Source organism: Neltuma alba, unplaced genomic scaffold (assembly GCF_004799145.2).
Source record: "Neltuma alba isolate B1F8T4 unplaced genomic scaffold, ASM479914v2 tig00011850_pilon, whole genome shotgun sequence".
In the NCBI taxonomy this organism is placed as follows: domain Eukaryota; kingdom Viridiplantae; phylum Streptophyta; class Magnoliopsida; order Fabales; family Fabaceae; genus Neltuma; species Neltuma alba.
The window spans coordinates 1-112,454 of record NW_021636455.1 but is presented as its reverse complement, the minus strand read 5'-3'; the positions used below and the strand labels follow the sequence as shown (position 1 = coordinate 112,454).

The 112,454-nt window shown below is 35.0% G+C and overlaps 12 protein-coding genes across 22 annotated transcripts; 6 read left to right on the top strand and 6 right to left on the bottom strand.

The window, feature by feature from the left end:
* Positions 1 to 9,985: 9,985 nt before the first annotated feature.
* On the bottom strand, positions 9,986 to 14,211 carry LOC114718548 (uncharacterized). 3 transcript variants are annotated; one of them, XM_028903901.1, is made up of 3 exons: positions 13,976 to 14,211; positions 13,137 to 13,659; positions 9,986 to 10,344 (listed from the first exon to the last, which is right to left on the bottom strand). In XM_028903901.1, exon 2 carries the CDS (start codon positions 13,450 to 13,452, stop codon positions 13,168 to 13,170), a length of 285 nt encoding a protein of 94 aa, XP_028759734.1. In that variant the 5' UTR covers positions 13,453 to 13,659; positions 13,976 to 14,211; the 3' UTR covers positions 9,986 to 10,344; positions 13,137 to 13,167. The 3 variants fall into 3 exon arrangements, with proteins under 3 accessions (XP_028759734.1, XP_028759735.1, XP_028759737.1); XM_028903902.1 differs by lacking the exon at positions 13,976 to 14,211 and having other exon boundaries at positions 9,986 to 10,330; positions 13,137 to 13,795; XM_028903904.1 differs by lacking the exons at positions 9,986 to 10,344; positions 13,976 to 14,211 and adding an exon at positions 10,890 to 11,490 and having other exon boundaries at positions 13,137 to 13,796.
* A 528-nt stretch (positions 14,212 to 14,739) lies between these two features.
* On the top strand, positions 14,740 to 17,386 carry LOC114718503 (beta-amyrin 28-monooxygenase). Its single transcript, XM_028903838.1, has 4 exons — positions 14,740 to 15,511; positions 16,084 to 16,539; positions 16,640 to 16,827; positions 16,925 to 17,386. Exons 1-4 carry the CDS (start codon positions 15,004 to 15,006, stop codon positions 17,219 to 17,221), a joined length of 1,449 nt encoding a protein of 482 aa, XP_028759671.1. The 5' UTR covers positions 14,740 to 15,003; the 3' UTR covers positions 17,222 to 17,386.
* Positions 17,387 to 17,498: 112 nt separating this feature from the next.
* Positions 17,499 to 21,130, bottom strand: LOC114718504 (protein MET1, chloroplastic). The gene is made up of 7 exons (XM_028903839.1): positions 20,644 to 21,130; positions 19,504 to 19,610; positions 19,283 to 19,377; positions 19,062 to 19,138; positions 18,405 to 18,525; positions 18,009 to 18,068; positions 17,499 to 17,921 (listed from the first exon to the last, which is right to left on the bottom strand). The coding sequence occupies exons 1-7, from the start codon at positions 21,072 to 21,074 to the stop codon at positions 17,781 to 17,783; spliced, it is 1,032 nt and encodes a 343-aa protein (XP_028759672.1). The 5' UTR covers positions 21,075 to 21,130; the 3' UTR covers positions 17,499 to 17,780.
* Positions 21,131 to 26,141: 5,011 nt separating this feature from the next.
* On the bottom strand, positions 26,142 to 45,094 carry LOC114718438 (ruBisCO large subunit-binding protein subunit beta, chloroplastic). Of its 3 annotated transcripts, none has more exons than XM_028903743.1 (15): positions 31,040 to 31,172; positions 29,867 to 30,097; positions 29,635 to 29,760; positions 29,237 to 29,374; positions 28,964 to 29,059; positions 28,595 to 28,837; positions 28,283 to 28,517; positions 27,990 to 28,159; positions 27,558 to 27,635; positions 27,399 to 27,470; positions 27,223 to 27,327; positions 26,967 to 27,059; positions 26,795 to 26,887; positions 26,577 to 26,700; positions 26,142 to 26,358 (listed from the first exon to the last, which is right to left on the bottom strand). In XM_028903743.1, exons 2-15 carry the CDS (start codon positions 30,083 to 30,085, stop codon positions 26,345 to 26,347), a joined length of 1,806 nt encoding a protein of 601 aa, XP_028759576.1. In that variant the 5' UTR covers positions 30,086 to 30,097; positions 31,040 to 31,172; the 3' UTR covers positions 26,142 to 26,344. The 3 variants fall into 3 exon arrangements, with proteins under 3 accessions (XP_028759576.1, XP_028759577.1, XP_028759579.1); XM_028903744.1 differs by having other exon boundaries at positions 29,867 to 30,090; positions 31,040 to 31,168; XM_028903746.1 differs by lacking the exons at positions 29,867 to 30,097; positions 31,040 to 31,172 and adding an exon at positions 45,087 to 45,094.
* On the bottom strand, positions 33,327 to 38,209 carry LOC114718439 (probable serine/threonine-protein kinase PBL16). Its single transcript, XM_028903747.1, has 6 exons — positions 37,999 to 38,209; positions 36,699 to 37,006; positions 36,475 to 36,610; positions 35,089 to 35,225; positions 34,128 to 34,251; positions 33,327 to 34,051 (listed from the first exon to the last, which is right to left on the bottom strand). Exons 1-6 carry the CDS (start codon positions 38,060 to 38,062, stop codon positions 33,666 to 33,668), a joined length of 1,155 nt encoding a protein of 384 aa, XP_028759580.1. The 5' UTR covers positions 38,063 to 38,209; the 3' UTR covers positions 33,327 to 33,665.
* A 1,332-nt stretch (positions 45,095 to 46,426) lies between the features above and the next one.
* On the top strand, positions 46,427 to 57,647 carry LOC114718510 (2-oxoisovalerate dehydrogenase subunit beta 1, mitochondrial). 5 transcript variants are annotated; one of them, XM_028903851.1, is made up of 14 exons: positions 46,427 to 46,926; positions 47,630 to 47,805; positions 50,212 to 50,323; positions 50,646 to 50,681; positions 50,798 to 50,857; positions 50,933 to 50,990; positions 51,081 to 51,178; positions 52,795 to 52,884; positions 52,966 to 53,034; positions 53,146 to 53,232; positions 56,135 to 56,230; positions 56,308 to 56,385; positions 57,121 to 57,207; positions 57,313 to 57,647. In XM_028903851.1, the coding sequence occupies exons 2-14, from the start codon at positions 47,639 to 47,641 to the stop codon at positions 57,346 to 57,348; spliced, it is 1,074 nt and encodes a 357-aa protein (XP_028759684.1). In that variant the 5' UTR covers positions 46,427 to 46,926; positions 47,630 to 47,638; the 3' UTR covers positions 57,349 to 57,647. The 5 variants fall into 5 exon arrangements, 4 of the variants coding, with proteins under 4 accessions (XP_028759684.1, XP_028759683.1, XP_028759682.1 ...); XM_028903850.1 differs by having other exon boundaries at positions 46,427 to 46,944; XM_028903849.1 differs by lacking the exon at positions 46,427 to 46,926 and adding an exon at positions 47,115 to 47,504.
* A 2,337-nt stretch (positions 57,648 to 59,984) lies between these two features.
* Positions 59,985 to 66,738, bottom strand: LOC114718471 (TATA-box-binding protein). Its single transcript, XM_028903789.1, has 10 exons — positions 66,525 to 66,738; positions 65,556 to 65,687; positions 63,016 to 63,103; positions 62,723 to 62,794; positions 62,025 to 62,075; positions 61,710 to 61,754; positions 61,506 to 61,598; positions 60,844 to 60,945; positions 60,683 to 60,756; positions 59,985 to 60,434 (listed from the first exon to the last, which is right to left on the bottom strand). Coding segments are annotated over exons 2-10 (603 nt in total). The 5' UTR covers positions 65,633 to 65,687; positions 66,525 to 66,738; the 3' UTR covers positions 59,985 to 60,433.
* Positions 66,739 to 71,997: 5,259 nt separating this feature from the next.
* Positions 71,998 to 79,519, top strand: LOC114718469 (uncharacterized). The gene is made up of 7 exons (XM_028903788.1): positions 71,998 to 72,496; positions 72,619 to 72,695; positions 72,847 to 72,981; positions 73,906 to 73,960; positions 74,076 to 74,163; positions 75,802 to 75,900; positions 79,218 to 79,519. Exons 1-7 carry the CDS (start codon positions 72,150 to 72,152, stop codon positions 79,353 to 79,355), a joined length of 939 nt encoding a protein of 312 aa, XP_028759621.1. The 5' UTR covers positions 71,998 to 72,149; the 3' UTR covers positions 79,356 to 79,519.
* A 1,650-nt stretch (positions 79,520 to 81,169) lies between these two features.
* LOC114718407 (Golgi SNAP receptor complex member 1-2) lies at positions 81,170 to 86,832 on the top strand. Its single transcript, XM_028903701.1, has 6 exons — positions 81,170 to 81,562; positions 82,990 to 83,186; positions 84,459 to 84,548; positions 84,629 to 84,700; positions 86,215 to 86,344; positions 86,446 to 86,832. Exons 1-6 carry the CDS (start codon positions 81,445 to 81,447, stop codon positions 86,541 to 86,543), a joined length of 705 nt encoding a protein of 234 aa, XP_028759534.1. The 5' UTR covers positions 81,170 to 81,444; the 3' UTR covers positions 86,544 to 86,832.
* Positions 86,833 to 88,088: 1,256 nt separating this feature from the next.
* LOC114718542 (glucosidase 2 subunit beta) lies at positions 88,089 to 98,138 on the top strand. The gene is made up of 15 exons (XM_028903896.1): positions 88,089 to 88,345; positions 88,437 to 88,553; positions 88,770 to 88,865; positions 90,986 to 91,225; positions 91,899 to 92,128; positions 92,444 to 92,545; positions 94,725 to 95,049; positions 95,148 to 95,240; positions 95,316 to 95,417; positions 95,521 to 95,578; positions 95,701 to 95,769; positions 96,877 to 96,964; positions 97,302 to 97,363; positions 97,485 to 97,536; positions 97,634 to 98,138. The coding sequence occupies exons 1-15, from the start codon at positions 88,240 to 88,242 to the stop codon at positions 97,694 to 97,696; spliced, it is 1,803 nt and encodes a 600-aa protein (XP_028759729.1). The 5' UTR covers positions 88,089 to 88,239; the 3' UTR covers positions 97,697 to 98,138.
* Positions 98,139 to 100,832: 2,694 nt separating this feature from the next.
* LOC114718411 (protein FAR1-RELATED SEQUENCE 6-like) lies at positions 100,833 to 106,415 on the top strand. The gene is made up of 2 exons (XM_028903706.1): positions 100,833 to 100,983; positions 104,368 to 106,415. Exon 2 carries the CDS (start codon positions 104,368 to 104,370, stop codon positions 106,369 to 106,371), a length of 2,004 nt encoding a protein of 667 aa, XP_028759539.1. The 5' UTR covers positions 100,833 to 100,983; the 3' UTR covers positions 106,372 to 106,415.
* A 2,021-nt stretch (positions 106,416 to 108,436) lies between these two features.
* On the bottom strand, positions 108,437 to 112,031 carry LOC114718562 (RGS1-HXK1-interacting protein 1). 3 transcript variants are annotated; one of them, XM_028903919.1, is made up of 8 exons: positions 111,758 to 112,031; positions 111,001 to 111,079; positions 110,763 to 110,837; positions 109,500 to 109,552; positions 109,151 to 109,281; positions 108,999 to 109,063; positions 108,850 to 108,908; positions 108,437 to 108,751 (listed from the first exon to the last, which is right to left on the bottom strand). In XM_028903919.1, exons 1-8 carry the CDS (start codon positions 111,944 to 111,946, stop codon positions 108,662 to 108,664), a joined length of 741 nt encoding a protein of 246 aa, XP_028759752.1. In that variant the 5' UTR covers positions 111,947 to 112,031; the 3' UTR covers positions 108,437 to 108,661. The 3 variants fall into 3 exon arrangements, with proteins under 3 accessions (XP_028759752.1, XP_028759751.1, XP_028759753.1); XM_028903918.1 differs by having other exon boundaries at positions 109,151 to 109,287; positions 111,758 to 112,028; XM_028903920.1 differs by having other exon boundaries at positions 109,151 to 109,287; positions 111,001 to 111,067; positions 111,758 to 112,028.
* Between the last annotated feature and the right edge of the window lie 423 nt (positions 112,032 to 112,454).

Genomic DNA, 112,454 nt, shown 5'->3' with positions numbered 1-112,454 from the left:
CTTATAAAAAGAGCATGAGGAAGTATAACACCCCTGTCTATTCTATCTCCCATATTTATATTTTTTTAAAAATAATCCTTATAGTAGTTGCACATGTTAAATGTTATATTAAATAATAATTCTAGTTAATACATATAATTAACAACGATATTATAAAAAAACACATATTTATTATAAATAACTAATTTAATAAAAAATTTTAATATATTCAAATTACTCAACTACCTTAACAAATATTAAAAATCAGGTATAATAATTTAAGCGAGTCGCCTTTACATATAGATATAGGCCATGTTTGCTATCACGATTGAAATTATTTATAAGTATTTTATATAAATTGAGACAAAATCTTCTCACATATTTATCTCATATTTCATTAATCATGATTAAAAATTTACAAGCTATTCCTATAGGTTGCGGCCAGGTAAAGCCGAGGGAGTTAAACAAGTCTCTCTCTGCCTCACTTGACTGCTACGAAATTAATACACAAAAATCTTATAACCCAGTGATATTAAAGTTCGTGCGGAAGATCGAGAGTTCAATTCTTCTTTTAATCACAAGGATTATATGCTCTTAGCAAAAATTCTCTAGAACGTGGTTCATACTTAATAGCCCGGGCGAAAACTATATGTCCACAAAATTTTAATCCTGGCACCCGCCAATTTTGGACGTCTGCCTTATAGGATGAAAGCAGAATCTTTTTTTTAATCTCATTTTTATCCTCAGATAAAAAATAAATAGCTAACATTTAATGTTTTATAAAATCATTATTATAACATTTTATACATTAAAATGTATTTTTCTGCTAGGTGTGTCAACTTTTATTATTTCTTTTTTTATTAAACCAGCTTTTGGTCAAGACTCTAAGGAAGTGTTTGGAGAAGTTTATTTCGATTTGTGAAAAAATACTTTTAAAAAACACTTATCCTAATTCCCAAACACCTTTTAACTCATATATATATATATAAGACTTATTTTTTATATTTATTAAATTTTTTAAATCATCCTTATAAACGTTCTTTCAACTATAATTAAATGGATTAATATACTACGGTCCTTAATGAATACAGCTAATATATTAATCAACTTTTATTTTGAGACCAGAAAAATTTTAAAATCATGTTAAGAATTTTTGGTTAATAATTATAATGATATAATAATTTTTTCCCAAATCATTCCTGCCCCTAAAATTTTTCAAGTTAAATATTTAAAAAATTAGCTACAAAATATTTCTAAAGTAAAGATTCAATTTGATTCTCAATATATAACCTTAATTCATTTTATTTTTTATATTTATTTATTTTTCTGAAACTACTAGTCTTTATGGTGATTACAAATTTTAAAAAATTTTCATTCTAAGTACATATTATTAACATAAATATTTTAAAAAATAATACTTATTTAATTTTTATATGAATAATAAGAGGTAGTATATAGCAATTAGCAAGTAATAAATTACGACGAGAAATGGCCGGGGGGGAATTACGACGAGAACAATTTGACGCTGTCTTTTCGACATTTAACAGTGACGTACATGAGAAACTGAAATTAATGTGCTCCAATTTTTAATGCGTAAAAAAATCCCTAAATAATTCATATAGGTACAAGGATTGTACACCAAAATTTCAAAATATGATATTGATATACGAAAAGTTTGGTTTAAACTTTTAAAGTTAATGTCATTTTCATTTTCAAAAGTTTATCTTATTTGAGTTTGGTCCATAAAATTTGAAATAAATAATTTTTTTCAAAATTTGATTTTATTTTAATCCATCTAAAAAATTTTAATTTTCAAAATAATGGTTTTAGTACCCAAAACAATATTTTAAGAAATCAAACTATTCATTTCAAGATTTAGGAATTGAAAGTAACATCAATCTAAACTTTTGATACGAATAACTACAAAGACTTATAAAGATCTAAAGTATATTTTTGATGGTTGCTCTTACTAAATTTAGTGTGAAATAATTTCTTAAAAAGTAATTATTTAACTGCATAATAATATTCTTATTACGGGATAAAGGTGTTTTGCTGAAAGTCTAAAATTAAAAAAAATATCTGAAATAGAAATTAAATTAAAGTAAGGTATTAATCCTAAAATATCCGTATGCTGTAAGAAATAGAGCGGCGATTGGTAAATGGGGAGGGGAGGAACGAGGGACGAGGAAAGCAGAATGACGCGAAGCAGAAGCATGGGAGCAGGAAGGGAGGTCCACGTGTACGAAATCGCCCGTGATTGAAGCACGACACACGAGGAAAGCAGAGCATTTTTTCAAAAAAAAAAAAAGAGGACTAAGCAACGGTCAAAATCTCAAACCAGGAGGAATCCAATGCCCCCAACCTTTGCATAGAAAGCCTCGGCACTCGGCTTCTCCACTCGCCTCACGACAGGACCTGCTTCCATGATGGGCAATCATAAATTTTGACCGTTACATTTATATCCACCCAATATTATTTTATTTGGTTTCCAGCTTAATAAATATGGAGTATACGTTCTGGTCAAAAAAAAAAAAATGGAGTATACGTGAAAAGCTGTTTCTGACTATTAGTTTTATAAAAAAGAAATTGACTAATCGTTTAAAACTTTGAAGTGTTTAAATTCAATTTATATGGCTTCAATTTTTACGAAACACTAAAACCATCAGCTTAATGCGGTTAAAAAAAAAAACCATAAGCTTAAATATCTGGACGAAATTAATAAGTTGTTAGATTTGAAAAGGAATTAATGTGGATGAGGGGGGCTCCTGCAGGGAGAGGTGAACAGAACCAGTGCCGCCTCTAATGTGTGATACTGTCTCTTGAGTAAGCAAAGAAATTTGAGACGGAGAGGGAGAGAGGACGGCGTCTTTTTTAAAAAAAAACTGCCTTACTACTATTTGATATTTTGTCCATTTCTCATGTTGATTTATTTGATACTACCTTCTATCTTTAATGTAAGGCCTCATTTGATATTTATTTTGGTCATAAATATAAGATCTCAATCTACCTTATTTTTCATATTTATCCATTTTTTCTCAAGATAGTCCTTCTAATAATGATAGTTCTAGCTTATAAATTTGATTGGTAAGGATATTTTAGGAAATACAGTATATATTTATTACAAATAACTAACATAACTTATTTCTTAATCTATTCAAATTAATCAATTAGTTTTTATATTTAGGACCGGAGATAGCATGTTGGAACAGAGAAAATAAGCGTAAGATAGCAGAGGGCATGGAGGCGGATGAAGATGAAGTATCTTGTGCTGAGCATAAACAGAAATTAAAAGTTAGCTTTTGCTCTCTATTTTCCTCAAACACTGCATGTACATATGGCAATGCGTAGCTTTTAGGCATAGTGATTTTATATGACAAAAAAGAATGGATGCGTATAGATGAACTTTTTTAAGGCGTAAAGAGCCTTCGTTATTTGCTGGGGGGAAGAAAAGCCTTCATTATCTTCCCTGGAATAAATGTACAAATTTGTCGGTTTTCATCCAGAAGCAATGGAGATTCGAAAGTTTTTTGAGCATAAATTTGTTATGAAAATATAAAATTATAATAATATTATCTCTTATTATTAAAAAACTATTATTAACCGTTAATATTTTTAAGAATAGAAACAATATTATTACAATTTTAAATTTCTGAAACAAATTTGTACTAAAAAAATTGAGTGCTCTTCACTCATAAGTGACAAATTGAGTTTAGAGCTTAATCCTTTCCTTGCTCTTTCAATGTGCTCTCAGCGAATAAGCCCTGATATTTGTTTTCTTTTTCTTCCAGTTAATAGAAGTCATGATTTTTAATTATTTAATCTCACAGGTCTGCATACACAGAGATGGCCTTGCGTCGGTGTCGGTGACCAACTAGATGCTGCATTCTCCAGGTCAATTATTCAACATTATATTCACACACACGCACTCGAGCATGGCTATGAAGAGTTTGCCCTTCCTTTTAAATTTAAAAAGAAAAAAGAAAAAAGGAAATGAAAAGCAAAGGAAGGGGGAATCGATCCAACAGAGCTTTATTAAATTGGTCCTGCCGCTTCAGGGCCGAGAACGGTGTGCAAGTTGAAATTCAGTCGTGGCATATTCCGCAGTGGAGGAAAAATGAAATCCCATCCCGTGCCAATCTCAAGTCCGTAACTGAAGATGGCAAAACATGACCTTATAAACATGGGAATGAAGACTGGCTAAGCTACCACAGCCAAATGAAGCGGAGATTCAACAAATCTGAGGGAGAAAGTAATGCTAGAGGCATACCAAATAATCTTCAACGAATATATTGGCTGAAAGCGGTTGGGGTTGGGACGAGGGGGCATAATGCGAGGCTCGAGAATAGGATACAAAAGTCAGAAAAGCTTCGCCCCACAGTGAAAAGTTGGGAAGAAAGCCATCACTTTCAGTCTCTGATGCGCATCTTGATCAACTTCGTCCTTTTCAAGCTTGGATTCAGGCACAATTACGCTGCCTGATTAGTCTTCCCTAATTGTTAGGATTAGCTTACACCTTTTATTATTACTACTTCTGCTCCTTAATATAAAGCCTTGTTTGATTTTTATTTTAGTTCTAAATATAAAATCTCAATCTACTTTGTCTCTCATATTTATGTATGTTTTTTCAAAATAATCTTTTTAACAATAGTAGTTTTAGCCAATATACTTGATTAGCAAGGATATTTTAAGAAAAGTAACATATATTTATTACAAGTAAATAATTTAATTTTTTTTCTTAATCTCTTTAAATTAGTCAACTAACTATTATAATTAGGACTGGAGATAGTATGTGTATTGCCAGCGGCTTCCGGTTGATAGGAATGCTGAGAGACATCAAAACTTTCCGAAGGCCAAAGGACCCACGTGCTTCTATGATCGGAGAGAAGAGTCAAACCCTTTCTACCAAAGTTTGTTAGATTTTTAGGTTTGGATTTATCCTTGATTAGCTGAATTATTTGATTAGATATTAAAAAAATATTCCAATTAAATATCTAAACAAGATTATGATATTTTGACTCAACAAAATTTTTGAAACAAATCCAATTTGTTACGATATAAGTTAAATTAATTTATATTGCACATATTAAATATATATATTAGAGATATATAGATTGAGAATTAATTGAGATTAATTATGTATTTAAATTCAAATTCATAATCTTACCAGTTAAGAGTTATTTGAATATTTGAATTCAAATTCAAATTGATGGATTTAGTGAATATTTTGCCTTTCCAAAATATTCCTAGCCAAAGCTATAAATAGAGGCCTCCATCCATCAGCACAACTCATCCCAATAGTTGAGTTTTCCTACTCGCTCCCCTCTCTCTCTAATATTCCCACTTATCTGGCACTCTGTCGTGCCATGCTATACTAGACAAAAGTCACATTGATATACTAGACAAAAGTTACATTGATAAAAAGAAAATGATCAAACAAGCAAAAGAGGATTTGCTGAGCAATACGTCCAAAAAGGAAACATGCCTCTATGTAAACATAGCCCACTAGGACATTCAAAAAACCTTTTTGAAAAGTAATCGAGTTTGAACATCCTCTGCAATTAGTTCACTCTAGTGTTTATAGTCTCATAAGTGTGAGAAAAAGACACAGAACATAGTATTGTATTATCTTTATCACTAATTCACACAAATGTGCGGCATGTTTATATGACTTTACATAAAATTGAAGCTCTGAAAATGCTTCAGAAAATTTCTTAACTTAATTGAAAATCAGTTAAACCAGAAGGTCAAAAGACATGAAATTCGACAAAGGTTGTGAAATACTAATCTAATCAAATTTTAGATGTTCTGTGAATAAAATGGATTGTCAAGCAATTAATAGTCAAAGGCACTAGAAAATAAGATAGAATTGCTAGAAGGAGAAAATGAATTCTCCTTAACATGGTTGGATCAATAATAGCACAAGTACAACTACTAGTTTTGCATTTGAGGAATAAGCTAGTAACTGTAGTTTTCATGACCAACCAAGTTCCCCCAGAATCAATTATAACCCCTTTTTTAAAAAAACAATCATGGAAATGCTATAAATATGACTTAAGTGTCATACGACCACGAGGGCCAACAACATGCATCCATGATTCCTTCCGTAGTATAAAGAATTAGAGTTAGAAGATAAAATAATGTATCGTTATCAAATACTCCAAACATCTTATTAGGGTATGTCTTCATTAGTGAAAATGATGACGTCTTAGTGACTGAGACAAACTCAAAGAGGCATAACGTTCGTAGGAACCAAATTCTTTAGAAAAGAGAACTATTTACACCAAATCTCTTTATAAGAACAATGATAAAGAGGAACTGGTAAGTATTTTTTAGGTCACTGATTCGAGTGAGAGGGTTGAGCTATTTTCACAATAAGAAGATACAGGAGATAAGTAATAAGAGGTAAGATATTACAAAATGATACCAGGAGCCACAATTACAAAAAGAAGATATTAGAAGACCTCACCTAAATATAGAAAGAGAGTTCTGTGCAACAAACCCTACTATGGAAAAGTAAAATAATCAAAGCCTTTAAGAAAATGGGCAGTTTCATCACTAATCCAAAAGACAACATCCAAAGCATTGGAATTATCCAAAAGGCTCTAAGAGGATATGCTAAAGAAAAATGGCAGAATGCCCTGTAAGAGGAAATTGATTCCAATCGACTAAGAAAATTATTTGACCAAACACCTAGCCGAAAGGCAATTGGAACAAATGTGTTTGTGAATAAAAGATGATAATATCAATTGATAAGATGTAAAGGCCACTTCTCTAAATAAGAACTGGATGATATACTTTATATGAAGTAACTTGAGAGCTTCATTAGAAAGAGGAAAGGATAAAAGGGATTCTCAAAATAATCATCTATATGGTCATACATAAAATTTCACATAACGATAACCTCATATAACTTCAAAGTGATTGAAGAAAAGTGATAGCATGCACACCATATAATTTAGGATTTGTTTTTGTGACATTATCTCCTCATTGTGACGACATGTCTCTGGTCAAAAGAGACTTAAAAGATGGTTAAGACAAATGATCCTTAAATTTTGATACAAAGAACACAGACGGAGTAGAAAATATTTTGAGAGAAAGGATAAGTAGAGATTGTATAAGAGGACTACTGCCTTTATTACACAAGACCTGCATAAATAGAACCCTTTAGTGTCTCAACATAATATACTACAAACCCATGGACACCCTTGAAGTTAAAAGATATAGCCTAAGCGAGGTTGTCTATCCTATAAAGGAATTTGACATAGAACACAGGAAAGAGTCTCGTACTCAAGCTATGTTGATAGCTCAATTTACATGACATTGTAATAAAAGTGAAGTTATGAGTCAATCTTTAGTCAATTCCAGTAAACAAGTACATAAGATGCCTAAAAAGTACCATTGATCATAAGTTGTACATCAAGGTAACATCTTACAATGCTATTGGGCTAAAAACCTATATAAGCAACATTTAGTTTAGGAAAAGTGTTCCTGCTAAGTAATGTGGCTGGAGAACTAGATACAAGTATGATCACCATACCATAAGAACAATGATCAATAAGTATCATCACACATATGTCTCCTTAGATAAGTCTGAGATGAGATTCATAACGGACCAAATACTAGATCCACACAAAGATTAAATCGAGTCATGGATAAATGCAATCCATGAAGCTTGTAACCAAACACAAAACTCCATCTCTTATGAGACGTCAGTGGATTTGTATTGAAGAGGTTTCAGTTTAGATATTATTATACGTAAAACTTAAGTCTGTATGGTGTCAATAAATCAAAATCGACATATCCTCTTAACAAAGTTAAGACAAACACCGTAGCATATAATTCATATTTCATGTGCTTATAAGAGCTATAACAAGGAATGTGAGTGGAAAATTCCTGTTCCATCACAGTATGAGTCTTAAAAAGGAGAAAAATCCTTTCGTAATGCCTCTAAGACTAAGACAACATCATGAGGGGCTGATTTGGTGATAGCTACTTTAGCTTACACTTTATAGTCATGAGTGATTCGATCCAAAAGGTCAACAATAGGAAAACGACTGGATTAGGCCTAATTATGACTAGTCAGAAGGAAGTTTTACTCCGAAGTACACAATTATGCTAGTGTCTGTGACCGGTCTTTTACTAAGTTGTCTGAGCAACTTGTAAGCGTAGATACTAAGTGCATGAAAAGACAATCCGAGTTAATCAATAATTAACTCGAGAAGGAATAGACATGCCAAGAAAAATGTGTATGGGTAAATCTAGTACATTCGAGGCAATATGTAGACTTGTAGGTACATCCAAGATATTCTTGTGTGTTCGTCCTGTATAAAAAACTTCTAGTACACACGCATCTAAAATTGAAGATGTCATGCCCACACAGTCATGGTAGACACCAAGTATGAAGCAAAAAAGATGTGATAATCGCACAATAGTCAGCCTATCAAGTGCGAGTGGGAGATATTGGATTTTTGGGTTTGGATCTGCCTTTGATGGGCCAAATTATTTGATTATCTATTAAGAGAAGATTTTAGTCAAATATCCAAACAAGGTTATGATATTTTGATTCAACCAAAAATCTTGAATCAAATCCAATCGGTTATGATATAAGCTAAATTAATTTATATTGTACAAATTAAATATATATTAGAGATATATATATTTAGAATTAATTGAGATTAATTCTAAATTTAAATTCAAATTCATCATCTTATTATTTAAGAGATATTTGAATATTCGAATTCAAATTCAAACTGATATATTTAGTTGATATTTTGCATTCCCAAAATACCTCTGGCTAAGGTTACGAATAGAGGCATCCATCTATCAGTTCAACTCACTCTAATAATTAAGTTTGCTTGCTCTCTCTACACTCTCTACCATTCTTTCTTATGTGGTGTTCTATTGCACCACTTAAGTTTAGACTTTAGTAGTATAAACTCTACGTGAGTATTGGTAGATCAATTTGGGAAGCTCCGGAGGAGTAACTCAGATTTGAATATGAATCGACCTGTTACATTTGTTTATATTTTAACATTTCTGACATCATATAAACTGCGGTTTACGAAGTAAATATAGATAGAAACCAAACCATGGTTTCAGTAATGCTTTTACAGATTACGAAGTAAATATGTGGATAGGGTTACCTCGTTTTGCGGAAAAGTGCTTCTGAAACCGCGATTTTGAGAATGCCAAACACCCCCTAACTTGATTTTATCACTCACCCTCAAGAACGTTACTAGTCGCACACAACTGCTTCCCGCCCTTGTTACATGCGCCACTATTCTGTGCAGCACCTTGATAAATGAACACAGCCAATAACTTATACCAACATCAAATTGAGAAATTACTCTTGTGTTTTGCTTTGTTTAGACAGGTCACTGGACTTGGTAGCACATATGGATGTCTATGTATCCGACAACACAACTGTTTCGTTTGCGCAAGGGAATACGACTCCTTGTGTGGGAACTCCATCACCGGACTAACAGCCCTTCATTTTAGTCCCTTCATTTCACGATGACAGCCAAAGAAGAAGGACATGGAGCTTCTCCTTTAGAATCCACATACGGTTTTAGCTGGCAAAGTCATGAAACGAAGGCAGACAATAAGCAACGGCCACAGATGGCATCAACACTGTCTCTACTGGCACATTTATTCTAGAGGCCGTGAACTTATTAGTTGTTCTAATGTTAATATTTTTTTTATTATGCCATAATCAATTCATTAAACTATTTATTATTATAGACTACAAACAATGTCTTATATTTAAAAGTGGAGATAACATATTTTCTTATCTACAAACAAACTCTCGTATTTAAAAGTGGAGATAGTATATTTTCTTATATATAGCACACTATATACATAACTTCTAACTTTTTTTTTTGATAAATCATTTCTATATGGAGATGTCAATGATTATGCAGCTTCATTGAATTGAAGTACCGAACAAGGATTCTGATTTAGGATTTTGAAGTACGCAAATCAGACTCCCAACCGCTTACATGTGAAATATTAGCAAAAAATATGATAAAAACATTATGAAGAATAACACTTGCTTGATTAAAGCTCTGTACTATACTACTATGGTAACTTTTGTAAAATGTTGAGGGGCGAAAAGAGAGGTGTGTAGCACAATACTCTTCACAAAGCCACAAAGTATTGAGAGGTCAATTAATCGTGTGTGTGTGTACATGGAGATATGGCTATCAGGAGATAATGTATACAATGGCTGCAGCCTAAACTCAACTGAGAGTCCTCAGTACCGCCAAAAGAACCTCTGTTGTCTGTTAGGAACCACTGTGCGGCAGAGATTAATGATTTGGAAACCAACGCCGGCCAAACATGATCTCTTCTCCTATCAGCCAAATTCTACCACCATCAGGCAAAGTAAAAGGCATTATGGAAAGATTTAGACAACTTCCGTAGGCTTCACAATAAGGACTATGGATAAAAGTCTGATAACAAGTATTGGAGGGAGGACATTATAATGAGACAGTTTAGTTGACAAAAATATTTGGCATGTGGATGTATGAAATAAGACAAGTCTAGATACTAGCTAGGTAATAAAATACTACCTTCGGTCCTAATTATAGTATTTTATTTATAAAAAAAAAAAAGAGAAGAAGGCAAGCAAGCAAAGAAGGTAAATGTCGGACTAGGTTCTTGTAAGGTTATAAACTCCTTTGCGGACAAACATTTAACTGTGGAAAATAGCATGTTCAAGAGTGCCAAAATAGTGTGATGCCAGCCGGTGGGAAAAGAGAAACTAACAAGAGTATGATACTATCCAACAATCATTCCGGTATAAGGCATCACGTATTTGTCAGCTATAGGAACTGCAGCTTAACTTGGTTATTCTGTTAACTACAAAATTAACTAAGAGAAACTAACTTCTATTCAATACTTATCCCTAATTTTCATAATCCTACCCTTTATACCGCTTCATTCACATCAACTGCATGATTTCTAATGTTTCTTAAAATCAAACCAAAATGCTTCATCCTGATGACGATGTCATGAGGATTGACTGATTGTCGTCATTAGGATTGACTGAAGCTGTGACAATCAGTCAGTATTATTAGAAAATATGTTATAAATGATAGTTAGTTTATTACCCTGTTAGATTCTGCATTTCTGTTATGAAGAGTGTCAGTCTATGCCTATATATAACTAAACAATACAGAATAACAATACAAGGTGGGTTTTTCTACATACATCTTTCTGATCTCTAGCTTCTATATGGTATCAAAGCATACATAATCCTTTAGAAGTCAATCTGATCAGTGTTTCTGGCTCTGATGAACAGATCCACTAGCCAGTTTAGGGCATTCTATGAAATCATTGAGAACATGGGATATCAAGGAAGTAAGCAATGGTCCCTGTGCTTCTGAACATCACACCTCCTCAAAAATCTACCATCGCAAAAGAGCCCTTTCCTGAAAGAACCCCAGAGTGAGCCGGTTTCCTCAACAGCTACAAGATTCTTGGCATTAAACTTTCACCATATTCTGAATCCTGTTGAATGAATGACGAACAGAGGGAAACAGTCGAGGGTTGAAATTTGCAATGAAGGAGGAAGATGAGGAGGAGAAGCAAGGCAATCCATGTTTGGGCATTTCATCAAACATTTAGTTAGCATTTAGCAATGGGAATTGAAACTGAGGGAGCTTCAAGAAACAGTTACTTAACAGAAGACTCTGGCAAAAAAAGTAAAACAAAGAAAGAAACGTAGAGAGGTTAAGGAATGTGCTTACATACTAGCTCGTTTAGTTCATAAGTTAGATGTTCATTTCATCTCCTTTGATCCCTCCACCTTCCCATCAGAAGACGGTGAATGATGATAGGCAGGGTGTTTTGTATCCTAGGTACTGGTAAAACTTGTATGTTGTAATCTTTTTTTCAATTAAAAAAGAGGTGAGTGAAGGATATTTTATACGCATATGAAGGGTTTGAGCAGGATCATCAGAGTAGGAAGGCAGTATATCATGGCAAACACAACGCAACGACAAGCGTAGCAACTGCAGTTGGAAAGGAATCTTGCAATGGTGTTTACAAGGCAGAAAAGTTTGAAAAGCCTCAGTTGTATTACCTTTGGCATTTAGATTTGGGCATGTCTCCTGTAGAATGGAAACCAATGTATTAAGGCCTTATCATGATGGAAGGAAAAAAGTTCTTTATCTCTTACACCGGCTGCTTCTTATACAGTCCCTAATGCTTGCCATGTATGTACCTCAAGGAAAGCTCATAGTTTCTCTATGCTGTGTCTCAAAGTCATCACATTGAACACCTTCAATTGAATTTTACAAATTTTTGGGGTCCAACATCTGCTATGTCCATGACTGCTGATAAATAATTACATTTCATTCATTGATGCCTTTTCAAAATACAGATGGATTTATATACTGAAGAGTAAGTCAGATGCATTGACTGTTCTTCAGAAATTCAAGGCTTTAGTGGAACAGCAACTTAACAGAAGGACTAAAACTGTTCAGAGTGATTCTGGCAGAAAATTTTGGGTTTACAGAATTTCTAGAAAAAGGAGGGATTCAGCACAGGTTTAACTGTCCATATGCTCATGAACCGAATGGAAACAGGGAGAGAAGACACGGGCATATCACTGAAATGGACCTGACATTGTCCTCTTAAGCTTCTTTGCCTCTGAGCCTGTGAACAGAGGCTTTTCCTACAGCAGGGTTTATTATTAATCAGCTCCCAACTCGTACATTGGCCAATAAAGATATATTTTTTTTTGCATGAGTTTTGTACTTTAGGCAAGATTTTGCAGATGGTCCAGTAGTTTTGTATGTTTAGGGATATGATGAATTAAGGTATCTTTGACATTGCCACCGATGTTTTGCAAAATCAACACCAGAAGGAAATCACACTCTAGGACTGGGCTTTCGTCTCCAGGGGTGAAACTACAGAGGGGCCAGTGATCGAGCGATGACAACCAGGAGGTGGGCAAATAAGTAGTCACCCAACATGCAACAGAAGTAATCCTAAACAACCGGTATCACCAAATTATTAAAAACAATCCTAAACAACCGGTATCACCAAATTATTAAAAACAAGTCAACTACAGTCTACAGCTACAGTCATACGATCGGCAAACAAAAACCTATAGAAAAACAGAGGAAGAATGAGAAAGAAAAACACTTTACAGGAAGGAAGAAAGGGCGAATGGGCGAGGAATCAATCGGAATGGGAATGATGATAGTACTCATCCAAATCGAGGGTAGTAGAAGAGTCATCGGAGTCCGAGGAGGAGTAGTAATAAGAGTAATACGAATCGGGTTGAGGAAGGCAGAGGAAGTTCCAGAGGCAGAGAGCGAGACGACCCAGCTGTTGCAAAGGGAAGCAGCACACGAGATCTAAGAGCTGATCACTGCTGAGACGCTCAGGAATGCATGCCACCGATTGCCATACGTCCGCTGATGCGTGTGCCACCGAAACCACTGCCAGGCTGTTGAATACCATTTCCCTCTCTGGACGCTGTTTTCTGAGATTTCGGGATTGATTGGAAATTTTGGTTGTTCCCCGGCTCTGTTTTAATGTGATTTCTTCAGTTTGACTTTTGACAACTCCGTTCTTAATTCCAAAGACTTTATCTTCGTCTTCCTGCTCACCCCTGTCGATTCCCCCAAGTAACCTCTGATTTTCTAATCTCCAGTGCCCATCCGCAAACTTCCAATTGATTTAAAAAAAAAAAAACCAAGAAGCTGACGTCATGATTCACCCCAAATCTTTTTTACCAGCATGATTCACCCCAAATCTGACACTATGAATATTAGTAAATTTAATAAAATAATATGAATAGTAGTATCAATGTTGATATTGATAACATAACGACCAGAACTGTACAACGGGTTTTTCCTCAAGAGAGAGAACAAGAACTGGGCACCAGATATTTCATATCAAAAGAAAAGCTATAATGAGAATTATTAAATTGATTAATAGATACGTAAGGAAGATGAGTTATTTGATTCAATCAAGTAGTTACCCAGTCCACCACGTCAATAAGATTCGGAGGAACGGGTCAAAGAATTCACTTTTGACTGCATCCAAAACTGATTGGGCGATCCAAATCTCAACATGTTACCCTCAAATCTTTATCCCCATTTTAGTTTGATAAATCTGAATGTTCCGCTCTCTCACTTGCATAAAAAATCTCTGGATCCCGAGCCGCTGTCCCTCACATGCCTCAGACGTCATATCAAGAAGAAAAATTTTGAAAACCAATGTATTATGTGAAACTGTTAATTATCCGTAGGGTGAGAGATGGCCAAAATTAATTACCTACAGGGGCTTGTCAGTCTGCCTAATCGGTGAGGCAAACGGTGTCCTAGAACTGCTTTCACAGAGAAAAGAAAAAGAAAAACAACAATCAGTCTAGCGCGTCAAAAGGATTTATGGCCCTGAAAATAGCCCGATTACAGACGAAAGCCCATGGTGAATTGAGTTTGAACGCCAACAGAATGGCTTGCCTATAAAGCATGGTTAAGTTGAGTTTTACGGAGGGGAACCAATAAACATTGGGGGGGGGGGGGTTTGACATTGAGCAATTTGTATTTGTCTGTTGCTCATGATCTGACATGAAAATATCTACAATTGGGACAAGGGTTGTCATCATCTGTCTTGTTTGTCTGCGTGTGGCATGCTGAAGGAAAACGTAAGCCATTAACGAATAGTTGAAACTAAAAATCTGGTCACACTGATTCGTAAGGAAGAAAGAATTCACAAAAGATGTAGATTTTGATTGCAAATTCATAATCAATACATCATTCACTAACGCCATTACATGCTCTATATATGGACGAGCGTTTGGATAAAGAGAGACAATGGGGGACAGAATCATCACACATTGCAAAGCAGACCATGCAATGGGAACAGTATCCCTCCACTTCATAGCATCAAGAGTTCACGTCAGTTCCTTGTTATTTGATGCCGGAGCTTTCCAGCCGCTTCCGCAGCTCACTTTCTTCTTCTTTCCTCTCTTTTCACTACTGAATGCTCAAAATCTCTTAAATTATGGAGGTGACCGAGCTTCTAACCCTCCCAGCAGCTTTGACACTACTAGTCTTTTTCCTGTCTCTTCCTTTCATTACTAAATTTGTCAAAACTAGGAAACATCCGAACCTGAATCTTCCTCCAGGAAACTTAGGATGGCCGGTTATTGGGGAAACCTTTGAGTTTTTGAGATCAGGTTATGACGGCAAGCCGGAATCGTTCATAAGGGAGAGAATGGAGAAATACGACTCGAGGGTGTTCAAGACTTCAGTGTTGGGAGAGCCCATGGTTGTGTTCTGTGGGGCAGCTGGGAACAAGTTCTTATTCAGCAATGAGAACAAGGATGTTCAAGTATGGTGGCCCACCTCTGTAAGGAAGCTCTTGCGCTCTTCTTTGGTAACCAAGGTTGGTTATGAAGCTAAAACCATGAGAAAGCTGCTCATGAGTTTCCTCAATCCAGAAGCGCTCAAAAATTACTTGGCAAAAATGGACACCATTGCCTGCTGCCATATTACAACTCATTGGCAAGGTAGGTAATGAAGTCGGTGCTTATCTTCTTTTTGTTCTTCCCTTCTATCCACCATCATTTGCTTGCCAGGAACTAACGCTTAGTTCGTGGGACGTAGACTATAACTGCAAAATCCGGTACAATGGAAGCTCCACAACACCCCCCCCCCCCGGGGGGGGGTTTAGGCCCGGAATCTCCAGTTCTATTTTTCCCTTCTCTATATAGGAGAATTCGGCTGCAATCGTGATAGTCCATCTCATGTAATTTCATTGCTTGATCATTGACAAACTTAGAAAGGAAGCAACAGAATGATAAGGAGTAAAAGTTGAAGCATGACACAGCATGCAACTGAATTCTTATTTTAATCGTGCATTCTATGAATTCTCTAATTCACATGTTCCGTCGAAAATAGAAATCATCAGACATTAGATATCTTAAATCTGCCTTTATTTTAATAGCTAGCTTCCTGTTTTAGGAGTCTGCTGATTGTACCACAATTTTCTCACTTTTTTTTCCCCATTAATTCATTCTTAAGAAACTGAAAGGAGAAAAATATCAATTTCACTGACCTTTCCTAACTCGGATTTGTGAAGGGAAAGAAGTAGTGCTTGCGTATCCCACGGTGAAACAATATGCGCTTGAACTGGCTTGTTGCTTATTTGCAAGCATTGAAGATCCGATCCAGGTATCTAAACTTTCACCACAATTTGATGAATTCCTCAAAGGGGTGATAAGCTTCCCCATCAACTTGCCCGGGACAAGGTTTCACTGTGCAACGAAAGCGACAAATGCAATAAGGGAAGAACTAAAGCTGATCATAAAGAAAAGGAGACTTGATTTGGAAGAGAAGAGGGCCTCACCTACCCAAGACCTTCTCTCACATTTGCTAGTCACATCTGACGGCAACGGGAGGTTTTTGAACGAAATGGAGATTATAGATAACATACTACTACTGCTATTTGCAGGTCATGATACTTCTAGATCAGTCATAACATCGGTCATCCAGTATCTTGGCCAGATGCCTCATGTTTATGAGAAAGTGTTGGAAGGTTAGTGATAAAATCCTCGCCGTCGCTGGATAAATTAGTTTTGTATCAACGATACCTTTAAGTTTCTAGTATCAGAAGCCTGATGTTGTGTTCATGACAGAACAGCTAGAAATTTCCAAGGGGAAAGAGGCGGGGCAATTGTTGCAATGGGAGGACATTCAAAAAATGAAGCACTTATGGAATGTTGCATCCGAAGTCCTAAGACTATCTCCTCCCGTGACTGGTTCTTACAGAGAAGCTTTGAACAATATCACCTATGCTGATTATACCATCCCTAAAGGATGGAAGGTACACGCATTCTTGCTTCTGCAGCACAGCTTGTTTTAAAATTTGATGATACGCATTTCACTATGTCTTGATCTCGTCATTTTTTCCCCTTTGGCAGTTGTCGTGGAGCACCGGTTCATCGCACAAGGACCCCACATTCTTCCCAGATCCCGACACTTTTGATGCTTCAAGGTTCGAAGGAACAGGGCCTACCCCGTTTTCATATGCTCCTTTCGGAGGAGGACCTCGAATGTGCTTGGGGCAAGAGTTTGCACGGCTTGAGATTCTCGTGTTCATGCATAACATTGTGAAAAGATTCAAGTGGGAGTTATTGATTCCCGCTGAGAAATTCCTGTACGATCCCCTGCTAAAACCTTCAAAAGGACTTCCAATCCGTCTTCAACCTCAAGTTTAGCCAACTTCTTTCGTCCATTACGCATAACATGGATTACGAGTTACTTACATGTCAGCTTATATTGTCCATATTGGAATTCTAGCCACTACTCTGTCATGCTAAGGGTATCAATAATAGACATGGCCTTGATCCTATGCGGAATGCAGGAGCGTTTCTTTTGTCGTATCTTAAAGATTTTTCTTTTTTGTTACAAGTACTTTAAAGATTTTTGGTAACTTTGCTACTTCATCCCCTGCTCCTCTACCAAGTTTCCTCTCGTTTTTATTTTAGCACGTCATAGTCAAGAGAGTTGTATTGTCGTAGAAATGAACAATCTTACAGCCCATCAATTTCTTACAAGCGAGGCTAGCTATAGAAGTATATAAACTAAGATCCGAGTGATTGAAGCGAAGAGAGGAACAATCTGAACAGCAGTCAATGAGGGAGACCTATTGTTCCGAAATCATACAAGCGAACGGCAATTTCTCGGAATTATATTACTTAGACAACTCCTTAGCTCCATTGAGACATGCTTCCACGTATTGAGGTCCTTTGATTGGTATGGCAAGACTCTTTGATTTCATTTCTTATTAAAGCCGAAGAGAGACTTAATGGCATTGATGGCATTTTCATTGATAAATGATTCGTCAAATCTTTTCACTAGAGGATCAAATTCCTGTGATGCTCTTGCATTGGCCAGGTCAGGATCTGTCTTGATTCTCTGTTGACAGAATAACAATTTTTTAGACAGCTTAGCTTTTTTGCTAAGTGAAGTGATCAAATATTTTACAGTAGGCTTGCAAGTCACCTTAAAGTCTTCAAACCCTGCTTCCATAGCATCTTCAAGTGCAGAAAGCGAAGCCTGAATCTGTTTGAGAAACCATCCAGTTATTTTATAAACAAAGCTATATGCAACGACTTGATTCATTGTAGACAAGAATAATGAACTGAGCAAGAATATTATCATATATCTCAGTCGAACAATGTGTGGAAGTAAATTTGAGCGACTCATAATTCATCTATCTGTCAATGGGATGTTATTGTTTTAACGGGTTAGCCAAGCAAGCTTAAAAATAAATGTGAAGATATCCTAGGTTAATGCTGGCCAGCTTCGACAATTCCATGTTTAATCAGGATTAAACAAAAAATTAAATAGCATGAGCAATGATTGCAACATATATTTTAAACGGAAACAAATGTATACCTGATTTAGCTTGGAGTAACAACAGGCAACATTGTAACTCGCAACCGCAGCTTCCTCAGGTTCTGGCTTTGACCCCAAAACAGACTCGAACTTCTCCAATGCTTCCTCATATTTGGCATTTCTTCATTATTTATTCCAGGCAGACAAAAAAATTAGTTCTTTAGTTTATATAAATTTATTTTAGTGTGCTTGAGAAACAAGGAAATTCTAACAATGCGATTTTGGCCACGGGCACAGAAGGTTTCAAATAGAAAATGGCAGATGAGAAAGGAAATAACCTAAGATTCAAGATGAGAAGTCCCTCTTATTCTGCTAGTAAAAGACCAGAATCATGTCTGAAGCACGTAATTACCCAAAAATAAAAATACAATGCAAACTACAGGAAGAAATTGCCACTAATACACTGTTTCAAGCCATGAATAGTGAAACGAATTTCAAAGTACAGGAAAAAATTACCACTAATACACTGTTTCAGGCCATGAATAGTGAAACGAATTCAATTCATAGTAAGATCCAAATGTAACATGAGTGCATAATTTTGATATGGTAAGCAGCAGATCCTGATTTTCATCTCAAAGATCAGAATTGTAAGAAAGGCAAAACCAAATAAGACAAAGAGGGTCAGAAAGAAGATGATTTTGAGTTTCCAAGTCTTACTTGTATAGTTGTAATCCTTCTCTCAGGTCCTTTTCCCTGCGCTCTTTCTGTTCCCTTTTCCTCAAGACATTTTGCATCTGAAATTTTTGAAAGTTTGAGGAATGATATTGATTGTTCCCCAATCAGAAGTACAGTTGTGGTGCCTTTCTATGAGAAATACAATATCTCATACAGAACAACTAAGGAGTGCTAGTTTGCAGTTCTAACATCAAGACACATACTTGGATTTCCCGCACTCTGTTACTGACTACACCAGAGTTCCTCTCAGCTCGGATAATCTCCTTTTCCGTTAACTCACCTGTGTTGTCTAGCTTTCCTGTCAAAAAGAAAAATGGTGACCTAAAGGTTAAAAAATCAGAGCTCACTAGATCAGACATGTAGTGTTAATGCATCACAAGATCACTTTCCATCATGGTTATAAAAAATATGAACCGAAACTAACCATATCTCTTCTGCATTTTCATAAGTAAAGGACCAACTCTCTGGCGAATTGTGTACATCGTCCTGCCATATTCTGCAGCTGGCCAAATTTCTGTGCCAAAAACTGCACTGCATGCATTGAAACTTTTCCTCACATCTCAACCATATAAACATTAAAAATCAAACATGAAGCATTGAGTTTTCATCTTGAGATATCTTTCAAATTAATAAACGGAGACAGACAAACCATAAATGTGATAATTTCTTGTCCATCAAGAACTTCATGTGTCTAAATCTAAGGTGCTTTAGTAACAGAGTAAAAGTTCAGTCAGAACTAATATTCACCACAAAAATTAAACCATGACTAAACAAGGCATTCAATAGATTATCTTGGCCAAAATATCCTAGCACTGCACCCTTTATTTGGCTCATCGCACCCTATAGACCTAATCCGAATATAACTTTATAGAGGGGAGGGGCTTTTCGCTTCCTCGTGCAGCCTGCAGACCGATTTGACATATCATCCAGCAACTGCTGATATCGTGTCAACAATCAGAGCTTTCATTGGTTGCACTAAAAACTCGTCCACAATGACTGGAAGGAAGACTAGTCAACTTGATTCACAGAAGCTGATTCCTAGGTTCTCTCAGTCCATCCTATGGCATTCTAGTATTATAAACTAAGGTTGTGTTTGGTAGGAAGCAATAGAAATCAGGGATAGGGATTGGGATTAAGATTGAAAAAATTCATTAAAAGTGTTTAGCATAAAAGATTGCTTGTTATATGGGATTAACTAAACCCATGTATGTGGGATTGGGAAATACCATTACATCTATGGGTTTTCCTAATCCCATATAATAAGCAATTACTCATACTAAATACCATTACCATGATTTTTTTCAATTACAATCTCAATCCCTATATCTTATTTTCAATGTTTCCTGCCAATCGGACCTAAGAGTTTCTTATATCATATTTTTAAAGCTTGTGTGTGTGTCCCAAAAAGATCTCAAGTGCATGATCTCTCAAGTGCATGATTTTAGTCCTGATTTAGCCACCCCACCATTAAATTCCACCAAACCGATTAACCATCATGGACAACTAAGGATTCTGGCATCAGTCGAAGGAACAAAATTGAAAAGAAAAAGAATATGAAGAACACCTGGTGGCAATTACTTTATCCCCAACAGTGAACTTTCCAGTCCTGTCAGCTGATCCTCCCTGCGCAATCGCATCAATATAAGTTCCACCATCCCGACCCTTTGCGAATTTGAGGCCATAAGGCTGCTCTATTTCGACCTCATACTCTTCGTATCTCTCTTCTTCTCCTTCCCCAGATTCGCTCTTTTCACTCTCCTGTTTTGATGTTTGAGAACCGAGCTCGGAAGATGCTTTAACAGCAAAAAGGAACGATTTTGAGAGAAGGGTGTTAGAGAAGCAAGAAGAAGCAGTGAGATAGGGGGTGTTTCTGGAAGAAAAGAGCTTGATAGTTGGAGGATACTGAGTTGAGCTTTGGATAGTTCTTGGCAATGTAGGTGAAGTGTAGAGATATGAATGACCACTGGTAGTGGTAGACAAAGACATGATTATCATACCTTTGGCTCTAACAGTTGAAGTGCGGAGTTCTGGACAAGAGGAAGCCCATCCTTTATCTTGCCTTACGCTTGCTTATACGATGGGGACCCTCTTGAGGGAATGAGAGGCTCGGATCACAGATTGTTAGTGGCTGTAGTCTTCGGAGACGCGGGCGCGCTCTCATTTGGATACACTCATCTGATGCCACGTGTATATTGGGTGCTTTGGCATTGAAAAATGAAAAATAAAGTTGCGCTTCCGCGCGGCCGGGAAGGCTCAAGAGAGGCCGTCTCGTTGAGTGAAAAGGAGGAATAGATGCTAACTTGTGCGTTGGCCAGGAAAAAGATGCTAGCTCCTACACAAGTTTATTCACAAATATATATATTTATACACACACACACACAAAAATTTGAGTAGCTAGCACAAAAAATTATGCAAATTTACTTGTAAGAGAATTGAGTTATAAATATAAACAATTTTAAACAATTTTTTGTAGTATAAAAAATAACACAATCTTACAATATTTATTTCTAATGAGCTCCTCATTTGAAACTTATTCACAACCGTCATAATTTTGACTCTATTTCACAAGAAATATTTTGAAAGGTTTATCAATTATTTGATTTCAGTTAAAAAGATATAAATATGACACGGATAATATAGCATAGCTTTTTCTCTCATTATTAACATAAAATTTATATTTATAATAAACTACATTTTACATCCCACTTTATGGTGCGCATGATAGAAATGGTATTCTCTTGGAAAGCAGTAAAAATAGCTTTAAAAAAGAGAAAATCTTTATAAAAAAAAGTACTTCTAAAATTTCAAAATCTCATATTATTAATGACTATAAAAAAGAGTTATTATTTACTTTTTAAATGTTATCAATTATTACCAAAGTATAGTAGACAAGATTAATTTAAAATTTTGAAATTCAAAAGTTTTTTTTTTTTTGGATTCTCCCTTTAAAAAATACAAATAAATTTTTGTTTGTTGTTTTTAATAATATAATAATGTCAGAAATTTACTTACATTCTAAACTTATTTGGAAAAATTTCAATAAAATAACACTTGAATCTGCAAAATCCTAAATGGGCACTTAAACTTGCAAAATCCCAAATTAGTAATAATGACTAGATTGGAATTTTGAAATATTCGTGAATTTACAATGTTGCCTTTTAATTTTTTATAAAAACTATTAAGCCACTCTCATCAGCCAGCTGTTTGCAAGAGCTTTGGCACCAATGGCCAGGATTGCCGATGACTAATCACTAGAGGTCTAATGACAAATAACTATTTATAAGGATTTTTTTAAATCCAGTAATATGATTAATAAATTCCTTTACACTATTAACAAGTTTGGCAGCACTGTTAACAATATAGTTTTCTAAAAATTCAAAAAATGATATTTTTATAACTTGAATAATACAATATTAAAAATTCTCATAATGTTATATATTATTTGAGAGCTAATCATTAGAGCTCTAGTGGCCGGTCAACGAGACAAATGGCAATTATTTTTTGGGAATTTTTTCAAGTCTAGTAATGTCATTAACAAATTTTTTAACACTATTAACAAATATGGTATTGCTGTTAATAACAGATTTTTTAGAAAATTTAGAAAGTGGTATTTTTTAAATTAAATAACACAATTAACAAGTCATGTAATAATATTAACAACTCTTATAACACCATTAACCACGTGATCTGAGAGTTTTTTATATTTGAGAGATTAGTCATAAGTGGGAAATTTTTCAAATCCTGTAATGTGGTTAAGAACTTTTTTTTTTAAACACAATTAACAAGTTTGGTATTACTATTAATAACATGTTTTTCAAAAAATTTAAAAAGTGGCATATTTAAAACTTTAGTAATGCAATTAATAGGTCATATAATGATATTAATAACTCTTATAACCATATTGATTGCCTAATAAATGAAAAAATTTTGCTGCCCAACTTTTAGAACGAGCTGACATTATAAAAATTGTTAATATCATTATATGACTTGTTAACCACATTACTAAAATTATAAAAATACTAATTTTTAAATTTATTGAAAAACTTATTATTACCAGTGATATCAAACTTGTTAACAATATTAAAGAATTGACTAATCTCGTTACAAAACTTAAAAAATTCCCCATTTATGATGCCATCACTAATCTCCCAAACTATAAAAAACTCTAAAATCACATAGTTAATAGCTTTATGAAAATTGCTAGTATTAATATATGACTTGTTAATTATAACATTCAAGTTGTAAAAATACTACTTTTATTATTAACGGCGGTGATATGAAACTTCAGTTAAAAAACTTGTTGATTGAGCTGCTGCAATTGAAAACACCTCCCAAAAAAAAAATAGTTACTACAAAACTCCAGTAATTAACTCTGAAATCATATGGTTATGAAAACTGTTACGTGATTTATTAATAATATTACTCAAGTTATAAAAATACTATGCCATTTTTTGAAATCCTTAAAATACTTGTTAAAAACAATACCAAGCTTCAAGTCAGAAACATAAGACAATACCAAACTTAATAACATTAAAAAAATTATTAATCACATTAGACTTAAAAATACTTCTTAAAAAATAACCGCCACTGGCTAAAGCTCCAACATTCAAAAATAAAGAACAATTCTGTCACTTTTTATCAACTACTACTTTCGGTACTTCCAGTCCTAAATATAAAAACTAATTGACTAATTTAATATATTTAAAAAATAAAATAAATTAATTATTTGCAATAAATAGGTGTTATCTTTCCTAAAATATCCCCACTAATTAAATTTATCAGTTAGAACTATCGTTATTAAAAGGACTATTTAAAAAAATGATAAACAAAATGAATTAAATTTTAGGGTGAAAGAGCAAATTTACCTATTGGAATATCGAAAAGAAGTATCAAGCACCATAATAAAATGTTGAGAGCAAAAATGCACATGAGCTTTTGAGAAGGGAACAAAAATGTCCATGCTGTCAACTCTTATAAACGGGCGTTACTTTTTTTTTTTTGTGGGTACCACTAAGTGTCCACATAATTTATACTCTATCCAATAGAAACATGCCAGTTCAGACCATATTAATTCTATTTGTCATATTCTCTCTCTTCTTATAATTACCTCACTTTAAATTATTTTTTTTTTTAATTACTGCCTAATCTAACTAAACCCAGTCCCATCAAAATTGATGGAACTCAATTCCATCCTTATACCCATGGAGCTCAGTTCTTGCCTCTGTTCTTTCTTCACTCGCCATCTATACCCTCAGCTCTTCTGACCGTGGTCAACCCATCTTACATAGTCATCTCTTCCACTAGTCACCCCACCCTTGTCCTCGCCGACACTGACACCATCATTGTTGCTGTCTTCGACACCCATCACCATCGCTATCTTGGGCATCCCAAGCTTCTTCATCTCACATGACAGGTGCATCTTAAATCTCAAATCGTTCTCCTGCCTTTGGCATCCACTTGTAGAAGACGATCTCCGCGATCATCTACAATAAGTGCATCTGAAATCATTTTCCTGTTTGATGGGTTTTTGTGTTCTGCAAGTTGAACAAGTTCTGAAGCTACACAGAGGCCATGCTACAATTTATATCTTCTCCATTGGAATTTTTTCCATCTTCTTTTCCTCCGTTGTGATTTTTGCCTGTAATTTTATTGCTCCATCTTCTCCCCCATCCTTGCGAATTTTACTTGCAATTTTCTAGTGTTAATGTTAACTTTCTGCAAGAATTTGGTGTTAATGGCTACCATTAATAGTAGTGAAGCTTTAAAACCCATAGATGCCATTGTAACCGTCATTGTTGGGGATTGTGAAAGTACCTAATGTGAATGCTAAACTAGTTTCTTTCTTTGGTTTTTTTTTTTTTAAATTTCATGGGCGATTCACTCTTTTATGCACTTTTTGAGTCCAAATATTCTCTTTAAATAGTTAACATTAGAGTAATTAACGGCATGGACATTTTCGCTTCATTTTCAAAAGTTCATTTGCATTTTTACTTTTCACATTATATTATGAAGTCTAGTACTCATTTTTAATATCACCACAAGTAATTTTCCAACTAAATATTCGATCTCCTAAATTCACCTATTTATCTCTCGGTCTCAGCCGATTCTCACTAGGGGTGGAAACAGGCCAGGCCAGGTCAGGCTTTGCTCTTAACAGGCCAGGCCTGTTTTGGAGCCTATTGGCCTGAGCCTGGCCTGTGGCCTGTTACAGGCTTACTTTTCAACCTGAGCCTGGCCTGTATAAAGGCCTGGCCTGCCTGAAGCCTGTTAAAAAGCCTGTATTTTTAAAAAATTCAAATTATAATAATTAATTTTTTAAAAAAAGCTAAGATAAAAAAAACGTACATAATAATTTAATTTTTAGTCTTGTCTTTTATTTAAATTTTAGTATCATAAGTACTATTTTAAATCTTAATTATAATTTACAAGAATATTATTGAAAACTAATTGTAATTATATGTTAAAATTTAGAATAAGACTACGTTTAAGTACACACAAAAAATTAAAATTAAGACAAATAAATAAAGAGGAAAAAAATACTAATTTTATAATGAATAAAGAGGGTATCATACTTAAATTAACATAATACGTAAGTTAGTTAATTTATCATTCTTGGAACAAAATTTTTCTTTCCTATTTTCTTTATATTTTTAAGATTTAAAAATCACATTATTTATTGATATTATTATTTTAAATTATATTTTTATCTTCACTTGTCATCTAAACTTCAAAATCTAAAAAAAGATTAAACTATTAACTATATATTAAAATTAAAAAATAATTAAAAGAATACATTAACAATAATAGCATTAATTAATTTTTTCATATATTATGATTATAAATTCCTGACAGGACCAGGCCGGCCTAACAGGCTTAACAGGCTTTTTAAAAAGCCTAAGCCTGGCCAGTTTAACTAAACAGGCCTTCAAACAGGCCTGAGCCTGTCTTTTTTGGGAAACAGACCAGGCCAGGCCATAGGCCCCTGACAGGCCGCCTGGCCTGTTTCCACCCCTGATTCTCACGGAGTCACGGGGACATTGGGAGTCATGGAAAACCGGAATCTAACGTTTAATGATTTCCGGCAGAACACGTCCACCCGAAAAATAAGCAAAAACTAGTAATCAACTCCGGAAAAAATTCCAAGACATCGTTCCATCCATACGCACCACCCTAAGCAGCCGCTGTACCAAAAGTGATTACAAAATTTTCTTTTTCAAAAAAAAAAAAAAGGTGCTCTCGTCCCCAGGTTGCGGCCACATTGCTCCTCAGATGCCGTACCCTAAGAGAACAGCGGAAAACAGTGTCAGTTGACAGATGGGGGAAAAAACAAAACAAAACAAACAACAAACAAACAATGACCAATAAAAAGTCTGCCAAGTCAAATGTTAAACTGAAAAATGTTGACATTCTAACATGCAGGATGCTTTGGAGTATTCTCAATCAGGGTTTGAAAAGGCCCACGAATCCTGGTCATCTGCCCTTTATTCATCTACGTACCTGAATTGTCCATAGGGTTGCCAGCAGGTACAGGCTCGGGCTCTTTAATCTCAACAACCACACAGTCCGACATTAAGAAAGTTTTGGCCACAGAGGCTGCATGTTCCAGGCAACATCTGACCACCTGCGGAACAAAAGCAGTAGCAAGTCCCGGATCATGAACCAAAAGCAGATGAGCTAAAAACAAAAAAAATATGCACTAATTGACTGTAAATCACCTTTGTTGGGTCAATGATCCCAGCAGCCATTAAATCTTCATATTTTCCGGTAGCAGCATTATATCCATATCGTGGATTATCACTGGACAAAACCTGTGCACAATACACATTTCAATCATACCACAAGTAAAAATTAAACGAATACCAAATTCGAGCTCTAACAAATGAGTACCTTTTCACTGACCACGCTACCATTTACACCAGCATTCTTGGCGATTAATTTTAGGGGGTAACTAAGAGCTCTTTTCACAATATCTGCGCCAACCTACAACAAATAAAAATTATGTTGTATGCATATTCAGTTAAGTAATAGGAAACTTCCGTTATCAAATAGAAACACCGGCTGTCATGAACATTTCTCACAGCACAAGCACAAAAACACATCCACATTTAGGAAAACTACTTTCCCAATCGTTTAAGTGGCTTACTTTTTCCTCATCATTGTGAAGGCCCTCCTTGATAGCATCCACCTTAGATGCAAGTCTTAACAGCGTGCATCCACCACCAACTACAATACCTTCCTCAACAGCAGCCTGTATGCCTACACAATAGTTAACTCACGTCCAAAATAACCCAAGGAGGAAGTTGGAAAATAAAACGTCACCTTTGTAGCATTTAGAGCATCTTCAACTCTCAATTTCTTTTCTTTGAGCTCAGTCTCTGTCTGTGCTCCAACCTAAACATAACAGAAATATTGCATTACTAGAACCGATATAACAGCACAGCGAACACTGGTCAATACAAAAGGCTCTAGTGCATTTACCTGTATCACAGCCACCCCACCAGACAATTTCGCAATTCTTTCATTAAGCTTCTCCTTTTCATACTCCTGCTCCGCAGCCTACAGCAACATGCAGAAACCTAGTTAAAATCATGTGTATCTCTCTCTTCTATTCACCATTTCAACATTCACAACTGTTTTGTGCGTGTATGTAGGTGTGAGCGCATGCACCTATGCTTCCATGTTTGTATATATGACAATTTTCTTTCATACAGTCCCGGGGGGCGGGGGGGATCTCTTGCTTGTACCCCATGCCTTTAGTTACACACATATTCGGTGCTAACATAACATTTACATGTGGGTCTGCACATGCAATATCCATCGACACAAGGTTGTTGTATGCAGAGTGTCTTGCTATGCACACACATATATGAACGTATACCGAAAGAGAGGAAGGGAGAGATGCACTCAAACCTCAATTAGGTTTCTAATCTGTGCAACCCTCTTGTTTACAGCTTCCTGGGTGCTCCCGTCACCAACAATTGTTGTAGTATCTTTAGTAAGAACCACCTTGGAGGCTAGACCCAAAACTTCCTTTCCAGCTTTGTCTAAAGTAAGGCCAACCTCATCTCTGACTACAGTACCTGCCAAATGGAAATAAACACATGCTTGTGAGCAACCGGGAACTTGGGAAAGAAAGCAACACCCATGCACTTCCTAATTAGACGCTCAAAACAGAGGACAATAAATTAGCGAATTTTAAAGACCTCCGGTCAAGATGGCAATATCATCAAGGTACTGGCTCTTTCGCTCTCCAAATCCAGGGGCCTTAAGGGCTGCAATCTTCAATGCTCCTCTAAGTTTGTTCACAACAAGAGTTGCTAAAGCCTCTTGTTCAATGTCCTCTGCTATAATCAAAATTGGGAATCCATTTCTAATAGCCTCTTCCAGAATGTTAATCAGATCCCTTGCATTTGTTATCTTTTTATCAACTAATAGCAACTGCATAAAACAATTGTCGCATAAGGGATAAATATAGATTGTTGACAATACAGATGTAGAAAAGTCCAATGCCACACCTTGCAGTTTTCATATTCAACGGCCATTTTCTCGCTATCAGTAACAAAGTAAGGTGAGATATATCCACGGTCGAATTGCATCCCCTCAACAACATAAAGACTGTTATCTGCACTTTTTCCTTCCTCAAGTGTCACAACACCCTTCCTACCAACCTTACTCATTGCTTCGGCTATCATATTACCTACTTCATAGTTATTTCCTGCACTTACTGCTGCCACATCTGCCAATTCACTATCCTCAACCTGCATTCCATTCAATCATGACATCTTGAATAGAAACAATAATGAAATTACAGAATTTATACAGAAATAAAAATTGCCCGTTATATGATGATAATGCTGAATAAAAGAAAACATAAAAGGCATCACCTCTTTGGACATCTGTTTTAGCTCAGTTACAAGAGCCTTTGTTGTCTTCTCAATGCCACGAGTGATTAGTACAGGGTTGGCACCAGCTGCTACAACCTGCAAATTTAACTTATGTGTCAACTCATAACTGCTTTATCAATCTTACATGATACCAACTTAGAGATACCACATAAAAAGAACCACTTTTCAACTTGCTGACAAAATTTTAATTGCACGAAGCAGAACAAGGTGAGATGTGTTAAAATTTTTAAACGTAGAAACTAAAGAACAAACCTTGACACCTTCTGCAATAAGACCCTGGGCAAGAACAACAGACGTAGTGGTTCCATCACCAGCCAAGTCATTTGTCTTGGCAGCCGCTTGTCTCACCAACTTGGCACCAATGTTTTCCACTGGATCCTCCAATTCAACCTTTGAGAGGAGGTGGAAAAAAGGGCGAGGTAGTTACAGTATGTCTCATATATTTGATTGATAACAATGCCAAATGTAATTTGAAGCATCCAGAAAATCTCATGTCATCCGAGAATTAAAATGAACTAAAACTTGTGGCATGAGAAGAACAGAATGCCGAGACATTATACTGAATTCATAAATTGTAAGTTAATCGCACACACCATATTAGTGACATAAATCAAAAGCAAATTAGAGGGGGGGAGGGGAGGAGGGCAAACCTCTTTGGCCACAGTCACTCCGTCATTAACAATTTTGGGGGAGCCATACTTGCTCTCCAGTACAACATTCCTCCCCTTAGGGCCAAGTGTGACTCCAACAAGATCTGCAAGCTTGTTAACACCACTCTGGAATAAAATAAGATGTCACGGTATTAGGAATTAAGTTACATCAACGGAGGATCATCAGTCAAGCTTTAAATGAGTGAGAAAAGGGTCCTTATCAAAGGCTCACTTGCAATCTTTTAATAGCTGACCCATCTTTATTGAAGTGCAACTCCTTTGCCATGGCAGAAATCATGGGAGATCGATTTCTCCTTATAAGTAAATTACGCCTCCTACCAAAGGAAAATGAAGAAATAGAGGCAGATGAGGAAAGCTTCCTATCTGTCACTCGGCACCCAGGGGCCGCAAAAGAGCCAATTGAAGACATTGCTGTGAAAGTTGATGCCATCACTTCTGAAAACTGAATGTCAAGTAAGACACCCTTAATCAGTAAACCCAAATATGTGGTGCTAAAGTAAAGAGAAGAAGTAACGGGCAACTATATGCTCGCATCCACAAAAAAACACTCAGTTATGGAGGGAAGGTGGATCTTTCAAATGGTAATAAAACTGACCACTGGTTCAAATATTAAAAACCCGCACCACTCTTTGTAATTCTTGCATTTCATTAACCCAGAATATAAAGCGCAAAATCTCTTTCACGCAGCATAATCATTTCAATTTTTAAATGGAATCATAAAACCAACTCAAATATAAGCTATATTTGAACTTTCCAAGCTAGCGTAGCTATGCTCACAGGAAAACACGCACGTTATTACTCAATAACCAGTGAATGAGATAGTCGTTTACGGAAGCTTTCAGGAGAATAAGTCAAGATTTTAAGAATCAGACTCCGTAAAGAAAGGCCACACAGATTAGACGAACGTAAGAACAACGCAGTAGGGGAGAAATGGGGTAAAATGTCATACACGCACACGTAACAACCGCTGTCATCACATGGTAACAAATTCAGCTTTGTAGAGTTCAATTTTTGTACGGTAAGTAAGAAAAAAATTGAGCACTTTGCAACCAGTGTCAACCAACACTGACCAATTCTCATCGACAAACAGCTTTTCAGCAATACAGCCAGGGGTAAAAACTTGCATTAAGTTTTTAAACGTGCACAACACTTCTTGACCCAGAAAATTACCCAACCAAGGAAAGGATAGCGGACAGAAAGTCAGTCTCCCATTATACTTTTTAACGGCCGAAATAAACAATAATATTGCCATTAGTAATTCAACAGCAATACAAAGGGACGACAACATCACCCAAAAACATCAACAAAGAAAATGGACCGGAGTAAAGAACGGAAACTTGACGTCGAAATGCTGAGAAAATGAATCAAGATGAGTTAGTAATACCAGTAGACGGCTCGGAGCGTCGGAGCTGATTAGGGTTTAAAGGGATGGGTAAGGATAGGAAGGGTTTTGGATAACACTCAGCAAGAAGGAAGCAGGGCAAGCTGGGCAGGGAGCACAGTATGCTCTACGGTGAAGCGCGAGCAGTCGAAGGATTAGGTTTACTTGTAAGGAATAAATAAAAGGCCAGGGATGCACCTCTTGAACCTTCTGTTTCATCCGGGCCGTTAGATCCCATTTGCTGCTCCTGCGCTTCTATTTGTCTTGCTTCCGAATAATCTAGAACCTCTTCTCTTCTGCTCCAGTGGCACCCAATTGTTACACTAACCCCTGTTTCTACTCAACTTGATTAAATAGATTAAAAAAATTAGCTAATTTAATTACTTATAATAAATAAATATTATATTTTTTGAGATATATTTAATAATCAAGTATATTGGTTAGAACTCTCATTGAATTACTTTAAAAAAAGAGATACATATGTAAGACAAAGTAAATTGGGGTCTTATATTTAGAACTAAGTGAAAAGTCAAACAAATTCTTATATTATAGAACGAAGGTAGTACTTAATATAGTACCTAATTATTGAGTTAATTTTGATCCTAAATATAAGTCATATTTCTCATAATTATTAAATTTTTAAATTATCATCAATCGTAATTAAATAGGAGAGGAAGAGAAGACACTAAAGAAAATGATTATAATATTTTAGAAAAAACATATCATATTTCTCATAATTAATTAACTTATTTAAATTTCTTAATTTAATCAAATTAGTTAAATATGTCCTATATTAAGTACAATGTACTACTTTCAGTTTTTAATATAAGAGCTAGTTGACTAATTTAAATATATTAAGAAAATTAGTTAGATTAGTTATTTGTAATAAATACGTACTCCTCCGATCCTAATTATAAGACCCAATTGACTTATTTGAGGAGATTAAGGAAGTAAGTTAAGTTGGTTTATAATAAATAAGTATTGTCATTCCTAAAATATCCTTGCTAATTAAGTATATTGGCTAAAACTATCATTATTAGAAGGATTATCTTGGAAAAAAATACATAAATATAAGAGACAAAATGGATTGGGTCTTATAATTAGGACCAAATAAAAAGTCAAATTGGGTCTTATAATAAGGACCGGAGGAGTATTAGATTAGTTATTTATAATAAATATGTATTGTTTTTTTTCTAAAATATCATTACTTATCAAGTATGTTAGTTAGAACTATCATTATTATAAAAATTATTTTAAAATAAAATAAATTGAAATTTTATATTTAATACCAAAATAAAAATTAAATAAAGTCTTATATTAATATTAACAATCGGGGAAAATAATACTTGACCGATTCCGTCTCACCTTCATACTTCATGGTTCATAGCCTGTCGGCCACTCTAGTTGTGTTTTTTTTTTTTAAACCTTTTTTAACCACCATTGTGGCTCGTAGTTTTTTTTCTGCCCAATTTATGTTTCATAGTTTTTTTTAACAATATTTACATTAAGTTTCTTAGGCTATCAAGTTTTCACATGTCCTATTTTTAAAATATCAGTAGAAAAATACATAAAATTATGTATGACTAGAGAACTTAATATAATACATATAAAAAACTTCACATCAGTTTTTGTACTTTTTTTTTTAACCTGAAATTATGGCTCATAGTTTGAAGAATCAACTTAATGATGTGATTTTTACGGAGAAAATATAGTTTTTATATGACTAGAGTTCTGATGAGCTTAATCTTTGTAACCTGTTAATAGAATTATCCCTAAATTTGTGGTTAAATTTAGTCAAGACTTTTCAAGATGATAGATGACTAATGTGATGATGATATTTAGTAATAATATAATTTTAACCAAAATTAAATATAACTCCAATAATTGATTTCTTAATTGAAAAACTAAAAGGACGTTAATTTAAGTTAACCATATTTACAGTTGTGGATGTCAAAAACCATGTTTTCTGATTTTTGTATTATAGATGGATACATCAATTAACAACCATCCTATTTTCTGCCAAAATTTCCATTAAATAGATCACTGATCAGTTAAAAATTATAAACCAGCAATTTTAAAATTATTAAAGCAATACTTTCTCTCTTCAATTTTTTCAACGTTTTACCTTCAAACTATTATTTTAAACATCTGTTAGTTGTTATTAAAAATGTTGATATCAACTAATAATTTCTTGCATCCATACACGAGGGTATATTACCCTTTTGATTAAATTAAATTCAAATTATTTAAAAATAAATGCACAACAAGAAGAAAACACCGAAAGTCCAACTTTGCCATATCCAGTAACCGATTTTATGATGATAAGATACACGTGTGCCCTCTTTGACGGGATTCAAATCCGAAATGGTAACAAGCACGCGACAAAATTTCTACTACCCTTGGTGGTTTTACTTTTAGATGGTCAATAAAAGGGTGTCAGCGGTCAAACGTGAAACTTCATAATATACAACTATGTATGTACCAGTTTAGATTGAGGTTGGCTTATACAGAACTCAAATTGCATATGAAAACAAATAGCCTATTTTCCATGCAAAACCTCTCTCCCTTCAAACCACAGAAAAACAAATGTGACGAGAAAAGAAGAAACCTCACTGACAGCCTTGAGGGATTATTCTGCATCTTTCCTTTTTAATTCGGGTTGAGGAACCTCACTGATGATGGTCAATGTTTTTCCAATAGAAACCTCATCGTGAAGCTGCAAAGGTTCCAATGAATCTACTATATCTCGCATCAAAGGCCTTGCTTTTGGATTGCGGTTCAAGCAATGATAAGCTAGCATCGCCGCCTTGTGAACTCCTTTTATAGGATAATCGCCTTCCAGTCTTGGATCAATTATATTCAACAACTTCTTCTTTTCCTTCAGCAAGGGAAGAGCCCAATCTGCAAGGTTCTGCTCCCGAGCAGGCAGCGACTTGTCTAGAGATTTTCTTCCGGTCAGAAGTTCAAGAAGAACAACGCCAAAGCTGTACACATCACTTCTAGGGGTCAGATGACCTGCACAGTTGATACTTTCAGTGTCAATATATAAAGGCAAACCACAATCACTCTTTCGCTTGAAAACTAACTTTACCGGTCAATATGTATTCGGGTGCAGCATATCCATAAGTTCCCATTATGCGAGTAGAGACGTGAGATTTGTCGCCAACAGGCCCATCCTTAGCAAGGCCAAAGTCAGAAAGTTTTGCATTGTAGTCCTGCTCTTGATGAAGCACGTCATACGATCAAGATTGTTAAATAGTTGAAACATGGCTTGCTCTGCTAAGAGTGCAGCCATTGCTATACAAGAGAAGCAGCTAAAGTATTTCTGTACAATGTCAGGCATGTTCTGTACTTCATGCAAATATTATGTCCTCTGTATCCTCAGTTGAACATAAAAAGAGATGGCAACAGCCTTTCCTGCCTTTTCTTATCGCATTGCTTGCTCGATAGTTATATATTTTCACCTTCGTGTTAGAACATGAAGGCATTAGAACACAAGGACTACTAAACTAGCCATGCACACCAAATTTGTTACTCGAGAGATGCTTCGAACTTTTGCTTCAAGTCATTCCGTTATTAAGTACTCATATGTTCATCTTAAGATGCTGGAACTTACCCAACCTGGATTCAATTCAAAACAATGAGTCGTGCTGATTAATTATTTAGCCTGCTAACCTCTGCTCATCTTCTGTCTCTATCTGTTTTATGGTGACAGACAATATTTGACAACGCTAGTATAATGATTCAAGTGTTCAGATGAACAAAAGACATCAAGCATATACAGGCATACAGGATCTTAGGTTCCTCCCATTACACTTCACAAAGATTAAATATCATTTGCTGCCATGAGCGATCAAACTAATTCCAGGCAGAAGACCAGACCATGGATGTCAACATATTATCACCTTCTAATAGATGCTTTTATTTTTTGAAAAATGCGCCTCTATCTAATTAGCTTCACTATGTAATTATGCATATACTCACCCAAAAAGAAAATTGACTTTCCTCTTTACATTTAATTGAAGAAAAATAAACCCTTTAAATTTACTGACCAGGTCCAACAATATATTTGATGTCTTAAAGTCACGATAGATAACAGGCTTTTCTGCTTCGTGAAGAAATGCAAGTCCCTTGGCAGCGCCAAATGCGATCTTCATTCTTATGGACCATGGCAGGGGAAGCAATACTCCTTCAATATTTTAGTGAAGAAATGCATTAGTTAGGAAAATAAAAATCATACAGGCAACTGAAAACACCAAGGAAACATATGACTTAAATCACTTGACGTCTTCGGTGGGAAAAAAAAAAATCACTTGACGTCTAATTACCATGACGTGGAAATCAAAGCTTTATCAAAAAAGCTTCCTGTTCTGGTTCTAACTTTTTGTATCAAATAATGCGAAGAAAACATAAAAAGTAGGTTTCCGAGTACAATGCTCTTTTCCATCCCATAGACACTGACGGTGTATAGGATCTAAGTGACAAGTTACATTCAGAAGTCTCTAAATTGGTTATGAGGGTAATCCGTTCTAGATTTGTTCTTTTAGCCAAACAGAAAATGATATAGAAATTCTATCTGGGTTATTTAAAGATGGGTTAAGGTGTATCTAGAGCCTTTCAACACCCAAAAGTATTTTGTAGTGCACCCAGCACCCTGAAATATTCTTTCAGATACATCCAGTGTCTTGAAATATTTTGTGATGCGTCTAGCACCCTAAAGTATTTTTTCATGAGCACCCAGGACCCTAAAAAATATTGAAAAAAAAACGTTATGGTGCTTAATATACATTCATTTAATGAAGCTTTTGAGAAGTTAATAATGAAATTAAAACTGCTCATGAGATAACACTTTTAAAGCACAACTGCTTCTGAAAAAAATTAATATTTTAAGAGTAAAATTACACCACAAAATATTTGAGGATACTTGATGCATCTAAAAAAAATATTTGAGGGCGCTGGGTACACCTGACAAAATAGTTTGGGGGGTTAGACGTATCTTAACCCTATAAGGATTTTAATATAACTGCAGCATAGTTGTTTTTTGCCCCACATCCATATGATTAGATGTCTTGATGCAGCAACAAAAAACCAGTTGTTTTAATACTTGAGCAAGAAACTACGAAGCACACAGGCTTAAGCCCTCCAACATCAAAGGTTGCTGCCATTTCACAAAGCTATAAAACTACGTGTGATGAGATGCAATGCAGAGGAAAATTTATTGGTGAGGGAAATGTGAGGTAAGAAACATCAACAGAATTATATTAACAGGTTTCTAAATGATTAATGTCTTGATAGCTATGAATGACGCCTATGCACTCCCACCCCATGACCTCGGATAACTCACGACCCTAGCATCCAATAAAAACACGAGTTTCTTTGAAGATATGTATTGTGACCCAATACTGAGAGGAAAGGGAGAAGTGGAATGAAACTCTTACTGGAAAAGAGATTATTTTCCACACTTCCTCGGGCCATATACTCGTATATGAGCACCCTGTGTTCGTCTTCGCAGCAGTATCCAATTAACTGGACCAAATTTGGATGAGAAAGCTGACCAAGAAATATGACTTCCGCCTAGAGAACAACGAAGGTTCAGATTGTGAACGAAAACCCAAAGATCCAGATCATGTATTTTCATAATACAACATAACAAACAGATTACCAGCCATTCTCTGTGCCCTTGATGACTATTATCACCATCATGGACCTTGACAGCTACAGTAAGATGAGGAAGGCCCTCTCTGACGTCCTCAGAAATAAAACCCTTGTAAACACTTCCAAATCCTCCTCCACCCAAAAGACGGTCTTGCCTAAAATTTCCAGTGATTACCTTTAGTTCATCGTACGTGAAGGCAATCAAAGGCTTTGCACCTGAATCACGGCGTAGGACTTCTACTTCTTCGGGATTGGAAGGTAACTTACTGTCATCATTCCGAGGTTTGATGGCATGAATTTGGTCCTTGGGTGAGTCTACAAGAAAAATGGGAGGGAACGATTTTACACTGCTATCCCGTATTCCAATATGTTCCCAACGACACTAAGAAAAAGTAAGACAAGACCATGAATTATCACCATAACAATCAATGAACTCCACTAGACTGGTATGATACGAGGATGGTAGCAAAAAATAAGCACGGTTTAAGTTTAAAAATAAAATATTCCATTCCGTGTTTGTTCATGTTTTAAAATGAGCTTAGATTGCTGGTCCAAAAAAGAAAAAAATGAGCTTAGATTCAAAGAAACCTGCTTGAATTCAATTTTGCCACTAAGGAGAACTACATCGTAAAAGTTAGGCTTTTAAAAGCATGCGCATGGAATTTTTGTAAGGGAAAATCGCAAAAAAAATAAAAAAAGCAATAGAAATATATTTAATTTTAAAAGCCTCCGCAGGGAAAGTGTATCCAAGATAAGACTCAACGCACTATTGTGAGGTATTCACTGTCCACTATATACGGACAAAAGAAGGACAAAAGCACCCACTTTGAAGGCGGACGCGAGGAAAAGGTCAACTGGGCTCAATCCGCAAAATTTACATTCGAAAACTAATCTTTTACCCAAAAGAAATAATAAAAAATAAATTTGGAGAAAACGTGCAACTTCTAAATCATTTTTGGCTCTCTCTTGGTTGCTAGGTGTTAATGTGTTATGAAGATCTGCAAAATATAAGCGTGACTTGCGCACATTAAACCCCTGGATTCATAAGCTGTAATAAATTCATTGATCTCGAGGTCAAAAAATAAATAAATAAATAAATTCATTGATCTAACCAAACCAACGGAAAAACAACACACAAACGAGAGAAGGTACGGAAACTCTGTTTATGGGGATGACAGAAGGAAAGGAGAGAGATGGTACCTAAGAAATTTGGTTTGTATCTAATGAAATCAAGGAACAGAGGAATCGGCGAGAAATAAGGAAGAATGAGCCAAGCTTAGAAAAGCAGGAGGAAGAGATAATCATACCTGACTTAGCATTGGATGACACTCTGTAAACTGAGGATTCCCTGGAAAACCAGCAGTTGCCCATTATAACCAAGATCAGACAGAGGCTGCCACCCGCTCCTTCACGAACAACAACCCATCACAAGAACCAAAAATATTCTGAGAATGTGAGAGGGTTTGATGATGGGAAGAGGGGAAGAGAATTCCGCGATGGCAATGATGGGATGAGTATTAAGGTGGAAGGAGAGATGGGGCCCAGAGAGCAGAGAGGGGATTCGTAGTGATTCAAATGTGGCTTTGTGCGCTTTCTGTGTTAGTGCGCATAGAAGGTGCACTCGCCTTCCCCCACCAATCACCTTCCGTCACTTCCCAACTCACAGCCCTCTCTCTACGCCCCTTTCTCACGACTCCAACCTTGAAACTTGGCAACCACCTCCATACCTAACACCTTTTCTTTTCTTCTATTTTTATTCATTTTATTCATCCAACCAATCCAGATGCTCGGGCCAATAAAGTGTTTTATTTTATAATTCCGCTTCCATAGAAGGTTTCACTTACCCCACTCAGACAATCCCAAAAAAAAACACCTTCAAATTCGTTTTCTTTCCCTAGGCAAAATTCGATTGACCTTCCAATAAACTCCCACTGCGAATTCAGGCCGAATATTTAATGACAATGAATAACCGTCAAGAAGTCAATTCATTGATTGTCATTCTTGCTTGTTTAGGATAGTTCTAAGCGGGTAGCCATGCATGCAATAATGCCCAACCCTACATTTCTTTTTTTAAAAAGATGGAGTGTCAGAATCTGTACACTTCTCACTCCTCACCCCCACCCCATTAAGAACATCCAAACATTTGTAATCACATACAAAGATATATCCGGATCTTTAGCTAAATCCTAATTATACTAGTGGTCCTATTAATCAATAGGCAATATAAGCGTTAGTGCCTAACATATTTATGGAGTAGTGATATTTTCAAATCACTTCAATGTGCAGAGACAAGTGGATTGTCGTTGCTCGTGTTCACCAGAGAAGCAGCACTGGGTGTGAGAGCGATTTCTGTACAACTAATGTTTGATAACATATATGAATATGATGAGTCACTGGAAAAACAGAGAAGAGCAGTGACAAAGTATTGCCCTCTATTCTTGACAATTGAAGTGTTAGATTAAGCCAAGTCGTCGGTTGAAAACCGCCAACGATCGATGGTTGTTGAATACGAGTTTGTGAGAATGCCATAAATATCGAGTTATCCCGCCCCTCCCGTGGGGTTGGACCGATCATCCACGCCAACATGGTTATCCCAATCTAGAAAGAGATCTCCTTACACAATGATGCAGATGGTAGATAGATGCCACTCAGTTTAGTGGTCGTGTTCTCTGTCTTCTTGTGGAACACCACGTGATGCGAGTAGCTTCTTTTAATTAGGGAAGGAAAAAATCTCTCTACTTCTGTTCTCTACTTCCCTCCATCTTAGCCGTGACTAAATTTCGAAGAAAACTTCCAAAAAAAAAAAGAGTTGTTTTGTTCGAATATTTGGCTGAAGTGATGTAATTTTTCAAAATAAAGCATTAAGTTTTCATGAGATTTTTATCGAAATATTCGAATAGTACAGTTTAGCTTTGATATCATTGGAGAAGAAAATTTTTGTACTTATCTATAATTGTCTTCATTGTTTCTTTGACAATCTGTGAAGAATTTCGGACATACCTGGAGCGTATAGCGAATTTAGATAGCCACTTGCAGAAATCCAGTCACTGAGATGGAGTCAGACTATGTTTCACAACAAATACACAGTGGGAGGAAGAGACAAAGGAAGCAAGCGAAGCGGAGGCAAAGAAAACTAGTTACTAAAAATTTTTTCCTTCGGGTTTCTTAACTCCCCCCACGATCAGGAGAAAAAAAAAACACCTCTATGGTTATTGCAACCGTTCCCACTCCCCTTTTTTATTTTAAATTTAAATGCAAAAAAGTGAAAACTATAATTTTCAACCCAGATGTATTGTAATTTGCATCAAAACCTCAATTAGTAAATGGGTTTAGGCCCAATCTATCAAGGGTGGATTGACCCATTTTCCTATAATCTGCAAGTACCTTAAACAACTTGTGAAACGTAAGAATAGTTGAGAGTCATGATAGCTAATATTTAAATAAAATTGTCAGTTGTTTTTAAAAAAAGTACAAATAAAATTGTCACTTTTTACTGGGTCAGCCCTTTTTATTCTGAAAAATGTTCTCACCATCTGTAAAAATTATGTAATGAATAATATTATTAAATAAAATTTAAGCGTAATCCTAAAAAATTAAGCATGCTGCCTGAAGGTTCCAATTTTTTTTATCCTTAAAAATTATGATCCCATAAAATAGGTTTAATACAAATAGAAATTTTAATTTCTCAAATTCGCTTTCATTTCGATTTTGATTATCAAGTTTCAAACCATAAGTTTCTTTTTATTTATAATATTGATTCTTATAATCTAATAAAAATTTTGACTGTTTTACTCTTTGAGGAACTAAAATCCATGGTTTGAAACATAAAAAACCAAAACCAAAAAAAAAATATTTACTTTGAGCATCAGTCCTTTTGCTTAAATAACCCACGCTACATTTAGTAAGAAGAACTTGGAGCGGATGGCTCCCCATGTTTGGCTCCATAAAATTTTTAGAAGGGACCCTCTCCTCTCCTTCCCTCCTAATCCTCTTTTTCGCAGGGAGGGGTAATATTTTATTATGTTTGGATTACCGTTGCCTTCATCCTCACCCACTTGGCTTCTGAGTTTCCTGTTGAAATGGCATAAAACAATGAAACCGTTAAAAAATGAGAATTTCAAAATAAATTCTTTCTATAAAATTTCAATCAATTTTGTAAAAATTTTCTGATGAAAAGGAAAAAAAAATCTAAATAATACTACGAATGGGGAACATCAATTGTAGGCATCATGTGCCACTATTTAGTAATGCCCATATAGATTCCAGATGGTTTTTGCATCTCCCAACAAATACATTTTTCAGGAACTTGTATTTTTTTCCTTACAGGATAAATCCATTTAATAGTTGATTTTTTAGCTACTAGATATCAACAGTTATTTATATAAAAAAAATCAATGGGTATAATTATTTTTTACTAGAATTATATTTATAATTATACAACATAGTTTTGAATATATTTATACATAAAAGTATAACATATGAGTAAAATACTCTAATTACTTTTTTAGTTTGGAACAATTACACAGACTTTCCTTTTATTATAAAAACATACAGTTTAGTCTAATTAATTAACACCATTGGAAATATCCTAAAAATATTATTTTTAATTGAAATTTATATTAAAACAAATTTTATTTACTATTTTACTCCCGTTCTAATAAATTTATAAATTCTATTTTTGCAGTTACATGAATTTTATTTAGTTAAGACATGCATAAAAGACTTGACTAAAAATTTAACTAATTTTTTTAATAAATATATATACTTAACTAAATATGTTTATAAATTTTTACAATAAAGATGTGTTTAAAAGTTTTGAATTACAAATTTAAATATTTTATAAAATCTTTCAAACTTATAATATTTAAAACTTTACGGTAAACAAAAACTATATATTTGAAATATATTTTTATAATTTAAAAGAAATCAAAGTAAACAACTTCCAGTGAATGTGATAAAATATTAAAATTATAAATTTTATGATTTGGATCAAAGTTAATAAATCTTATAACATATTAGAAAATTTTAAAATATATGTATTATAATTTTTTTGATTTTATCAAAATATTTTTTAAAAAATATAAATGTCTAAATAATTATTAAGTTAAAAAGGAGCATTTTGGTAAAAAAATAATTTAAAGTCAAACTAACTAATGATTTGGGCGAATAAAAATAAAATTTTAAATATAAGAAGGAGGTTTGTATAACATACGTTTTAATTTTAAAAAACGTTTATATATATTTTCAAAATAGATGGAAGGTTTCTGTAATTGAACTAAAATAAAAGCGTACTTTGTGTATTTTACTCATAATATAATTATTCAATATATGTTAGCTATTAATTATGCATTATAATTTAATATAATAAATGTCATTTATAATTATATTTTATTCAATTTTAAAAAATAACTTAAATAAATAAGAGTAAAATTGTTCATCTAAGAATATGTTTTCTAGTATATCTTTTAAACCAAAGAAAATAACATTAAAATTTCATTGCTTTCCTCTCTTTTGATCAATCCCAAAAAAAATATTTGTCCCCCCCCCCTTTCCCTGTGCCAAATAGGCTTGGGGAGTATTTGGTTCAACCAAAACCATTTATAAAAAATTCTTTTTAAAATTATAATTTAGTTTTTACGTAACTTCGATTCATTTGATATTTTTAACCCCATTTTTCCAAAGATTCCATTGATGACCCCACCATCATGCGCACCTCGAGACAAGCCAAATCTGAGACTGGCAAGCGGCTACAAGACGAGGCTTCAACGCGGCAGGCGCCCGCTCAACTCTGACTTTTAAACCGTGATGTATGTTCACTGTTAATGGGAGCTTCAAATGCCAGTGAGTGGTTAATAGGAGCACAGGCTCAACTTTTATTGGATTTCTTTTTTTTTTTTTGGTTATTTAAATCATAATTCTCGAAGTGATGCAACAATGTACTTCTTCACATGAAACGCTTGCATTTCAGTGGTCCATATTGGGTTTTTCATTTGTTTCTCAACTCGGCAATTTTTCCCCCCGAAGATAATTAAGGCAACCTTATTGGATATATTGTTAGCATCTCTCCAATTGAAAATTCGAGCACTACGTTGTAAGAATAAACTCTTATGTTATACCCAACCCTGATCGGTTCAACCTGACCATTTTGATAGCCTGATAGCCATGTAATTTTAGAGACTGGGTTGGAGCCCATGGCCCAAATAAGATGAAATGGGATCTGGTTCAGTTTTAAATGAGAAAAAAGCTTCTTTTTTTTTTCACTAGACAATCTTCCTAAAAATATTTTTGTGCACGCTAAGGTTGATGAATCGTGAATGTGAATGGGATTGGGTGTGGAAGTGGGATTAGGAGTAAGATTGAGCTTTAAAATTGTATTTGGTATGAGTAATATTTGAAGAGAATAATTACATTAATTTTATTTTTAAATTAATTATAAATTGTCACGAGGCCATAATAATCTATTATTAAAAAGGGCCCTTGATGTTTGGTGGGAAGGGGATACGTTTTAATATGAAAAATCCTAATCCAGGATTAAATTTTTAACATCACCTCCTTCTAGGGTATTATTTAATCTCCGTTTATCCGATCCCAAATAACAAATAATCATTTATATCAAATATTTTTTTAGTCTCAATCTCAATTTCTATCTCTCATTCTCAATGCTTATACCAAATGAGACTTAAATATTTGTATTAGCTCAATGAATATGCGAAGTCAGGATAAATTATGTTATCATGAAGACGTTTAACTAGTTCCAATCAAAATCAGTTTTATTATGGCCTACCAACTCTAATAGGTTAAAAATGTCGATTACGTTAAATATGTTTGTTTTCTTCTTTGTGTAATGTTCTTTTTTTTTTCTTTTTGTTTTAGTTGCTAATCTTATGTAAATAGACTTATTTAGTGGGGTAACATTTTATTTTCTTTAATAAAATTTGTCTTCTATAAAAGAAAAGTTAAAGATGTCAGATTTATGAGCAACCAGTGTCGGTTATAAACTCATGATCGTAGCTTGGGCCCAAAAAAAAAGGAAAAAGGCTCATGATCGTAGAGGCAATCGGGTGATGTGCGTTGAATCCGGAGCGCGCCGATTTTGTGGAAGCCTCTTGTTTACCAGCCATGCCTTCAGTCCTCAGAATCGAGAGTACGTTACGTCTATAAGCCTCCCGTATGTCTTGTTTCTGTACAGGTGCAGAAGATGATGAGATGTAATTGGGAGATCATGAAAACGCGCATTTCTAGGAGCCAAATTGACTGGCTGATGCTTTGGGCTAATGAGGGGATTTCGCATACCTCTCTTCTACATGATCGTCCTTCTTATCTTAGGACTTTTGAGTAGCAAAGATTGGATGGGAGCTAATCCCCAATTAAACTAGTTTCTTTAATGTTGGGTGAAAAACCCCCTCTTTTGCCAAGAGCCCAAAAAAAAAAAAAACACATGTGTTTTTCATTTTAAAAAATATGCAGAGAAATTCAAACAGCGTATATGGTCAATTTATAAAATGTTAATACCATTTTTAATTTTTAAAATTTGATCTTGTTTCGGTTTTAGTCATTGAGATTTGAAATAAATGGTTTTAATACCTAAAATTTGTTTTCATTTTGATCAACTTAAAGATTTTTAGTCTCTAAAATAATATTTTTGATCTCTAAAACAATGATTTCAAATTTTAGATATGAAAATCATAATCAGGTTAAATTTCAAAAACTGATGTTAACTTATTTACAAATGAGAAAAATGCATTAATCTCCCCTCTATTAATAACAGAGGCCTCCATTTTATTTTGAAAATTAACATAAACATCCTATGAAATTAAAATACATGTTTTAGAAATCTCCTTTATAACTTTGAGATTTAATTTTCATTCACCAAACTAGTTGAGTACCAAATCATAATGTTAACATGTTACTTTGACTAAAATGTCTCTTCTTTACATGAACATTACTTAATGATTATCATTTAATCATATATGACACATCTTTAGCTGAAATTAAAAAACAGTTTAAATACATATTTTAATATTTTTTGCACTATACAAATTTAATTATTTTTATAAATATAATTATTTTTATTAATAAATTTAAATTTTCAATCTCATCTATTTATTAAAATTTATTTGTGATGTGATCTTTTAAATTTAAATGTATATGTTGGCTGAAAATGTTTTACAATCAACCGGATGTCTATACATATATTTTAATTAAATTATAAAGTTATAAAATATGATTTTGAGATTCTCATGTTAACATGTTGTAATTCAAAATTTTTAAATATTTTTCGTAATGCATATCTATGTCCAAAAAATTACACAAAATTTTCATCAAGTTGTTAATATTTTAAGTTACTTAATTTTTGTTTAAATTTAGTAAAAATATTAAAAGATCATTTTTTTACCAGCATTAAAAGATCATTAATAAATATTTAATGTTAAGAGATAAAACTAGATATTTAGTACAATATACTGAAAATTAATAAGCGAAACTTATTCTAATATGACTTTTAATTAAAAATATATTTTAGAAATCTTTTCACAATATTCTTTAACTTTGTTAAGGATTGGATCATACAAACCCTGATAGATTAGTTCGTTGAGGCTGTTCTAGCTTAACCATGAGTTTCGAGTTTGAGACGTGGGAATGCAGCATCTTAGGGGGTAGGGGCACCAACTTTAATGGTTCTTGTCATGTCTGATTAGTCTGAATTTGTTATTGTGTGTGAAAGATATCGGCTGCTTACAAAAATAAAAAAAAAGGATTGGATCAAACAAGTACATCATGTTAACAGGGATGAGAACAAGTAGGTTGATTTCCTTGTGAAAAAAAAATCCCTTTCCATGGGTGATGGCATCCAAATTCTCCTGGGTTAGCTGTTGTTAATTTGTTTTTAAAATTTCCCTTTCATAAAAAAATAATGTTAATAATCTGAATTAAAATGTATGAACGATTTAATGATATGAACTAAAGCATATGTTTTTAAATTTTTTTGCTGAACTTAAATGTAGGTTTTAAAATAAAGGAGAAATTTTTATAAAAAATTTGTTAAAATTAATTGATGTCTAAAAGTTGATTTCATCTCTCCACTCTTGTCTAGCTCATACAACGGTAGTAAAACAAATTGAAAAAAAGTAATTTATAATAGGAAAAATTGTAATTAGGTCCCACTCATGAGAATTAAATATAAAAAAGTCTCTTGAAATTATCAAATTATTCTAAAGTCTCAAGAGACCTCATTACAAAAATTTTATTTATTAATTATTAAATTGTCTTTTTTTTTTTAAAATTTTGTATTGACAATTGAAAAAGCAGTAATTAACAACTTAGGTATAAAAACTAATAACTATGCTGCAGTTTTTGGGGGAGACTTTATAGCAATTTTCCCATTATAATAACAGGCTTTAGTTTTTTTTTACCAGAGAATAGTCTTTAGTTATGAACTGCTTAAATTTAAATTTTAACTGTTTAAATTTATTTATATATTTTAAAGCAAAATTATAAATATATTGTTATTAAATATGAATCATTAGATTTTTAATTTAATGATAACGATAGGAAAGCAAGCGCAGAGGAGAGAGCTTCTATCTCCCCGTGGTTCTGTCTCGGCTTCCATCGGTCAACTGAAACGCTTAAAGTGTCGGCAGAATCCCGCGACAGTTCTTACACCAAGAGGCATGATCTTCATGCCTTGACGTAGCGATTTAAATAGGCATGAGATGCATGTAGAGGGAGGGGGGGGGGGGAAGTCAAGCATGAGATGACTTGACAAAGATAAGCATGAGATGAGCTCCCTATTTAGCGGGGGTTTGATGTTGGTGATAAAACACTTTTTACGTGTTTATCATTATTCAATACACCAAGAGACATGATCTTCATGCGTTGACGTAGCGATTTAGATAAGCATGAGATGCGTGTAAAAGGAGGGAAAAAAAAAAGGTAAGTATGAGATGACTTGAGAAAGCCAGGGATGAGATAAGCTCCCTATTTAGCGGGGGTTTGATGGTGGTGATAAAACACGTCTTACATGTTTATCATTATGCAATAACCTATTTGCTACCAACCTGCAGCTTATTTTAATGGTGGATTTCTCGCCAAGGAGTGGTCTAAATATTCTTTTGTCCCATTCCTCATTCCCTTCGTCCTCGTCCTCCTCTGGCCCCCATCCTCCTCTTCACTGTAATCCTTGTTTCTGGGTCTCTTCGTCCTTCTCGTGGTCTCGTGGACAGGACTAGAACGAAAACGTCAGCATCCACCTTTGTGTAATTACTAGCGTATTTGCTGCTGTTCTCGGCTTTACCCTCCCCTAGCTGTCTGATTCCCATGTTATTTTTGATACATAAAGGGGAGGCAAAAGCCTTGGAATGTCTACCCAGTATCAATGGGGTAGTTACAGTCCCGCTCCATAAGGAGTTCAACGTCTGATTCCCTCGTTATTCTAACTCTAGAACTTTACAAACAACATATTCTGGAAGTTTTCATGACTTGCAGAAACATATTTGCTTGTTATCTCTTGTTGTTTTAAACTGGAATTATTATTATTATTATTATTTTTTTACTTGTGTTCCAACTTCCAAATCAATTTTGTTTTTTGTTATCTTGAACTCGTTGCTGATGGAGCATGCTTCCAAGCCCTATATTATCCTTCTATTTTATTTAAAATTACTTTTTGTTTCCGATGGAACGAAATTAGAACGATGACGTTAGTTGTGTATGAGTGTCTCGTTGGAACTTGAAGTCAGTATCTTCAGTTCTGTGATTCACGCGCAAGCCCGAAGTTTGTTAATCACGTAGTCCGGACATTGCGGGCAAATTATATCAAGTATACTTGTTCCGGCAAAATTTGTCTAAACTTTATTATCCAAAAATGTCATTTCGTGTAAATAAAACTGCAACCACTGTGACTTATCTTGCCCATAAGATGAGCTTAAATTGCTTCTTTTGTAGTCAATAAACATGTTCGCCAGCATGAGGAGATTCGGAAGGTGGGTCTCCTTTGTTTCCAAGAGGGAGTTTTCGAATTCCTCTTGTTTTGAAAAGGGTGCTGAACGAAGCCCGAAATCATTAAACCTTTATTCGGCCATCAACCAAGCTCTTCACATTGCGTTGGAAACTGATCCACGGTGGGTTTCTTAGGCTTGTAAATATTTTGTACGTTTGTGTTCTTGATGTTCTATTTTTTCGTTCAACTATCCGCTGTGATATGATGAGGCATGCAATTGCATTCTTTTCCTCGCACAAGATAATAAATCTTACTGGGGGCTATAAGCCACACAACGAAATTGCATATTTTTGTTTGGTATCTGAATGAGTTTGTGTTCAATTGATTTCCTTGATTGTTATGACAGTCACTCCCAATCTCAAACGGTTACTATCTTTTGCAAAGCATGTGATGGAGGGGAGGGGGGTAGGGTTCGAGGTCATGTTAAGAGATGATGAAGCTTTGTCAGCTTCTAGATAATGTCATCGTGCGAGTTCTAATGATTATTTGATGGTAGTTCTATTGACTCACGGATTTCTGCAAGACTGATTAATTGTTACTTCTACTGGCAACTTACGAATGTTCAACATAGATTCAGTTGCTCATATCCAATAACTTGAGGAGATTTTTGAGTTGACAGGGATGTTAACTGAGCATCTATTTTGTCAACCATCTCACTTTTGTCCCCAAATGTCTCAGCTTGGACCGAAATTGTGACTGCAATAACAGTATCTCGATAATATGTGTGACAGTAGCGACACTTAAATATTCTTTTAGTGAATTTAAAGTTTTCCTGTAGGAGATCTAGGACAGTACACCTAGTTCTTGGTCAATGATGATAGGCTAGCTTATCCCCATAAATGCGAACCGCCTGCAACTGAGCTAAACACCAGCCAAGGTCTGTGTCTGCATAGGAGGAAATTGCTAATGGCTATTATCCAAATTAATTAGGCAAGAAATTGAGGGTTAATAATTCTCTTAACTTATTTGTTTAAAGACAATAAGCGTGTACTCTTTCTCCGACTACCCTACTCCTACTAAGTGACCTAACTCCTGAAATAAGAAAGTGAGAACCACAGTAAAGTTAGAAATTATTTATTTCTTCAGAGACCTTAAAGAGAAGCAGAGGCCTCAGTTTCTCTGTCAGGATGGTTGAGCCAAACTTCTGGTCAAACACCATGTATCTTGCTAGGCTTGAAGAAATGCCAATCTTCGCTCTCCAGAATAACCAATAACCAGATCAAAAGACACAATCAAAACCAACTCTTTTTTGCTTCTTTCTTGAATCCAATCTCCAAAAGACCTAAACAATTTCAGCTATTAAGAATAATACCACAGCCTTTGGGGGAAAAAAAGAGTCATCAGCATTAACAAGATTATATTTAATCACCACCACTTACCCTGACCAAAAAAGTGAAGCAGCTGTGCAAGAACGAGATTGAGAGGGGAAGGAAGGGTTTATGTTACTGGTGCCTAAAGATTGAATTGGGAGGGCCCTGTGGAAAGCCCAAGTATGTCAACACATAGGAATTCTGTTAATTTTGTCAGGAATGAATTGCGTCTGAAGGAAGTTAAATGACAAGTATTCCTATGAACATGTAAAGAATGCATAGATATAAATGTATGTGCGCTGAGTAAAGAATTTTAATCTCTTGTTCTGTCCGCCTCAAGTAAATGCTATTTTTCAGTGTTCTCTATATTTGTGCCATTGGAGTATCTAGTGGTACTAATTCTCCTACTGAAATCACTTCACAACAACCTCAGTTGTCTGGTAATTCATCAATATTGATGTTTTCATCGCCACAAACTATAGTGGTCTCTCCCATGAACCCTACAAAGCGTCCCTTACTGCACTCTTCGCTTACTGTGAGTGAGGATTTTGTTTCTCTTGTGTTCTAGAATTTAGTCTACAGAAAGGAATTGCTTAGTACGAACTTGGCTGTTATCCAATCTTCATTAGCGACAAGTGTGCCTTTTAAAGCTATTAATGTTAGTACTTGATTTCATCATGCTCAGGTTCCACCTCATCCATCTCCTATGCCACTTATTGTGGACATTGTTGTAAATTTGGAGGGGCAAGTTTTTATCTGACTATCCTCGCTACTAGTACCTTGTTTGTCAGAAAGGCTTTCTAGATTTGAATGCTGTTTGGAACGCTGAGAATAGGTTTTTCAAGCAAGATTTTCCTTTATCAATGTTCATTCCACCACCTATTGCTACATTCCGAGATGCTCAGATTGGTTGGTCTTCATTTGATACCATCCACCATAATCTTGTTTGCTAGAAGGGTTTTCCTGATTCAGGCATTACTTGGAGTTTCCCGCTCACATCTTGCCCTGTTGGTGTCGTATTGATTGTTTTACTCTCTAGAGGAGAATTCCTTGAGGCTGGGGAGAAATGGTGGGAGACATAATTTTTATTCTTTTAACGTCTGTACGTGCAATTTTATCTAAGCATGGCTTAATGGTCTTTATGTTCATCTTGTTATATTTCTTGTGACCGCACATTTTTTAAATATGGCTACTCATTCTCTTTTATTTGATTCCAGTGCTTATGTTTTTGGAGAAGATGTAAGCTTTGGTGGGGTATTCCGTTGCACAACAGGATTAGCTGACCGGTTTGGTAAAAACAGGGTTTTTAATACTCCACTGTGCGAACAGGTATCTATGTTCCGTATTCCTCTGCAAATGCTGTGTTCCCCCCCCCCCAAAAAAAAAAAAAAAAAATTTCTCCTTTCCTCTCCTGTAATTGTGCATAGTCCAGACGTATAGAAACAAGAGTACAAAGGAGTCTTTTTTGAACATAGTGTAATGGAATCCTATCCTATCTTGACTTTGTATACGGAGACTGTGTTAGCAACCGGTACATAACTCAATGTCTCCTTTTTTTTCCTCTCAAGTTTGTTTTTAATTCTTTCCTCATTTAGTATCTACTTGATACGCCAAGTTTAGAAATTATATACTGATGTTTTATTGCACACAGGGCATTGTTGGATTTGGCATTGGTCTGGCAGCATTGGTGAGTGTAAGAAGTTCTTTCTTGTTTGTTTCACAATCAAACAACTACAATCTGCTATGATTATTCTGTTTTGACTCGCTGATAGTGTAAGTTCTTGGTCTTGATTCATGTGACAGGGCAATAGAGCCATTGCAGAAATCCAGTTTGCAGATTATATTTATCCTGCTTTTGATCAGGCATGCACCCTTTCTGTGGCTGTGACTAGCTAAAGCCATGTCTGACCTGTAATTAACCCATTTTCGGTATTCTAGATTGTCAATGAAGCCTCTAAATTCAGATATCGTAGTGGGAATCAATTTAATTGCGGTGGTAAATTTCTTTTACCCTTTTCTTTTTGAAGTTTCTGGCCTGTTTCTTTCTTTGAGTTGTTGTATCACAAAAGTTTACTTATTACCATAGGGTTAACAGTTCGAGCTCCTTATGGAGCTGTGGGCCATGGCGGACATTACCATTCTCAGTCCCCTGAAGCATTCTTTTGCCATGTTCCTGGTATCAAAGTATGGCGCTTTCTTTGGGATTCTGTTTGCTATTCAGAAACCTGCTTTTTCTATACTTTTGTTCATTTCTCCGTTGTTTAATATGGGTTGGTTACAATGTGGTGCTTGTCACTGTAGAAGTGCTAGAACTTATGTGTATGAAATTGCAGGGTTATCCTCATGCTGGGCTGTCTAATCAAAAAGAGTATTAATGTTTAGACGGGGTCTTAAATGCAGATAATTGGATAAGCCTGAGCTTGAAAATAGTCTGCAAACACAGAAGGCTTGTGTGTGATTGCGGAGGTTATGCATTACGTGAATTCTAACATGTTCGCAGTAAAGTTCCAGAGTACTTGAGACCCCTTTAAGCTAGGGTACTTGAGACTTTTATGATTAAATAAATGATTTACCTGCCCCTCACTGAACAAGTATAGAAACTGATAGTGATTCAAGAAGCTGTTCCTTTTTTCAGTCAACAAAAACTGTGCCTTGATTTACATAAATCAGGGCTTTTAGAAATTGGTCTTTTGTCAGAATTCAGTGTTTGAGAAGAATATATTGATCTGAATTATATAGAAGGACCTGAATTAGAAAGGACGACATTCATGCCTATTTATAATGAATATCTAATGAATGAAGTTAATTACCAATCATGTGTTATTACAATATACCACCTACCTACCGCCATGTAACATCATTTCACCTTTCAACTACTACCTACTTATGTTTTGAGATTGATTCTCCAACATAAAGGAAAGGGATCTATGATAACCACTAACACCCCCTCGATCTCCAATGACCGGATCATTGGGACTTGGGGGGTTTTTTCTCTACTGACTATTTTTTCTTCCTGTTATTTTGAATAAAGATTCTATATCTTGATGGCGGGAGGATGGTTTGGTTAGCAGATTCAGGGTAGTTTGCAGTTTGAATTAGATTCTATTGGATTTGACCTAGCAAGGATTGTGTTTTCAGCAGTCCTTAATTGCTTGTACACAGTACTTTGATCGAATGACAGAAAAAATGACCAGTAAATGTTTTTCGCCCGGCCAACTCTTCAGATTTATCAATATTAAATTATTACTTGAGATAATATGCACTGCTTTTAAAAATTACCAGTCGATCTTAATATCTGTAAAATTCCAATGGGACCCATAGCAAAGATAATGTCGCAGATTAACCAAAATAAAGAAATATAAATACATAACATTCAGCATCATACTCTTCTGGCTGGATAATCCTTGCCACTTATTAATTAAGTAATATAGCACCTTGTGTCTTGGGTTCTTGGGGCGTGTCCTTGGACACAAAACTTTGAGCTTGATGCTGCAAAGTGGGTGCATCTAGATTTAAAAGATCTACTGCATTTAATAACAGGACAAGAGTCTTATTTAAATTTTTTAGAAGTCATATGAGACATGTAAAGGAATACAGTAATTATACTCAAATATATCGAATTAGGATGCTTCTAAAAATGTGCACTGTAAATTATAATGAAATTTGTGATTGCTATGGGGTAAAAATAAGAATGTTTATGTGTCACGCTGACACTGTTCTTGCAGAGAAGTAGGTCTCTTCTTTTTGTCCTATTGACCTGGTTGATGCATTGTTCCCCTTCCCCTCTAATTCTTGTATAGGTGGTCATTCCTCGAAGTCCACAACAAGCAAAAGGGTTGTTGCTATCCTGCATTCGAGATCCAAATCCTGTTGTATTTTTTGAACCAAAGGTTTGAGTTCTTCCGAAATAACTTCGCTCAAATTGTGTTTGGCAAATTCTGAAATTCAAAAGTTGGAATTCTTGGTTTCAGTGGCTTTACCGTTTAGCTGTTGAAGATGTGCCAGAAGATGATTATATGTTGCCTCTATCTGAAGCTGAGGTACGCAACAATTCATGCTAGATAAAAGAAGTAAAAGAAGCTCTTTATCAAAAACTTTTAAATTCTGGATTCTGGAACATTTATCTGTTGAATACTGGGATGTGTAATCAGGTGCTGCGAGACGGTAGGGATATCACACTTGTTGGATGGGGAGCTCAGTTGTCTATAATGGAACAAGCTTGTCTGGATGCTGAAAAAGTACGTGATTGTTTTATTAGAAACTGAAGCACTAGCACTTAAAACGTGCATTTGTTTAACACTATTTGTGCTTTTTTTTTTTTTTTTCCTTCCTTGGATATGCTCACTGAATCATCATTGGGTATTCTCTTTATGCAACCTGAAGCATTAATATAGAGGGGTGGTGGTCAAGGTAAGGTGAATAATTTGTGTCCAGGAATGTTCTGTTTTGGAATGTTAGGGATCTGGAATGACTGTAGGAAGCATAGAAAGGTTAAACATGTCAAATATATCGTTGGGAAAATGTAGGAGCCGAAGAAAAACATTCTAGCTTTCTTTATAATTATTAGGAGTAAATTCTTAATTATTTACGTGCTCCCACATGCTGGCGTGTGACATGCATGGAAAGCTTTTCTGGCAGCTACTCAACCAGAGAACATCACCAACAACCATAGAGACTAGCTACAGTGTTTTTGTGCTGTTTTATGCTCCGCTGGTGGGGTTCTTGTAAAGTGCAATTTGTGTTTGTCTAAACTGTCTACATTGGTGTTCTGGTCATTTTTGGTTTACCTAGCCTCTGTCCAGGGCCTTTATTATTGCCTCACCCATTCTTGTGGTCTATTGAGCCACTTGTTACGCTTTGCTGCCTGAAGAGCCCTTTCTATATCCTAACCTTCGCTCTTGTTCATTACAGATTATACGTTTTAGCCTGCATTCATTTCAAATCTTCACTCTTGTTCATTTTGCCACTTCCTTGCTGCTGTAGTCTTAACTTTCCATCCATCCAATTATGTCTGAGACCGCAGCAATAGGTGATGTATCTAGTATTGGCAGTGATTCCACTTAAACGAATGACTTGCCACATATTCAAGCAGCATCTGGATTGAGTTGAAAAATTACTTAAAATGGGCTCAAATGGTTCGGATATTTCTCAAAGGACGAGGTAAGTTGGATCTCTCGTTGGGTACCACTGTGCCATTCCCAAACCAGGGGATCCCAAAGTTTGATGCTTAGAATGAAGAGGATTGGTCAGTAATGTCCTGGTTAGGGAATTCTGTGTCATTGGAAATTAGTGACACATGCATATCCGCTAAGGGGATTTGGGATGTTGGGGCAGCAATTCTATTCTAAGGTTTGAGATACCGCATGAATCTGAGCTCAAAACCAGAATCGCCAAAGCTAAATTGGGAAGTCTGTCAGTCACCAACTACTCTAATATGCTGAAATGTTCATGGCAAGGAACCAATCAATTATCAATGCACTCAAGTGATGTGTACTATAGATGCAACCATTCTTAAGCGGCTTATGGAAAAAGACAAAAACGAGTTTCTTGCTGGATGGAACATTGGGTTTGATACTGTGAGAGTCCAAATACTCGATAAGGAGTATTACTATCCTTAAATGAGTCATTCACCCTGGTATTGGCTGAAGAAGGAAGGAGTGTGATGAATAAAGAACAACCAGTGGAAAGTGTCTGCTCTAGTTTCTAAAGATGTTGAAGTTTAAGAAAGCTGAAAACTCGTATGTCGATCAACACAAGATGATCACAATATATATAGTGCTGTAAAAGAGATCCGAGCACAAACTATGCCATGCTTCCTGACCGGAGTCAAATCTCAGTAATTTCTCCCCAAGATAAGCTATGTGTTTGACTAGAATCAACCTAAAAATTAATAAATACATTTAACTATTTTACAAGATAATTAAACACGCATTACAGATTTAACCACACTCTTCCTTAAGTTGGATCATATGTATTAATTATGCCCAAATTGCTCATGAGACTTCAAACATTTCTGTTGAAAGCCCTTTAGTGAACATATCAGCTATTTGCTCCCTGGTTGGAATAAATGTCAAAAGCAAGATCCTTTCTTCCATCTTACTTCCTCTTGTCCTTGTTATGGGGCATCTTCTAGAAGCAATTTCTGTCCTAAATATAAGTGAACAACTAATTCATTAATTGCTAACCAATTTTACCGATGTCACTAATTAAGGTTTAATGTTAGTAAGCTCATCAAATTCTGTGTTTTTCTGTCTGCATCATTTATATTTGGGGGTAAACTTGGAAAAAAAAAATCAATGTAGGGCAAATTTAATGTTTTAACTATCATTCTTCAGTATGTGAGAATTAGCTGAGAATTCTCTATAAGGACCAGGGGGAGTATCTTTTAAGAAAATGCCCATCCACCTCAATATATTTATTTCTATCATGTTGAACTAGATTAGGGGATTTGTTTATGATAGGATTGTTGTCGCGATAAAGCTTCATACATGACTCCGTGTCAATCTGTAGCTCTCACAACAATCTCTGTAGCCATAGCCCTTCACAAATTCCTTAAGCAGCCGCCCTAATCACTCTACATTGCTTCTGGCTACCACATCTCTTCTTTTGCTTCTCCAAGTGATTAGATTGCTCCATACACAGGTAATATCTTGAAGTTGCTCTTCTGTCCTTGATAGATTTAGCCCAGTGGCGAATACCTCCACACTACCTTATTTTCTCTTTTCCAATAGCAAGCCTCTTCCTGGGATGCATTTTATATGCTTCGGGATCTCATGAATCGCTTCAAGGTGAGCACCTGAAGGCCAACTCACCAAAACTTTGTCGGAAAAAATGGACAAAAAATGGTATGAGATCATGTAATCTGTTTCACAATTCTAATGCTTACATTTAAGCATTGTGGCTGACTTGCTTAAGTGAGAAGTATCATATTGAGTCAATTCGTTTTTTCTTCCACTTAAAAACACTAGGCATTGTACGCCATAAAAGAATTAAAAAAAAAAAAAGGTCAACTGACTCTTGCTGCATATGTATCGAATTTTAGATGTCCATGTGATCAGAGATTGAGATATTTATTATGTATTAATAAGTCTAAGCTTTCATCTTTTATTGAAATTGTAATATGAATTTGGGATTCTGCAGGATGGAATTTCGTGTGAGCTGATAGATCTGAGGACACTTACACCTTGGGATAAAGACACAATAGAAGCCTCTGTCAAGAAGACTGGAAGACTACTCGTGAGTAAATATTTTGTGGAATTTGACATTTGTCTCTGGGTGGTATTGCATATCGATGTGTTGAAGTTCCTTTGTAGATTAGTCATGAAGCTCCGGTAACAGGTGGTTTTGGTGCTGAAATCTCAGCTTCCATTGTTGAACGCTGCTTCTCACGGGTATACTCAAATCCTCACTTCATATAACTGTTATTCTAGTAGCTATCCTCTGTGGCAGAAAACTCTTAAGGCAAGTGGGGCATAGTTGGGTAAAAAAAAAAAAGCAGATCTATGCGCCAAATATGTTTTGATTTATTTGAGGAATTTTAACATTGGACAAGATTATCTTGTTCTGCTTTTCATCTCAACCTCCTATTAAATTAGTGAAAATAAACACACTTACAAATCGACATAGTTGTATGTTTGTTGTGATATATAGCAGGAACGTTATGAAAAGCCTAATTGGGGTAGTCCATATCGCATATCGCATATTGTGATTGACTATCCTTTTTCTGTCATTTCTTCATCCAAATTGATACTTGTAATTTCTTATCATTACATCAGTCACGTACGCAGTTTGCGTTTGTTTATATTCCTACGAAGTTATGACACAGTTAGCTCCTTTTACATACCGTTAGCACTTGTAGCTCGTATGGTTGTCTATGGTCTATGGCTCAGTGCTTAATGAATTATGCAGGTGCTTGGGATTGCACGCCATGATGCGTGCTTGCTGATGTTTTCTTTTTTGTATGAAACTATCTTTCGAAAAGTTGATGTACAACTTGGATGCAGGACATTATGCATACTTCTAAGTTGATGGAATCTTCTGGAAATTTTTATCTGCTTTCTAGATTATCTTGCACTCTGATAGACATTTGACGAAAACCTGCCTTTATCTTTTTATATTTTGTGCAGCTAGAGGCCCCTATAACAAGAATTTGCGGTCTGGACACCCCTTTCCCTCTAGTTTTTGAACCCTTTTACATGCCCACCAAGAATAAGGTAATTTCGCAGCGCTTCCTTAATTTTCTGTGCTTCTTTAGTGATTCTTGTCCTAAGTAACGAAAGCTGTCTTTGATACTAGTTTTTGCCACCCCTTTGATGCAGATATTGGATGCAATCAAATCGACGGTAGGTTACTAAGTATATTGATCCACTTTGTTTTGGCTGTTGTGTATAATCTAATAGCAGTTGCGTGCTGGATCATGGTCAACTTAATGAGCTTGACACTATTAGAATAATACTACTCATTCTGTTATAGAATTAGTATCATTTGTATGGTACAATTAGATTTATCTATTTGTGGAACTAGCACAGCAAGCACAAGATGAAACTAGTTGCACTCCGCAGCACGAATGATGTGACATCATCATCCTGTTAAACTACCGTTACTTTTATGTTGGATTTATGACGTAGCATTGCACATTTGCACTTACCAGTTACACCTATGATTTCTCGCTGAGGCCTTTGTCTTATCTATCATGATGTTACTTTCCATTCATAGCTATAATCTGAGTTTTTTAATCCCCAACGACAAAAAGGATACAAAATTCTTGAGCTATGTCGCAATTGTTAACATCCATATATTGCGACAAAGGCAGGGCAGATAATTACCTTAAATAATGATCGCAGGGCGCATTGACGTTGAACCCGGGGTTTAATGGTAAATGTGCCATTACTTATTTAAAAGCTGAAGTATATGTTTGGTTATTTAACTTTGTATAAGGTTTTAATTTGATCTCTTAACTTTAAAAACATACATTTGGTCCTTTAATCCTAAAATCATTAGACTTTAATGATGATTTTCTGTAATAATCATAAATATTTTGAAAATTAAACTTAATATGTTAGCATTTGAGAATATTTTATTAATATTTAAAATTTTAATGTCATCATTTTTTTTAAAAACTTTATAGTTAAAGAACTAAAAGTATATTTTTTAAAGTTAAGAGATCGGATTCAAAAAATTATAGGACCAAATGTATATTTTGGTCTATTTAAAATGATATTTTGGGATCATGAATGCACGAAAATCCAAAATATGGGAAAAGATATTGAAGCAGCTAGGTTTATATTTTATATTGAAAAAAGGAGTTTTGTGACTTGAAACGAAGTTATTTATGGAAAGTGATTCCCACTCCCGAGCTTCATTAATCATAATCAAAGTTGCTGGAACATGTCAAAGATCTAGTGTAATTTCAAATTATGGGGAATATAGTAATTTAACAAAAAGAAAAAAGAAAAGAACTCCAACAAAATTAGCTTTTTTAGCAAAATTTATATGTCAACGTCTTATTTTAGTAGTCCTCACAGGTCATTCATTTTCTTTTTTTTTTCCTAAAAAAAGAAGTAAATTTTGCAAGACAACTTGAAAACGATACGAGATCCCATGCTCACATTCATTCATGATTTACTTGTAAATTACTAAAGGTCACTTGTGATTGTTTCAGAGTTGTAAATTACTCCATCATTCTAAATAGATTTTATATTTAAGACCTATATTGAGGACCGGTAGAGCCGAAAATACGGGTTAGAACCATGAGTCGGGCCGCCAACCTGTTATAAAAGAGTAGGTTAGATTGGTATTTTGTCAGCTCGCCGCACCTAGCAGCACCGCATAACCTGCCGGCTACGACGGGCTAGCCCACGAGTTGGTGGCTTGGCCCGCCTAACCTGTCACTTTTTTTATATAAAATTTTTTTCATATAAATAATATATTATATTTGAAAATTTTCTTCTTTTATTTACATTTTAATTTTCATGTTATATAATACATATGTAAACAAAAAATATTTTTTAAAAATAAGCATACTATATTTATAGCAAAACTTTGATAACTACAATCAAATATAAGACAATATTTATAATGAAAAAAAAAAGTGTTTCAGAAGCACATGGTAAACAAACTTTTAAAAAAAATTAGATAAATACACTTCTAATTTATTAAGAGATAGTGTTTTGTATCAAACATGACATTTGCATGAAAAAAATTATAAAATTAATCACTTGATGAGTTGATATTGAACGTTAATCATGTGAAATATTTATAATGCATTATTTTACATTTGTATTGACTATTCTAAATGTGGTTAAACATCATTTATACTTATGATTGCTTTTTAACTTTTAAATAACCATTTATTATTTAAAAAAATTAAATAAAAATAAAATTTAAAAATCGAGAATTAAAAAAAATTGGCGGGCTGGCCCGGCGGGTTAGAGTTGGGAATTTTCCAGCCCTCCAAAATGCAGACTGCTCCAACCCGCACTGCATAACCCGCAGATTGTGACAAACTGACCCGTATTCACAGCTATATGGACCGGAATAGTATATGTTGCAAGGCAGAAATCTCACATATCAGTATTTAAGATGAAATAAAATTTCAATCTAACGTTCACAATCAACATTTGCCAACTCATTTGAAGCTTTTTTCTGAAGTTCGGAGACGAAATAACATTATAATAATTTAAGATGCCTCTAAATCCTCACAAAAAATACCCCATCACACAACAAATCGGATGCATTCCTCACCTTCACAGACATTTGGGCTGTAGTAGGGGATTTACAACAAAATATCCTCTGCAAGGATACAATTGCAGGTGTGAAGTTTGCAGCAAACAAGTCATTAAAGGCGACGTTAAAAACAGCTAGACGTCGTAGCAAAACATGTTTTTAGGCAGATGTGTAGAAGCATTCTAAATCATAAACAACTTAATAACCAGACACTAGGATCACTAGATCCATCCCCTTCCGAGACGTCATTTCAACCAGTCGGCAATTGATCGGGGTAATATTTGTTGATTAAATTAAGTAACCATGTCAATTCAAGTGACCAAGGTTTATAAACATCACATTTAAATTTAAATCTCACTAAACATCTGAGAGTATGTATTTAAATGCCCCCACCAAAACAACATATTATAGAACAGCACAAGACCCGACAACTCTTACAAGGAAAAAGAAAAAAGCTGTGCCATTTCAAGTATGTTTTGTTACAATTTTTCCTGCCTCATCCAAATCATTTTCTTCTCTAATGTGCTTCTCACTTCACTACATCAAAACCCATCGACAAACTGACGGAACAAGATACATGATTATTCCCGAGTTACCTCGTTCAGGGATCTCCTTTCTTAGTATTTACAGCTCAACCAAGTTCCACCATCCATTCCAATAAATTCATGACTTTTGCACATCCACAATTCATCTCATTGCTGCTCTTGACAGTAATCTGCCATGAATAGCAAGCAGGAAACATAAAAATAAATGCATCAGAGCTTAGCAGCATCCTTTGAAACTCACCCCCCGCCCCACTCGTTTTTCCACAATTTCTATTGAAATAAATAGCAAAAAGTCAGGTTGGGACCCAAATCACCTAGAGTTGTAGATAATAAATATAGATAATATGAGAACTCCATTGTAAATTGTAATAGCACTCATAGATCGCCAAATGGAAAGTGAATGAAACCATTTCCATACCATTGCTGGTTTTTCCTGTACTCAGTGAGCACAGGATATATGTTCTCAAAGGCTGTGTAAGTTTCATCCCTCACCTGTAGAGATGGAATTAAGACAGTCAATTCCACAAAGGCAGAAACACACAATGTAGCACAATACGAGAATACCTTAAAATATGTTACCTTTGCCCCTGTTAGAACAATTTTTCCAGAGACGAATATAAGCAGGACTATCTTTGGTTGCTTCATCCGATAAATTAGTCCTGGAAACAGCTCTGGTTCATACTAAACACCAGGGAAAAGGAAGTTCAACAAATATCCAATGCTTCCTAAACTTTCTAGCGGATCACAGGAGACAAGAAAAATCGTCATCCATTGAAAGAACTGAAGATGACCCTTTTAATCTATGCACACCCTCTACAAGACTCAAAGCATCGTGACATGCAGGGCCCCTCTAGAATATGAAACTGTTCCCTTCAGTTTTAATATATAATTTTGAAAAATATCCATTCATAAACATCAACAAAGTATGTTTGGCAAAGCATTTAATAAAGCCAAAGCAGCATTCAATCGTATTATATTTTGGGTTTTTTTTACTGCAGGTGGGAGTGTTGGCCGCAGAATATTTTGGCTGCAAATTGCTTTTCACCATTTGCATGAGTCAGATCCAGTCTTCCAAAATTGCAACTTGGCCTTTTGACATGACCCTCTCAAGAATTTTCCATATAATCACCCATAGAGGCCAATGATTAAGAATTATATCATTTAACGAATTTATGGATTAACACTTACATATACGAATCACCAACTAAACACTATGGAAAGAAAACAATTTCTAGACTTACACTAGAGAAAGCACCATGAGAATATGCAAGGCCCTCAAGCCGTATCGGGAACTTGACATCACAAGAGCCAACGATATTCTGAATCTTAAAATCCTGAAACATGATCCCCAGAATTCAAAATAAAGTACCACTTGCAGTGCATGGAAAGACAATTTGCCAGAAAACCAGTTCAATGAAGATAGTAGAGAGAAGTTTAAATGATACCTTGAATTTAGCTGGGAAACCAAGTTTTTGGATAATTCGAGCATACTGAACGGGAAATAACACAATTAGAAAGGACTTCCAATTCCAATTCAAAGATAACATGATTCCCAAATCCCAATTGAGAAAATAGTTTGCTTCACGCTTGGTACAAGAAATCAGAACATTCAACCATTTCACCTCCGTTAAATACATGAAGTTGCTATTACCAATACAAATATAACACAATCAAGCTCGTGTTATAACAAGTCGACTTCCACTTGGAAAATGTCAGTAATTCATACATGACAAGTGAGAATAAAAATGACAGATTCACACCTTCCGTGCTGCCAATTTAGACTGTTGCTCACTCTTAGCTCCAGTACAAACCTAATCACACCATTTAAATTTAGATTATATAAGAAACATGCACACTCAAGCTACAATCAGAAAAGGCAAAACTTATGAGAACTCAAAAGGCATATTACAACCATCAAAATAAATAATGCAAACAAGTGGCCCATCCTCTAATCTTATTCATTTATATAGTTAAGAATTAGACTAGTACAACACAATGTGATGGGTCTAAATGGGAACGAGAACCCTCCCCCAAAAGCTAACTGTTTAGGTGGGAGAACCAACCCATTCACATATACCATTGGGCATCCTATGCTACTCAATATGGGGCTAGCTACTACCAAATCTCCATTGTCTCAAAACAGCTAAACTCCATGACGCTTCACCCAGCCACCTGCCAATCTGAAAGACCTATCCACAAACCCATTCAGCCGCCAACAACCTGGTTTTAACACCAATCAATGGATAACTAAGTGTGATGGAAACCCCATCCCAAAAGCTAGCGGAGAACCGCTTCACTTAAATATTAAGCATCCCATGGACTTAGTATCTCATACCACCAAATCTCCATCACAATGACATCCTAAAACTCAAATCCCATTATCATGTAAATAAGATGTTAAAAATTAAGACAATTCTATAATAATATAAATGGAGCCAAATTCCAGATAAAACAATACCATCTTGCCAGACGCAAAGATGAGCGCAGTAGTTTTAGGTTCCCTTATCCGCATAATCACAGCAGCAAAACGCTGCAAAAGATCACATCTCAAAAACATGAGCAATATGGGCATTACAAATGATAGCCTACAAGTGAAGGCGATTTTAATGAAAGAACTTGCATAAAACAATTTTTGCTGCCCCATATAAAATCACTGCAATTTATGGGACGTAACAAGCAAATCATTAAAGAAGAAGAAAAGAGAGCATAGCTTGCGCAGCTCCAATTTTGCCCCAAAAAAACAGTGCTTACTTTGGGATTGTATTCCGCATTTCTAGCCTGAAGTGCGATTTTTTTCAGGTCCAACTTACACTCCAAATTGACTGTTGAAACAATATTCCTGGAAGTAAAAAGCATATGCATTGTTAAGATTTTCCAATGAAAGTAGAAGCAAAACTTCTCATATAATTGAAATAAATATAGAACTTTCACTAAAAAAATCTTTTAGCATGCGTTGAGTCCATCCAAAAAAGAGCCTGGCATGGGGATATAAATCCTATTTGATGCTTGAAATTGCTTAATTGGGCAAAGAACAAGTGGATAAGGAATAACAATAAACATCACATACACCAGCAACAACCGAAAAGGAAGCTCTGAAATTTGATCAACTTATGCATTACATTCAAGAAGTCATAAGATACCATAATTAGGCATCATGCGATGTACCAGAGATGTACATAAGGATCACCTTTTCTATTTTGGTGGTAGGAAATAAGGATTATTTAATTAAGAAATTTGGCGATAACAATTATCTAATAAAGAAATGTTCTGTCACTCAGATTACCAACTTGTTCTTAGGCATCTCAGTTATGCCTGCCTCTTCGTTGTTATAAAGATTATATCTCTATTTAGTTGTAACTCTAGGACAGAGAATATGAGAACACCAGAGATAGCTCTCTCTCTCTCTCTCTCTCTCTGGGTCTTTCAATCTAAGTGATCGTCAGATACCACGGTCTATTACATAATATGAAATTAAGAATTCAGGCACAGACAAGGAATCCTTGTAACTTTCAATGAACATAAAATCAGACTTTTCCATTAAAATAAGCTTTTGATGAAATCAATTCTTTCAATATGCAAGGAAGACCAGCTCATAAGTTGCACTACGTTGCCTTTGCTGAAAATCAAGTTGATATCCAAATGTAGCAGAAAGAATATGTAGTAACAAAATGGAAGTTTTTTCAACAAAATCATAGAGTAAACTGTTCTGTGGTTGGATAGGAAATAGTAGGAAAGAATTAGGAGAGAATTCTGAATAATACTTTTGATTAACTTCCAAAACTGATCTGCAATTACAATCAGGCTTCCTTATATAACCTCTAACATAGTCCTATAACGGCTATAAACTAACTCCTGTCATTACTAAATATCATTCCCTTTATTATTAATTCGAGAATGTCATAACAGAAGACCAATGTCATGCTAGATACGAAACAGTCAAAAATATCTAGAAAAAGATAAATTGTGAGAGAAAGGGGAGACAGAAAATACTTGGGATCCATTCGGTACAATTCTTCCAGGCCCATGGAAAGAAAAAAAGATAGGAATGGAATGGAATGTTCATTGCTGCGTATATGCTTGGTACGATATTGAGAATTTAAAAAAAAATTATTTTTTATATTCAATTAGAAATTAAATAATTAAATAAATATTATAATGTAATGACTCTAAAAGCCCTACAAGATTTTTTCTTATCTATCATCCTTCTTACCATCACCCAACTCTTTCAACCCTTCACCACCACCATTCAAGATCTAACAATGGGTACATCACATTAGATACATATCTAATAAGCATATATCTACCTTCAAGTATAGGAGCAACATCGGATGTAATTCTGGCCCTAGAATGATCTTTTTCCATTGATCAGGAAAGTGTGTCTTTAAAAAGTGCACGACACACAAAATTCTTATGCATAATTTCACATTTTGACAACATATATTTCCACTGCCTATGTTACTGAACCTCACGTGAGTATTAAAATTAAAATTGGGGGAACTAAAAACACTTGATCCAGCTACACTGCTTAAAGGAGACTGACATTTTACAGATCAATCTTAAAGACAGCCTCTGGCCAAAAGTAACACTTGTCATCTATGACATATAAACAAGAATATACTGACTGAGATAACTTCACCCATGTTAATAGAAAACCCAGCTGACTTAAGCCCACATAGAAACACAAAACAAGCCGCAACAGACATGCAATTGCTTTCAATTTGAATTCTCAATGCCAGTAACAACACATCTGAATCACAACAAACCGCCAACATGGAACAATGCTTGAACAACGATAACCTTTTTTTTTATTTGTTATTAGGAACAATGCATTTATAAAAAATAATGTATAAAAAATAAATACCACCCTTTGAAGAAAAATGTCCAAAAATCTCATGCAATCCACCAAGCATCATATTAAAGTGTAAATTAGGAAATACTCCCTCCGTTCCTTATTATAAGAGACATTTGGTGCTTATGGCATGTTCCTATATATAAGAGACACTTAAAGTTGTCTCTACTTTTTTGTGTTGATTTCCTATTACCCATATTTATTGTCTCCAATCACACACTCTCTACCTCTCACTTCTCTTTCTTTCAATAATTTAATTGTTCTCTCTCATACTTTCTCTCCTTATTAATGAGGGTATTTTTGAAAAAAATTATATTTTTTACACATTGATTGTTCTTAACTACTTTTAATTGTTTTTTTTATCAACATAATTCGGTTATTCGCCTCTTATAATAAGGAACGGAGGGAGTATTTTTTTAAGTAAAAAAAGATAGCTACTCACTGAAGGGTAGGCACAATCCCAGAAGGGTGCTTCTTGAGATCTACCGGTTGGCTACCTTCCAATCCTTGATCAGCCATTTCTACAAACTATTATGTATGCTTCAAGCGGCAGACCACAGACAAGGATGCCAATCTATAAACCACAATATTTCAGACTAATTAGTATAAATCCTTAATTCATCTAAAAGAAAATTGTCTCAGAAAAAAAAGTTTTAACCGCCAAAAAAAAAATCCATTGGAAAGAACCATGACTTTCCATGCTTTCCAGTAGTGATAATTATGAGCGGATTTTAGAAGTATCAGTAGTTGCAAAACACTAGAGCAAACTTCCCAATAATCAACAATAAAACGAAAACCAAAAGAAATCAGACAAAGGCTCACGGGAATTTGCATAAAGCGTGAACAGATTATCAATAGAAATATGACAGATATCAGACCTTCATGTGTTAATAGTAAGCAAGAAAAGTAGGGCTATGATTATAGAGATCTGTCTGCAAGTAGAATTGAGGAATGCGGAACGAGTATGAAATAGAGAGGGAAGAATTTCAAAGCAAATTTACATTATAAGAGAGTGCGTAAGGGAATTCGTTCGTGAGGCTAGTCAATGAAACGTACCACAGTTTTAGAAAGAGTTTTAAACAAAAACAGAACCAGAACCCCCAACTATTTCAGGATCGACTATACAGCGATCATAAGTTTCTTCGGTGACCTCAAATGTTTCTCCTAATCTATACATTTTGTCTGAACTTAGTCTGGAACTAACAAGTCTCTAGTACTACTAAAAATGAAAAATAGTACGGATTGAAATAAATATTACAGTCAGTTCGATGAATGTATGCTGCGAAGACAAATTGGAGAATTTTGCAAAGATAAGGAATAAACAAACTATAAACTTAACAGAACAGTGTTTAGAATTATCGCCCAAATCAACATATAGGCCAAATCTATAATAACAAGAAAAGAATCATACCAGGGTTTGCGACAATACCAAGCCCTACGTGACGCTAAAATCGTGCGAAAGAAAAATTCTGATAGAGGGGCTCTCCGACCATGTAATGCTTGTCGGAGTACTTGGACAGAGAACTGACGGCAGCGATGATGGGATCTGACGGTAAAGTCGCCCGTAGGTGATTGTCCTGCGTCCCCCCCGGTGTTCGAGGAAGCGAGAGAGGCCCTGTTTTGTCCCCTTTGGGGTCTGCGTTGCTAACAGCTGAGTACCCAGCGCCTCTATTTATAGATCCCAAAACTAGATTTACTATAATTGTGAAAATGTAAATTATAGTACTGTATCATACTACCTCTGATTCTAATTATAAAACCTAATTAATTAATTTAGAAAGATTAAAAAAAATTAAATTAGTTATTTATAATAAATAAGTATTGTCTTTCCTAAAATATTCTTACTAATCAAGTGTATTAGCTAGAACTATGATTGTTAGAAAGACTATTTTGAAAAAAATCCATAAATATAAAAGACAAAGTGGATTGAGATCTTATATTTAGGATTAAAATAAAAATCAAACAAAGTCTTATATTAATGAGCGGAGGTAGTATCTTAATATAAAACTGTTTGATTTTTATTTTCATCATTAGTATAAAATTATAATCTATTTTATTTCTCATATTTATATATTTTTAAGATATTTTTTTATAACTAATACATTTGATTAATAATGATATTTTAGAAAAGACAATACTTATTTATTATAAATAAATAACTTAGCTTATTCCTTAATCTACTCAAATTAATTAATTAACTCTTATATTTAGAACCAAAATACTAGTTTATTATAATATCAAAATTAAGCATAGGAAGAATGTGTGCGAGAAGCTAACAATTAATAAACCTTAAATTAAAATTTTTTGGGTTAATATAACTTTTGGTCCTTCAAATTTATCTTTATTTTAGTTTTAGTCCCTCAAATTTGGAACCAGTGATGAGCATAAGCTCATCAGATATAAACCATCCATATTTTATTTGGATGGTCCAGATTTAATTTCTTTTTCTTTATTTGTTCAAAATAATTATTTTAATACATTGAGAATCTAAAATAGGGATCATCTCTTAATTATCATTCTTTTCAAAAATATTTTTTCTATTTAAAAATAATTAGTTAAAGATTTTAAATCTGGATCGTTCAAATCAGATATAGATAGTCTAGATCTGATAAGTTTATGGCGCTCATCAAAATGATGAGCAGTGAAACTAATTTTCTCAAATTTCAAATCATAGGTTTTGATCCCTCTAGGGGCAAAATGGTCCATATTTTTATTGAATTATAGGGACTAATATTTTACATGAAAAGAAATTTAAGGAATTGAAACCTATGATTTGAAATTTGAAGGACCAAAACTAAAATAAAAGCAAACTTGATTGACCAAAAATGGTATTAAACCAAATTTTTTATAAAAATATATTACTACTTCCGGTCTTTAATATAAAACCTTGTTTGACTTTTATTTTGGTCCTAAATATAAAATCCCGATTTACTTTGTCTCTCATATTTATGTATTTTTTTTTCAAGGTAGTCTTTCTAGCAATGGTAATTCTAACCAATACATTTAATTAGCAAAGATATTTTAAAAAATACAACACCTATTTATTACAAATAACTAACTTAACTTATTTTTTTAATCTCTTCAAATTATCAACTAGCTCTTATAATTAGACTGGATGTAGTATTATTTATAAGTTAAGTGTCATCAAAATCTGACCTATAAAGACCAATCCTGATTCAAAATTTAATATTCCTCCAATCCTAAATATAAGACCCTTATATACGTTACAAAAAAGATTTTATATTTAGAACGTGAACAGTAATTTTTATATTTTTTGCGTCATTCTTCCATGAGAGGAGCATGTAACATTGCAATTTTTTTTGCCAAGTGACACTGGGTTATAAATAGCATGGGTGTGAAAACAATTTTTATAATTTAAATTTGAAATAATAAATTATATTATTTATATATTAACTTGATTTTATTTTTATATTTATATATAATATTAATGATAAATTTATTCATAACATGTCATGTGTAACCAATATTTTTTATTTTAATAATGTTTAGAGTTTTGTAAATATGCATTTGCCATTGAAAGTTTAGGTTTTGTTTTTAGTAAGTGAGAAAATGCACATATGTCCTGTTGTGATGCATATTCTTAAACTTAATAGATTTTATTTTTAAAAAATAATTTGCATTATTTATATTTTTGACTTATTATTGATTTTATTTTATGTTGACATAAAAAATTAGTGATGAGTTTATTTATAAAATATTAAATACAACAAATATTTTTTTTATTTTAAGAATTTAAAGTGTTTTTTATTATGGATTTGCACTTAAAAAGTTTGGAAATTATTTTTACTAAATGAGAAAGCCAACAAGTGTCGCTTCTTTATACCTACTGTTGATTGAGGGGTTTTCAGTTTTTTAATAAATTGTATTATTTATACATTTACATATTATTAATTTTATTTTTTATATTTATGTATGAAATAAATGATGAATTTATGATGTGTAGCTAATGTTTTTTATTTTAACAGTGTTAAGAGTTATGTTAAATATATATTAAAATTTTAGGAATTGTTTTTACTAAGTAAGAAAATGAACACATATCCCGTTGATACCTGATCTTAAACTTATACGATTCTCACCTTTTTAGATGCATTGTATTATTTATATTTTGAGTTGCTTTTGATTTTTATTTTTTATACTGACATGTAAAATTAATGCTAAAATAATATAGACCTCATGCGATGAAAGGGGTGAAAATAATTTTGCATAATATAAATTAGAAATGATGATTAATGTATGAAATGCCTTATTTTTTTAAAGGTCGAATTTTATATATAACACAATCTAACAATTTTAGGGGGTATGAAGGATGAATGGCCCTTAAAAAAATGCTAACAAATTTATTTTACATTTTATGAGATAATTTTTGTGTATTTTTTAAGTTTAATAAATATTTTATAAATGTAAAAGTGAGTAAGTTTAAATTTTTTTTTTTGTATGTTTGTAATATCTTATGTTGGTTGTTGATTTCATACCTCATATTTTTGTGTCGTGAATTAGTTAAATGATATGCTTTTCATTTGAACACGGTGATGGAATTCAGCAATTCAAATGAGTCTATGTCAACAATGCAGCAGTCAATCAAGTTTTGCTCCGCGAGCTACTATCAACGCATGGTAATAAGGAGAAAACAACGTTAATGTTATCCTTCGACTTGGGGAAAATCACATTGTTTGCTATCGCAGTTAGTACAATTTGATCGGACAACATGCTTTCCTATTCTTTTCAAAGTTACGAGGAAAACCTCCACAAATTATCCAGAACAAGTCAGTATTTATTAATGAAATATAATCCTCCTCCAATTCTAAATAAAAACCTTATTTTATAATGTAATTTATACTACCGAATAAACTTTACATTTAAAACTGGATAAGTATCGTAAATAATTATCTTGTTGTAATTCCATTTACAGGTGTGAGTTTGGTTTGACGCGCTATTTTTCCACTCACATGTATCAAGTCATCCTGATTTTGCTAATGCATCACCAAAACTTGGTCATGTTATATTTATAGAAAATACAATATAAGCTACGCAATCCAAACGATGTACCAAATTAGGGAGCTAAAAATGTTGTGCCAGTACTTGAAACAATAGTGTTTTTATTATATGAATTGAAGTATTTTATTTTTTTAATCAGAACAAAATGATATTTATAAATAAGATAAAGGAAGGTTACAATTCATGAGCATTAACATGTAAAGAAAGAAAAAGTTCATAACTTATCAAAAGTAGTTCTAGATATAAACCACAAGAAACAGAAGAAAATTTATATCAAATGCAGCCTTCCGTACCAAACGAATTTGCAGATAATCTGAGCTTGGCATTAATTTAGATCTGTGGATTCAGCAATGCATAGCTTTCACACATCCAAAGAAGAAATATGTAAATTTGATTTGAGTTATTTTCCACAAAAAAAGAAAAAGAAAAGGAGTGGGAGATCATAATAACAGGTGTAACCATGAAAGAAAATTACATATCGAAATTTCCTTTTAAGGGGAACGAGATGTCAGTTTTTAGTAAAGGAACTCCATGGGTTTAACGGAGTTTCAGTCAGCATACATTCTTCAGTTCCTTTCAGATAAAGAACTCGGGGTTTTAGTTTCTGAGCAGTCGTAAGATTAAACAAAAGTAACCACTGCATATAGCAAAGGATATTCCAAGTAGGAGGGCGCGAAAAAAATATGCACTCAAACCTACTTAACTAATTTGATTATATTAAAGAAGTTATGTAAGTTAGTTAATTATAAGAAATATGACATATTTTTTTTAAAATACTATAATCATCTTTCTTAACATCCTTCCTCATTCGTTTACTTGATTATGGCTGAAGGAGTATCCATAAAAGTAATTTAAAAAATAATAATAAATATGAGAAATAAGTTTTATATTTAGAACTAAAATTAACTCAACAAATTAACACAATAAATATGAGAAAAATTAATAAATATGTTCTATATTAAGGATAGGATGAGTAGTAAACTCGCATCAGTCCAGCATCCAAAAAACAGATTGTTCACCTGGAGTTGATGGTGTTTAGAATATCCGCCAAAGTATTGCTTTATGAAATAATTTTCATATAAATAGAAGGTGGAAGTAATTTAATGAAGACAACTATTATGTTGGCAAAAAAAAAAAGTAAGACGACTATTTAAAAAAAAAAAAACTTCTCTCCACGCAATAAAATAAATAGAAACTCATTTCCGCTGAGAGACTCAGTGCAAAGCAACAGATATCACATACCAATACTATCATGTTCACTTTTTTTTTTTTTATGGGAAAATCAGTCCGTAGATATATTTCAGAACACTAGCATCTAAATAAAAATATTTAAAAAGGTGATAATCTTATTTGCAACGCAGACAAAAGCATCAAATATATTGGCTAATTGACTTATTTGAGGAGATTAAGGAAGTAAGTTAAGTGGTTATTTATAATAAATAAATGTTGTCATTCCTAAAATATCCTTGCTAATTAATATATTGGCTAAAACTATCATTATTAGAAGGATTATCTTGGAAAAAATGCATAAATATAAGAGACAAAATGGATTGGGGTCTTATAATTAGGACCAAATAAAAAGTCAAATGAGGTCTTATAATAAAGATCGAAGGAGTACTTAAAACAAAGTCCATACAATATTTTCATCACAAAAATTATATAATGAAATTGTTACAGATGTATTGTTAGGGTAGATCCAGCAATATGATGTATTTTCGGCAGTGTCTTAAAATTTTTCATGATATATTCAACATTTTAAAATATTTTTTTTAATACGCAAATCATATTTTGGTTATTCAAAATCTCAACTTAGTTTTTTGATGCATAAGCATCCGCATCCTTGAATGTAAAATTGCACCCTCGTATCCTGTGACGCACCTTCATATCGCGGCACGGGAAATCGGACCGGCTACTGCATCCTCCGCGATAATTATCCGATAATGATCAATTATCTCACCATTTTCGTGTGAAAGCTCGAGCAAGTCCAGAAGTTGGACCCATACACAAGGCAGTCCGGGAAATGGATAGAAGCTCGCTGCTCAGTTCATTATCTTCACTGTCATCCTCTGCAAGTCATATTAACTTTAAGCCTCAGTTCAATCTCAGCTTCCAACCCCGCTCTTTTTATTATTCTTCATCGTCAGCATTCACCCGGCAATTCCTGCATAATCCCAACAGATCTTCGCGCAAGAGCAGCACATCAACCGTCTCCCCTCGACCTGCTCTCCGCAGTTCGGCGTTTGCGCTCGAAGAAGCTCTTGGCAAAACCAATGATTCTTCATCTAAAATATATGCTCGAGAAATGCTGCCGAAGATCGATAAAAGTGGGAGGTTTTGCAGTCCTAGAGCCGCCAGAGAACTTGCTCTGTAAATTCTTCGTTCCAACTTTTTTTTTTTTTCCGGTGAAAACCCCCAAGTTCTTTATATAAGTATTCACATGCATTCACTTAGGCACTGTAGTTTGTTAAGCCGAAGTTTCGGGTGCACAGGTCCATAATTTACGCCGCCTGTCTAGAAGGGTCGGACGCAGTTCGGCTGTTTGAGAAGCGTATGAACGCGCGTCGAGGTAACGGCCCTTATTTGATATCTTTGCTTTTTTTTTTTTCCATATAATATCTTAATTCTGGGTTCAATCGGTGATAATCTGCCCGAGCTTTGAAGAACTCGGCTATATTTAAGTTTTATGTTTAAAGTTGTTATCGCCTGTGAATGTGCAGAACTCGGGTATGACTTTGACAAGGAGAAGCTACTAGAATACAATCATATGAGTTTTGGAGGGCCACCTGTTACAGTCGAATCAATTGAAGAAGCTAATGAACTTCTGCAGAAAAATGAAAAGGAGTCTGCCATTGGTAACAGACCAGTCATTTCTTTTAATTAAAAAGTGGTCGTAATTTCTGAAATTTACTAGAAAGTCAAAAGTGGATCCAAACCATATTACAATTTCTTGGTGGATCTCCTACTAGTTTCTCACCGCTTCATTGTCATTTGTAAGCACTGCGAATCCATTATATTTCAAATCAAAATATGCCGTCAGCATGATTTAATGACAGTGTTTTCTATTAATGTTGGTCTGCTGGTGAAGTTGCAGTTGCATCAGCCTGTCACTTGGATCGTTTTGTCCCTACCTGTTTTAAAGCAAGACGCAATAGCTACAATATTGGGTTTTCATGACGTTTCAAGCTTAAAAGTCCTGGCATGCTCATTGCTCATGTTATTAAGTCTCAGGATAGCAATATCAAATTTATTATCTTATACTTATAGAGACACTAAAAGATACTTTTCTTTAAGTGTAATCAATTTTTGATTCAGTTGAGGATTTGGTCATATGATGTTCTAAGTTGGCCTTGTCTTGATATTTCTTTAGACTAAATTGCAAAACCCTTGACAAGATCCACTTACAACCAAGATTTATTCTTTCTCTATGTTCTTTTCAACAGTAAGCATATATGACCTCGATTTGTTTTAAAAGCCTTCTACGTCAGGCACATTTTATTCATGGAAAAGCCCATTACCTTTTATTTTTATTTTGCCTATTATATGTATGATAAACGTAATTCAGTTTTGTACATTGTGTCATTTTTTTTTGGGTTATAGGAGATGTCCCTGTGATTTCACTTGCATAGTTGCCTAAATTAAGAGTTCTCTGTTCTAAAATATGCATTAATTATTATTATTTTTTTACCAGAATATGCATTTGTAATTTGATTACTTCCTTTTTCCTTGTGTAAATACTCTCTTTAGACTGGTTTTAATACGTTATTTTCTCATACCAGAAGCAGAAGTCCTTGCAGCTCCTCCAAAGCTAGTATATAGTAAACTTATTTTGAGGTAACACGTAAACCGGTACTTTTAACAAAAGCTTTTCATCCCTACCCCTCATTACTGCATATTTACATGCTTTTGTGTGCTAGCGAGTGAAAGGGGAATTGTGCTCTATCTGCAGGTTTGCGAGGAAATTGTTGGTTGCTGTTATGGATAGATGGGATAGCCATGTCCTTGCCATTAACAAAGTCATTCCAGAAAATTGGAAGGTCTCACAACTATGATAGATAATGTGCTCAAAATTTAAATTCTCCTTCAAAACTCCATTCGTGCAATATATGAGCCTCTCATTTTTACTTTTAGGGGGAAGACTTCTGTCTTAAAAATTTGGCTAAACTGCAGTTATTATTCCTAGAAGTTCATGTTGAACTTCCCTAGCTAGATGCCCGCAAAAGTAGACAATGCATTTGTCCCCTCATATTTCTTGGATTGTCATCATTGGCAACACTCTTTAGTTTGACATTGAGTGTTATGATACCACAAAGAGTGCTTGAATGAGTTGTCTAGGAAAGGAACATATGCCATTTGAGAATAATTCAAACTGAACTTTCAGGTTCACAGGAGCTTGGCTGATTATTTATGCCTCTCTCTCTCTCTCTCTCTCTCTCTCCCCCCTCTGGTTCTCTATCCTATCTCCAATTGCTATACATTTAACTGAGTCAAATTTCAAATTGTTGGTCTGAACTCTTTCTCCCCTTGACCCTTTCCTTGAGCATTATATTTTTTTTCTTTGGGTGAACTGAGTGATCCTTTCTTGTGCAGTCCAATTTCAAAGAGATGTGTGTTGATGAGCAAATTAGCAAATGTGGAAAAGTATAAACTATTTAAGTTTACTATCTCTTGTGCAACTCGCAGTAGCTGATTTTCTTGTTCTTTTCGATATCATGAGTAAAGTGTCTGTTCTAAACCACTTACTGATATTATAAAGTTTCTATCACCTATATTTAAGGCACCGCTGTGGGTGGGCTTTGTCAGCTTTCACCTTTCATTGAGCCTACCCTTTCCCTTGCTTCATTTTAAATTCAGAAGATGAAGCGCATCCTATGAAACGACAAGGAAGCTGGTACACTGAGTAGATTATTATTCTTTTGACCTAGAGCTACCAATCTTTTAATTAGATCACTTCATTGAATTCCTCTTCTGCTGCGCTGTGTTGCTTAACTTGAAAACACATTCTTGACCAGATGAAAACGGCAAAATCTGCGCTGCATGCAATGAATATAGAAACCAAGCTTTAAACCAGCTTCAAGTATTCATAAGAAATGCATATATATGACGCATGTTAAGCAGTATCATGCGTCTATTGGCTTTGTTGCTGTGCTTGTTACTCTAACCTTTTCTATCTTCTACTCCCTCCATCCCCAGTTATAAGTCTCGATTTTTATATTTGTTGTGTCCCTAGTTATAAGTCTCATTACAAGGTTCTGGGTGTAATTAAAACATTTTTCCTAAAATACCCCTATAAAGGATCAAAATTACCTGTCTTCCTAAAACATTATCTGTGGAAGAACTCAGTTTTTTTTCCTTCCCCAAACCATCTGGAAACCATTTATAAGACCCCTCAATTCCTTCATTGCCGGATGGGGGGGACCTAGCTTCATTATTGTCTCATCATGACCTTCAGTTTAGTCAAAGAATTAGATCTGGATATGTTTTTCTGTTCCTTCTCTTCTGTGTCCATTTACATCCTTTTAGTGGGTGCCTGTGGCAAATGTAAGGCCAGCTATTGACATGTTACCTCTGTTTTGCCCCTTGCTCATGTGCCTTAATGAATAGGCAATTTGTGACTATTATTTTCTTTGCTAATACCCATAGTAGTTTTCATCTTATTTATTGATGCATTTCAGAACGAGCCATCAGGTAGGATATTGGAGCTTTCTATTCTTCACTTGGCAGTTTCTGAAATTGCGGTGCTTGGAACAAGGCACCAAATCGTCATTAATGAGGTATCTCTTAATCTGCTTATTATTGTTATTATAACTATCATTATTGCCATTACCATTGTACATTTTATTATGGCATATTTTTCTGATTACTCTTTTCTTACTGGCTTCAATTGAGTTTCTTTAATTCGCTTGAGGTTTCTGTTTGACTTATGGTTGTGTCAATGTGGTCGCTGTATTGTCCCCAGTATGCACCATTACCTCATTGTTGGTTGAACATTTGGGGTTTAAAACAAAACAAATGGGTAAATGTATCTTCTTACTTGTTAGCAACGGGAGTTAATTGCCAGTGTGGTTTTGCATTACATGATAGTGAGATTTATAATGAGTCATATAATCAGGTGGAATATTTGAAAAAGGCGCATCAATTCATTTTTAAGTTTTAAAATCGATCATCAGTATATATATCAATATATATATTGTTGCTGATTTGTCACACTAAGCGGAATCTCCATGTACATCTCTTCTCCCAAGTAAAAAGGTATTCTTTGTATCAAATTGATACAAGTGCGATTAGATTTTTGGTAACTTATGACAAAACTGTAATCATGTTAAACTTTGCTGGAGCCAAAGTTTCTTGACAATCCGCCCTCTAGGCTTCTTCCGTTCAGGAAGGTTAACAATTGGCCAGGTTTCATTATTCTTTTAGCCATTTCTCTCCGTTCTGGCTGTGCTAGAACTTCATCAATGTTTTTAGGAGCTTTCTCGTTTGAAATTCCATCAGAGAATTTATCAGAAGATCCTAAATTCCCAATGGGATGAAGAGTGCAAGATCTTACTCCTTTCCTTACCGCCATGGGCTCATTTAATTTGGCTATATCCTCCTCCACTCTTTGGACTAGGAGTGGGTTTGATGGCATGCTTCATTCAATCAGGCTTTTGCAACTTTCTCTCTGATTATGTCTAAAATTCTCTTCTGGACTCTGATGGAGCTTACGGCATACGCCTCATTTAGTATGCTGGAAGAGCTTTTGAAGGAGATGAAAATGGAATTAGGGTGGAAGTAAGGTTTGAAAACATGTTTGATATATACATAGAAGCCTGATATAATTTTTATTTGTTGTGTTTTTATAATAGTAAATTATCAAGATACCCTTGCCTAATTAGAGGAAAAAAAATAGCTTCAACTGTCTGCATGCAAGACACAACCACTGGCAACCATTAGAGCAGAAGCCAGCAACCATTAGAAGCCATCTGCAGCCATCAGATTAGAAACCCCCAGCGACCGGCGGATCTAGAAGAAACAATGCCTTGTTTTAAAAAAAAAAAAAAAAAACTAGCCCTCACCAGAGCTCGGAAACACGGAAAATCGAAGGGAAAAAAAAATCAATGAAATGGAAGGAAATCAAAGACCCAATCAACAATCAATCCAGAAAAATAAAATCACATACAATCTTGCCATTGCCTCTTCATCATCCGAGCCATTGTAGGAAGTGAAAGGGGCAAAGATCAAAGAAGATGATAGGGTTCTAATGTTGTAATTTCTGGCATGTGGCATTTCATAAGTTGGCACGTTTTTATTTTCTTTCGTATTTGTAATCCCGTTCAGTTTGTTAGCTTTGCATGAGCCATGCACTCGATGATGGCTATATGATGACAAAATTTTACTGATTGGGAGAAAATAGTATATATGAGGCATATTTTCTTCCTCTCATCTTTTATCTCTCTCCTAGATCTCTTTTGGATCTTCGTTCAGAGGCTCATAACAAACTCGGATGGCCTCAGTGAATGTCACCCAGGAAACCACTCCATTTAGACTATTTTTGAAATGCTGAAACCAATTGTAGGCAGTGTCATCCAACACAATGCTTGCCAACAGAGCTTTCCAATTCTCAGGTTTCATAGCCAACATGAAGTAGCACTCACATTTAGCGAGCCAGGTGTTGACGTCCATAGATGAGAACATCAAAAAGTCTAACTTGGTGTCGTGAGCTGGAATATGGCAATTATCATCATGTTGGTTACATCCACAATCTCGAGGCATATGTAGATCCATCATGTGGATGGACATCTACGCATCATGTCCTGCTGTCCAACCATTTAGATCCGCATTTCTCGAAACCCTTCAAGCTGTGCTTCCAATTGATTGAACTTAAAATCCATATCTGATCGTAGATGATCCTCCACTTCCTTCAGAGCTGCTTACGAGTGTGTACCATCAGTCAGAGGAAATATTTGTGCTGATACCGATGTCAACATACTCTGAAGTGATAGAGAAAACAGACAAAAAGTGGGGCAGAGAGAATAGAGAAAGAGCAGAAAGATCTAGAAGAGACTTAGTGGAGAGGGAGATTTTGTCATCATATAGCCATCATCACGTGCATGGGTCATGCAAATCTAACATACTGAACAGAATTGCAAATACAAAAGGAAATGAGAACCTGCCAACTTATGAACTGCCGATGTGGGCAATTACAAAACTTTGCCTTGATCTTCTTTGATGAACCACTTTCTTGGTTGCCAGCCTTTTCACTGAACGACCTTCTTTGATGCTGTTTAGAAAATAGAATGATCACCGCCATGAAGATCCATCCAAAAAACAAATCACCACAATCTAGAGGAAAGGGACTCTGCTGCCACTGATAAAGGGGAAGCTATTGCCATCTTTGGAGGAGGTTGCTGTTGCCATCATTCACTTACATCATGCTGTCGAACCACTCAATATCAACAAAGGGTGCAATGGTCCTTCTCAACCAATTCCATGGATCTTGCTAAGGAAGCCACCTCCATCGATTTTGATGAAAGTTGGCTTCCTACGAAGGGGGCCTCACATATACCAAACGTAGGAAAGCGTTGATTCATGTTCCGTTTCCACTTCCTTTCTCTTCATTGCCGTGTACTAAATGGGGCAATAGGTCCTCAATTCCGGGATTGGGTGGTTCAGGTTCATGGCACTCTTCTAAAAGTTTTCTGTATTATGCTTGTGTTAGTCAACAGAGCATCGTTGTTATCTGTTTTCCGGATATCACAACTCAGCCCTGTTCCTATTCTTATAGGAAAGAGACTTCCTTCTTTTATTTGCAATGGCGCCGTTATTATATCTTTGGAATCATCCCTCTAATTAATTTTACCACTTTTCATTATTTTTTTAAAAATAAGAATGGGAGCATCATTTCTTATCTTCATAAGTTAAAACCATTACAAGAATAGTTAGTATAACATGTGTCGTTTTAAAATTCAGCAAGTATTTTTCAGTCATTTTCTCAATTTTTTATTCAAATTTATTCCTTTGGATATGAATTTTAAAAGAGTCTATCATTTTGTGAAGCTAAAATCTCATTGTCATGGCTTGGTCTTTCTGATGTATGGTTGTTTTGAAGGCGGTGGATCTCGCTAAACGGTTTTGTGATGGAGCAGCCCCTCGTATCATTAATGGATGTCTGCGGACATTTGTAAAGGATCTGGAGCAAACACAATTAGCTGAGACATCTCACAGCAGAAGTGATTCGTTCAATTAGATGTATTTATTGCCCTTGGATACCGTCATGAAGAGGATTTCAGAATAGCAGTGAAAGTAATTTTTTTTGTTTTTTGTTTTTAACAGAACCACGGTGAATGTAATCTGTACAAGACAAGAATCTTATTGGAGTATAAAAATTACTATTTTTTCTTACCATGAAAATTATTGTGTTTCTTTATGTTTTATTATTGTGATTGTATTTTATGTTTGAACTTGGTTGGATAGGAGCGATAAAGAAATTTAATATAGAGTTCCAGAGAAAGATAATTAATTAATTGGTCTGAAGTTACATGAAATGATAAGGAAAGAGCACCTTTGCACTTTAGCCTCTAATTTGAAACGAGAAAGTTGACGAAGAAGCAAAGAGAGAAAACGAAGGCGGGCTTGCTCCCCGCATGGCGCAAATACATTTCGCGTCATTTCCTCTCACTAAGTGCCCATTCGAAATAGAAATAAATAATTATAATTTTAGATAATCATGCTTTTTATAGATTTTTTTGGATGCCAGCTTCAAAGGCCATAAATTATGATTTTTGTTTGAATAAAATTTTTTATTTATTAAATTAAAATTACCTATAGACATATAATTACAAAAAAAAAAAGCAACAAAGAGTAGATGGGAGAAATATAAGTTAATACAATTCTTATTTAAATATGATTTTAATTTAATAATTACTATTAATAACAAGGATATATGTGAGAAATTCCCGTTGCTCAAATCCTATCTGGATTTTCCAATCACAAAAGCAACCGCCGCAATACATTTTAAAGAAAATTAAGTACAAAGTGTCGTAAAAAAAAAAAAAGGGATTGAGATGAGAGAGACGGAGAAGATATATAAGACACAATTGGAGGAGGAATATGATGTAATCTTTTATTTATTTCAAGCTTACACCCACTTGGTACATACTCACTATTTATAAGCCACAAGTCCTTAAATTCTTTTTAAGAGTTATAACAAGGAATAACTCTACATAATTGTAGGATATATAACATTTGGAGATTATGAGTATAAATTATAGAAAACTCCCAAGAAGCCATTTATGTTGTAGGTTATAGGCTTTTAAGTGTGGAATCTCAAAAGATAACTCTTAGAAAGTTATGGACATCCACACTTAATATTGTAATATTTATAACATAAAAACGTTTTTTGAGTTTTATTTTTATACTAAAATGTTTTAAAAGATTTAATAACTGCAAGTTGAGCTCTGTTACATACAAATTAAATTTTATAATGTTTATAAATTAAACTTTTATATTTACTGTATGAATTAAACTTTTATATTTACTGTATCATTCATCAGTCAAAGTTATAAATATTAATTTTCTCAAGACTTATTAATTTTTTTTTGCCAGAAGACTAATTAATGTTACATAGAATTTAAGAAATCTAACCATATATATGCATATTTTATCCGAGAGTATAACGTTGTCTTTAGCCTGCCAACATGTGAAGGCCCGGTGAACGTGGGGTCTGTGGCCTTGATCTCTCTTGGACAGGAAACAATCAACCACACATCAAGATGTCATCAAAACATTAGGAGAAAAAAAAAGAAAATTACAGTCAAAGTCTTACAAAAAAAATAATTACTAAAAATTTCTAATAATAATTTCAACAGTCTATACAACAAATTTTACAGTGAGATAATGTCTGAAATTTATTTTTCAATTATTTTTTTATTTAGGATCTCGTTATAATTTTCTCAGGGAAAAAAAAAACACATCAGGATCGAAAGATATCATATCAGGTCGGAGGTCTAGTTACGGTGGGCTCTCTGCAGGCGATCCTTCTCCTTCCCCTGACCCCGGGGGGGCTGGGGCACATGAAGATCGAAAGATATCATATCAGGTTGTAGGTCTAGTTACGGTGGGTTATCTGCAGGCGATCCTTCTCCTCGCCCCACTCTGACTGTTTGTGAAATTGTGAGATGTGAGGGAGCAAGCGAAGCCTGAGAACTGATGCGAGTGCACCAGAATTTTAACTGTAATAAACGATTCGACGAGGTGTGATCGGAAGATAACGGAAGAAGGAGAAGTCGGAGGATCTGGATTTGGTTTTTTAGAAGATCCGTTTGTCGAATCAGATCATGGAGTTGCAAGAATCTGGTTGGGAGGAACTGAGAAAGGAAGCGCGGAAGATCGAGGGTGATCTTGACGTCAAGCTGTCTTCTTATGCTAAGCTAGGCGCTAGGTTCACACAAGGAGGTTTGTTATCTTCATGTGCTGCTTACTCAATTCTTCAACTCTTGCTTTGCTGCTTCACCTGTGGATGAATGTTGACTCTAGCAGTATGATATAGGGGGTTTGAATTGGATTCCCCAAATTGCCATTTATTTTCTTGAACGCCTCTGAGAATTGCAATCACGATTTGTCTGCATTGGAGAGAAGGGGTTTACCCCAATTTTGACGAGGCATACTGTATATTTCGTTCTTCTTCTTGGCTTTTTTCACTACGAAGGGAATGAAATGTCCACTTGCTCTTCATATTTCGTTTGCCTGATTCTTGTGGTTGCTAAGCAGCTTAGCAGATTTATTTATTTATTTTTTAAAAATGAAAGCAGCTTAGCAGATTTAATTCAAAGCAAGACATTTATTACTCTTCGGATGATTTTGGTCGGATCTCTTATTTTTAGGATCATTTATTGAACGTACTTCTTGTTCGCTATGTCTCTTCTTAGGTTTTATGATTATTGATCGCCGCTATAGGGTGGAAAACTGGCATTCAAATGCAACTTATGGATAGATAAGTTAGAGGAGAAATAAAATCAGGATAAGTTTCTGTTGTTTGGTGTGACCCCTGTTTGTAAGCTGAAAACGGTCTATTTAACAAGTTAAGAAGATCTAAAAACAGTAGACTGAAAGTGCTAATTTTCCTCTGGAGAAGCTTGATGCCTTAAAAATTGGGTTTTCTCTCTTAAGATGAATATCAACGATAAAGATACCTGCAATATTTTTCACCCGTGCTCTGGGTGAGGCCTGGGGGTTATGTTTCCTTTTCTCTCGCTTTGTAAGCTATAAGCTGGTTGGTTGTTTCTTTCTCTGTCTTGGCGGTCCATTTTCAGAATGTATGTCACAACAGTCACTTTACAACAGAGTAGAGACATTAGTGGTTATGCACTCTTCTTTTCTGAGCACATTTTACATCTCTTCTCTTCTATCCTATAGGTGTCATTTCTTATGCCATTTTCTCTTTCTTAATCAGTTCCTATACGTTATCTTTTTCTTTTGGTTATAGTGGCTTTTGGCTGTTGGTACCGCTGTCTCCTTGCAAGGAAAACCCTGATAATATAGTTACTTCCAGAAAGCATAAACCATTTATTCTTAACCGAATTCCAGCATATTCAGGCCTCGCAAGTTGGCTGCTTAAACAGCTCTTTGGGATTAGTAATTGTATACAGTTACGGAAGACTATAATATCCTAAAATGCATTATATATCATGCTTTTTATTACTTTTAGTGGAGTTTTTATTTTCATTATTTCATATAGCTTGTAGTCAGTCCTCAACTGCTTATTGTTTATTCGTATGTAATTGAGTGGTTTCAACCATTTTCTGGCCCTTGGAATGTGATGTTTAATTTTCTAGCTCTGCCACAGTCGTATATATGTGTATTAATCTAACTTTTTCCTTCAGGTTATGTGGAAGGTGGGTCACCACCTCTTGGATCTAGTAGATCATGGAAGTCAATGGAGATGGAAATTCAATCCTTGCTTGAGAAACTACTGGACATAAATGATTCGATGAGTAGATGTGCTGCATCTGCTGCATCAGCTACTTCTGTAACCCAGAAACTAGCTAGGCATAGAGACATTCTTCATGAGTTCACCCAGGTATGATTTGTGTAAGGTAACAACAACATACCCCTTATTCCATCAGGGGTGGTTGGATACATAATCACACCATGCCAATGTGTTGTATCAACAAACCACTATTTATATTTACCATTAACTGAAGGGTCCTGTTTGAAAACTTCTTTGAGTTTTCTTCCTGGTCTTCCTCCTCCACTCTGTCAAGCATCATTTCATTCATGTGTCGCTACTTTTGGTTGTTTTATGATATAGTTTCAGCTTTTGATCAGTAAAACAATTAGTTCACGTTTTCCACTTGCATAGGGAAACTATTAGAGTATTAATTGGTAGAGAAATCCATAATTTTCATTTTACTTTTATGTTCTTTGTTTATTTGATAAAAGTTTCGTAAGTCTTACTTGACGGTATTTGCAGACTTATAGGAAAATGTACATTTTTCTTGCTTCTAACAAGTGGTGCTTGGATTAAATTAAGATTGTCATGCCATATGTGATCATGAATCTTGGCATATGAGCTGTTATTTTTCATTCAAGATTCAAGTGTGTCTCTTCTTCTTCAAAAAAAAAAAAAAAAAGTTTTGGGCCAATCAGATCTGAAAGTTAAAGCAAATTTTGGAGCAGCTAATGGAAGTGCTCATGTTAATACTTAATGAGCTCTTCCTTCATATTATTTGGGGTATATAAGCACTGAATTTATCACTACTTGATAACTCCCCCCCCCCCCCAAAAAAAAAAAAAAAGCTCTCAATGAAATGTCACTTGTCATTAGTCACCATATTACTACTTTAAAGTTCAGTGCAAACGATTTGCAACAATTCCATGTCGCACTCAGCATTATGTCATTTCAACTTGTATGTATAAAATTTTATTTAATCTATTCTATCACGTTAGCATCAGTGCAAGAGGGAAGGAATTGACTACTATGGAAAATAATGTACTTGGAAAGAGTCAAATTGGGTAAAAAAACATGATGTGGAAGAAAAGTGACCTCTTAACATTCTCTTTTAGTTTATGTACGACTATGCATAAACTCGTTCTCCTTTAAACTTCCATTTTCCCTAAGAATAAACACAAATTTGTTGGTTCCATTATTAAACTACTCTTGTCTTATTAATGAGAGTAATCAATATGCCCATGATGAGATGAAAAATTGGTACATTCATTTTATTCTATTTCATTTTCCTCCTACGAAGCAAGCATATGTTGAATGTTGTAGGCTTATCTCATGCTTCTCATTTATACTACAGAGCCGACTTAATGTTTTTGCCATGTTGAATGTTGTTATTCTTTTCAGGAATTTAGACGTATTAAGGGGAACATAAACTCAATGAGAGAACATGCGGAGCTTTTGAGTTCAGTTAGGGATGACATTAGTGATTTTAAGGTGGGCAATGGGCATCATATAAATCAAATTATATGATTGATTTTTTTCCTATCTGTATTAGATTTTCCTTCCTCTGGCAGGCATCAGGAAGTATGTCACCAAGGATGCAGTTGTTACGGGAGAGATCTGCAATCCATGGAAGTATATCTCATGTAAGTATATATTCTATTGTTAGACAGTTCATTGATTCTTAACATGTGAGACCAGAATTGTTTATAGTTGGTTCTTGGTTGTTCATATTGATTGAAATGTATGCTGTAAATCGGAAGATTCTAGCGATGCTGCTTGTACCCATTCTTCTCATTGTGCTTCAAGTCTGACTGAAGGTGAAGAAGATTCTAAGGGAAAGTGTTCTTGTAGACTCAAAACTCAATTTGATAGCATAACGCTAAATTGCTGTGATCTACAGGAGCTGTTTGCATATTGATGTATTATGTTGATAGGAAACCAGAAATGCAGCAACAGACCACCCAGAAATGAGTGGCACAAACTAGAAAAAATAGGAAGCAGGGACAAAGAAACCTAGACCTGGCAATTCAACTTTGGCAGCATTCCTTTTGGACCTTCACTAGACATTCACACTAGCGACCCCTTTTATTTACACTGTAATCATCTAGTTATTGGCCACCGCTCCTTGTGACAAGTGTAGATCATAGATTTAGCAGTACCCCCTTTACCCCAAATTCTGTCATAACCATCTTGTTAATTCCCGTCTTACCCCTGTGACACTGTGTTGGGCCTTCCTTCTATGCCTAAGTAGCTGTAGTTATTAGTTTTAGCCTAGTCTACTTTCTGCTTATATATCCCAGATTTCATCCGATTAGAGTAATTCAGTTTAAATGCTTTTATTCTACCAGACTTAGTGGGCCTTCTATTTCTGTAAACTTCTATAGATTTTTGTAACCTGTACTTTTACAGAATAAGAAATAAGATTCCGAGTTTCAACACCCTTCTTTGATATGCTTTTTGTGTAGGAATTCTAACATAATTTTACTTGGTTTCTGTTGGACAGGGGCTTAAAGCCCGATGTTAGAATATAGGTTCTAAACACATGGGGAGGGGTGTTTTTGGCATCTTTCGTTTGACAGTTAGAATAGAGCGGATATATTATGTGAGAGCTGGTGAGAGAAGGGGCGTGGAAGATATTGAGTGTTGATAGAAGAGTACCCGTGGCTCTCGAATGCGCAGTGAGGATTTGTTTTCTTTGCTTAGTGTATACCTCCATATGACTTCAAATCTGTGGAGTAGCTGAAGCTGTTTCCATCAAACGTATGGAATCTAGGTTAGTGTTCAACGTTCTGCTCAGTCTACAGCATACGGGATTCAAACACATTGTATCGGTTCTCCATTCCCAAGAAAGACTGGCTCTGATATCGTTGTTGGAAACAACTCCGGAAAGTAGTATTATTCAACTGAAAATACTACTCCACAGAGTGTAAATTCATAGTGCTTTCATAATTGCGTTCGTTATGCTGGTCATATCTTCACTTGGAGCATTCTTGAAGGATATGTTGTTGATTGAAATTCAGATATGACTGCTTACACCACCCTTAGATGACGATTGCCTTATACTAACTTATTTGATATAAGCTGTTTTGTAACTTGTTTTTTTAATCTCTGTATTTCCTTTGAAGATGCATACCTTAGTATTCTTGCTGCTTCCCAGATTGATGACGTGATTAGTCAAGCTCAAGCAACGAGAGCTGTTTTGGGGTCTCAAAGGGCTTTGTTTGGTGATGTTCAAGGAAAAGTGAAGCTTCTTGGCGATAAGTTCCCTATGATTCGAAGCTTGCTTGGTATGTTCTGAAGCAGTGTGTCTTTTGACTTTGCTTTTGATGTTCTGTTACTCTCTCTTTTCGGTTGTTATTTTGTTAATCTAATTCCTCTGCTCTTTAAGGTTCAATACAAAGAAGACGCTCGAGGGACACTCTTATATTGGCAGCGGTGATTGCTGGCTGTACGTTGTTTCTCATTGTTTATTGGTTCTCAAAGTAACAAAAATAGAAGGACGAAAAGATGCATTTTGAAACGCGAAAGATAATACAAGATTATGATGTTTTAATCTATCTATATTGAATTTAGCTGCTGCTGCTGCTTTTCTTTCTTTTATTTGACGGATAATTAATTTGTTTTCCAATTCATGGGTCAGTAGATCGTAGTTTTTATCATTCATATGCCGCTTATGTAAGTTTGATTTATATGATGGAAGCCACTGACTGTGGTTTGGATAGAGATTTGTATAATATTAGTTAGTTCCAATCTCAAATTTGAATTTTTTCGGCCACGGTCATATGCAATAAACATTATTAACTTTCTTCCGGGTTCATCAAAAAAATAAATTGATGTTCCATTTTCCATTTTCACCCAAAGAAGAAGGGAAAATTTCAGGGAAGTCTCACAAAACATAATTTTCAATAGTTTGTGAAAGATTCTGAAGTTTTAGTTTAGTGTTTGGGAATAAAAATGAAATTATATTTTGGTATGAAATGGCTAATGCTTTTTTATTTTTTTGAAAATCAACCGCAGCCGGAGTTCCGTCACCAGCCACCTGGAACATTTTGGAAATGAAATAGTCAAGGGCGCTTTGAAACTAAGTCATATAGGGCAAAAGCATATTCATGCGGTAAACTAAATGCGTATTGTGCAAGTCTAAATTTTTGAAGAGACTTTGTTAATATGTAAATTTATTATATGTATAAGTTGTCAGCTTGTAAATTAGGAGTTGTAAATTTTCACTTGAATTTTGTTAAAACGTACATGTAGACTTGTAAATTTTTACTTGTTACTATTACTTATTAAAATATGTATGGGCCCTTGTAAATGTTTGAGCAGAATTTGTTAGCATATAAATTGGGAATTATAAATTCTGACTTGTTATTTTATTATTGTTAGTTGTTAAAATATACATGTATGCTTGTAAATATTCAAACTGAACTTCTAAACATGTAAATTGGGAGTTGTATTTTTTTTTTTTAATTTTGGTATGGTTAGTTGTTAAAATACATACATACATGTACTTGTAAGTTTTTTAACACAAATTCTTGTCATGTAAATTAGGAAAAAGTCATCTATTAAGAAAATGCTCAATTCTTAAACTTTACATGGTAATAATAAAATTTCAATGCATTTTATTAATTTATCAATTGCGGAATAGAAATTATTGTGATTTGAATTTGAACTTGCCAGTTGAAAAAAAATAAAAAAAAGTTATGTCTTATACTCAACACTTAAATTTCAAATAGTAATAACAAATTTTCAATTCACTTTACTTTGAAATAAAAAATTATAAACGGAGGTGTTTCCTTATAAGAATCAGCAGTATTCAGGTTTTTTTTTTTTTGGCTTTTGCAAATTCCCGATTTTTTATGGGTCATTTTGTAACATCCCAAAGTTTAGGAATGGTCGCCTCTGGTAAATATAAATATTAGTAGTGAATAATAAATATTAATATTATTGATTAAAATTTAAAAACCGTGCATGTTATGTATATTAAAGAAGACGGAAAAAACAGGGAGCGCATAGCCGCACACTGTGAGGTCCGGGAATAACCAGGCAAAGGAGGTTGCTGGCTTTCTCTCGGCCTAATTGCGCGGATGTGTTGAAAAGTTGAAAACACTCAAAACAGTCGACGCAGGATTGACGGGTCCAACTACGCCGAGAAAGAAATTCACCTCCTTGTGTTTGGCGGAAGATGAAGCTGGGATTTGTCCTCATTTCCTTTGTATTTTGTGGGTTGATAGCTAAATCAGTTTATTCTGCAAAACCCAAAGACCCATACCTTGGAGTTGCTCCTGAAGGTTCACCTCGACCTCATTTACGCATTTCATCTTGAGCTCTTGATATTGTATCTAAATGGGCGTCTTTCTCAAATCATGTTTGAATACGTAGATCTTGAGTATTACAAGTCGTCCGCTGTAATACTATGTAAAGACGGATCCAAGGAATTCACCAAAGCTCAGCTCAATGACGACTTCTGTGACTGCCCCGATGGCACCGATGAGCCAGGTCCCTGCTTTATCATCTGTTCTTCTATTATTATTATTATTTTTTGGCCTGATTCTTGTTAGCTCGTCTGTTCACCTATTAAAACGTTGGATCACGGCTGTTCATGAGATCAGCCATAACTCCAACGCCGTTTCTTCTGGTCTTCACATTTAAATCAAGCTTATGTTCTTCTGCAATATTTATTTTTCTCATTCTTTTTTTAAATGTAATATGCAGGTACTTCAGCATGTCCAAGCGGAAAATTTTTTTGTCAGAATGCAGGACATGTTTCCGGGTTCCTATATTCATCTAGAGTGAATGATGGAATATGTGGTAAGTAGAATTACCATGCATTATATGATGAGTTTTTGGTAAACTCGTTGTTATTAGTTTTTTCTGTAGGCAATCTTTTGGGATTACTTTTAGCTTTGGATGAATAGAGAGAATATGTGCAAATTTTCTAGACATGCTTAATTAAACTATCCAAAAACCTTAAGATACTTGTCTTGAACATGCTATTATTGAGAAATGTGAGAGTAATTGCCCTTCTTCAGATGAATAAACAATTGTCCTTGTTATATCGTGGACTTTTAAGCTCTTTTGGCAAAAAAAGCTCTCTCTAAATCCATTCTTTAATGTGGAGAGTGATGTTTGTCTGGATAAATACCAACTATTTGTTTTCATCACAGTGTATTTTTCCATACAACGCACTGAATTTTGGGAATTTGGGTTCTTAATGTTAATAATTTTTATTAATCTGAAACTTTGATTGAAACATTGAAGAGTCTGTGTTTTGTCTTAATGAACCAAGGGTGTTTATGGGTGAAGCCTTGCCCCATCTTTGGAACTTGGTCCCAAGCCAAATCTGGTCCATTCTCTTTTCTTTTGTTAACTTTGCGCATAGCCTGGTACATTGGCTTATGAATTTCATTGAAGTGGCTTTAACTACTTGGTTAGGATTGCCACAAGCTTATATGTCCTTCATTATTCTTACCATTTTTAGATGTGGGACTTTTATCAAGGTTTATCTCCAGCAACCCCCACAAATGCATGTGGCATTGGCTCAACTATCCCCCTGTGAAAAAAAGGTTTATAATTTCCAATTATTTCCACGGGCTTGTGTTCTTTGAGACTCAAAGGTCATGGGTAACAAGCTGCATCTCTTTTCATTGCCCAGGCTGACTTTTGAACCTTATTGGCCTCAAGTCCAGCATTTCTTCATGAGTCCTAGATTTTGCAGCAATTTAGCCTTTTTTTCCCCTTGCTTTAATACCAGGTGAACTTCTTGCATGTGTTTGTAATTGGTCTTATTCATTTCACAAAAATGGGCTGAGCTATTTGATTAGAATTGCCACAAGTTTGCATGCCCGTCATCTCTCTTATCATTTATAGACAAGGGACTTTTATCAAGGTTTTTCTCCAACATTTTAAACTGTGAAACTTTTGACACCTCATTGTTTATCCAAATGATCAATTGGGTATATGATCACTCATTTTGGTTTGTCCTCCCACCCTTTAAGATCTATATGATAGAAATGGAAAAAAGGTGAGTTTGGAAGAGGAAACAAGAGGAAAACAGTCATAGAGAGTAGAATTTCAAAATGTGATAACACCAAGTTTGGTGGTTTGACTGAGTAGGTTTTCTTTTCATTTCGATTTTTTTTCTGCTTTTTTTTTTCTTTTTTTTTCTTTCTTTTTTCAAAGCTAGACCAATGCATGTAGTTGAATTAATTTAATTGGTTTATCAATATCAATACGAAATATAAAATCTGTAGTAAGGCACACTTTTCATATGCTGTGAACAATGTGATTCATTTCTCTAATTTTGAGCAATGTATGGGGACTTATCTAGTTTGTCCCAGTAATGCATGTTCACCTTTTTATTTAATCTTAAAAAATATATGTTTTCTAGCAAAATGGCCTCAAAATGTTATTTCATTTTGATCCCTCATATATTGGGCTGGTCGGGGCCAAATTGGCTGGACGGCCAGCCTTGTGCTTGGCTTGGCTTGACCTGGCTTAGTTAGCTGCAATTCACTTCCCCCCAAATTAGGCCTGATACTAATTGGTCAGTTGGGCTGTTGAGCAAGATGAACCCTCCTGAAGTTTGTAGACATGATTCCTTTTCTATATTTTATTCTGGCTTGGCTATGTGGAATCTGAAATTTCATGCAAACCAATATTTTGATTGTTTAACTAAGCTGTAATGGCATGCACAAAAGCCCACAAACCATAACATAAGAATAAGAAAGACAAAGATCAGTGAGAAAAATGTCCAAACTCAATTGATGTCATGAGTGGTTACTTGCTTAGAATTAGCAGGATATCAAAATACTGATTATGTGTATATGAATTTTTATCTGATAAATTACACTATTTTATATTCTGAATGCTTTTGCTGGCTAGATATTACTAATTGCATAGTGATTTGATCTGCTTGTTACAATTTGTAGATTGCTGTGATGGAAGTGACGAATATGACAGCGAAGTGAAATGCCCAAATAATTGCTGGGAGGCTGGGAAAGTTACTCGTGATAAACTAAACAAAAAGATTGTCACATATCAGGAAGGTATCTTCTTGCGAAAGCAAGAAGTTGAACAAGCACAAGTAGCTCTATCAAGAGACGAGGCAGAACTTTCAAAGTTAAGAAAAGAAGAAAGTATGCTCAAAGGGATTGTGCAACAGCTGAAGGGTATTTTTTCCCTGTCCCCTCCTGTTGCTGTTAATGCTTTTTATGATATAATTTTTATGTCTTAAAACAAGTTTGACTGCTCTTGACTAATGCTGCTTGATTCTCTATATGCTGCTTGAGGTATATAAACCTCTCTTGTGATTTCATCTTTGGTGCCATCAAGTTGGAGAATGGCTTTGCTGCTGGTTTGATAAGGGAAAAATAAATAGTGAACTTTATTCATCAATGAATTAAAATTGTATAAGAGGTGAACTAGGGCCATCATCTGTTCCCAACTAGCCTAACTCCCCTTCTCTCTAAGTAACCAGCCTAAAGTTGGTTACTCCCCTTTTGCTCATGCCGGAAAGTTGTATAAGGGTTTGTGGAAGTGTACTATGTTCACAACTTCTAGGGTTGTAGCGTGATGGTTTTGAGGAAATTCGGAGTATTTCACATGAAATTTTTGTCCATTGTGTGAGGAGCGTTTTTTTTGTTGCCTTTTAATTAAACTTTCCTATACCAGGAATTTAAATATTATTTAGTGAGCTAATTCATGAAAAAGAATGTTAGAATGGGAGGCGCAGGACCTGTTTGTTCTTCCATTCATGATAAAATGTTAGCATATTTTAATGTCTTTATGTAAGATGGTTCTTTGGTAAAATTAAGTATACTGCCCCTTACATCTACTTTGCAGAGCATAAAGAACAGATAGAGAAGGCAGAGGAGAAGGAAAGATTGAGGAAGGAAAAAGAAGAGATGCTGAAAAAGGAGGCTGAGAGGAAAGCTGATGAAGTGAACCCTAAACTGGATGAAGAAGACGCACAGCATAGAAATGAAGCTCTGGAGCAATCTGATGACAAAGACAATGATGTGGCTAGTAACCATGATAGAAGTGGCTCTGTCAATGATGCTCCTATACATCAGGTTGACCCCGCCCCCCCACCCGGCCCGTTGCGGAATCTGGTATTCTGAAGAAATACATTTTACTGATGATTAATTTAGTAATTAGTGTTTCAACTTTCAACAAGAGGATGTACTATGCGTATAGATCACTGTGATCTTTCATGAACCTCTTAATTTGTCCAAAGTGTTTTTGAAAATTAATAAGGATCATTTTCCAACCATCTGACTGTGATACTTCCTTTTTTCCCTTCAATATGGTTTCTGATTTTTTCCTTGATTCAACTCTTTTACCACTTCATTCATTTATTAACTTTTCTTTCATTTCCATTTATGTAGGATGCAGAAGAGGATCAAAAGTTGGCGGACGTACTTGACAATGATAATGGAGCCACAAATAGTCCTGAAAGTGAAGGATCTTCACATGTAGGAGTGGAAGAGGTGAGCCAAAATTTTGCGTATTTTGATTTTTCTTCTAAATTCATTGTAACTGAAGTGGCACGTCCTGACATGTAGACATGGAACCAAAATTTTTTCTATGGGGTTTGAAACTTAAAATTAAATATATTAAGCATTAATTTAAATGGTTTAAATTAATATATAATAAAATTTATGACAATTTAAAAACAATTGTGATCAGTATATCATCATCAATATACGATATAAAATGTATGGAATCTGCGCCAAGTTTGTTGGAAACGCAGTAAATGCAGGGTCTTCTGAATGTTTTTGTAAAAGTTTTGGAGTTAGTGTGGCTAGCGGAAGTAGTTATACATGAGATCTTTTCTCTGATGAAATGGCAATCAATTTCAATGTGTACGGTCATTTGAATTAAGACTGGATTAGAAGCTGTGCGTAGAGTAGTTTATCACTCTTTAGTGTCATTTGGTCAAGATTTCCGAAAGGAAGTTCTTGTGGTGATTGTTTTATCTACATCAGCTCACGTGTTGCTGGTTTCATGGCATGTTATTCAGTTTCAGTGCTAGATCTTGTCACACCTTGTTTCTTGCTTTTCTGAGAGACAATCTCCTTCATGAGATATGTTGCAACCACTAGTGGATTGATGATTGGTTGGGGTCCCTACTCAATCTGCATCAACACATCCAACCACCAGAATTTGATTAATAATTCATCTCTCGGCAAATTAGTTGCTCAGGGATTTCACTTTGTGACACTGTGTATTCTTGTTGGTTAGATCCATTTGCTTATAGCTCATTTGTAGCTGCCAACTGACCACCAACTGTGATATTAGTTGTTTGGCACTCGAGTGGGGTGGGGAACCCTCTCCAGTGTAGGAGAACCAACTGACTTAGATACTGCATAGAGCATATCATACTTATCAATATTGCTTCATCAGCCTTGAACCTTATTCATCTGTGTGCCTCGTCTTCTGATGTTTTTATATAAAGATGAAGCAATAAAGTTTGTTGGTTTTGGTGCGTTGTTCTATAAAACTCCTTTTAATTGTCGTTAAAATCTTATCTTTTTGCCCTTGTACTCTTCTTTCTTAACAAGTATAAAAAAAGATGAAAGAACCGGTTCTAATGTGATATTAGTTGTTTAATGATTCATGTTAAATTGTGAGGATCTCTTCCCTTATCTTGGTATTGAACTTTTGTTGAAATAATTTATTAACCAGCTCATAGGCATGGATGAAATTTTATTAGTTATATTTGGAGCTGCATGCTGTCATATGATATGGCTTGAATCAGAATAGCTTATTCCGGATGGTGTTCTTTACCTTTTTATAATTCTAAATGATATCTCCATGTTGAACATTTGCACTCTAGAGGTGCTGGGCAATCTTACAGGTTTCTGATTCTGCTGGTCACAGTACTCTGTGACAGTGTTTACCCAATAAATTTATCTGATGTTTCATAATACCAAGAGTTAATAACTGGCGAATTTTCTTGAAAGTTGTTGGCTCTGCAATTGTGAGAAAGGGAGTGATTGAATGGAAATTTTATATGAGGATCACACGGTTACATTCAGAAACTATTTGTATTGCAAAGCTATAAATTAGGGGAATGCTCCTGTTTGCTGTTTGGAGTTCAGTTTAGAAAATTTAATTTGCACAATTTTATGGAAATAAGAACTGTGCTAGAAAACTTGGTGTGCTTAAAGGCAACTGGCCGGAGTACATTTCATCTTACCTTGTATTTAAAGGTGTAGCCATCGCCGTCATCATAATAGCTTGTACACGATGACATTAGCAATAATATTATGAACAATCAGATAATGTTTGGTTTGCCGATGTACCTCATGATGTAGCCAACAATTTCTCAATAACAAAGTTTTGGGCATATTGCAAACAGATTTTTAACCAAGGAAAATTGTGCATGCCAGAGCAAATATATTTGTCCACCCCCATTTAGGTTGATCTTGAACTGACGTTTTCACACTTATATTGTAGAAGCCTTAACAATTTTAATTTATATTCTTCTATCTCTCAGGAGATTGTTTTTCTTATATGAACTGGAAAATTTCTTGAAGTCCTATATATTTTCCTTGCAAGATTCTTAATTCTGGCATATCTTAAACTTTGCATTTGTCCTACACTTGAAATGTTTGCTTGCGCTTCACTCTGTTCACAACTGTTCCCTTCACGCCACACCCGTAGGGAAATAATGTACCTGAAAGCACTGAGGGATTGTCAAAGGAAGAGTTGGGTCGGCTTGTTGCTTCTCGTTGGACAGGAGAGAATCCTGCTAGGCAAAGTGCTGAAACTGATACAACAATTAATATGGCTGATGAAGATAATGAAGATCTTCCAAAGGAGACAAATCATGAGGAATATGAAGGTTATGTGTCTGAAACAGATGATGACGGCCACAAATATGATGATGTTGATGCAGAAGATGAAATGGATGAAGACTTTCATGAGGAGCATGATGAGCCTAGCTCCTCCTACAAATCGGACAATGATATTGGTCCTGATTTGTCAGGTTTGTATCAGTGGAAGATTCAGATTTGTTATGTAAATGTTGCTGTACAGCTGGACTTGTCATAAGATAACTTTATTAAATTCTGGATGACATTACAGCAAACAATCCTTCTTGGTTAGAGAAAATACAGAAGACTGTACGAAACATTTTTCAGGCTGTTAATTTATTTCAGACTCCCGTGAACCAGTCAGGTATGCATTAATGCTCTGCTATGCGTTGTGTGTGTGTGTGTGTGTAGCTTACGCCATTGTCATTGTCTTCTTAAGATGCTGCTCGAGTGCGCAAGGAGTATGATGAGTCAAGTACAAAATTATCTAAACTACAGTCAAGAATATCAAGTTTGAAGCAAAAGCTGAAGCATGATTTTGGTCAGTATGGAGCTGATAACATTTGTCATTGTTGTAGCACTTGAATTAGAGTGTAATGAGTTAGTTTGGATTGGTGTGAGAAAACTGAAGTTGAGTATTACAGGTCCAGAGAAGGAGTTCTATTCATTCTATGATCGTTGTTTTGAGAGCAAGCAGAACAAGTTACATTATCCGTCCCCTACTGCTTTATTTTCTGATTTTGCTGCATTCGGTGATTTTGTGTTGCTGCAATTATGGTAGTTCAGTTTTTTCTCACTTTTGGGTGATGAAAATTTTGGTTTAGGTACACTTACAAAGTTTGCCCCTATAAAGAGGCTTCTCAGGAGGAAGGCTATAGCACCACGCGCTTGGGGTAGGTTTTTATTACACCTTGCTGCATATTTTTTCACCTTGTAGGTTTCTTCTTTTGTACTAGCAGTCTAGCAGTTTCCATTAAGTTGATTGAGGGGGCTGTTTCTTGTTTGTTATACTTTTTCTTTGGACTCTTTCGTATGGAAGGTAGGAAGTTTACTAGTTTGTCATGTCATTAAGAATCAGTCGTTTTTACTGAATTGCTTATCTTTTTCCCTCATTAAGGAGAACGCAATTATTAAATGGTAGAGGCTTCAGTCGTTGTTAGTTGGAACTATACTGTTCACACTTTTTTTTTTTTTTGAATAGAAGAAGATCTATTAATCAAACATTATGTACAGCGGGGCCAAAAGAGACAAAAAGATTACAACTTCAAAGGAGGGAGAGCAAGAGTTGAGATGTAATGTTCACACTTTGAATTGTAAGATTTGCTACAAAAAGAAATTCCAATGATAGTTGTCAGAGGTGTGGTCACCATTAGGCCAGATTTCACCATGAATTGATGTGGTTTCTGGATAAATAACGTGATGTTTAATTTTGCTCCGCCGAGCAATCAGATCGTATCTATCATGACCTAGTTTACCTTACTAAAAAAGAGAAGAAAAACTTGGAAAAATTCATGGGCAAACTTTTATTTATATTTGAATTTGAGTTACAATGGAGGAGGATGGAGCAAGGTTATTTATAAGCATGAGTGACTCGCTGGTTACAAAGAATAATTCATATTTATTGCCAACGCATTAGTAGGAGACGTATATCGGGTAGAGCAAGGGAGATATTTGAATTAAATAGTATCAAATCTGAAAATTCACCTCTTCACTCTCAATCTAGCCTAGATTTCTGTCCAGGTTCAAAAAGGTGCTCATACATGCCCCAGTACCAACAAAACTGAGGATAATACATCACAGTTTCTCTTACTTATTCATAGGTGACATGAATATGAATTTTCTTGTCCCAGTTGGGGACAGTTTAGAGGAGAATTAGCAATTTGTTACCGTATCTTATGAATGGTAGATTCATGATTCGGAATTAGGCATTATATTTCCTAATATGAACCTCAATTTGACGACTATGGTGAATACATCAATGATCTATCTGCTTTTTACAGACGATGGGACAAATTTGAGGACTCATACAGAGTTATGGTTTTTTCTAATGGTGACAAATGCTGGAATGGGCCTGATAGGAGTCTGAAGGTATTTACTTGTGTAGACCTCATGTTACCTGATAAATTTTTTAATTTTTATTTAAAAATTCTTTTTCTTTCATTACAATGTTTACAAGAATTCTTTTTGTCTCTTCTGTTTGATCAAGTACAATATTAATGTTACTGATTTGACGAGGCTATCTTAATAGATAAAGTACTACCTCCTGGGTTTGAGAGCGCATTTTTGAAGTTGTTATTATGCTGAACCTTGTGTTTGGGGTGGGGCAAGTCTCAGTAGTGCTTCCACATATAAGAAAGCGACTTGTGCAATTTGGAAGCATCAAATTTGTGGAACCCCTATATGATTAATGGTGTGTTTTGTGCAGGTGAGGCTAAGATGCGGGTTGACAAATGAGATTACTGATGTAGATGAACCAAGCCGTTGCGAGTAAAGATTTTTTTGTTTTGTTTTTTTTGTTTTGTTTTTTTTTTCATTTTTCTGCTTCCCCCTCATACAATCTTCTCTGTTTCATTTCCTTATTGTTTGTTTGTCATGGCCTTCGCGGCAGGTATGTAGCATTCTTGTCTACCCCAGCCCTTTGCCGCGAGGAAAAGCTCAAGGTAATTCTTCTATTGTGTGATAATTACTCGGTACCTACCACTTATTATCTTGCTTTAAATTTTCTCACATTCTTGAAATAATGTGAAAATGTTGTAGGAGCTACAACAGAAGCTGGACTTGATGAATAAGGAACAGCCTCAACGCCATGATGAGCTGTGAGCCATGGGGATGGATCTAACCAAGTCAGCTTCCTGGTCAATGTGATGCACATTCATGTGACTGAACTCCTAATACGAGCAAGTGGCTTGAAGGGTTAAAGCAACTGAAGTGGCATCTTGGTAGCTGTTTGCTACGACTCCCCTCTGACCGATCGTTGCAACTGATCATGTATTTGAGACCGTGTTACATTGAGCTACTTTCATTTTGTTTTACACCGAGGAATGTGCTTTAGAAGGTGGTGTTATATTTTTAGATTTATAAGAAACGAAGCTAAACCAATGAAGATTGAGAACTCTCGTGATCACTAGAATTTGTCTTTTGAGTAGAAGCTGCTGCTTAACTCCAGGGATTAGCTAAAATCATATCTACTGCAAAAATTTCAAAGAGATCTGTTTAATGTGACGGATGTTTTAGAGTGAGGAATGCTTCCCGGTACAATTAAGATAGAATGTCCACTTTCGTCTTCCCAGAGATCTATCGATATTTAGAAATTTAGAAATTTATATAGTGATATTCTAAAATAAAATTTGTTGGTAAAACAACTTTATCGACTACAAATCATTTAGCTAACTTCTCCCATTTTTTGAGAGTAAATTTTGAATTCTATATCAACTACCCTTACTTTAAAGGGAGAGGTTGATAAAGAAAATTAGGGTATTTTTTTTGTTTAGGTTATTTTATTGTTTTTAGTGCAGCAATAAGCCTTATCATGTTAGATGGGTTGGCTACATGGATTGTATGATATTATTGGGTTCTATTCAAAATCAAATTTTTGAATATATTGTTAATTGAAATATCTTGCACGATTACTTTATAAAGTGTTCTTTTTGGCTTTAGGTGACTGTTTTTAGTACTATTAAAAAAAGAAAGAAAGAGAGCAAAACAACTTTAAAATATTAGTATTAAATTTTGAAATATTAATTTCAGAATCATTTGATCATAAATTAAACTTTTATTCATCTTTTGGTCTCAAACTATTATTCTCCTATTTAATGCTTTTGACATATATACGTTACCTTTTTAAATTATTAACACTTTATATAATATATCATCTCTCGATCTTAATATAAGAAAAAAGAGCCAAATAATTAATTTAAGAATATTAAGAATATTAGTTAAATTATTTATTTATAATTATTGGTTTTCTTAAACTATCATATTTAATATGCATTATAATTATTTTTTGGTGGGAACCTTTTAATATGTAAAATTAATAGAGATACTTTAAAAAAAAATAAATTTAGAAAATAAAACGGATTAATATATTATATTTAGAACCACACCTAGTTCCTGAATTGTCACTATATTAAAGAGAGGAAATAGCAAGTAGGCAGGTAGGTGTGTATATATATGCTTGTATACTCAGATGTATGTATGTATATAATTTGAGGGAAAATTAATTTGGCAGTACTTATAATTTTATTAGATTTTGAACGAGGTCTCTCTAGTTTTATTTCTTTTTATTGGATCTTTGTGCTTTATTCCCAACTCCTGTTAACAAATCTCCAACCGCTGTTAATTCATTGAGATACGCTTGCTTTCTCTCCCCCTCAAGTCGGGCTCTTCCTCTCTCATCTTTAGAGATAGGCTAATTAGAGTAAAACCGGTGGTTCCTGTGATAAATTTCTACTGGCCATCTTTTAACTCAGAATTGGCGAACACGGTGTTCAAGAAGCAACTCAAAATGGATCAATAGAAATTCAAGATTCCACACTATGCTCCTAGCCTAATTTACTGGTGGATGGCCCCAAAAATTTTCCCATATTGTTTTATAATGTAGGGGCACCCAATTCTTGCTAACAGGCGAGACGGGCAAATCGTGAGGTTTGTTTCTTAATCACTTCATGTTCACTATTTATATATATATATATATATATATATTAGTATTGTGAGCAATATAATGAAGGTTGGTTTCTGGTGTTTGGGTTGCAGCAGGATGATTTTGAATCAGTGCATAAGGACTTGATGGTGCACTTTGGGAGGTGGGAGTTCAAGCTGATGGAGATGAAGAATCCATTCCTAGAAAGCGAAACTTAAAGTGTGTATCTATGGAGAATCCGTTCCGAGAGAGAGAGCCCCGGCTTCGGGGACGGGAAAAAAAAGCCTATCTTAGTGGACGCGGTTGGAGATTTATCACTGAAAGGAGTTATAAATTTAAGATAAGAAACTAAAAAGATCTAATAAAAAGAATTAAAATTAGAACAACCTAATTCAAAATCTGATAAAACTGCAAGGATTGCCAAATTAATTTTGGCTCATTTGAACAGGACTTGTTTGGCTCGTGAATATAATGAAAATGAAAAGAAGAGTCACACTAAACAATCATTATACATATTAATGGGTTTCGGACATACCTGAAGTGTCGAATAATCTTAGATAGCCACACGTAGAGGTCCGGTCACAATGATGAACTCGGATCGGTGTTACACAGCAAAAACATTGGAGGGAGGGAAAGAACAGAGAGTGGAGGAAGAGACTGAAAAACTGAAGTGTCATCGCCAAATGATCCATGCGTTGGTTTTTCAACTTCATCCAAAAAAAATAACTTTCTCCTCACGGTTATTTCCTAACCGTTTCCTCTCTCCTTTATTTTTTTAAACAAAAAAAGTAAAAACTATAGTTGGAGACCCACAAATTCTACTATTCACATCAAAATCCCAAAAATCAATGGGTTAGGGTCTAATCCACTAAAAATGAACTGGTCCATTTTCCTACACATACACATCTCACTAAGTAAAGATTAACAATATAAGAATTATTTATTATCAAGTAATAATTATATAGATATAGCTGGCAAAAAAATTTACATAGATATAATAGACATTTTACTAGACATTTTATACCTTTGTAATGACATTCGGTTCGTTTTTACCTCCAATGTTAGTGCCAAAACCATGGAATATCAATGTCATTATTTAAATCGGTTGCTTTCGTGTGCTATTTTTATTTAAATACAATTAAAGTACTCCATAAAAATAATCAATATTAAATTAAAAATATATTTATTTTATTGTAATTGGTTAGATCATATATAAATCACAATTTTTTTAATAAGAACAGTCTAACCATTTGACTAGTTGATAATTAACCATGGCTTCCCCCTTAAAAAGAGGAGGCGGAATAGAAAACGACAAGTCATTGGTGGGGAGCGAGCTTTAAGCAGCTGGAGAGATGAGTGGGGAGACCGGTTCGTCTGTGCAAATTGCAAAACGAACGACCACCATCTAGGAGTGACGACAATCGCAGAACCAGTCAACCAACAACCCAACTTACTGCTGCTGCCGCAGGTAAGACACTACAAATTCTTGCATTTTTGGCGTTCGTTACTTGTCACAATTTTGGGTCCTACATCTTTCCCCGATTGCTTTGATTCACTGCTGTTTTAATTATGGCTCCGACAGTCTTTTCAATTTTGGGGGAGTCGGGATGAATTGGGGACGCTTTCTGTTATCCGGGAATTGGAAGCGCGAATCGAAACAATAATCCAACATTTTATTGTCATTTACAGCGGAGGATCAGCAAAATACGTTTGAATTAAGACTCAGTGATATCGGAAGAAAGTAGTTTCTTTGAAAATATTTTGAATTAAGACTCGGTGATATCGGAGGAAAGTAATAATTTTTCACGTTTTTCTTCTAAATAATGACGTGGAAAGTGGGAGTATCCTCTTGTTTTGATTTGTCTTTGCCTGGTACAGGAAAATAAACTTTTGTGCGCCAAACATCATAAGTCACATACAGCTTGAAACCTTCCCGTGCAATGCATTGAAATATTCAATTTTTTTAAGAACGTCTGCATGTTTCATCTAATAAATTTCAACAAAGAAGGCCATAATAGCTTTATGGACTAAGGAAAGAAATAAGAGACAAGAAAAAAGGGACACTTGAAAACCCCTCATAGAATTAGCTACAGAATAAGACCAGTGGCCCAAATTTGATTTTAAAAACAGCCCAAAATTATAATTAGAAGGACCAAAATGTAGTCATTTGATTGTATTTGGTAATTAAATATATGCCTGTTCGAAGAAAAATAACTTGTAGAAAATACAAATGCGAATATCAGTATATCAATATATACATTTCATTGTGCAGCTATTATTAATTTACAGTTTCCATTGCTTGCATGATCTTTATTAATCTTTGTGTATATATTAGAAGTACTCAAATGGAATGGAAAACTTGCTCCCAAAGGCCAACTATTAAGGTGGAAGAACAAACCTACTTAATATTTCATAAAACATCCCAAACCATTTAATGTAGGACTCAGACATCCCACACTAAATTAGTCTCCATCACTTTTTCTTCCAAACAAACAGCCTAAATCCTTTTTTTTCCATTTTTACCACTCAGCTTTTCTTCCCTGCTCTGGACCTTTTCACTTCCCTGCTAGGATTTTCATATTTTCAGTTTATAGCACATTGCAGGCTTTTTAAAGATACTGTAAAGTGGATTTCTTTGGTGTGAATTAGAGCACTGTAATTGTGTCCTATTTGTTGTTGTTAGCTAACTAGGTAACTTTAATTTGACGCCTTTCATTCCAAGAGGAAACACATGCCTTATGCCAATCTGGTCTTTAGGCAAATGCTTCCAGCCAAGCTGGGTTTTCTATGTAAAAAACCAATCGGTCGGACAGCACCTGTTATGTTATTTAGTTGAGAAAGAGAGAGGAAAAGAGAGATAATGAAACATAGGGATAGAGAGCAAAGAATGACGTGAATAATATCAGTCTTTTTGAATCTAAAATTATGGGCACAAGTCCTAATAGATATAAATTTTAATACTCCCTCCGGTTCTAAATGTAAGAGTTAGTAGATGCGTCTGTATTAGTCTTAAATATAAGATCTCAGTCCTTTTTGTTTTCTAAATTTTTAACTCCCCCCCGGGCCAAACTTTCCCTATTGATTGTCCATACTAAGGGAGTATTTTTTTTCATCGATGTAGTTTCCAATGCAAATAATTAAAAATACTTTAGTGAAATTAACATATATTATTTATAAATAACTAGCTTAATTAATTTTCGGCTAAAGTACAAAAAAGGTCCTTGAACATTGGGTCAATCGCGTGTAATCTCCCTAACCTTTGAAAGTTTAAATTAAGAACCCTAATATTTCATTTTTTTTATCATCAATTTCCTTAAAGTTAATAGTTCTTGTCATGTCAAAATTTTATATTTTTTATGGGTTAATACAAACTTTGGTCCTTCAAGTTTGCATTTATTTTGGTTTTAATGCCTAAAGTTTCAACCCATAAGTTTTGGTCACTCAAGTTTCTTTTTATTTAAAACATTGGTTCTTATAATCCAGTGAAAACTTGGACCATTTTGCCCTTAAAGGACCAAAACCTATGGTTTGAAACTTGAGAGATCAAAACCAAAATAGAGGCAAATTTGAGAGATCAAAGATTATATTAACTCAACTTTTTATTATATCATGTCATTTAAAAAATAACACTTGGCATTTGACATGTAATTTTAAGTAATTTATACTTTTTTATTTAAAAAGTACTTAATCAAATAGGTATTTTAAATAATTTTTTGAAGTATAGAAATATTTCATATTTTTTAAAGTATTAAGTATTTCATTTTAAGTATTTAAAAAATATACAAAATTACATGTTAAATTGCAAGTATTATTTTTTTAAATGATATGTCATATAATAACATATATAAAAATTTTAATATGGGCAAAGCTGTTAACTTTAGTATTAACTCTAACAGCAAGGGGTTGATAATCAAAAGATGAAACATTAGGGTTTTTAGGACCGGAGGAAGTATCTAATCTACGCAACTCCTACTAATATAATTAAATCCTGTTTAAATCCTCTTAATAATAGAATAATATTCAAATCTTAATAATTAACAAACTTGACGAATTCTTATTTAAATCCATAATTTCATAACAGTACTCTAGACCCTGACGCTGTAAAATACATAATGACCAGACTATTGAATTTCCAATTTCCACCCTTCTTATATGGACGAAGGTTAGGCCTGCCAGTTTCCCTTTATGAGGCATTCATCCCTGTCTCCCATGCGCAGTCAAATTGCTACATTCTATGCTTTTATTTATCGAGATTTTTGTTTTAGTGTTCAGTCTGTCGCAGCCACTTACTTTTTAAGTGAATTACCTCTTTACACTTGTTAAGGATATAGCTTAATACCATTACTATCATGCATGGAAATTGGGGCATGATGTGAAATGGCATAATATGGAGTTGGAGATACTGAAAAGGTAATAGAAATTGCATCTTGTACAATAAGGGGCAAAGCTAAGATTTGCTGCTCATTTTGGTACATTCTACCTCACCTCCCTTGACTGCTCAATAAATGTCTGCAATTCCATATCATCATCATCATCATCATCATCTCTTCCCCCCCACCCTTTTGGGTTTTTTAACCATTAGCTTGTTGAATAAACGAAATATTGACTACCAAAAATCCCATTATTGTGGCATATGGCATGACTGGCAGGCTCGTGCATGCCTTCATAATATTCTCATTTGCATTTTAAATTTCATCCATTAAATCTGGCAACCATAATTTTGTGAGGCCAATGAACATGTATGAGTTCTTATGTTTTCGAAGGAATTTATTGCAAAGGGTTGGATATGGTAAGATATAATTTGTTGTGTTGTGTTATAAGCGTTATGTTTGATTTTTGATTTTTGTTTCAGATGGAAGAAGTTTCTTTAAATAGTGAGCCAATGTTTGATGAATGTGATGAGTTTGATGTTGAGAACTCTTCTGCATCAGAGCATGATCATGAGTCTTTGGACTCAAGATCAAAGAACCATCCACCTCCAACTGTGGGCCTGGAGTTTGATTCTTTTGAAGAAGCTTACAACTTTTACAATGTTTATGCTAAAGAACAAGGTTTTGGCATTAGAGTGAGCAACTCATGGTTTAGATCAAGGAGGAAGGAGCGGTATAGGGCAAAACTCAGCTGCAGTAATGCTGGTTTCAAGAAAAAGAGTGAAGCCCATAATCCAAGACCAGAGACAAGAACTGGTTGCCCTGCAATGATAGTCATTAGGATGGTGGATGGCCAAATATGGAGGATAGTGGAAGTTAAACTGCAACACAACCATCAAGTGAATCCTGGAATTAAACGGTTCTATAAGTCCCATAAGAAAATGATACTTGCAGCCAGAGAAGCACAACCACCACCAGATCCTATTACAGAAACACATACCATTAAATTGTATCGAACAGCTCTCATGGATGCTGGTTATAATGGGTTCTCCAATTTTGTTGAAGGACAGGGGACCAGCTTTGATAATTTGAAATATTTGGAACTTAAAGAAGGGGATGGCCATACTATTTATAATTATTTTTGCCGAATGAAATTGACAAACCCGAATTCCTTTTACTTATTCGATATTGATGATGATGGGCAGCTAAGAAATGTGTTTTGGGTTGATGCCAGGTCGAGGGTATGTTACAGTTACTTTAATGACACTGTTATTATAGATACAACTTGTTTGGCAAACAAATATGAGATCCCTCTGATATCATTTGTTGGTGTAAACAACCATGGACAGTCGGTGCTACTGGGCTGTGGCTTCCTTGGGTATGAAAAAGTTGATAATTTTGTTTGGATATTTAATGCATGGCTAAAATGTATGCTTGGTTGCCCACCACATGTTGTTATTACTGATCAGTGCGAGCGCTTGCAAACTGCAGTTGCTCAGGTTTTTCCTCATGCTCATCATTGTTATTCTTTGCAGTATATCATGCAGAGAGTTCCAGAAAAGTTGGGAGGGTTGAAGGGATATGAAACAATCAAAAGGCAATTGAACAGAGCAGTTTATGAGTCCCTAAAGATAGTCGAGTTTGAAAATTATTGGGCTGATATGATCAAGCAGCATGGATTGGGAGATAACAAATGGCTTCAAAGATTGTATGACGATAGGCACCTGTGGGTTCCGGTTTACATCAAGGACACTTTTTTGGCAGGAATGGTCCCTACAAAAGAGAATGAGGGCCTGATTGCCTATTTTGACGGATATGTACACAAGCATACATCCTTCAAGGAATTTATTGACAAGTATGACTTAGCTTTACATAGGAAGAACTTGAAAGAAGCCATGGCAGAGTTGGAGTCAAGGAAATCAAGTGTTGTATTGACTACAAGATGTAATTTTGAACTGCAGCTATCCAAGTTGTACACAGAAGAAATCTTTAAAAAGTTCCAGTCTGAGGTTGAGGGTATGTACTCCTGCTTCAATACAAGACAGGTAAATGCTAATGGATCTATAATAACATATATAGTGATAGAACGAGTTGAAAATGGGGGAAATGAGAAGGAGGTTAAGAAATTTGAAGTCTTATATGAGACAAATGAAGTAGACATACGGTGTATCTGCGGCTTGTTCAATTTCAAAGGTTATCTATGTAGGCATGCACTGAATGTTCTGAATTATAATGGTGTGGAGGAAGTCCCATCTCGGTACATTCTGGAACGATGGAAGAAAGATTTCAAACAACGGTTTATTGGAGACCATGTCTTTGGTGACGCTGATACATACAACGCCGTTGTCTGGCATAAACAACTATTTTATAATGCTCTTCCATTGCTAGAAGAAGGGGCTCAGTCCCAAGAGCATTACATGATTGCTTTACTAGAACTGGAACAGTTGTTAAACAAGTTTGATCTATTGGAAGATAACTCATTGTAACAATCTACACAAGGTTCTCAATCTAATTATGCTACTTCGACTCTGGCTGTGTTCTCTCTCCTCTCGCTCCCTGTATCTTATATTCACATTTCCCCAGCATGTCGTGTTAAATTCCCATTTCGTTCAAATTGTTCAGCAGCTGGTCTATCTATAATTTTAAACTAGGATAAGGTGTAAATTTGCCCTGAAAATATATGACCAAGAGTTTTGGCTGTTTGAAAGTTTTTGAGGTCTCAATACTGCTTCTGAAGTGGCAGAACCGCAGCAATGCCCTGAATGTTATCTCAGTTCATTTTGACAGCTAGTTTGGTCGGATTGAACATGATGTGCCACATGGCATGCGAACCATTTCTCCCTTCCTTTCTTCCACCTCATCATCCCTTTTGTTGGACTTGCTCATCCCTTAAGCATTAACCCCACGCCTACTTTAACCCATAATAACTTCTCATTCGGATGTATTTTCCATTTTGCCTTACAGCTTTTTCCTTCCTTGTTTAATTTAATTCGTCTTTGAATCTCCCATATCACCTGCAGAATGATAATTGACGGCCCCAAGAAGCGCCACCGAACCTTTTAGTAGCTACCATTTGTCCACAATCAACTTATCACTCTCCAACATAAGTGTTGCTAAAGTAACCCAATCCTGATGTCATACCCCAAGCACCATTGGTGTTGCCAGCAATGACATCTTTTAATGACTTTTCTATCGTTGACCTCATTTTTCACATCTTTATCTGTGTCGCCTCGTCAACTGAATCTTCTTCTGATTCTCACGTTGTTGACTATTTTCTCTCCACGTTGATATTGTCTGTTGTTCGAATTACTGTCTTACTCTCTTATCTAAGCGATGGATGGGCCAATCCAAATTAGATGACTTCGATAACTTATGTAGACTAAATCTTAGTATTCCTTCTACTCTATGTTCAACTCAGTTCCATCTCATGGTACTTGAATTGCTCTATACTAATGATTTTGCTAATAGCATTGGTAGTGTAGCCACTGTACTCGGTATCCTCGCGGTTGCCCTTGAATTGTTGTTGAGGATTGCATTTGTTCATGCGTTAATTTCCTAGAGGCAGTCCCTTGGAAAAAAATAAAAGAGGAAGAGCAACCTGATCCTTTTTTTGAGTCTTGAAGGTTTAATTCTTTCGGCCATTTACAGTTATTAGAACACAAAAGTCAAGGCTTTTGTTGTTAAGAGTTGGAGGGGTTTTCTTTGAAGGAATTGGCCAAGAGGGTGTTGAAGGAATTTAACATAAGCTTAAAGGCAGCGAAAGAGTCCTTGGAGGAGTATTCCGGTTCTGATGTTAGGAGAGATGACGAGGGAGAGTGATATGAAAGAGAGGGAGGGAGAGATGATGATATGACATGCCATGTGTTCAATCGACTCAAACTAATGGTCAAAACTAACTGAAATAATGTTCAAAACAATATCATTACGTTTTTGTAACTTTTAAAATGATACTAAGAATTAAAAACTTTGGTACACCCATAACTCCTAACCGCTAAAACAATGAGCACATTATTTCTTTTAAATTTGGTGCCACTCAATGGTCTTATTTCATGTGTGGTTCATCATGTTACGGCACAATTTTTTCACCATCAGGTTCCTTTTTGGGCGAAAATTTTCTCACGATTTAAATTGAGGCTTTGAATTTGTTATGCCAGTGGTATGCTTACCATTAACCACCTCAGTCTTGAGGTCACTGACATTCAAAGCCGTAATATAATGATAGCACACCGCAAGACCATCTTATCTATTTATTTACTTTTTATTATACAGTGAGGCAAAAGACTGAATGAAAATAAAAATATCAGCAGTAAGAAAATGACCAAAAGAATCAGTGATGAGAATAAAGAACAAAAGAATCAGTAATAAAACAACCGACAACGGCCAACAACGATCAACACTAGTCGTAGTTGGTAATGATCAATGACAATATATGACAAATGTGAACAAATAATCAATTATTATTTTTTAATTCAAAAGATTAAAAGAAAATATAAATATTCAGTAAAAGAAAATTAAAAATATCTATTCCGCCGAATTTTCTTTTAATTTTTTGGGGTGGGGTTTTTTTTTGGGGGGGGGGGGGAAGCAGTTCTCCATAACTGATCGAACAAGCCTAAATTGTTGCATCGTTACACCCCCGAAAAATTTCCAAATCTCCCTTATTGCAGTAATCCGCCTCCTAAAAGGGAGAATATCCCTTATTATTAGTCAATGATGAAAAGTCCAAAAAGAAGATAGATGTCATCAAGCAACAGCCCAATATATTTGTCTACTAATTCACACAGGAACCCCTAACTCGGAGATCTTCATTGTCCGTCTGTGAAGCACAAGTCTCTGCCGCTTCAAAATCGATGCTAAGGAAGCAACCTAAGCAAGGGCGCAATTTAGGGAGAGAGTAGACAATGCTTAAGCAATATCATTTGCTTGACTAGATTTCAGGGAGGCATGCATATTCATGAACATACCTCTGCTCGAAGTGCCAGAGCTTCCCGACTGGGTATATGCCGGAGCCCATCCGTGAGATCTAAAATGGGACAAGACAAAGCATTACAATGTCAATGCTAAAATTACAAAGCAGTAAGTTTCTGGATGACAAAAAGAGACACGTGGCTACCGGCAGCTTTGGCTTCAACCTTGTAAATTGATTTTGCAAGATGTTGAATTTGGGCTCCCGAGCTCCTGAGTTTTGTTCAAATACAGTATGAAAACCATGTCAGATATAGTCAAATAACCCATAGATTCTTCCTTTAATAAAATAACGCATACACGAGTTCATTATGCCCATATCTCATATCCTTCTCAGCAAGAGCTGTCCTTTCGAGCAATTTTTTGCTCTCCTTCCTCATTAAATCTACTGAGAGGTTCAAATCCCTCACATTCTTCTCAGCACTGGCATACTGTGCCTTTTAAAAGAAGTCAAGCAATATAGGCGAAGGATCAGACACAGGCAATGCATTGGAGAAATATTTAAGCATTATAGTGCATAATATCTAATAAAATATAATCCTAGATCTCAAATTGCAAGTTGAAGAAAAGAGCAGGTTGCTAGATCAGAAATATTGAGAATCATAAGTTAAGTGGTAAGGGGAATTAGTTTGGTTGTTCAAAGAAATACCTCCTCGCTTTGGAGTCGACCTAATGTATGACGAAATAAAAACCTCCTTGGAGCTGCCAAAACGCAAATGGGTAAGCACATTTTAAAGGAAAAATCTAAGACTCAATTCAAAAGGAAGCGTAGCAATAACTGTAGAAAGGAAAAAATGTTGAAAATTACTTTGATGACAAATTCTAATGTCAGTCAATAAGAGGAAAATCCTAAATCTGGGTTTGCTCACATATACAACACCTAATTTAATGCCCTCAATGAGAGAAGTTTAATGCTTCCAATTTACCTTTGCATCGTGCAAAGTTCCCACTCTTATTCTGCATCCCACCACTATCCCAATCCCATAACTAGGGTCATTGGCTTTTAAAGTGAAAAAATCTCTAAACTAAATATACGGCTGATTCAAAGATTAGAAAGATGATAAAACTTTCAAATCTTTCTGAACTTCGCTTGAGAGCATGATTTGACAGTATGGGGTTTTACAAACAAGACGAGAACTAGCACAACAAGTTTGACAGATAAGGGACGCTTTTGATTCTTCACCCACTTCCACACAATTTTGTCCTCCAATTACATCTGATAGGAGCAATGGTCAGTGGCGGTGGTACAAGGAACACTGACTGTGGGACATGTGCATACATTTTCAGAAGTATTTTCCATCTCATAAATTGAAAACACTCGAGAGGCTAGATGAAAATATCTTATTACTTTTATGCCATACTTTCACTCCCACTTAAAAAATTTCTACACGATTGATGAAGAAATCCAAGTGAGCACACTACTAAATTTCTGTGTTTCCCCAAGAGTGTTAACATACAAAGCTCTATTCAACTACTTGCACTAGCAAGTGCTCAGCAACCTTGCTGCACCACTAGTCACATATGCAAAAGCACGAGCTTAATATTAGAGATACGCTCATAATTTTAACTACTATATAGTAAATTGACTAATGCAGATAAGAATAATAATCATTTGACTATTGTCAGAAAATATGACAACATAAAGATGCAGTAATCATGTTTGAGAAACCTTTAAAGAAAACCAATAACTAATCCCATATACAAAAAATAAGAGTTTACTATTAGAGAATTTTTCCTACAAAATAGCAAGCTGACACATTCAGATAGGTTTAAAACTCCTTGACTATTGTCAAAAACCTGACACCATGAAGATGCGCTAATATTGTTTGAAAAATTTAAAGAAAACTACTAATTAGTACATTGAACAGTATATAAAAATTATTTTATGTGCAAAGACAGGAAAATATAGTACCGCGCATAACAAGGGTAGCAGCAAGTGCAAACCCAATAACTATGGTCGGCTGTTCCCTGGCAACCATCAACCCCTCTGCAAAAGGGGGAGATCACAAATGAATGCCATGTAAATACAATAAACACAAGAACTAGCAACTACACTGATCTATGGGAAACACTAACTCTAAGGATCGAAACCATTCAGCGAACCATTTATCTTAGAATGAAAAAGAATGGTACCAGCCATAACTAATCACCTTTAACTTTATTGATGAAAGCATCTTCATAAGTTCTGTACTGTGATATAACTTCTGGAAATATATCCTGCGAGACGGTCATTTTTTTTGAACGAAAAAGTAATTCTTCAATGAGGAATTAATAATACGAAAATCTAAAACAGCGGACAGGGTATCCTCCATTGAATTCTTAATGCAACAGCTCAGGATTAAATTTAGAGAGCCTTTCCATCCTTGAAGATAAGTAACCCCTCTAAAGGAGCCAATTCATCCTGCGATCGCATGCAGCATGCCTCTACCAGGTGCCCCTTTAAGGATATGGTAATCTTGGGAATTGACAATCACAAAATAATCCACATGTCTTGGCAATAAAATAAATCAAACCAGCAAGGAAATATCGAATGCAAAAATCATTAAAATAAATCATCCTCTATGAAATGTAGAATGTCAGACCGAACAAGATACTATCAGTATGATTACCGCCCATATATTTCCTCCATGGCTTCAGAGAAAAAAAAAAAACTATTTTACAGTTATCATACTGTCCATAGGTTACGTTGGTTTATATCATTCCATTTATAATAGGAAATCCCATAGAATCGAAATACCACAATTATCGATAACGTAAAAAACTATATTGGGAATAACCAGCGGAATACATAGAACCGGTGACCAATGGATGCGGTCATAAAACTACACAAGATTATCCGGAAAGAGCATGGGGCCATATGTAGATGGAGAGAAGAAAAACGAACCAAAAACGGGAAGATAAGCAAACCTGCAAGGAACGGATATGGGTAGAAGAGTTATGTCCCAGAGAACGAGCAGCGCGAATGGGAGAGGATTGAAGGACCGTACGTTGAAGATTCTGTGCAATCGACGCCAATGATTCAGACGATTCTAGTTTTGAAGGTGATGAAGATTCATCTCTAGAAAGTGGAGAGGACGGCGAGTTCGGCACAGCCATTCTTCGAATTACGCCTTCAACGGGTCTGTTTGGGTTTTCATGACGATACCAACTCCGGTTTTTCACCTATGTCCGGATTTGGGCCGTTCGGTTTCTAGGCTCTAACCAAACAAAAGAATTCACATAGGCGTTCCAAACACTATACTGGGCTGAAAGAAACGCCTTCAGTTTTCCGGAATTTGGTTTAGGGCTTTCTGGGACATTTTGCGGTGTTTTCTGGTAATTGTTTTGGGCTAAATAAAAATTGTTTAGCTCTTTTGTCCCTAATTCTTAGCAAAATTCTTAATTTCTAGAAATTAAGTATCGTACTAATACGTTGGATTTGGGGGTGTTTAGGTAGGAACAAAACCATAGTTTTAAAATTGATTTTACGGTATACGAAATAAATATTGTATAAAACATAGGGTACAGGGTTTAAGGCTTAGAGGTTTAAGGAACCGAGGACTTGCGGCTTGGGGCTTAGGGCTTGGGGCTTGGGGTTTAGGGTTTTGGGGTTTAGGGTTCAGTT

Excerpts from the sequence above, each read along its gene's own strand:
- LOC114718407 (XM_028903701.1), top strand. The coding sequence starts at position 81,445 with ATGGAGTTGCAAGAATCTGGTTGGGAGGAACTGAGAAAGGAAGCGCGG. Across the intron at positions 84,701-86,214 it reads TCCATGGAAGTATATCTCAT|ATTGATGACGTGATTAGTCA; the intron begins GTAAGTATATAT and ends GCTGCTTCCCAG. Across the intron at positions 86,345-86,445 it reads TATGATTCGAAGCTTGCTTG|GTTCAATACAAAGAAGACGC; the intron begins GTATGTTCTGAA and ends CTGCTCTTTAAG.
- LOC114718542 (XM_028903896.1), top strand. The coding sequence starts at position 88,240 with ATGAAGCTGGGATTTGTCCTCATTTCCTTTGTATTTTGTGGGTTGATA. Across the intron at positions 91,226-91,898 it reads GATTGTGCAACAGCTGAAGG|AGCATAAAGAACAGATAGAG; the intron begins GTATTTTTTCCC and ends TCTACTTTGCAG. Across the intron at positions 97,537-97,633 it reads GCCGCGAGGAAAAGCTCAAG|GAGCTACAACAGAAGCTGGA; the intron begins GTAATTCTTCTA and ends AAAATGTTGTAG.
- LOC114718469 (XM_028903788.1), top strand. The coding sequence starts at position 72,150 with ATGGATAGAAGCTCGCTGCTCAGTTCATTATCTTCACTGTCATCCTCT. Across the intron at positions 73,961-74,075 it reads TATAGTAAACTTATTTTGAG|GTTTGCGAGGAAATTGTTGG; the intron begins GTAACACGTAAA and ends CTCTATCTGCAG. Across the intron at positions 74,164-75,801 it reads TCATTCCAGAAAATTGGAAG|AACGAGCCATCAGGTAGGAT; the intron begins GTCTCACAACTA and ends GATGCATTTCAG.
- LOC114718411 (XM_028903706.1), top strand. The coding sequence starts at position 104,368 with ATGGAAGAAGTTTCTTTAAATAGTGAGCCAATGTTTGATGAATGTGAT.
- LOC114718439 (XM_028903747.1), bottom strand. The coding sequence starts at position 38,062 with ATGGGCAACTGCTGGTTTTCCAGGGAATCCTCAGTTTACAGAGTGTCA. Across the intron at positions 36,611-36,698 it reads AAGGGCACAGAGAATGGCTG|GCGGAAGTCATATTTCTTGG; the intron begins GTAATCTGTTTG and ends GTTGTTCTCTAG. Across the intron at positions 35,226-36,474 it reads GGAAAATAATCTCTTTTCCA|GAGTATTGCTTCCCCTGCCA; the intron begins GTAAGAGTTTCA and ends AAAATATTGAAG.
- LOC114718438 (XM_028903743.1), bottom strand. The coding sequence starts at position 30,085 with ATGGCATCAACTTTCACAGCAATGTCTTCAATTGGCTCTTTTGCGGCC. Across the intron at positions 27,636-27,989 it reads AGATTAGAAACCTAATTGAG|GCTGCGGAGCAGGAGTATGA; the intron begins GTTTGAGTGCAT and ends ATGTTGCTGTAG. Across the intron at positions 27,060-27,222 it reads TTCACAATGATGAGGAAAAA|GTTGGCGCAGATATTGTGAA; the intron begins GTAAGCCACTTA and ends TATTTGTTGTAG.
- LOC114718562 (XM_028903918.1), bottom strand. The coding sequence starts at position 111,946 with ATGGCTGTGCCGAACTCGCCGTCCTCTCCACTTTCTAGAGATGAATCT. Across the intron at positions 111,080-111,757 it reads CCCATATCCGTTCCTTGCAG|ACCGTCTCGCAGGATATATT; the intron begins GTTTGCTTATCT and ends TCAAAAAAAATG. Across the intron at positions 108,752-108,849 it reads CTCTGGCACTTCGAGCAGAG|GTTGCTTCCTTAGCATCGAT; the intron begins GTATGTTCATGA and ends GCCCTTGCTTAG.
- LOC114718504 (XM_028903839.1), bottom strand. The coding sequence starts at position 21,074 with ATGATAATCATGTCTTTGTCTACCACTACCAGTGGTCATTCATATCTC. Across the intron at positions 19,139-19,282 it reads ACAGAGTGCGGGAAATCCAA|ATGCAAAATGTCTTGAGGAA; the intron begins GTATGTGTCTTG and ends CAAAAATTTCAG. Across the intron at positions 17,922-18,008 it reads CAGGGTTTGAAGACTTTAAG|AGAATCAAGACAGATCCTGA; the intron begins GTGACTTGCAAG and ends TTCTGTCAACAG.
- LOC114718548 (XM_028903901.1), bottom strand. The coding sequence starts at position 13,452 with ATGGTATTCAACAGCCTGGCAGTGGTTTCGGTGGCACACGCATCAGCG.
- LOC114718471 (XM_028903789.1), bottom strand. The coding sequence starts at position 65,632 with ATGGCTGATCAAGGATTGGAAGGTAGCCAACCGGTAGATCTCAAGAAG. Across the intron at positions 63,104-65,555 it reads GGGATTGTGCCTACCCTTCA|GAATATTGTTTCAACAGTCA; the intron begins GTGAGTAGCTAT and ends TTTTACTTCCAG. Across the intron at positions 61,755-62,024 it reads CTAAATTGGCAGCACGGAAG|TATGCTCGAATTATCCAAAA; the intron begins GTGTGAATCTGT and ends TTTCCCGTTCAG.
- LOC114718510 (XM_028903851.1), top strand. The coding sequence starts at position 47,639 with ATGTTCGCCAGCATGAGGAGATTCGGAAGGTGGGTCTCCTTTGTTTCC. Across the intron at positions 47,806-50,211 it reads GCGTTGGAAACTGATCCACG|TGCTTATGTTTTTGGAGAAG; the intron begins GTGGGTTTCTTA and ends ATTTGATTCCAG. Across the intron at positions 52,885-52,965 it reads TTGTATTTTTTGAACCAAAG|TGGCTTTACCGTTTAGCTGT; the intron begins GTTTGAGTTCTT and ends TCTTGGTTTCAG.
- LOC114718503 (XM_028903838.1), top strand. The coding sequence starts at position 15,004 with ATGGAGGTGACCGAGCTTCTAACCCTCCCAGCAGCTTTGACACTACTA. Across the intron at positions 16,540-16,639 it reads TTATGAGAAAGTGTTGGAAG|AACAGCTAGAAATTTCCAAG; the intron begins GTTAGTGATAAA and ends TGTTCATGACAG. Across the intron at positions 16,828-16,924 it reads CCATCCCTAAAGGATGGAAG|TTGTCGTGGAGCACCGGTTC; the intron begins GTACACGCATTC and ends CCCCTTTGGCAG.